The following is a 131,025-nucleotide window of genomic DNA, read 5'->3' as shown; positions in this document are numbered from 1 at the left end:
CATTTGTTTAACACATTCATGTCCCCCTGAGGATGAACTGTATGAACTTTGACAACTTTTGAACAAGTGAAATCAAAATTGTAACGTGCAAAAACTGATCAGAACATCTCAGCTCTCATGTGTTAAGTGTTAATTAGCATATATAAGCATGCTAACACTAAGTCAGAAGTGCTAGCATACTGGTGTTAGCATGTTGATAGACTCTTTATAAATTCCTAAGGGGAAATTCAAACATGCTACACAAATATAGGCCTGAAATACACACAAACAGCCTATGACCCTTTGGACATGCCTTCATGGAGAGATGTCAGAGTGAGGGGGCTGCACAAGGACATGCGCCCCTAAGTAGTTGAGGATTCGGTGCCTTGATCAAGTACACCTCAACAGCGCCCAGGAAAGGAACTGGCACCTCTCCAGCTACCAGCCCCAATTCCATGCTTGGTCTGTATTGGGACTTGAACCATTATGCTAGCTAGTTAGCCTGCTAGCTACCTATTGCTAGGCAACAGGAGTTGTGTTTGGTGATGCAAGGTCTCATTTCAGATCAGCCTTGGCGGTCTACACCGGCTATGAATGACGCATCCTCTGTAGACCGCGTCCTTCGAAGGATGCAGCCTCTAAATTGAGACACAGCTTACGTCTTGTTCGATTTAATATTCCTACACATTTCCATTGCCATTACTGAATATACACTAAAATTATTTGATCTTTATTATTCGTTATAAATTCGGTGTTCATGAGGAAAAAAAAGAATGGGCTAACAAATTGATACTGAACTTTTTAAAGCCTATTGTTCAGAAGAACAGTATGGTTCTGACCACAGGCAGCGAGTTTCACACAAAGTCCAATGTGTTAAAATATGACAAATAATTGATGCTCAACATGCTGCGTTATGGATGCCAGAGAATTTGGGCCTGTGAGAGACGACTGAAGAGCTGCCTACTAAAAAATGCAACACTTGCCATGTAAAAAGTAGTTAGAAAATCCATAAGAGAACTCTGTGAACTCTTGCAGACAGAAGTTGGGGGCTATCTAAACAACATATGTCTGTAGCGTCTCCTTGCAGAAATGTAGCCACTTACCCATAATCCCCCTCCTCACTTTCAGCCTCGGCATGCCCTTCTCCCTCCGTCACTCATCTCCCTCCCTAATGCTCCCACATAGAGTCATAATCATGCAACGCTACGAACAATAAAAGATGTCCGTTTGATATTGTCCCAATCCACTCGCCGGCGCTGCATGCTGAAATTAGGACTGCACGCTATCTCAGCCTCTTTTCTTATCTGCGTCTTCTGAGCGAACCAGTTGCTATCGCCAAATTTCACAGATCACGCACGGAGAAATCAGAGGGTGTAAATCCTCTTTAGATTCATATCATGTCACTCAAAGTCTACAGCTTGTGTTAGATATGTTTCTCTTTAATGTACAGCCATCGCAGTTTGGACGTTGTGTGTGTGTGTGTGTGTGTTTTTTTGGGCGTGTCATTTTGGTAATAACCTTGAATAATTTGACGTCCTCGTCTCCTTTTGATGTGTGTAGTTTAATGGAGCACACTGATTTTTATGGACTATAAACGACACGAGATGTGATGGTGATCATCCTAAACCATCACAGACAACACAATGATTAACCTCAACTTGTGAGCACACACATTGAGCGATAATAAAAGTACTACAGAAGAAAAACAGCAGAAATTCACATATTTATCACACTAACTTTGTGGCTGATTGACAGCAGAGTTAAAAGTTCCCCGTGTGTTCAGACTCTAACTTGTGATTAATACCGACTAAATCGCCTTGTGAGTCACTTTTCTACTCAGTGTTTGTGCTTGTTTATGCCACAGTGGAGGTCATTTCTGCAGACTCAGGCAGCGCAGGGACAGAGATGATGTATTGCCTTCATTTTGTGCTGACATAAAGTTGAACACCTCTTTGTTACTGTCACTGCTTGTCCTGTACACGAGGTTGTATAGCTCTGTGGTGGAGCATTTGACTGCAGATCAAGAGGTCCCCAGTTTAAATCGGGGAAGAACGATCACAGCACAAATACATAACAACATTTAGACTATGTAATGTGTCTGCAACGCATTCTTTGTGCAGGTCTCAGCAGCAGATCCTGATGGATGAAGTCCACCTGACTCTGCAGGTCACTGTGAGTCCCTAAACGATACTACAAACCAATCCTCGTGTTTTTTTAATGTATTTTTCACTTGAAGATTTTCATTTAAATAGATGTCATTATCGCCAAATGAGGTAACACAATGGTGATTGAGCTTATGGCCCACTGATTAAAGCCTTTACATTTGCAGCATATAGTATTATTACGGACTGGGTGTCGACAGTCACAGAAAAAATCACAAGTGGCGCTCAGTTAGTGACGCGTTTTCCATCACCCAGCAGTGGTTGGTCTGCCAGAGAGGGTAGGCGGAGCTAAGCGGCTGCTTTTCCGGTCTCTCCAAGTGTTGCGAGTAAACAGTAATCTACTATGGCTGAACAAACAAAGAAAAGATGGATGACTACAGATACAACTTCAACAATAAGTGAAAATCCAAAGAAAAAGAAACAAACTCGACTCTCAGATGAAGGGAAACAGTCTAAAGAGGAAAGCGACCGTCAGAGAGGAAAATCAAGAGTTACAACCGGAGCCAACCATGCACGTCTGGTTATCTGGAAAGTGTGCTACCGCAATTGCCGTTTATCGCCATAAGGTGTCACCAAATCAAGTCTTCCAGATTATCACCTGAAGTAACATACTGTAGTATCCCCAAGTTTGTAGTGTGTTCACACTGGAAAACTGATCAAATTACGTTTCATGTGGGTGCTAAATACAGCAGATTTTAAGTGTGCTGTTGATGGATACTATTCTCCCACAATGCACTGCACAAAGGAAATAAAGGAGCAGCCAGGACCGGAGAAATAATGAAATCAATTGTTGGATTTGCTGACATAAAAGCTGCCTGATTTAAGCAGCAGGAGGTCCTCTGATAGAGGGCCGTGCACAGACATTTTTGGGGGCAGGGGCTCAAGTAAAAAGAAAAAAGCAATTGCTGTCACATCGCTGCCATCCGTAATCACACATTATGTTGATAACATGGGAAATGTTAATAACCACATTGGTCCACGAAGAAACCACAGATTTGACATGTTTTCGTGAAAGTAATGCAGTCAGTCAGTGATCAGTTTTTTAGACTGATTCAGTCAGAAATTAATTGCATATTTGTAAGTCGCCCTGCATGACGGAGAAAATGTTGTTTTAATGAAAATTAGGCTAGCTTGATTGCTAGTGAGTACAGACTACAGAGGCTAATAATAAGGAAATTACAGTCTACTGACCTACTTAATGGCTGTTTTGGTTGATTTCATAATTAAAACAGTGCCTACCTGAGTGGAATCATACGCAGTAACTGAACTGGGGTGGGGCTGGAGTGACACATTGAATTGAATTGATTGATTGAGACAGAATCCTTTGGGAGGGGGTGGGGTGGTGAATGTTTTAGGTGGATAACACTTTACATTTCCGTCTTTATATTTAATAGAATTTATTTATCTTTAATAAAGGGCACTTTTCAACTCCGGGGGGCACAAGGGCAGGGGCTCAAGCCCCCTTTGGGTCCTATCTGTGCACGCGCCTGCTCACTCCAGGCTCGACACTAAAGCAGACTCGGCTTTTGAGGTCACAGCTCTAAAAGTTTGGATCTCTCTCCATCTGGATTGTGATCAGTGGAGACGGTGGACACCTTTAAAAAGCAGATCGAGAGCCATTTGTTTAGACGTGCTTTATGGTTTCAGTGTTAATCTTCTTCTTTTCATGTTTTAAGCTTTGTGTCTGCTCGTCTTTTATTTGCACTTTGGTCTTTTAATGTGAAGCACTTTGAGACGTCAGCTCTTTAAATGTGTCTTATAAATGAAGTTACTGACCTACTTACTTTCTTTGGTTGTGAAGTTTAAATGTCAGCTAGATTTCAAAGTCACTGTGCGTATGTTCATTTTAAGACAATGCTTGGAATTAGTGGAATTGTTATGTAGTGTGAACTTTGTATACAGCTACTGAGTATGCAAGTGAATAAAGACTTACATACTGTATGTCTGCTGAGGACCATTCATGCTCATCTATGGTAAAACCACAGTTCAGCAGACTCAGTAGATTGTACGATTGCAAATTAGCCATGATTTAACAGCTAGTATTTCTTATTAGCTGACAAGACAATAACAAGACGGTCACTCCTTCAGCTGTCAGACTTTTTCAGAGCAGATCCAGCTCATAATTAAGATCCCTTCAGTCCTCTATGCAGCATCAGAAAGACAGTATGTGGGTAAAGTGTTGTCAGCGTACACACGGAATGACCTGCTTAACTCCTCGTAAAGACGTATTTGACATATTTAAGACCAGATTTACTGTTGGAGTGGAGTTAACTCTGTAGCTGTTATCAAGCAGAGTTTAGATTGGTTATGATTCCAATATTCAGTATGAGTAGAAAAAACCAAAGCCCGTTGATAGGAGACAGGTCAACACTAGTCCAAGTATAAACAGGAACAAGAACACTTAGAGCACCCAAAATCGTGCGACTTGCCTCCAGATTGTGTCTTCATATACAGGATCGGTGATTTAATACCCCTTTCCCACCGACATTAGCGCGCTGACGCTGGTTTTTCAGACCCGCTTATAGATGCCGATTGTCTCTTTTCCTGTCAGTCTCTTTTCTGCTGCGTCACCGTCTGACGTCACACACGCGCCCGAGACAGGGTTAGTAAACAGTGAAGATGTTACGGTGGTCAGGTCTTTATAGTATCTATTACTCATTCAGTCTGTGTATCAAACTTGGTGCAGAAAAATGTGGAACGAGGATTGAGCGCTGCTCGGACGGAGACGGGCGGAATTTGTATCTGAGATGACGAGGAGTCGCAGAAGTTACCGATGGAGCATAGCATCAGAAAGGGGGCAGAGATTAACGCGTTGAGACGGTTTTGTGTTCCCATCATTGCCGATCGGAGCCGAGGCGATAATTACCCGGGTCTACTGCAGAATCGTTTGACCCGGGGCTGAATGCCGATTGTAACCTTTCCCATTAAGCAAAAAAGCCGGGTGTTAGAGGGTTTTTTGACCAGTGGGAAAGCGGCTATAGATTCATTTGAACCCGGTCTGAGTGCTAAGACAGCTCATGTTGGCTCTGATTTGTTTAAATAGATCATAATATGAGTTCAGAACTGGGTCGGAAACCAACTTTAGTGGCCATAACTTTACTTTAGAGCTCCGTGACACAGCATTAGAGTGATTGATTAAACATGTGTCATCATATAGCTTATACACATAATACTTATAAATATATACATGAAGTGGATAAACTAATCAACACTGAGACTTTGTTTATAGTCAGCATGAAATATAGCACATTCAAAGCACATGTACATCCGAGCCTGGCTTAAACACACTGCTCATAGATGGATTGAGGAGATTGGCGTCGCTTAACTCCCATAATCCCTCAGCCTGTCTGCATAAACCAAACTAATTTGGCTCATTTGACAGTGTATCGTCCTTGTAAACATCAAAGCACTTTAAGAAGAGGCTTGAGTGACAGACTTGACGGACATCTTGTCTTTTTTTTCTTTCTTGCTAAGTGGTTCCACTCGAGCCATTATCTGTTTCTGGTTTTAGACTGACGGGATGCTATTAATGCTTACTAAGCCTCAGGCTGCAGTGTCATTGTGAGAAGGGGATATTCTTGGAAAAGTCCTGGGAAATGGAACATCTATAGAAATGGGAGTATGGTATATTTAAGTGGGCTTCAGCAACGAGTGAAAGTTGAGTTTGAGAGGCTACCACTAGAATTTCCCATAACAGTAAAAGTACAACCTCATGGCGTCTTAACTCGCATTTACACCTCCCGCCGGCTTTGTTTGGTCAAACAGTTACTGAACCTCTTCGCCCGCTCTGCATTCTTCACATTCAGAGTCACAGTAGGAGCTATTACAGTAAACTACGTGTGTGGTATAAATACTACAATGGCAACAGACATAAAATATAAGGTTTACAGAGACAATAAATGGGCCGGTGCCTCCTGGTCTATTTGTTCAACAGTTAAGCTGTTGAGTAAAGTCTAAGAGACAGCTCAGGATAAACTGTGAGAATATGATTAATGGCATTCTGAACTCTTAAAGTCATTAAATATTATAGTTATAAATCAACGTGAAGAGCTGTTAAGATATTACGTTGCGTTGTGCCAGAGAGCGACGCATGACGGAGCAAGCAGCAGAGACTTTTTTGGTATCAGTGTTTGGATGATGAGCTCCTATTGGAATGAGACCTCATCACATGCACTGGTATAAGTCATCGGTCAAAACAGGAGGCTGCCTTGTTCTGGATGTCTCCCTTGTTTACATGGTAACAGTATGGATGTTTGTTTAATGTGAGCGCATCCAAAACTGAAGCGTGATCAGACGGAGCAGAGGCAGTGAATGCACCGCAGGTCAAAAGGTTCAGTCACCAGACGGCTGCAAAACAACTTAAAGTTGAGGATCAAGAGCTCAGTCAGTTTAAGTCTTTTCTGCTCCATAGTTGTTATTACATATCTTGAATGCTATCCCAATAAATGACTGTACAATAGTAAACATGTTGCAGCTCACTGATCAGAAGAAATAACAGAGGATGTAATGGCTGTAATGTTCCTTCAACTGACTGCTGTTTGACCCCATTCCGCTGCACTTTAAATAATAGCTCAAATTTACTCTAATTCTTTGTTCTAATAACGTTCTGAGAATGTGACATGCAATGTTTTTAACAGTAGGAGCACGTTCTCTGAAAACCTTTTCAGAGCGTTGCAGTGAGAATGTTCAAATCACATTTCAGGAACGTTTTATAAGTCACGTTCTGATAGTTCAGGCCTCAATAACATCCTGAAAAGATCCTCAGAATGTTGCAGTGAGTATGTTCTACCTTTGTTTTTTATCTAACATTGAGCAAATGTGTGACAACTGTTAACCTCAGGTCGACTTACTTCCTTCATGCTTATTATTTGAGTGTCTTTTGGAGCTAAGCATGGCGTACGTGTTACAATAAAGGCTCTGCTGTTTACACTGACGCCCGTCCGCCTCTGTTACTACCTCCGATGCCGGCTCAGAGGCTGAGCGATTTCGCCCCACCATTCTGCCTCCGTGAGTTTTACATAGAAGACGAGGCATAACAGAGGCGTAATAAACTGGCAGTGTAAAAGGGGCTGATAATAAACCTGTTGTCGGCCAACAGGAAAACGCATGCTAAAATCAGTTGCACCCTGATTTGACAGTTTAGCTTCCTCTGATTGGATGGTCAGTGGGCAACGTGGAGGCGAGCTGATTGGCTGGTTAGCTGAGGCGTAGTCAAAATTCATGCTCGTAGCTCGTAACTTCAGGGTCACACAAGCACATAGGAAATGTGTGCGTCTGTAGCTCAGACTCTGTGAAATTTGAAGGCACAAATTTAAAGCACAGACACACAAACAGTTTCTCCAGCAACCAAAGCTTCTTACTTTTTAAACTGAGCCCCTGATGCCAGGAGAGGAGGGACGTATCAGAGTGATCACCTGCCCTGTACAGTGTTTGGTGTCTGGCTGGAGCGGAAACCTGCAGACTTTCAGAACACTTGTACACAGTTTGACACCTGTGGCTGAGCCGTTATTTAATGTTCTGTGTTTATACGCCGCTGATGCAGTGAGACATTCCAGCCTCTGTATAGGGGACGAAAACATCATCATTATGGCTTTTTGGCTGCGATAAAACAGCATATGGAAACACCTCTATACTTGCTATACTGTCCTCCATGGCAGTAGATATGACACTGTATCAATGAACAAACATTTAGTAGATGTAGAAATGTTCCTAACATTCATCAGTTTAGGTTTTTACAAGCTCCAATTCAGCATTAAACAGACGTGAAACAATGAATAGATCCATCACTCACATATGGGGGTGTAGCTCGGTTTGGCTGCAGACTCTGGGTGTCCCCCTCTGTTTGTAAGTAAAGTAAACAGAAGTCTGCACATGTGAAGTTTGTTATCATGCTTTGCAGCACGTTTAAGCCGACAGTGTAGCAAATAATAAGCTTACAGTGTGATGAAACATGTGAGCCTGGAGCTTTAGGAGCTCACACATACAGTGCAGTGATAGTTTAGCTTTAGAACATGCAGCTGCAGATACAGGAGTCTCTTTATTTACCCCCATATGCAGATGATACCCTCATTTATATGATCTACTATTAAATGCATTGCTTTAATCTGTCTTTATACAAGACAAGAACTGACTCTAGATCCTCGTCAACAACAATGCTGCAAAGCCGTGGACTCTCTCTCCATCACATGTCCAGGCGTAACGCCGAGTCGCCCTTCCCTTCTAACAAAGTCTCAAACTCATCAGCCTTCAGATTCTCATCTCTAATTAGACGAGAGGAGATGAGTTAACCTGAGGTGAGCGGATGCCCGCGCAGCTCCGCAAGCATGTGTACGTTATCGTCCAGAAATCACATCGCATGCTGAGATGAACACACGTGGACGCACGGCTAGCAGCTACGTCCTCGGGCTGCAGGCTCACCTGCACACTTTGGAGACTCATTAGGGAAGGAAGGAGGAGGGAGGAGGGAGGAAGGAGGCAAGGGGAGGGAGAGAGGAGGAGTCTGTGTGTGAATGATGGTGGCGAGTTAGAAATATATGATGAGTTAGAGGTAAAATTTGTCCCAGTAACCAAGTTAAAGGGCAAAAGCTCCCAGGGGAAAATGCTGCTCTGTGGCTGTGTCAGTAAATATATATGTGTGTGTGTGTGTGTGTGTGTGTGTGTGTGTGTGTGTGTGTGTGTGTGTGTGTGTGCGTGCGTGAGTCAGACGGAGAGTGACTCAGAATTAGATGTTTCTTGTTGTGTCCTCAGGCAGAGATGGAGCGTATTAGACATGTGGATGTGTGTGTGCGTCTGTGTGTGTGTGTTTACATGCGTAGGTGCATGTGCAGAGCACCTTTGCCTTTGGTGGCAAGTTTAGAGGGCAGGGGGCAATGATCGTGTGTGTGTGCGTGTGCGTGTTTGTTTAAACCCCTGAATGTGTGTGTGTGTGTGTGTGTGTGTGTGTGTGTGTGTGTGTGCACACTACTGTACATGTGTGTTATCCTTATTCATATTATTCCCGTTCTCCAGGGAAGTGGCCAGTCGTTCATTACAGTGTGTGTTCACTCGTCTGACAGATCCGCCCCTGAGGCGACTGCTGCTGCTAAATATCACACACCTGGATGCACAGCGTGTGCCGCTTCCTCTCATTCCGTGTCTTCTAAGACCCTATTAGCATGCTAATAATATCCAGCAAATCACACAGCACTTTCACCTTGATGAGTCTTCTTTAGAGGGGGCCATACAGCACATAGCGGGATTAAGGATGACTTCATTTACCGCAGCGTATCTTTAATACCGCCGGAGCCGAAAATCCGGGCAGAGGGAAGACGGATGAAGGAGAGGAAGGTTTTCCTTAAATAACACCCCAAATATGTCCTAACACCACAGCTGGCTCCAAAATTACCCTCATGTGCTGTGTATGGGGAGGTAGGTGGATGGAGCTGGATGTATTATTGCTGCCTATTTTTACTGCACGGGCATGTTTGTGTGCATTTTTGGCCTCATATGACACAAAAAGGGATAACTGATACTGATTTTTTTATTTAATATAATGTAAATATGTTCAATCTTCAGTGTTGGCATCGGTTTAGCTCAGCGTCTTACATCGCGCGGCCCGTATACAGACGCTACAGTCCTCGATGCAGTGGTGGGTTCAACTCAAACCCTCGGCTTCCTGCCGCATGCCATCCCCCCACTCCCTCCTCCCCTGCTTCTGAAACTACCCACTGTCCTCTCACCTAATAAAAGGCAAAAAACAAACAAACATAAGCTTAAAAAATCTTCAGTGGTGAAATAAAAAGTTGTAATTATTTTATATTAACCTTTAATCCAATATCAACTATGTTAAACTTAATCACCAGTAGAAGTTTGTACACTCTGAAGTTTAAGAACATCATTTTAACCTGCAAAAGTCAGAAGTAGTTAAAGTAGTTTCATTATATCATATACAGTAAACTTAAAAAATCTAATATTGGATCATTATAAGTAATGCTGCTGCTAGAGTGGCTCCTCCTTGTGTCTTATATTACTATCTTTAAATAATCTTGTGCAATAAAAGTTCTTAGTACATAATAACTGTCAATACAACTGTCATTTAAAAAGCCACCATTACTGCTTGCCTACTTTTGTAAATAACTATTGTAATATTGTTTTTCTTTTCGGCAGTCTCTCATGCATTAACGCACACACTTTATATATTTTCACTCATATTTGAGTTGTTTTTTGTGTCTCTCTAATTTTGTACTTATTTTTGGATCTATCTGGCACTATAGTTTCCTTCAGGATTAATAAAGCTCTAACTTATCTTATCTTTAACTTGAGCCCTAAAAGTGGTAGGTCGTTACACGTGTACTCTACTTTTAGTCCGGTACAATAAAAAAAAAAAATTAATATAAAAAAATACAAAAAGGTGACCAAGCAGACTCCGGTAAACAGTTATTTAAAGATATTAATATTTTAACAAACTAACATTATACTGGTGACCTCTGATATTTTCAGTATAAAATCATTTTTTATTTTCTAAACTTCGAAAATATCATCATCAGTGAAACATAAAGTACAAGATCCAGAAACCTCATTATCTCCTCTTTCTATACTGTCATGTCATTTAATTCTTGACTCTTACTCACATTTCAGATTTTGATTATATGAATTTTTTTGTGGAAAATCTTTGTTTGCAAAGTAAAATAAAAATAAAAGCTGTAATATAGTTAATTATAAAGTACAGCACTTTAAGAAAAATAATAATTTACATGCAATTATAAAAAAACATAATGATTACCATACTAACATAGCACCCAGTCGATGCTCCTTAATAGACGTTGTGAGAGATAAACTTAATTGAAATTCTGGCGGTGAAAATGGGTGCATTAAAAAAATGTCATCAATCTTCACAAAGCTGCATCTTTCTGCAGATCTTTCCCTTTGTCTAAACGTCGATCTGACAGTAGAATAAATGAATGTGATGTGGCTGTAAAGGCCTGCTACATTCACTGTCCTCGCCGATGTGTCAGCAAAGGACTTTGCTAACCCACTTCTGCAGCTGGATTTGCATTGAGTGAATCGAAGCGAAAGATTTAAATGGCATCAGTCTTGCTATTAAAGCAAAGCAAAACATCAGACAAACAGGGAGGAGCAGCTCTCTCTCTCTCTCTCTCTCTCTCTCTCTCTCTCTCTTTGTGTGTGTGTGTGTGTGTGTGGAGGAGCAGTGGGAGTGCTGTCCCTTGCCTCTGCTCTGTGTGTGCAGCAGCTGCAGCTTTCAGCCGCGGTCTGCACTGTAGGGGCCATTCTGCTGTCTGAAAGACTGATAGATACAAAGAGCAGAATGGTGATGCGAGATGACTCAGAGGGAAGCGCTGATGGTGCGTTTCAAACTCACTCATTCGCCCTCTGCACGTTTCAATTCAACATGTGTACTATGAAGTGAAAACAAAAGCCGCGAGCACGGGTCAAGGATTCAAAGTTGGCTTTTCAAAATAAGGGTTGCACGGTTAGGAGCGTTTTTTGGACGAGAAGATCCTGAGGGTAACACGGCTAGCAAAGCGTGTGTCGATTTCACAACTGGCTTGAGGGCAGGAATATCTTGACTGAATTTGGAGAGAGTCGTCCCCCCCCCTCCCCTCCCTCCTCCTCTTCCTCCCATCTTTCCTGATACGAGGTCTTATCCTTTGTCCGTCTCTGTGCGCCACACAGAAAAAAAAAAACATGGATACAGATGTTGGCCTATGCCTGATGCACACATATGTTACAGAGGAAAAAACCCTGCAAGCGAAGCAATCAATTCTCACACTCTATAGAAACAAACAGGCATGCATGTGCACACTAACACACAAAGGCAGCTCCACACGCATGGCGCCCACAGTCTAATGAGACAAAATCGGACAGAGTGCATGAATGGAGCGGCCTGTTTCAGCACATGGCACCGAGCGCTGAGCGGAGACAAAGCTCGCATGCAACGTGCCCATTCATAGTCTGGCACCGAGGGCAGAAAATGGAGCTCGCTCACAAGCCAGCTCACAGTATGGAAGTATTATAATATCACAGAGAGGGGCGGAGGGGGGACTCGGCACACTAGTATCCCCTCGTTCCTCACCATCCCCCTCCTTCCTCCCCTGTGGGCCCTCGCTACCCGCCCCCACAAATCCCAACACACCCTCACCCTTCCGCCAACCTTCCCTCATTCTGCTCTCGCTACTGTTCTCCGTCCCCCATCCCCCCTCTCCCAAAACCTCCCCTTCCTCCATAAGGACAGGCACTCGCTCTTTACACATCACATACACGGCATGCCGCTGGAAAATAATGGTTCATTAGAGTTGGAGGTCACGTATATACAGTATGATGCATGTGGGCCGGTAACCACCTATACAACCCAACCATGAGTCATGGTGAAAAAGATATCAGGGTTTAGATTTGACCTTGACTGTTTAGCTTATATTTCAAACTGATATCCTCATGACCTTTTTTATATCATGGGAAAAGGACAAATCTGCAAGCTAATGTTATATTTGCTCAGGCAGATGTGTCTGATCTCTCTTGATCAGGCATTAACCGTTCATGTTGGTGTAAATCACAACCATTTATCTAATACAGGAAGTCTTTAATACAGTGACTCAACAGCAAAGCGCCTTTGAGGCATTTTGGCAACAACCAACATGGCCGCCTCTGATTTGACTCTTTCTGAATCCACTACTGCATCAATATTAACTAACCTAACTGGGTGATTTTCATGTTATGTAAGAATTGTAATGGTTTGCTACTATATTATGTCATGCCAAATCATGAGCCACTTTCCCACTGGTCCAAAATCACTCTAACACCCGCTAACGCCCGGCTTTTTCGATCAGCTACAAATTCCGCCCGTCTCCATCCGAGCAACGCTCTAACATCATTCCAAATTTGTCTGCGCCGAGTTTGATACACAGACTGAACGATTAACAGATACAATAAAGACCTAACCACCGCAACATCTTCACTGTTTACTAACCCTGTTTCCGGCGCATTTGTGACGCAGCAGAAAAGAGACCGATAAGAGTGTTCTCCATTTGCAATGGGAAAAGAGACAATCGGCATTAATTAGCGGGTCCTCCCGGGTCTGTAAAACCCGCGTCAACGCACTACTTTTGATGGGAAAGAGGTAATAGACTGTATAAATAATGGTTGTAGCAACCATGATGTAAGACATTGTTTTTAAGGCCTCGAGTATGGCATACCGGCTGCCGCCATGTTGGTTTTCTTGAGCCAGAAGTGACCATATTTGGACAAAAGGGTGGCACGGAGAGGAAAGCTAAACAGTCCGTACCCATGGTTAATTTATTAGCTGGCAAATTAGCTAGTAAATCATTGTGCTTAGCTCAAACTAAAAGAGCAAAGAGTGCTTGTGTGACAGCAGAATTGCCGCTACATAACACCTTTTGTTGCTCTGATTGTAACAACTGCTCTGAGTTGTGACCTTTGACATTGATTATACATAAAAAAAAACATCAAGTATTTTAAATCCTACTTATTATTACTTGGCGAACTGTGGTTTTCACATTTAAATAAGTTAGCTACAATGAAAATTATTGTAGATGCAGACAAACCTGCCTGGAGGGGAGTCTGGAGGGCTGTAAAGCTCATTGACCGAGCAGCTAACTGCAGATTACGAGGTCCCCGTGCAGTTCAACTCAACAAGTTTCAAACAGTGTGTGTGGGATGTGGTGCAGAGAAGAGCATTTAACAGCAGCTCAGACACTTCCACTCCACATGCCCCCAGTCCCTGTATACATGTAACTCAAGTACCACTTTTATGATGTCCCGTCTCACAGGCCAGAAGGTGCAGCTCTGCGCTGGGAATGTGTGTACAAGGCTGTGTTTAGAGTGTCCATGGCAGCCATTAAGAAGCATCCAGGGAGGAGATAACGGCTGTCTAACAAAGACACGACTATAGTGAACGGCTCAGAGTGTGAGAGAGAAGATTGAGAGTGTGGACTTTTTCTCCCTCCCTTTTGACTTGACATTAATGTTAATGTTCATGTCACCTTCTTTTAAGTGGAAACTCTTTTTCTCCTAACAAAGATGTGTGCTAAACTTGTCATCAAGATCTATGCAACGCCCTACAATTAAACAGGAATAAGTATAATTGGAAGAGGGTGATAAATAAGAATTGCCTTCCATGAAGTGACACATGAAGAAGAACTAAGGCAGCCCCATATTTTTCCATCCCCATGTTTTTAACCACTAGCCTAATTTTGAAAGGGCACCCCAAACTAAGGCAAGTGTTAACGCGAACGGTTAAAGGTATAAAATCAAACGTTACCATTAGCATACTTCTCTAAAAGTGACTTGAGCTATGTTACGTATTTTGAGGAGTTGTGTACTTTTATTATCAAAAATGTTTCCAGCAATGTTCAAACTAAGAGAAATCTGTAAGGCTGCATTACATTTGTTAGCCTAAGTTAGCTAACTTTTCCTGCGATTTAGGATTAGAATTAAGTCACAATCGTGAATAACACTTCCATACGTTACTTTAAAGAGGATTTCCGCCATGTCAGAGAGATTCTCATTCCCATAAGTGGTTGTCCAACAAAATAAAAAGATTCCCATGATCCCTCTGAAGTCATCAAACTACATCTCTTGTTCTTGTTTTGACTGAGCGACAGCAGGAATAACGTACTGTGCCTTTAACAAAGCTTCCAGCTCAGAAAAAGTATAAAAGAAGTATTTTCCTTTTGCTGCAGAAAATCTTTAGGCATTTTTGAAACACATTTCCAACTAAGGCGAAATGCAGTTTCATTTCACTTTAAACTCAGCTCAGTTTAAAAACCCCATCTTTAGTGTGTGTGTGGCTGTAGCCCCGAGCACACACACCATCTTCATCTGATACGGGACTGTGTTTGCTTTCAGTGAGACGCAGCAGTGATGTGAAACAAACTGCTAACAAGCAGCGAAAGGCAGAAACAACCCCCCACAGAGCAAAAAGATTTACAGACTCCAACACAGGGGTCAATTACTGCGCGCCTGCCCGCACACAAAAACGCACACTTTCTTCAGTTATTGATGAGATTGATTTGTGGTGCTCGGGGGTACTTCCCTGCCGGCTGATGTGTATAGGAGCTGATTAGGGAGCTGATTTATGGCTGTCCGTGAATAATGGCTCTCTGAGCTCAGCCGGATTGACCAGAGAGGAGAGACGCTTGGGACGCGTGGCGAAAAGACAAATGGGTTAAGCGAGGTAAAGCGAGACGGATGGAACGAGATGAAGGGGGACATAAGAGCATTAGGGTGCTCCTGTACAGAAGCCTGTGAAGCTCATTGTGTCGGGCCAAAGCAGACCTGAGACCTGCCAACAGCGCTCATCTCCCTCTGCTCCATCAGGGCTGAATCTGTCAAAGCTCACACACAGACTTAAAGCAGCATTAATATATGGTAAATTACATATAGGTCCCTGACAATGTCATATAATAAAACAACACTAACAAGAGAATGATTAACAGCTGGCCTTTTAAAAACGCCTCTTTCTTAGCACCTAACATTTCACTTTGAAGTGCTTAATAGCCTAACCTCCTTGTAGCTAGCGTTAAATTAGCACGTAAAGCTACATGAGACGTGGACATCTATTTAGGGTGTGACAATGAGTCAATCAAGCTAGCAGCACGCATGACTTCCTGCTGAAATTAATTAGCGTTGTGTAATGAAATGTGACCCCTGCCCGGCGGCGGCAGCATGTTTAAATCTTCGAGTAGCAAACCGCTGACTTCAGGATCAGAAGCTCCATGATTGTGCGTCTGATGGCAGCAGCCTCACACACACACACACACATATAGTACGTATGCTGCCAGGAAGCAGAGCACACAGAGGCCAAATGCCACTGCCAGCCGAGGTTGAATTTGTTTACTCCAGATAAGCAGAGACATCCTTGCCATTGCAGTGACTGAACGCTGAGATGATGATTTTGGCTGAGCTCGTGAGGAGGCAGAGGAGGAGGGGATGTCTGTGCGCTCAGGGCTCATGTTGACATGAATACATGTGCATTAACACAATAACATGAAGCCATACGATGCACGGAGGAACTCCGTGTTCTGATGGAAGTTTTAAGCTGTCGACATGGACGCTTGATAATCTGCAACTGAGCCTGCCTGACATGAATCACTTTAAACCAATATTCTACAAGAAGAGGAAGTAGTAGCATCTTATCAGAGTAATTTACTTTAAACTGCTGTTAATAGAAAGTAAAAAATGTGAATGTATAAGTAAGAATCTACTTCCTGAAACGGGCCGAAAAGTTTTCCTCTTTTATAGCAGCAGTTTGTCCGCAGCTTAAACCTCTGCCGGGAGCTGAACAGAGGTTAAGCATCTTCCTCAAGGATGCTTCTGCAAAATCTTCCTCTTGTGGGTTGACACCCAATCAAAAAACGTACAAATGTTCTGGCAGAGTCCGACCCTGACCCTGTTTCCTTTGGCGAATCCACAGGACATCATTCAAGTTTATACGCAGCCATGGCTGGGCCATGAATGACAAGGGGACAAGGATCTCCCGAGCCATTATACTTTAATATCTGGGTAATAAGTCAGTGTCTGAGTGCATAACATTCATCAGCCATCATCCACTTTCATGTGACTGCTCCACGGACACCATCACTCCACTGCCACTTGACTCGCCTTAAGGAGCCACACGGGCTCAATGAGGGACCCCAGCTGCAGAAAGGGCCAAGGTTTATCAAAGGACAGAACCACTAGAGAGAGTTGATACAGAGTTCAGTGTGAATTAATTAAAATGTTTCACAGAGACACCACATAGCGGATTAGATGTCACTATCAATGACAGATTAAAAGGTGAGAGTCGAGGGACAAATGGACGGCAGTGCGTTGCAATAGACCTAATTTTACCCGAGCTACAGGCAGAGCTCCATGGCAGTGAGAGGGAATCCTAATCACTTTAATGATACCCGACTTTCCTTTTAACACCAGCAGCAGGTTTGTATGAATAGTTGTGACAACTGCAGGATGGACTGATATTATAAATATATTTACATACACACATGTTCAGAATGACTTGCAAAACTTTAAAGTGATAATCGCGAAGATTTTCATGTAAATAAATGTCTGTTAAGTCACTATCTATCGGCAAATGGGGGAACACAATGGTGATTAAGCCTTTGGCCCACTGATGAAAGCCTTTGCATTTACAGTATATAGTATCATTATGGACTGGGTGTCTGCGGTCCAATATCCCAAGCAGCGCCCAGTTAGTGACAGGTTTTCAATCAGCCAGCAGTGGTTGGTCTGCGAGAGAGGGTAGGCGGAGCTAAGCGGCTGCCTCTGCAAGTGTTGAGAGTAAACAGTAATCTACTATGGCTGCACAAAAACTTCAAAAATAAGTGAAAATCCAAACTGTCAGCGAGGAAAATCAAGAGTTACAACCGTAGCAAAGGGAGCCAATCGTGGACGTCACACATGCGACACTGTCTGGCAAGTGTGCTCCCGCAATTTCCGTTTATCGCCAAAGATAATGAAACTCGAGATTATTACTTTAAAGGGATGGTTCGGGTTTTTTGAAGTGGGGTTGTATGAGATACTTATTAAAAGTAATTGTACTACAAACAGTAACTAAAAGTCAACACGGCCTATTTGGAGAAGTCAGCTGAAGTTCCTACACAGAAGCTTTACCGCTGCAGATGGGCCAAGAGTAACATTTAGGCTACTTTAGCCACTTAAAAGAGTCGTACAATACTTCTATTTATGACCAACTACCTGCAAAACTACATTTTAATCATCCGCATTTGTACTGTGATGCTTACTAGCAACTGCTAGCAAGCTAAAATATTAGCTTTGTCGGTGTGGGAATGTTAGCAGGCTTATGTTAGCATGTAGCGTCAAAGCACTGCTGTGCCTACGAGGAGCCTCACGTATCTGCTAGCCTGACTTGTTTTACCTTATCGTTTGAAGTATATAATTAGCTTAAGTTACTGTGTTACATGTTTGGACCTTTTTGGAAATGTATGAGCCTTTTAGCAGGATATGTTGGTTGTTAAAGATGTTTTTGTGTGTTGTCAAAGGTTAAATGATGTGGTATGAGGACATGCTAAGATCTGTGTAAGCTAGTTGTTCCACTGACTGAAAAACAGGTACTTCTTTTATACAGTGACTGAACTACTTTAAGAGCAGACATTTTACTACCTAATTTATGACACACTACTACATACATCCAATATAACTCCATCACGTTGTTTATGCAGTCTTTTGCTCTCAGTCTGTTTTCTTATTCAGAATCAAGGCCAGACTGCTTCTCCTCTGCCATTGGTGGTTGAGGTATATATTGTGTGAGCCGTCTATTATTGAGAGTCATGGATTGGACTTGTGGTTTGTTTACTGTTTAAAGATCAAACATGCCGGAGCCCACAGAAAAAGATGAAATGGAGGCTCAAAGGAGCGGAGAAGCGAAGTCAGAGCAAAGCTGCCAACATTAAGAATTGATTCACAGTCACAGCCAAATTCAGCAGATGGTGACTGAATGTAAACGGAACTGAGCAATCAAATTTCCTACAAAACACTTAAAGGATGCAGAAAAGGGGAGGAAAGAAAAGCTTGAAAAGGCATGAGAGGGCTGGAGGAGCAGAGAAGGAAACATACTGAATGACTGGAGAACAAAAAGATCCCATTTGCAGCAATATGTTCTCGCCTACGGTTACACTTGTTCCAATGCAACTTTAATCATGCAATCATGCCTGCCATGTCAACTGACAGGCCCGGTTGTGCAAAAAATTGGATTTTGCACACACTGATACTGGATCCAAACCCCCCTGACATGACAGAAGCCAGGCTCGCATTGTCATCAACACGGTCTGGATGCCGTCCAGCCACAATGAGAGACAAAACAACGCAAGGAGAAGAAAAGAGAAGCAGAGAAAATAATACATGCAGAGTCTGACCAAGAGCTGCTCTGAGGCCAAGTTTATACATGTAGCAATGTTTATAAAATCAGTTCAGAAAAAAGTGACGACTATAACACATACCAAAAGAAACGGCAGAATAGGATGCGTTTGATTAAGAATGGCCTGAGAGCGTGGACTGCATAAATTGGTTGTTGCCTGAGGCGAATCCTTCAGGCCGCCTCACAGTGTAAACAACAACCTGATGAAATCTCCCGCATCACATTTAAGACCGCACAGAGCTCTGCTTACATTTGCCTACATCAGGATACGAGCACTCTAAAGTCTCATTTGTTTATATGTACGGCTTCTGTAATAAGAGATCGAATAGTAAGTTGTTTTCACATTTCAAGGACTTACCTGCGATCCAGCGATCATCTATTGTGTTTTTAGTTATGATCCGTATCACACTCATGAAATCCAGCCCCATTTTGATAGTATTTGGTTGCCATTTGTTCTGTAATATGTAGGATTATCTCTTTGTAACTTCTCCTGTAGTGTTGGAATCCACCATTCATGCACTATATTCAAATACATACCTAAGCATGACATTTTCACAGGAACTGATCCACAAATGCAATCCAGTGCAATTTTTTTCTGTGTACTGATCAGTGTGCCAGAGCTGTATTACTTTACTACCAATGTCAGATCGCATCTGCTACAGTCTGACGATGATGTAGCCTCTGGGGACAGCGGTGAATGTGCCGGGCGTGTAGCCAGGGGTTAGTGATAAACGACTTCCAGTCAAGACTTCCTTTCCTGCGTGCTGCATTGTTTACAGAAAAATAAACCGTTTTCCTTGTGATTTACTTTAATTAACGAGTCTTGTCTTTGCCGAAAATTTCAACATCATGATGCAGATTAGTAAAAAGTAAAAATGAAGCTTTGTCAGGGCTGTCCTCAAGAGGAGAAGAAAACTACTTTTTGGATCGATCTGATGCAATCGAGGAAGTCTGGAAATCTGAACGCTGAACGGCTTTCGTGACACAGCGTCAAGGGAATTAATCTCAAGTTAAGTTATAGATCTAGAACGGATTGTTAGCTGAACTTGCATGTAGATGTCTAATAAGAAGATAAATCATGATGCGAGCCGGGAATGGCATTACGGCGCATTACCTTCCACCTGCTTTTGCTCTCCACACGGGCTGTTTTTTCTGCAGCCTGCTGATATGTGATTGGTCAATATTACTCAGACTACAAGCGTAGTACAAACGGAAACCGGAACTTGCCTCCCTAAAATCCACGTCCCTGCCTACAGATCTGTAAATAGTACTATTAATGCTTCAGCAAAGACAAAATTGTAACGTCGATGGAACACGCTAAACGCCCATTACATTACATTGCTTTTATTGTGAAGGCATCACAAGAAAAGCAATGTATTAGTCACGCTGGTTATTGGCCACAATTGATTAAGCAAAATGCACCTGAAATTTAAATGAGACAACGATTTTTAGTAATGGAAGCAGAAGGGGCCGCTCTAAGAGATGAAGGGCTGCACATGGAGGCCGCTTCAATACAACTCCCATTTTTAATTTACTGTTTTCTACTGTGGGAAACTACTTGCATGTTGTGTTTTCTCAATTTAGGCAACTTAACTTTGTTTGGCTGCAGTGTAAACAGATACACCACCAGTTGCTTCTCTGTTGTTTTCTCACAAAGTAACTCACCAAGGAGAGTTTGCTGTGGTATCAGACCACAGTCGCTGTTGTCACTGTGACCAGAGGAGCCAGATCTGAAATTATATTTGCAATGGAAGAATAAATCCTCGGGGTTAGTGCATGAGACAGGTTCGTGTGTGCAACATGAGGGTCGGACAGAGAGGTGGTGGGCTGTAGCTGAGGGGTCTCGACCGCTCCCCTGCTCCCACGTCAAACAGAGACAATAGCCGTGATGAGATCCAGAGACCGTCGCTGTGTGCCAGTCGGGGAAGCTGCTGCTGCTGCTCTCCCCTACGGCCTGCGCATACAATCACTAAGTCATTATCATTCCCAGAACAAACACGATCTTTATGTAATCTTTATGTAAACGGTCTGTCTCAAGGCTTCTGCAGGAGAGCGGCTCCTTTCCCTTGACTCCTCACTACACTGAAGACGGTCCTGTGCAGTCGAGGCCCGGACCAACAATAAACAGGAAGCAAAAACAGCACAGAGCTATTTAAAGTGAGGCCTTAAGCTCTTCTGTCAAGTAAATCTTTTTTCCCCTGGTTTTTTTTTTGTTTTAGACGTAGAGTCTCAAAGTGTTAGCCTGTGAGGCTATCATCAAGGCTACACTAGTAGCACGAGAGCATCTGCGCGCGCCTATGGGCTTTTTCCTTCCCATCACACCATGGTGGGCTCTGGCTCAGATGATCCTGAGGCCTTGTGGCCATGGAAACCCACTCGTGTATAAATGTTACTTTGTTTAAACATGACTCCAGGAGAAGAGACGGAGAGGAGAAGGACAGGACGGCGCTGTCCTGGGAGACACACATCACGTGTTGGTGATGTAACAGGACAGGCGAAAAGCGACGGGAGTCACTGCATTGGTATTTTGTCGCCCCAAAAATACGAGGAAGCTGACAGGTCGTATGTTGGGGAATTCCTCGATTCACTGGTAGTAAAACATCAACAGGGAGATACTCACTGTCAGGCATTATCTCTGTAACTATGAAAAATTGTTTGTTGCTACCTCACATCTGTGAAGCTGAAATCTGTGTCTGGCTTGAAAAACCACTGAAACAAATTGATCATCATTTAGCTAACAGGCTAACTGCTATTACTCAACCGTGTGGGCCACACAGTCTGTTTAACGTGGACAAATATTAGATAATAATCTTAAAGCGCTAACACCTGTCATGGTCTAAAAATTAGATGTAACCTTAATCCAACTTTGCCTGCAACATATCCCCCAAACCTGCTCTGGTAATTTCTCCACTAAACTGCAGTTAAACCCAGAGTGAGGTTTCCATAGGAGACTGTATAAACACGACCCCGGAGCATCCTGGTGTCTGCAGACACATGTTGTATATGCAACAGAGGCTAAAAATAACCCCGCGCTCGCTCGTCTCTCTCTAGCATTTTATTAGTGTCGACCCTTGTATTTGCTCGATTGAGTGAAATTATTCTCGGAGACATTTAAAGGGGCCACCACGCTGCAGGTTCCCACGAGGATACATAAACACAGCGCACGTTAAAGGGAGGGGCTTAGCTGCTGGCATGCTAACGTGACTCATAATATTTGTACAATAAAAAAAAGCTTAAACTGAGACAAATTGCACTTTGTCTGCATTTATCATGAGCTAAATAATAAGCTCTGTGAGCTAAAAATGGAGGTCGTGACCTTTTCAATATGGCGAGGGAGGGGGGAGGGGGTTGGAGGGTCTGCTTTAGCTGACACAGCACTGATGAAATGGGAGTAATATGAGACCCTCTTGTGCTGAATCATTACACAGGCAACAAACAAAACAAAAATAGTCTCCTTTCCAGAATTACATTTCGGACTTCACGCAATCCTCCCCGTGTCCATGCTTACTTCCTCTCCAGCTTTCCTCACATTTCTGCGTGTGTGCGTGTGTTCCTGCCTCAGTGTGTGGACCGAGTGTGCCAGGCAAGGCGGTGGTGACAGGGTGCCGGCCGCGGTCCGTGAACCTGGCTGCTCCGCTTAGCTCCACCGCTGACGGAGAGCGAGGGGGACACATCGCCGCCCCAGCTGGGCCAATCAGGCGTGAGCGTGTGCCCTCCGCCGTGTGCAGCGCTGTGGCACAGATCCCCTTATGGATTCTAATACGTTCTCCACAGTGCGAGTGGCGCGCTGCTGATCGCTCGTGTGTGTGTGTCTGTTCAGATAATGAAGCAGACTCTGTGTGTTTAATGAAATCTCTGCGGCCTCCTTCACTGCACCTTTGTTGATAGTGTTTTACACAAAGTGACACGGCAGAACAGCATGGACACAACAGCTGAAAAGAGGGACTGTACCCGCTGTTACTTTAAAAATAAGACACATTATAAGTGCTCACTCGAAGTAGAGTTGTTCCAATTTGAATTTTGAAAGGTATCCACCAGTGTGCCAGTCAATGCACCGATCTGATACCAAACGTTTTTTAGGTAAATCAGCAAGTGCCTTTAAAATTACACTCTCCACTATAACCGTAGTGTTGTTAGATGTTAGCGAAAGCTAGCAATATGGCAGCCGTCAGTGTTTTTCCACCAGTAATATATATTTGGTATCAGAGGGGTACTCGGTATCGGCCAGTACTAAAGTATAGGTGTATTGGAAAACCTCTATCCCTAAGATTTTGTTTTAACAAGGCAGCAAAAGTATGTTTAAGAACTATTTACAGCTTACAGCAAACTCTCTCCTGAAACTTTGTCAGGGTGATGGGGGATTATATGGGAAAGGGGAAAAAAACAAATAATAACAATCACAGAACAAACAAACTCCCTTCAAAAAATAATTATTATTAGTTGGCACTTTCAAAATGCTATTTTGAATTAATCCAAGTTAGCACTACAGCTAACCTGCCCTGACAACACAGGATGAAGCTGAGCGAGCGCAGAGAAAGTCAAACAACAGGTATGAGTCACATGAGCGCACAGTCAGCTGAGTAGATCCCTAATGTTACCTCAGCCCGCCCGCCCGACCGCAGGACTGTGACTACAAACGCACGGAGAGGTTGTGTCATTGGAGGCTGACAGTGAATGAAAGGCAGCTCTCGGCCTTCGCTCCTGTCACGTTGTGGCTCCGCCCCCCACGGTGACCCGAGGGAAGTGGCATAAGACCTGTCAGCCCGCATCACGGCCCGGGCCGCGACAGGCGGGCTCATATGTAAATGTGTCAGCAAGCACAGATTCATGAGTCTGACGTATCACTTTGAATATGCAAGTTCAACACTGACTGGAGCGTACACAGCTCCATACATGCAGGACTCTGTATCTGTGTGCGTGTGTGTGTGTGTTCGCAGGCTCCCGGTGTGTGTGTCTGAGCTGATCCCGGTTTGTTATAGTGACATTCCCAGTGGGAAGGAGCCTCACGACTGTTTTCATTTGCCAGACTGCCCGTATCTCTTCACGAGTCCAGGCTGGGCTGAAGTGACATCTGATTTCATCCACACTCAGTGGGGTTCTCTCTGTCCGCCTCCATCTTTCTCTCTTACGCTTCATGTCCTCACTGCTTACACCTCCTCCAAGGGAGAATTATCTGGCTCTCTCTGTTTCATATTATCATGAATCATTTATACCTAACAGTGTGTTTGACTGCTGGTCAGACAAGATAAAACATGTACATCATTCATCACAGCGGGATCTAGGAACTCAGGAAGAAAGGTCAGAGTATTTAAGCTCATCAGGGTCAACTTGTTTACTTTGAGTGCTGTTACTTTTAGAATTAATCTTTTAGTTTAGCCTCTAAAATTTCAGAAAATCTATTTTTTGTTCGACATAGTCCAAAAAACACCTTAAATGTCATTTTTTATGATATAAAACTGAAACAAGCAGCAAATTTTAACATTGAAGAAGCTAAAATTTGCAGGTTTTTTAAATTTTTACTTCATAAAAAAGTTAAAATGATTCAAAAATTATTTTTATTTTATGTTGACATCCCAATCATTTTTAGACTAATATTTTTAGAACAATGGCTAATAAATGCTATTAGAGTTGGTGCTCATATGGATAAACTGTGAGCTCAACCCAAATGTGTGCAAACAGACGGCTATGAAGCATCGTGCATGTGGATGCATATGTTGCACAGTGCAGCAGCTTTATAACATGGCTGACATGAATCATGACGGTCCGGATCCCCTTTCTCACAACACAATCAAACATTTTTCCTGTTTGTTTTTTTTGCTATGTAAGCCTCAGACATCCGCTGCGGCCTCGACACGACACGTGCACCGACGCAACCGCAAACATGGTTGTTCCGAAAAGGGTCAGGGCCGACTGCAGGGCTCGTTTTCCTGAGGAGTCATCCTGAGTCACAGAGAGCACGACACAACCCTCCCCCCCGCTCGCTGGAACATTCGGAGTCTCCCCTAAAATATCAGCCGCTTTGGACGCTCAAGACTTCAATCCTGTGGCACGAAACAGATTCATCAGCTGGGTGATTTAGGGAAATATACGACGGTCAAACTCTTTCAATTACGGCTCGCAGCGTGAAGCTCATCATCTCTGAATTTAATGACAGTTTAATTAGAATTCAGTCTAAAGACACACAGGGACGTCTTAGAAGCTTTTATTTCTAATATATTCATTCAATCTCTTTCAAACTATTCTTCCAGACAATTGCAAATTCCAGAAATAGACATCCATACTGTACTTTAAAAAGGCCCCATCAGTGCAGCTGAAGCCTACTTTAAATAAGAGGTGGATGTACACATAGGGAGTAAAAGTGGGTGCATATGAAGGCCTCTAACAACCCTAATCACCTGGTAAGTACAAAGCAAGTGTATCACCCTCCTCCTCCTCTCCTCTCCTTACTTTAAGGTCGTTTACAGGAACTGGCAACCAGAAAATAGCGCGCTGAGTGTCAAGCGGAGGGAATCCAGACTAGTTGGCAGGCATAAAGACGCCGTCTTCCCTCTTTGCGCTGCACTCCGAGGATTAAAGCCTGCAGCGTGCTCAAATCTACTAAACAAGATAGAGACGTAATACCTTGATATTTGGTGTTGCACAAAGCCAGTTAGGAGAGGCTGCAGCATCTCCAACAGATTCCACAAACTGCAGCCACACTTTTCTTTGAGATACATGTTGAGTGTTTGGGAATGTTTTTCATGTAGTGGCTAAAAGCATAAAATTTACCTCTTACTGTACGGCCTCCACATCACACATTCTGAAGGGAAGAATTGGGAAAAACAGGAAGTGAATTACTCCAATTATTCAAAATAGCTGCGTGTAAAGCATGTCATTGACTTAAACACAACCCGCAGACATTTCACTCCACACTTATGATAATTGAAAATGCCTGATTTAATCGCAGGTCATTAACATAAAAATGCATTTAAATAACAGCATAAAGGTAGAGGATTTAGTACACATGATGTTTGCAGATTAAAGGATGCTTCATGGTGGAAATGAGGCAGTTAAGGGTTCGAACTATCATCTGAGCTTTTATTCTGAAATGCTTAAAGTGACATTAACGTGTATGCAATGTTGTGCTCGCAGACTTTTTATAAATGTGTCATCAAAGATGAAACCATGATGTTTTATGCAGCCAGTGAAAGGTTGCCAGCAGATGTTCTGCAGTTCTAATTTAATAAACCTTTATTGATCAGGACCTGCAGGATTAGGTCGCTCGCTTTAAACTGAAAAATCTAACTCTGCAATATCTGGCGTATTGATATTCCATGTTTCATAAGCCATTAAGAATTCAATAGCAGGTATTTAAGCCATTGAGTGTTATAAAGCTTTGCACGGAGGTGTGCATAAGGCCATTGATTGTGATCAATGAGAATGAGAAGATTGAGTGAGAAGATTTTGTGTGCTGCAGTGATGTAATGAAAGTAAGTGCATTTATCCTAGTGCTGTATTAAAACAGATATTAGGTCCATTTTATCTCAGCTGTGGATATAAGATTCGACCAACACAACACGTTGCACTTAGAGATTAAACAACCCATCAGTATGTAAAAGTAGCTCCTCTTTAACCAACTACAACCACTTCAATATTGATGCATCTGTGATAAAAGTTCTTGAGTAAGTATTTGATAGCATCAGAGTCGTCGCAGGGAGGACGTGAGGCCCTGTCGAAGCGTTGACAAATTTATCTGACTTATTCAATTCTTCCGTTCTTTCAAATTTCTTTTTCTTTTGTCAGCGCCCGACTCGTGTTTACGAAATCTGTCGCGCTCTCGTGCGGCCGACATCGTCTCCCCTTCTCCTCCGTCCTTGCAGCGAGCAAGAAATTGAAAACAACATGAATCATTTGTTCGGTTAGATTTTTTTTTAAGTATGCATAATGGAACTGACAAACAGGAATTTCATTTCAGAATCACGGTGGGTCAACAACAGACCCAAAAAAAAAAAGCAGGATGCGAAGCCTGGGTTGCCAGGTCTGCGGTTTTTCTGCGGAATTGCGCTACTTTTGAAGTGTTGCTGCGGCCCCTGTGTAAGGCGCGAGGCCCTGTGCGCTTGCACACTTGAGCCCAGTGGATTATTGTAGTCGAGTATTTTTACGGTATTTTTTTTATAAATATTGCAACTTTCACAGTACAGAATGCTTCCTCCATCTCTGGTGTTTCTTCCATTTTAAAGGCATCTCTTTAGAAGGTTAAAGTCTTTCGTATGTGCTCTATGCTTTCATCATTGCTCTTTTTTGCTACATAATATCAAGTGCTGCCATTTTTTAGGCGACTTCTCTTGCACGGACTCTTTCTGGATCACTGGGGAAACACGAGTGCCAGCTTTTCTGTTTTATATACTATCGGCTGTGTCTTTTATCAACTTCCCAGCCAGCTCAGAGGATATGTGACACTTCTCAGACTTTACTGGCACGTCCTCTGATCATTAAATAAACTTCCATGCACAATTTATCACGTTTATCTGCCAAGTCAGGAGGTTTTTGGTCGCAGTGTCTCAGGCGATGCAGGAAAGTGTTTATATGTGAGATGAGAGGAGGACAGGAGCGCGTTGGTCATGATACGAGCTGAAGTGATGGGGCATTTCCTCGCTGCCACACAGAATCTGCTCCTTATCGCTCTCCCTCACAGGGGTCGGCTTCCCCTCCTCCCTTATTGGTACAAGTTCCTCCTCCGGTCCGCACAGAGGGGAGTTACGGTCTTTAAGGGGGAGGCAGGGGTAACAAGGTGGAGTGTGAGATGGAATACTTTCAGATGTTCATTAACTCAGTGTGCAGGGATGTGAAATGCCAAAACGGCACTTACAGGATGGAAATAAAGAAGGAATGGAGGGCAAACGGAGGGAGAGATGCTTCTCCTGGCAGCTCACCAACGAATAAATACAAAGCATCCATAGGTTATACAGAAAGCATTCACTAATCCATCACACTGCCTTTACATACAGTGAGGATTTTCCCAAGCACAGGGGGAGAAACTCATTTCCGTGCCTCATATTTGAGCCGTTGCCTTGCTGGCGTTGACAAATGCTCCACACAGAAAGCAATGTGGAATATTTCAAAGGCGGCCTGAACAATGGGAGGGTTTCTCATCACGCTGAATAATGCCCGGCGCAGGTTAACCACTCTGAGCGGCGGGAGGTTTTTTTTCTTATTTTCTTTGGATGTATTGACTTCAGAAATGATGAGATAATCACTGAATCAGGGAAATGTGTGTGCGTGTGTGAGTGAAGGTGCAGTCACATCAGTAGTGAGGATATTGTGTTGTAAGAGGGCTGGAGCATCATGGGTAAAGACACCAAATGCATGGAGTGTTTTTAAACGCTATTAAATGCTATCTATTAAAAACGACCTAAAGCTTAATTTAGCAAACATTTACACGCGTAATGCTAATTATTAAAATGGTGTTATTGTTATGTAGCTTTGGCAACTACTTCCTTTAATTAAAACCTGCTTTTTTTGCATCATAAAAACTACTACAATTAGCATATTTGTCCTACCTTGTTTAATAATTCAGCCCTGTAGGTTTTATTAATGACAGCCTGCGCACAGTGTGTCAGCATTGCTCAATAAAAATCCCCACAAATGCCCTGAAATTAAAAGCAGCATGCATGCAAAGCTTTCACACTCCTGTTAAATATATGCACAAGTAATTGATCTCAAGAGTTTACTAATAAAGTCATTATAAAGTCTGCATGTGCTTCCCCTAATGTGAGCAGCTCCTGCAGGATTTAACCAGATCCGGAGGAGAATCCCTGCACCGCCCATCTACACCACCCTGATGCTCTCATGGTTTCTGTACATAATATGATCATAAATGTGGCTCAATCAAAAATATTGCTTTTTAAGGGTTAATGTGTGTTTGATTGTAAACTGATGGGCGGGCATATTGAATGCAAATTAGCAGCTTGTGTCAATTAGACGCGCCGGTCGCAGAAGCCTCCCAAAAGCACGTTTATAGTGTTAAGTTGCTCTCTTGTTGCTCACAGCTTGGCCTTGACCAACGTGTTACACATGCACAAAATAATTAAACAATACATTTATTAAATGAATGCAAATTGGGACACAAATTAACCCTAAAGATGCAACCGTTGCCTGTGCGTTATGGTGCCAAATGGTGCGTCCACGAGCCGCGACATTCCCTCACACACCGGGGCTTCAAAGGGTTACAAATGAGCCACATGCACAACAAAGGTGGAAACAAATATCATTCAAATATCAAGAATGAAAGGAGATTTTTTTTCTTACCGCCCTGCGAGTCTGTGAAGAAGCCTTAAGATGTAAGATGATCCTGTGCTTCGGGAGGGGAAGGTCGTGTTGGACTCTGTGAGGTCCAAACTTGAATCCCGCCGTCGTGAGGATCAGCTCCAGGAACCCGCCGCGTGCTTTGACTGATGTGTTGTGATTTTATCTCATAGCATCACTACGAGACGTGCGAGCTTTTCTTTGTCCATGTCAGCCTCACTCCTCTGCCTTCGGTCGAGAGACGTCGATCAAACTATGTGGTCTGCTGCGTAAAACCGGTGCCAAAATTCCTACGGGCCCGCTCCGTTACAGCGATGCTAGACAATAGTCTGGTCATTTTGGCACGAGCTGAACCTTCTGCGCTGCCAATAACACTAACATCGGCTGATTAAGACCGAATCCTGACAGCTAGTTTGTTCATATCTCTGTGACTGGCTCGGGAATCGGCTAATAAATATGTCAGACGCTCACATGTGCCAGTTGTCTCCGGTATTGTCTGTCGGGTCCCTCATCCTCCTCTTCTTCTTCTTCTTCTTCGCAGGAGGAGTGGGCAGCGTGGATCTGTTGATCACTGGAGGTCCTCCTTCATCCGGCGGGCTCGTTCGCTCGTATTTATCAGGACCGGGATTTCCGCCACATACAGCCTGACACCGGGGCTCGCTGAGTGACAGCTGGATTCCCTGAAAGCTCGGCGACCCGTCCTAGCAAGGGAAGCTCCGAAGCAGGATGCAGCGCGCACGCGTCACTGACAGTGCGCGCGCCCGTCAGGTCACACATCTTGGGTCCAGAAACATCTGGCTCAAAGTAAACACTCACCTATGTTTGTAGCTTGTGATGTGCAGCCTCTCAGATAGATCATTTGAATATTCACCCGGAAGCGTATTTTGTCTGTTTATAACACATAAAGGGATTATTAACTGCTAATGTTTAGTTATAATAACATAATTATACATTTGTAAAGACTAATATTTGTGTAGTTTTACTTAAAAATGTAGGATTGCTCGGATTTGTGTTCTTAAATGGCAACTTACCTGCTTCACATTGCAATATTTACATGTTACAACAGTAAAGAAGCTTTTTATACAGAGAAAACAGGCAATTTGGAACGCTTTGTATCTAAGAAAATTGAATCAAAACAAAGAAAAAGATCAATTTAACAATAGGATAGGTATTTTAAGTTAAAGTGCAATCAAATCAATCAAATCAAATATCAGTGTAATAGGAAGTTAAACGAGTTTGTTCTGGTGTGGTTTTGTTACTGGAGGCCCCTGAAGATGATGCACAAGGACTTCAGATGTTCTCTTGGAGCTCAGATAAACACCACATTTGTTGACTTTAGCCTCATTAGATGGAAAAACAAGTGGCAATATGTGACCACCCCTGACTAAAGGCCGCAAACCAGCTTCCAAGGAAAAGACTGCAGCGAGCAGGATCCGGTCTGTGATTCCATGCAGACAGGAGGATTTCCAGCCAAGAAATGATTTGGATCGCCTCGTCTGAGTCTCATTCAGTGGCCGGCCTCGAGCAAAGGGAACACCAACATCTGAATTTCAAATTAAAACATCTACTTGCTTTTATTCTGCAGATTGAGTTCTCCAAATTCCTCCCCCCCCCTTCCTCTCCTCTGCTGCTCTCTCACCCACCCGTGCATGTGCAGCCTCCATCAGTCTGTGAGCCAAACTCCGAGATGTGACCTCTGTGATTGCACAGTGATTCACTATTGTTGCTCCTTGTGGGGCCCTAGGGTGCAGGAGTCACACAGTCATGTGGTTGTGTGTGTGTGTTTTTTTGTGAGTCCGCTCTCAGCTCTGACCTTGCCGGACCTCGGATTGTCACTGACCTGCAGGGCTGTGAGGGCGCCCTCCTGTGTTGTAGAACATGCATGAGGCTCTCTGATGAGGACGGATGGAGAGGGCGGGAATATATTCATAAATCAGATGAGGTGAGCCGGGGCACATGGGAAAAATGTGTTGAGACTCTGATTTAAAGCCTGAGCTCTAAGGAATATAAAGCTCTACATTATTTAGTGACATTAAAGACAACTAAGTATTGTGTCCTTTTGTGCTCAGTTGTTGTCACTTTGTATTCACTGTGATAAATATTGTATATATTATTTTGTCATGGATATTTTGTGTTTGTGTGATTGTTGAGCATGTTGTTTTTCTCGTCTCTTTTTTCATATTTATCGGTTGTTTGTCAATTATTGTTTGGTCCTTGTGCATCACTGTGTGATCGTGTTCTGTCCGTTGATGTTGTTTGTGGTTATTTTGAGTCTATTTTGGCAAGTTACATCTTTACGTTGTTGTTTTGTGTCTCTTTATATTTTATTTTATCCTTGTGGTAGATTTGCATCATTTTTGTTTGTTTTGCATTTTTGTGTGTTTATTCTGGATCCGTTTGTTATTGTTCGTCTGTTTTTGGTTTGTAGTTGATTTGGTGAGTTGTATCTTTTTGTTGTCGTTTTGTATGTCCAGTCGAGGCAGATGGCTGTTCAACATGAGTCTGGTTCTGCTCGAGGTTTCTGCCTGTTAAAAGGAAGTTTTTCCTTGCCAATGTGCCGAATTGCTTAGTGCTACTCATGGTGGATTCATGTTGGGCCTCTCTTTAAATAACTTAACAAAGAGTCGGTCTAGACCTGCTCTTTCTGTAAAGTGTCTCGAGATAACTCTGGTTATGATTTGGCGCTATACAAATAAAATTTGATTGATTGATTGATTGATTGTATCTTTCTGTAGTTGATTTGCATCTCGTAGTTGTTTTGTGTCTCTTTTTTTGCACCTTTAGGAGCGTTTCCGAACCTTTTTGTTTCCCCCCCTGCCATTTGTCTTTACAACAAGTCATGTTACCGTCACTTCACACGTCTGCCGTCATATTCTCTGCATCTTTGGATCTGTCATGCATGTTTGTGGTTTGTAGTTATTTTGGTGACTTGTATCTTTTTGTAATTGATTTGCATCTCGTAGTTGTTTTGTGTGTTTGTGGTCATTTGGCATCATTGCTGGTTGTTTAATTATCTTTGTTTGGTCATTGTGCATCACTTTGTGAAGGGACACCTTGATGTTGTTAGTGGTTATTTTGAGTTCATTTTGGCAAGTTACACCTTTTTGTTGTTTTGTGTCTCTTTATATATTTTAATCTTCGGGGTAGATTTGCATCATTTTGTGGTCGTTCTGCACCTTTTCAGTCGTTTTTTTTGTGTAACTTTGCATCTCTTAGTTAACCTTGCATCAGTTAGTCAGTGTTTCTTGTCTGTTTGTGGTTTGTAGTTATTTTGGTGAGTTGTATCTTTTTCTTGTTGATTTGCATCTTTTTGTAGTAGATTTGCATTTCATACTTGTTTTGTGTCTCTTTTTTTGCACCTTTAGGAGCGTTTCGCTCCTCTTTTTGTTTTTCCCCCCATTTGTCTTCACAACAAGTCATGTTACCGTGACTTCATACGTCTGCCGTCATATTCTCTGCATCTGTGGATCTGTCATGCTCATCTTTTTGGCTGTATGTTTCTTTGTAATCGTTTTGTGTCTCTTTGACAGTTTCAGGAACTCTCCAGCGAGAAATGTTAACAATTGTTTCAAACAGACTTCCTGTTCTAGTCGGTCTGTTCAGAAATCCATCCAAGATACAACAAGCCAACGATCTATCATCCGACTGACTTCTTGGATTCATGACATTGTTTGTTGGCTCAACTTTCATCATCCTCATTCATTAATCTAGCACTGGTTTACTTCACTATAAGCAGCGCGTCAATAAGAAACTCCCTGACTGGACTCTCCGTGCCCTCAGCTTCCTACTTTAGGCTTGATTTTCTGGAGGCAAAGGTCCTCTCGTGATGTTAGCAGGAGGAGACAAGTGTGATTGAGTCACAGACACATGACAGAGCCGGGGAGCTGTGTCGGTGCGAGGAGACAGGACGAGATGGAGGAGAGGTAAGAGCGGAGGAAAAGGTGAGTGATGAGGTGGTGGAGAGCAGATGGAGGTGGAGAGGAAACAGGAAGAGGTTTGACTTTCAGGAGGAGGGTGCCCCGAGCCGGCCCTTTACTGAGGCTCCTGTCTATATTTAGCACAGGGACCACAGATTGGTAAGATCGCTCGGGGCCCTTGTGTTCAGACTGGCAAGAACTGCTGCCATCCGTCTCAGCGCCCGGGGCGAGGCACGACCCCGACTCATGCCAGTACAAGAGGGGAGCGATGGAAGCATGTCGTCTGAGCGCTCGTTCAGTCGACACATGTGCAGCTGAACACTTTCTGCAGGAGCAGAGGTGAGCGTCTGCATGTCGATACCTTCATGAGCAGAGTGCGGTCGCTCGTCGTTCATGTTTCAGAAGGGTCCTTAATCTCCTCATTTCTCCTTCCCCAAAGCATTTTAAAGGGCACAGGACCCCCGTCACCATCCTTCTGCATCTGCTGAAAGAGAACTGACATTCACTCCAAATGTCAAAGCAGCTTCAGCCATATGTGGCTCCTCCTCTCCCTGCTTTTACCTTCACCATCTCCAACACCTCCAGGACTGTTCGGGGCGATTGTCAGTGGTGACCTTAGCTGCTGCGATCTGTGACAAGACTGAGACATCAGGCCATCATGAAGAGCAGTCAATCGCTACTTGTTACCTGTAGGCTGGAAAGTTTGGCAGTTTCATATCTCGAGTACAGGTTTCTGACTTGGACTTGAGCATTGACAGCATTCGGACTCTAGAGATGGAGAGTTGGACTCAGACTTATCTATTGACAAGGCCCGAATAATTTATTCAGTTTCAGGCAAGGGCTGGCACGTGCGTTCACCTGCATGCAAGTTCACCTGTTGTCTTGTTCAGCAACAGTTCCTGCCATGATGCCTAAAGAGGCAAAGATTTTACAGCAAATGCAAGCAAGAGCAGTGCAACATGTTCGATATGTCAAAGAACCATCCAGGAGAAGGTGGGGACAGACATGTGTCCAGGACGCACCCAGAAAAGTAAGACAGAGAGGTTGCTGATAACGTCGACGTTAGCTAGCTGCTAGCTAGCTTGGACACAGACTCGATTCGGATTCTTCTTTGGTGACTCTGGCTTGAACACTGGGGACTCCAGTCTCGACTCTGGCTCGAGGTTTGGTGACTCGACTACGACACTGTCTCACAGAGCACAGAGGCTGCGGTCAACTCCGAGTTATGTCAGTAACAAAGCATGGTGACGATTCCCCAGCAGAGAGAACCTCTGGGACGGCTCCTACACACTTACTTTAGAAGCAGACTTATAAACTGGTAACAGTATTTTTTGTCTACAGTAGCTAAACATATGTCAAAAAAAACAAATAAAAATAGAACTTGAAAGATTGATTTTGTATTTTATCAGTTTTACATTAGATTGTTTTCATCCTGTCGATGTTGCTGTATCCATGTTGTTTGTCTTGTCGTGGTTTTTGCATCTCACTGTGGTTGTTTTGTGTCTCATGTTTGTATTATTGGAAATGTTGTTTGTCCTCATTTTGTGCCATCTGTTGTCATTTTGCAGCTCTATGCGATGGTCTTTTTGAGTCTGTTGGTCGTATTTTGACTGTTTCTGTTCTAGTTTTGTAGTTATTTTCTGTCCTTCCGTGGCCTCTTGTGTCTCTTTGTAGTTTAACATCTTTTTGTGGCAGTTCTGTGTCTCATATAGGGGTGGGAATCGCAGGGTAACTAATACTTCACAATACAGCGATTCTGTGATAACTGGTATATTGCAAGACAATCGTATGATGACACATCACGATATCTGATGAACTGAAGGATATAAAATGCCCCTAAAAGTTGAAGTGCAGAATTAATGTATTATTCACTGCGATTGGATGTCAGTTTCACAGATTTTGACACAAATTGAGGTCAGCGATACGATGAATGTATCACACCAGTCGGGACGACGATATTTTGTCCCATCCCTAGTCTCGTAGTTGTTTTTTGTCTTGTTGTTTTTTGCTCATCTTTTTGGTTGTTTTGTTTCCCTTTGTAATTATTTTCCATCTCTCTGGAAGTTTCATTGACTTTCCGACAAGGAATGTTAATCAGTTCATACAGAGGCTTTGTTCTGGTGGGCCTCTTTCAGAAATGTATCCATAATACTAATAAGCCAAATGCTCATCTACGTCTGACTGTGGCTGCAGGAGCAATGTACCTAAAGTCAGTCCTGACCTGCAGACACAAATCTAAAATCTGAATCTGGAACCTTTCTGTGGAATTTTCCTCTAAAACAGAAATACGTTCCCCCTGTGATATTTCCTTCCTTGGTCTTCAAGATGTCCTGAAGAGCTCCAAACTGACTTAAAAGATGAAGAGCGAACTTTAAATGTTAGCAGAAGTTTTGCTGCTTTAGTGACATCTGTCATCTTTGACACGCCGCATCATTCCTCCTCCTTCTTCTTCTTATTCCGTTATGCGACCCCTGACCTTTGGTTCCTCCCTGCCTGCCTCCAACTATCCCGCGGTCTGTCCATCAGTCAGCGCCCACACAGCTTCCCAAACAGACGCAGCGATCACTCAAAGTATCGGCAAAGCTCCGATTTAGCACAAGTCGAACCCTATCTGTATCTCAGCTACATACACAAGTGAGGATGTGGTTTCTGTCACGGTCTTATAAAGTACAGAACAATGTTTACGTTTTTCATTAAAATACAAAGAATTGTTTTATTCAGACTTACACCAGATCAATGACATCTATTTTTTTTTCTTTTTAAGTTTCAGAGTTATCTTATTCTATAAAACAACAATAGTTTGTACATATAAAAAACAGAAATACAATAAAGATGAGACAACAAACTTCGGCAATATCTGACCAATACTGCTGCTCTCCAAAGGGAAAGGGCAACAACTCTCCTGTGACCGCAACGGCTGAGGATTTCCGTCAATCCAGTGATTGTTACAAGGGATCTCACCTTTAATACAGATCTTTTAAAGTTGTTGGTTGGGGGAGGATTTCAAATGACACCCAAAATATGGTAAGAGAAAGATGAGATCTGGATCTGCTGTTGAGTGTCTCGTAGAGGTTTTGCCATCTCACATGGGGTAGTTCAGCACCACGTCCTGTTTGGCCAGCTCCAACAACATAGGGTCGTCGAAGAACTTGCTGATGCTCACATCCTCGCTCAGACCCTGCACGACAGCAAACACGAGAAATCAATCAGGGGGAAAACAAAGGAGAAATTGTATCAACAACTGTGCAACACAAAATGTGGATAAAGGCTCACCTTGCGTCTACGGGTCTTGATCATGAACTCTCTGGCCAGGTGAGGGGCAGGCTGAGGCTCGAGAGGCCGGATCACGATGCTCTTGTCCAGCGGGTCACCGGGGACGATCTGACGGGAAATATGAAACATCGTTAACCCTGAGAGAGGGAGGGAACTGCAGCTACGCATGTCACATTTTGAGCTTGAACACACTGAGTGGACACTTCTAATAGTGGCTCCGACCTTTCACTAAATATCTGATTCGGTTGCAGGTCTGTCGCGTTGTTCCTGAGTCAGGACTGTGTCCATCAACGTGATGGAAAGAGCAACGCTGTCACTCCTTCAGCGTGTGACCAACGCAGCATCAGTGCCATGTTAGCAGTAAGAAGAACTAAGTGTTCACAGGCTTTTAAAATGATTCACTAAATCCATTATCTTAAGCAGCTCATAGTTTGACCTTCACCAAGTGATCTCATCGCCGTGGATATACGATGCTTAATGCAAAGAGGAGAGGAGGAGGAGAGGAGTTGTTAGGAAGCTGAATCTAAAAGCTGGACTGAATAAGACGCTCCGCGCCTCGGGGAAAGATTAAACCTGAAGGAAAGGGGAAGAAATAATCAATGGAGTGGCTGAAGCCCAATCAACAGATGGATGAGAGCTGCTAACAGTAACTCAACAGTGTGCTGTTAGCATGCCAATACATGCAGCGCACAATCAGACTAACGAGGGAGGACGTTACGGCCTCTTGAGTGTAATGGGGGAAACAACACAGTTCAGGAACTCTTTGTTGTTCTTATTTTGTTGGGCAGATGAATCGATACATGCTAGCAGGAGTTATTCTGTCGACAGAGCAGCGGAGTGGATTTAGAGGGTTGATTGTTGCAACTGTAGCTGCCATTTAGAAAAGTCTATTAGGGAGAGATGGTCAAAGGGACTGGTGAGGGACCAGAGAGGAAGCACAGAGGAGGGAAAAGGTATATTTTCTCTGTGAGGGCTGACCTCAGACCAGCGACGTGGAAATAAATCACTCGGACGATGACAGGAGGCCGAAACAGAACGGCGTATTTCCGCTGACAAAACAAAAATGTCAAATCTCTGGAGAAATCGGACTTTGTAATCACTATTAAATATTTCGCTGGATATTACGTTTACAAAACAGATTCTGTTACATAATTTGAACGTATAAAATCCCATGAAAGATAATTAATCACACAATCTATATGCTGCTCAGCCTAAAAACATTAAAGGGCCAGTTCACCGATTTTCAACCTCATTCCTATCATGCTGTCATGGGGAGCTAATGCCGTTATGGTAGGAAAAAATACTATTTCTCTCTGTGCCTTTGGAGGATGCTATCTGCTTCTCCAATGGGCCCTGGAAAACCTTCGCCAGACTACCTAAAATGCGGCGCCTGGCGGAGGCCAGGGAGCTCGCTAAACTACACTTCCTCAATCTAGGACGCCCGCCTGACGTCATGTCTCGTTCAAAATCGTCAGGTTTGAAATGTAGACATGAAGATTTTTTAGACAATCCACTGGTATATTCTTGTCATATTTAGGATTCTGTACCACTATGAGCCATTGCCTGCGTCTCTCGCCGGGCCGGTCCTTTCAGAGGGAGGGGCGCAATGCATGCTGGGTGTTGTAGGAATGTAGAATGGGTGAAACCACGAGCTGTTTGTACAACTTTCTCCACAGCTATGGCGCCAATTTCAAATATTCTTGCTTCTATCGATTACAGAGAACACCAGCTTTGACTGACAGAGGCTTTTTCCAGCGGTGAATCGCTCCTTTAAAGAATAAATGGGGTAATACAAGCTTTCAAAATCAAATGTAAAGAATGGATTTCATTTATTCTGTAAGCTCCCGAAGGATCTCTGGAGCTATCATCCATCTCTCTGCCAGCGTTTAGACAAGCATGTAAATAAATTATTCATGTGGGGTTTCATGTCGAACACTTGTAGTTTCACCTCAAGGGGGAAAACAAATCTGTTAGGAAGATCACACACATTAAATATTTGTTTTATTTCTTCTTCCGCACGACTGACTTTGTTGTAAAGTATTAATCTCTCCAAAGTGGAGTTAATTTTCCCTGACACAGCTCCGCAGAGTGCAGACACTCACACACGTCAGACGTGGCAGGCAGAGACACAGACAGCCGCATTCTACTGAAAACTTAATGACTCAACACTCCACATCAGAAGCTGTTCATCTGAAGTGGCAGACGTGTGCACGAGGTTGGTCACTCTGCTGCACGAGCTGCCACGGTTTAGTGTATGCGAGGGTTGGTGCTCGGAGGTTAGTAAGTGTCGGCATTGCTCTTTAGAGACAATCAATTCTTTGCTTTCTTCCGTAGTATTTTTCCTGCTCTTCCTTTGTATCTTTTATGCATTCATAAGAGATGCATGGCACTTATACATATTGAAAATTTGGCCAGACATCCCCAGAAGTACAGAATGATTAGAAACGTATAGGTATAAAGTTTGCCTCCAAACATTACCTGCATGCCAATATGCAATACTTCATAGGCAGGGCTGTGACAATGACCGCAGTACTGCGATTAGGCTATGTGACGTCAACGGCAGGGTGGACCCAGTCACCGGCATCACCTCTTTTTTATCTCAATTAGAAGCCCTTATACATTTATTGTTTCTCTGGTTGTCTTTTCAGTGAAGCACTTTTTTCCCCTCCATTAAAACGGCACACGTCACATTTACTGGTCGCTACAATTGGACCTGAATGCTGTCAGGCGTCAAGTTTGCATAGTAAGTAAAAGTAAGTAAAGTAAAACTGAACATACGAAATTTACACCATATGGTAGTAAAGTTTGAAATAACAATTTCCTGTTTTCACCGTCTCTAAAGCGACATTTTTAAGGTATACTGTATGAATGACTTTGCAACATATACCGATATGTTAAGACAGCTTCACAGACCAATATGTCTGCGTGGCACCTGTAAGTCATTATTTTAACAGGGGTCTCTCTCTCTCTCCCTCACTCTCTCTCTCAGTGCAGCAGATGGGGTTAGATCCACTGTCACGCAGAGCACGATCATATTAGTGATTTGCAATCGATGTCATTAGATTAGACTACTTTTGTGTAAAGGTAAACATTCATACAGTTTTAGTTTTCTGATCAAGAGTTTTGGACAAAAATAATTAAAGGTCTGTTTCGTATTGATGCCGCACCCTAATAACGGCAGGGTGAGTTTATAGATTAAAGGATAGGTTCAGTATTTTTAAACCTGGGCCCTATTTGTACAAATGTGTGGGTCCAAATGACTCACAGGAACAAAAACAAAAAAAATACCGAACTTCTCCTTTAAGGCTGGGGCGGCTGTACGGCTGATCCGCAAGGGAGCGATGGCGTTTCAAAACGGTTAGAAAAATTCACCACTGTCACAGCGCTACTCATGAGTAATCAGCCACCGAACTGGCCATGAAGAGATTCTCGTTTAAGTCTCCAATCAGATGGATGGGGGACAAAATCCAGTCCTTTTGTACAAAAGCCCATTTAAAAGTTTAATTAGTTTAAAGCTAATAGGAGACTTCAGAGTGAGTGAGTAATATTTTGGAAGTGAGTCTTTTTAGAGCAATTTGAGCCCACTGATGTGATATAAAAAGAGATATAAAAGTGCCAGACGGATACGAAAAATCTGTATGAGTGAAGAGGAGACTGTAAACTTCTAATCAAATGATAAAACCTACACAGAGAACTTATTTCTCTCACATTTTCTATACAGTTTCTTAATATATAGTCTTTAAACTTTTTAGTCTTTTATCGGCATCTTCTTTAACATGGTTTGATTGCACCATGAGTTCTATTATCTGCCTAATGGTAGTGGCCGCTTTAATTGTCGAGCTGATTTGCTGTTTTGTAGATTCAGGTTAAATAAGGAGGGAAAACATAAAGTTAAAGTGACAGTCGGCTTTTTGTACCTGCCAGTGGTGGAACACAGACAGAGCGAAGGCCTGTCCCTGTGTGTGTGTGCGCAGGTCTGTCTCGAAGCCGAAGGAGTCGATCGCCGGGATGAAAGCCTTGATGGTGTAGAGAGGAGACCCTGGGATAGGTGCATCCTGAGTTACATGACCCCTGTTGGATGACACATTTTAGAAACTCAAATTTCTGCATTTTCAGCACTTCTGCTGAGTTTAAAGAAATATCAAGCAATTTTCTCAGTGGGTGAAATTTCTGCCTGGCCAGAAATATACCGACCTCCTCCGAGCCAGCACTGTGTAGACGGCAGACACACAATCAGCAGGAGCCTGAACCTCCACAAAGTAATAGGGCTCCATCAGCCTCGGAGTAGCCTGCGACAAAAGGAGCACACATTACATTGAGGACAAAAGCCTGGTGATACAGTGCAGCCTCTCCGTGTACATCTGACCCGAGGATTTATGAAGAGAGCGGCGACGGCGCCAGAGAAGACGAGGACAGAAGCCAAAAACGAGAGAGAGGAATGTTATCACATTACAATTAAAAAGGTCGATGTCAGCGAAATCCCAAACTGTAATCACGTTAATGGAACATTACAGAAAGTGAGGATGGAACGAGAGTCTGGAGGAGCTAATGGCGGATGAGGAGAAGAATAGGACGGAGGAGGTGGGGTTGTGATCTCACCATGAGGAAAGCGGAGTACACCACTCTCCTGGCTGTGGGGATGACCTGGCCTCCTCCTCTGTGGAGCGGCTCCTGAGCGATGACCGCGTCCAGGATCTTGAACTTGACGTTCCTGATGGCTGAGGGGAAAGAAGAAAGAGTTATGGTTCTGAAACACTGATAAGGAAATAAACATTTGCCTTTCAGGAGGAAAGTCCAGCACCAATGGCTTTAATATGAAGAACAAAGATTCAATCCTGAATTCAAAATGATTCAAGGGCGAGAGAACTCACGCTCGTCACACAGAGGACCCTCCCTGGTTCCCCACTGGAAGCCCTGAACGATGCTGTCTTTGACTGAGCCCAGCAGCGCCTTGTCCACCTACAGAGGGAAAATTAAAGATGTAGAATCAGCAACAAAAACATGGAAACAACTGTAACAAGAAAGTTACACTCACAATGTGCACCTCAACCAAACCTCAGCATTGTAACACTGTTTATTCTTCACACTTGATTTCCAGATGCAGTTTCTTCCAAAGGTAAGAGAACGGATTAACCCTTTCCTTTCATTAGGGAGGAGATCACTTGGTTTTTGGCATCTCAAGCTTACATGGTTTATGATCGACATGCACATTGGTTGAATGCACATTTATGGTCTTGTTTGTTCTTTATATAACATCAAATAGAGATACTTTTATTATTGTCATCTGAGTTACAGATTCAAAGACGCATGTGGGTCCAGTGAAGAAGTTATTACACAACTTATTAGTCAATCAGCTATTGATCAAGCACAATTACTAAACATACACTCGTGTACGAGTATTTGCGTGCTTTGCCTCTTTTGTTTGTAAATTGAATATTTTGGAGCTCTTCTGACGAAAAAGGGTCATTTGAAGAAGGGACTTTGGACAATGGGATGTTGAAATTGACTTTGTACGATATAGGCTTGCTGCGGTAGCCGTTGTTACTGCTGTGTTCAGCCATCGACCGATTGCGTAACCGTCATTTTGCCTTTTTTGGGCGTATAGAAATAAAACGCATAGATTTTATTTTCACGTACCAGCGCAGCTCCCACTTTCATCAAATAAAAAAAAAACTCTGGTGTATTTTCTTGCTACAATTAGAAACTGCAGTATCCACTCTATCGCAGCAGCAGCGCAGATCTGCAGCACAGAGAGTAGCAGCAGGTGTCAGAAGTCAGAGCGAGGTCACTTTTCAGAGAATAGAAGGAGAGTTGACCGTCGACGAAACGATGGCGATTTATTTATACTGTTTGCTAATTTCACTTTTTTTACTATGTGTATTATTATTAATATTATTGTTAGGCTTTTAAGCCTGTGGATTTTTGTTGTTTATCGTCACCTACAACCTGGAATTTAGGCTTCGTTTTCTTTTTTATTCCGTTTTTTCTTTGGTTCCAGAGTGTTTGCCAATGTCACTTTTATTTACTATGTAGGCCTATATCATTTAAACATTTATAGATCTAATTTATTTGTACAGGTATGCGCACCATGCGCCGCTGCCATCGTCCGCCTTGTTTGTTTTGTTCATACAAAAGTTCTAGTCTATTTAAATGTTTAATAATGCACTTTTATTGTTGTTGTGTTTTTCATAAAAAAATTAAAATGAACCAACCTTCAAAGCATTTTTTTTGTTCAAACATAAAGGGAAGATCACTGCAAGCGCAATATATCCCACAGTAGGAAAATGTCCCCACTGTGGGATATATTGCATCCCCAGTGCGATATTCATACAGTAAATGTTAAAACAAATATTTTAAATATCCAAAAGGAAAATCACAGCGGTTAATCTGTTTCTTCCTTAACCAAATGAACCAATATTCAAATAGTAAATCAGCATTGAGCTTTCTCCCTACTTGGCTGTGACTGACCTGCCTGGTTCGTACTAAAACTCACCTCAGAGGGCAGCGTGTCGTCCACGAGGATGTTTGGTCCTGTGGTGTCTGGTCCGAAGGCCCAGATGGACCTGGCAGCCAGCAGATCCCAGTCGTACTTTGTCTGGAAGAACTCTCCCAGTTTCTTCCTGCCGTGACGAAACAGAGCAGCCACCGGTTGAAAGGCACATTATGTCAGCTGGAACATTAAGGAGATTGGTTGATCGGGGGGCACGGGGGTTAATGGAAGAGGAGGAGTAGAGCGAAGGTTTAGTTTAATGGTGTGTGAAGTATGTCACTTCTCTGGCACTGCTGCTCCGTGCTGGCACCGCTAGGTCCAGATGGCCATAACGGATGAGCCGAGCAGTGACAGGAAGCCGTTCTGCAGCGGGACACACACTCATGGCGTGCTCGTCGCGTCACAGGGACGGGAAAATTCATGCATGCTTTTAGTGCATGATTCAATTACCGTGAGTGGACTGATCGATATATGGAGGAGGAGTTTTAATGAACGCACACACACAATGTACAGAAGGCTGTCCTTTACTTAAATCCTGAACATCTATTTCACTTTTTCTACATCAGTAAAGAACATTGCTTCTATGTTTTATAGTTTCCCCTTTCAAACGGACAAGGTGAAGCACAGATCCACGAGTACTGCCCGTCTGAAGAGGTCGGAGCGGTTCATCCAACCTGACTTATTCTGACGTGGTTCTGACAGTTTGCAGAACTTGTTTAATTTTAATTAATTTAATTCCCTTTTTTAAAGACACACCAGACTGAGTCAAAGCAGTGTTATCAAATAGCAGTGCATAGTCGTCACTTGCATGTCCAACTTTAAATTAAAATAAATGTACAGCACATGAGAGAGCGCACACCTATGGATTTAAAGTAACTGAATAACTGCAAAGATTATTTCAGCCCTGAGCAGCTCTATATCTCCCTCCCTTCTTCAGTAACAGCATTTAATTAAAGAACCAATCACAGGTCTTACATGGCCGCTCATTTAAACCAGCAGAATAATGAGAATGAACGATCAGTCAGAGCGGCTCTGAAAGACGGAGACATTAATAAAGCGGCCTTATCAGACTGAAAAAAGGGGGAAATCTACAGGCAGAGCACATTATATCATTTCAGTTAATTAAGAGATCAATTAGAGTTCTAGTGGGATGGTCATATCGTTTACGTCATACCTGTTCCACGTGATCTGCACCACTTCGTTCTCGATGTCCTCAGCCAGCCCCTTCTCCAGCGGCTCGGCGATCATGGTAATCTTATTCCTGTCGATCACATCATACAGCCGTCAATCACTCATCCTGGACCGGAGGGAGAACTAACTCTGATATAACTGCAGTGCATAAATTTAACTCAAACACAAACATCAAAATAACAGAACATGTCAGAAAAAAGAAACTTTGGGGAAATTATTCCTGAGCGTGAGTTTAGACTTTTATCACTATAAAGTAGGTTTCTCTGTCGTTGCATGTGTTGATAAGATGTTTAAATATGATGTTTGATGCTCACTTTTTGTTTGGCGTTTCAGCAAAGCACTTGAGTGATGATGTCTCCACAACCGTTTCACAGAAAGTCACAACGGGGTCGGCAACCTGCGGAGGAAGGTGAGCATAATTATACAAAAGAACCAGAAGCGTCCTGTGGAGGTTTGTTACATTTGTGAAAAACATTAGTGACTGAAACGTTCTTTAATTGCAAGAAAATAATTTAAAAGATGTTGTGTAACAAGGACAGAAGCAGTGAGAGAAATTACTTTGATGTCGATCTCTGAATACATCTTGCGCAGGTCATGCATGACACAGTCCAGGTAGAGTTCTCCTGTTCCCAAGATAACGTGCTCTCCAGACTCCTCCACCTGAAAGAGGAACACACGCATGGAAGAAAAAAATTACATTAAATTAGGGCTGAACACTAGATCGTCTAACCATTGCAATTGTGATGTGCGCATGTGCAAGTCAAATTAAGACAACATGTAACATGTAAAGCTGCTACTTATTTGAGGCTCGGTGCAAAAGGAAAACGCGTCAGTTATCCACAGGAAAAGTCAGTCTGATATCACATCAGTGCAGCTCTTCACCAGAGCACACAGTGAACTGACACTGAGCTGCAGAGTCTGTGTCACCTGCATGTGAACTGTAAATAAGCATGCAATGCTTCTGTTACTGTCGCACGCAATGTTGGCTGGATGATCAAGGCTTTCAGTTACGCAAGGCAGCTTTTGAGTGCATGGAGGCCTCCTGTCAGCGGCACCTCGTCCCAGTGCTCTTAATGCTGTGGCTACATAAATGGACCGTTCACGGAGCGAACGTACCACAGACTGTTTCCTGTCTACAGCTGCAGCACACGCACGGCGTGATCTTTAGTTCAGAACAGTTACTGTCTGTCATGGGGCTGATCATGCCCAGTAAAGATACATTTAAACACCGTTAAAAATGGTAGATGACATAACATATGATAAACGCAACTGCAGCCTTTATATTTCTGTCATAAAGAAACGTGTCCCTCCACCTGAACTCTCTCTACTGTTTAGTAACAAACCTTTGTGGTGAGCGATGGATAGCTCTTGTTGACCTTCCTCAGTCCGTCCAACATTTTGGGCAGCTCTGATGGGTTAACAGGCTCCACTGCAATCTTTATAACTGAAGCCGTGTTGAACTTTAGCGGCCTGAAAATCTGAGCCTGTTGGAGAAAACACAAAATGTAAACTTCTGCTGTTTCTTGTTAAATGTTTTTAAAGATCTCAATAGTAATGACCGCTGTCTCACCTCCTCATTTCCTCTGGGCTCTGTGATTGTGGCCGTTTTCACGATTGGTTGGTCACATCCTTCGATAAGAACCCAGTTTCCAGCAGGCACTCGGTTCACTTCAATTTGGTATCTGAAAATGTGGATGGAAAAGTAAGATTTAAAACATGACGTGATTAACGTCTGACTCTAAGAACTAAGGGAACCAAAGCCCTGCAGGGTACCTGGCGACGGAAATCCAGAGACGGCCCACGGTGCAGACCTGTGAGTCCTCTTCATCTTCAAGGGTGTAGTTCTCTCCTAAAACCTTGACGGGCTGGCCTGCCTGAATGGTGCCGCTCAGCACCCTGCCAAACGCATGGAACTGAACCCCGTCCTCCGTGCTGTACATCTTAGTGGTGTGGCACATCAAAGGACCCTGAGGGCGAGAGACATGAGGTAAGAAGGAAGGAGGGATAAGAGAGAGAGAGACAGAAAATAGGGCAGGAAAGTCTTACCACTTTCTTCCTAAAGGGATATAATCAGGCTAAAGCTAGAGGCGAGAAGACTTCTAAATGGAACCTGGGAAACTATGATCAATGTCCGCCATTGTCTAAAGTTGGCTTATTTAACAACTCGTTCATTTCAAGCTAATTAAAACTGCCTGTTGGCTTAATTTGGAAGAGCAGCTGGAATTGGCAACCGCTGGAAACAGACTGCAGCTATTTGCAGTTAAGTGGTGAATCCGCCTCTCACAAGCCAACAAACAGCCGACTCCATTCTGCCTTCATTATACTCACATCAGGGTCGCACTCCGCCATGGCCTCCCCCAGGTCTGAGTCCAGACCTCCCGCGTACGTGTGCTCTATCTTGTTCTTAGCACCCTCTTGTGGCGAGGGGATGTGTTGTACGCACATGTCCACAAATCCTGCAGGGAAGAGATTCACAATCAACTCTACATGTTTACCAAAGCACGAGCATTTCTCCACATATTCACGAACAATTATAAGCAGATACATTGAAGAAAGCAGTTAAAGAGCCTCTGCTTTATCATACTTAAATAGTTACACAAATGAATGAAAAAGGATAGATCCAAGCAAATTAGAGCATACCCGTGAACTCCCCAAAGAAGCGGTTGCAGACGAGCCTCAGTAAGGGTCTGATGTTCAGCTTCAGTTCCTCTTTGGTCAGGTGGATCCCCAGCTCGTCAAGAACTCTGGGGAGAGACGTGTCCACATCCCCAACCACCTAGAAGCAAAGACGATTTCGGTGCGTGAGCCTGCTGTCGTCTTGCTGCACATTTGAAAACATATATACTGCATGCAAGACATCTCCAACCTGTGAGAGGATCTTGTAGAGAGGCTCCAGGACAAATTCCACAAAGCTGCGCTGAGAATTACTGCTGGGAGCTTTCTTTGAGAACTTGCGGCTGAATAGAAGAAAAGAAGAAGACAGATACCACAAGGATGCATTAAAAGAGGGAGGATAGCCAGCATGAAGTAAAAGGATAATCCGAATTAGGTTCTCACGTTTTGGGGTTGAAATAAATGTCTCCCCAAAGCCTCTTGGCAAACTCGTTATAGTTGATGTCACCTGCAGACACAAAGAGAGGATTATTTCATGTTATTATCTGCGTACAGTATGAGACAACAAAAGGACGTGCCAGTTCTTTGCTAATGAGAGGATGTTGGGAAGAGGCAGCTTACCATAGGTGTCAGAGTAGATCTTTGCAAAGGACCCCAGGGTGAAACAGATGCTGTACTGAGAGCTGGCGAAGCAGACGTTTCCCAGCAGAGGAGAGACCACCAGGTTCTCGTCTGTGGAGTAAGTGCTGAGAAAGGAAGAGAAAAAAGACACATGACCTACTTGAACGAGAAGATTCCTCCTATTCAATGAGAGCAAACTATTCAACACAACATGACAATGTGGACATATGCGTTTCAAGTATTACCTGAGCAAACCATTGACCTCATCCACAATGTGGCGAAGTTTGTAATAAGCATCCGTGGGAGGCAGTTTGAGCTCCACAATGAGCCGGTCCACCTTGTTGATGCAGATGGTGATGGCCATGCGCTCCTGAACTGCATGTTTGATCAGGCGCTCTGTGTTCAGCATCACCTGCGCAGAGAAACAGAAAGGTCTGGGTTATATGGAAAGTTGAGGAACACTGATACATCAGCAGAAAGAGAGCAGGACTGGGAGGAAATCAATAAGAAAAAAACTAACTCCTTCTGCTGCGTCAATGAAGAGGACAACTCCATCGGAGATGCGGATGCTAGACGTGACCTCGTCAGAGAAGTTCACGTGACCTTAGAGAGGGAGACAAAGTTTTATATAATTCTCTGCTATGATACAACAAATCAGACAATCTGGAAACAAAGCATCAAGCTGACACACAGTACCTGGTGTATCCATGATGTTGAAAAGGTAGGATTTGCCTCTGGAGTCTGGCAGGACCATTGTGACAGGTGCACTCTTGATGCCAACTCCTCTCTATGGAAGAAGCACAAGATAGAAATAACATTGCAGCAGAGGAAATATAATTATTCAGCATTTAAAGCTTCATTTCTTAACATATATCATGTCTGGAAACAAGACTATTGTCAAATTATCGATTTAAACTGTATTCTGTTTTGGATTTTATATTTCCAGATTCTAATATGTGGTAATCTAACGTATTTAAGGATGCAAAACTGTTATAATCATGTCTCATCTCAACCAACTACTCACCTCCTGTTCTGTAAAGAGGATGTCTGTGTATCGGAGCTGGAAAAAGAAAGAAATGACATTAGTTTCTGATTTTATATGGAGAAATTTGATGTGATAAAATGCAGAAATGTGTTTATTGTTAAAGTCAACACTCACATCCACATCATCCCTCTTCCTGATTTCTGGATGCGTCTGTTCGATCAGGCAATCCACAAAACAGGTCTGGACAGAATAAAAAAATAATTAGATGCCCATGAGTCACAGTTAAGTCTAAAGTGCAGTATATTCTCAAAAACATTCCTGTCCTCTGAAATGTTTAAACTTAGGAACATATGTCCTCTTTTGCTAAATGCCAAAGGGGCAGCCTGAGGAAGCCAGACGGCAGGCTCTAACCTTGCCGTGGTGAAGGTGACCACACAGGGTGACGTTACGGATTAGCTCAGGGCCGTCCATGAGATCAGCAAGGAATCTGCCAAGAGAGGAGAGATATCACAATTTGAGCAACATGACGGCAAGCAGATTTCAATGCCTGATATGTACTGGGATTAAGGCCTGCATGATATGAGAAAAATCTGGGATGCACGATGATATTGTAAATGCATATAGCTACAACTTTATAGCACCCGACGTTCAAAATATGATTTATTGTGCAGCCCTTCTGTACTACTGTTGCTCTAGTTAGAATCGGATTAAACATTTAAATCTTCAGAGATGTTAGGCAATAAAACAGGATAACAACTTACTCCATATCGTAAACGGTGGCGGGTAACTCCTGTTCCATTAGAGTGAACTGCTTGTTCTTCACAGGCTTGATAATGGGCTCTGGAGAGGAGGGAAAAAAACATTTGTTTTTATGTGTTTAACTTAACATATGGCTTATTAGCAGCCATCACATACATGACTGTTAACATAACCAAATACTATGCACTTGAATGAAAGTCTGCATATACAGGCAGGCTACATAGTTCTTTGTATCTAACCTGTAAGAGGTTGTGTGTCTTCCTCTTGGACAATCGTTTCCACTTCAGGACCATAAACTTCCTCTGCAGTAGGATAGTACTTCTTGTCCTCGTGCAGGACCACCTCCATACCCGGGACATCATCATCAGCATCAGCAGGCTCATCTTCATCGTCATCATCAGCCTGCACGAGGAGAGATAAACATGACATGTTTGCACATACTGCATAAATAACCTAAAAGTTCAAACTCTTAATAATTGTTCAGATTGGTTTTTAAAAGTACCTCATCAACATCTCTGTCCTCTGCGTCCAGGTCATCATCATCGTCGTCAGAGTCCAGCTCTGGACCGATGTAGTTACCAAACTCGTCATACAAATCAGCCTCCATTATGCAGAGAGCTGAGAGAGGGGTCATGTGTTATTAAATATACAATATTTAGTGTGTTTTATTTATTGGTAAGGCCAATGTATCAATAAAATCCAATGCCAACGCGCAATTACCAACATATCAAATTAAATAGTAAGAGATTAAATACCTACATTATGTTTCTCTAATGTGGAGAGGTGATACAATATCAGCATTTCAATTTCACATTTTTATCACTTCTTATGGTTTCTAAGAACTACAATTGTTAAGCAGTAAGTTAAGTTAAGTTACGTAAACCAATGTACACAAATAACTTCAAAATAAATACCACTTTCAATGTAAATAGCACTTTTTTTGTTCCTAATATGCAGGTGATGAATAGCACTAGCTAGCCTTAGCTAACGTAGAATAACATGTACCCCCAGTAGCTATAAATCGAGGTTAGAAATGCTTTCCGTCGATAAAAAATAAAAACACTACAATCTGAATTCAGTTCTAGTTTTCAATTACTGCTCTCTTTTTGTTTGGCAATGCCATTAGCGAGCCAAAACTAGCATGCTAGCCAGCTAACAAGTAAAGAAATGAATGACTTGGAGGCGACGTTTCAGTTACGTCGTTGTTTAACAAGAGATTTTGCAAACGATAGCTAACGGCCCTTAACTAGAACTTCAGAACTGCAAACCCCACTTACCTGTGCTCTGTTATAAAGCAGAAAGTTAATATTATTTCCAAAATAAAAGTTGGGTACGTTTTTAGAAGATAAATAATGTCCCAAGTACCGCCATGCGCACGAGATACTACTTCCGGCTTTTCTTCTTCTTCTGCCTTGAAGGCGGTGAGCATTCAGCGTTGTGCTCACTATTGCCCCCTTGTAAGGCAAATTTAAACTACATATGCTTTATTAACGATCACAGTCAATGAGCTGTTTCATTTAGGTTTTATTATGAATTATTTCACTGGAGGTTGTAGTTTGTCATCATGTCTGCCTTAAAATTTTGTGTAGTAAAAAGAGTGAAATTAGTGTATATTCCGGGTCCTCCAGTGGTCACACAGTGCAACTACAACCCCGTCTTTTTGAAAGCTTTATTTTGACCTTGTTCAATGGAATATTGTGTATCTGTATCTTCCAACCTTGACTATTGTGGTCTTGACATTATGCAATATAAACTATAGACGTGAAAAAAGCGGACTGTGTCTTCAGGTAACACACAAAATAAAATGCCTGAAATTAACATCGCTGTAGTTACGCATCATGGCCACTGGAAGGCATTGAACATTCACTTATGAAAGTACACTTAAGACATCCATCAACTTCAGCAGATATAAATAGAAGAAATAGCAGAATTTAATATGAACCTTATAAGAATGCTGTGTTTGTGGTCAGGGAAGATGATTTATTACAACATAAAATTTAGATGTCTACCCAAATTGAGCTGTATACCTTTATTACCGATTTGAAGTGAATTCCTAACGGACATCAAGATATTTATAGGCACTACATATAGCCACTATACATCCCAGAAAAACTTTCTAATATTTAATCAAGTAAGTCCAATGATTTATACATATTTAGATACTTTACAAATAAGTATTATAGATCTTAGAAACAAAAACTTAGAGTTACCCTTTTCAAACTAATGGTAAATAAAAAAAGAACATTTAACCATCAGAATCTCGATACAGCCACTAATCAGTGTTTCAGTGTGTAGTTGTAATTTTCATAGCCTTTATTTTTGTTACTATTTATTATTTTTTTGGCTATTTTATTATATTCTCACAGGCTTAATGAGGGGTGGGGGTTGGGTTGACAGAAGTGTGATTTCATGTCTTTTAAGCTACTGGATGCCTAAAAGTATCTCTCTTGCTCTCTCTCTATGTATGTATGTGTGATCTGTGTGCTAAGGACTATTACTTGAATATAGAATATGAAATGTATCCCCTTAATGGAGCTACGTGAATGTTATCAGAGCGGTGGTTATGAATGATCCACGAGGACAATGATGGGGTTTGATGATAAATTGAGACACAGGCGGGGTTTCAGTTGATGGCTTTATTCCTGCTGGTGTTTATATATTCTTCAGTAGGCCTGGCCTACACAGTGAAGACACAACGGACTGATAGACAGGTTCAATAAACAAACACTCTTACAACAAAGTAATACATATAAGACACAAATTAGACTTACTATACAAAATCTTGTTGATAAAAAAACATATTGGGACATCATGATCTGTTGAATGCCCTTTGCCATCAGATGGTTTTAGTCGGATTTCATTTATTGAGACTATAATTTCATATTTCATAATCTAAAAAGTGCAGTTTGTAGTTGTAAACGCACCTTTAGTTGTACTCACAATGATCCTGTTTAAAAGCAAAACAAGCCCCATTGAAGGATTTTAATTATGCAAATACCCTCAACCTATAAATATATATCCTTTTATTTCAGTATCATTTCATGACAAAACATTGGATATGCAGGCTATAGATTCAGGCCTCTATAATCATTAACCTGCTGGTGATAAACTGGGCCTCTGCCCTTCAGACCAAAACGTGACATGCTGGATTGAGGCACATGCAGGCTGGCAGTACAAGTGATTTTATTGCCTTGACCACTGTAATCAGGGACTATTTTACCTGAGAATCTGATTACAAGTCAGATTTGACCCCACTATCTTCCCCTCTGTCTCTCTTTGTGACCCTCTACTCTGCCACGTGCCTCCTCAGCCGCTGCACCACTTCCTCCGCGCTCACCCACGGCACCGTGACCGCCTTGAACTCCCCGGGCATGGCCTCGTGGGTCTCTGTGATCAGCCGGTGCATGGGGAACTCTCTCCGCGGGAAAGCCACGTCCCGGGGCCCGAGGGAGAGCGCCGGGCAGAAGTCGTTGGCTCCGTCCCCCACGTAGAAGACCCTCTGGTACGGACGGCCCCTCTCCTGCGTCCTGCGGGCCACGTATTCCCTGACCACCACCTGCTTGCACATGTTGTCTGGGCATCGCGGGCAGTCGTGGGAGTGGAAGGGCCTCATCACGAGTCGGCCGTCCTTGTTGAAGGTGGCCGGGTTGGTGAATAGCCGGTGGAAGAGCTGGCGGGCCCCCGCGCGCCGGAGCCAGGACTCGATGAAGAAGGTGTTGGCGTCAGACAACAGCACCACTTCAAAGTCCTGCTGGGGCCGCGTGCGGAGGAACTGGAAGAGGGTGATCATACCAGGAGTGGCCGGCATCTTCTCCATCACGTTGCGCATGTCGCTCTCCGTGACGCCCTGCTCCGCCAGGTAGGCCAGCACGCGCTGCATGTACTCGTTGTAGCGGCCCGGCTGGTAGGTGTCCTTCAGCCAGCCAGGAAGGTGCTGACCCGGGGCCGCCTGCACTACCATGTCGTCGCTGGTTTCATCCACGATGGTCTCATCGAAGTCGAAGAAGATGAGGAAGCGCTTGTCGGAGGGGATGTGAGTTGAGTTGGAGGCCATGATCTCTGCGCGTCTGGACCCGGGGGTCTCCCTGTCGCCTGGGGGGTGGGGTGGGACATAACAGCAGTTGAAGATCGATTCCCCCATGATTGACAATGCCACACCTCTTAGCCTACACTGCTGCCAAGTGGCATCAAATCTCCACTCGTGCTCTCACACTCTCCAGCATCCCACGAGAAGGTGGAGGCTTACGAGGATGGCTTTCTGGGAAACATCAATGCATGAATAGACGAAGAAATGGGGGGTTGGGGTGGAGGAGGTAAAAACAGAATCAAATATATGTAAGTTGAGAAACAGACAAAATAATCTGAATATGATCTTAATTTAGAAAAAAAAACCTATAGAGAGCAATGCAGCCACGCAGCAGCTCTTTCTATCAGATGAGGCAGCAGCACAGCTCAGACTCTGCAAAGTGACTTTCTACAAAGGTAAGAGAAGGGGGGGCGGGGGGTCATCCTGCTGCAGCACAAGTGACAATTAGCAAGGAAAAGGGAATTAAAAATCGTACTGTATGTGTGGAGAATGGGCTCCATGCAGATCCTGCAAGCGAGCAAGCACATTTGCACATCTAACAAATGCACATGAACATGGTCTTTGTCTTACAGATGCATACCTGTACCTGTAGGTGATGTCAGCAGTGGATGTCCGCTGATCTTGCGTGTTTCCCCGCCAGGCGCCTTCACGCTGTGCGGCTGAGTTGTTTTTTTGTCTGCATGGAGGAAGAAACAATGAATGCTGAGCTGCACAAAACAACAGCTCACAGAACAAAAGGCTACTTAAAAACATCCCATCTGAGAGCTCCGATAGAACTTTGTACTAACTTAAATAATTATACAACTATATGTAGAAAAACGTACATAGTAAGTCTGTTTGACTTAAACTTGTCAGTCTGCCAATCTTAACCTACTTTCTAATAACAACAAAAACAACAGCAGCGAGCTCACGCGCGATACATCAAACTTTAAATAATTCGAATGGATACAATCCTTGTTTAAAAAAAAAAGTATTACAGTTTCACCGCCGTTGGTTCCGGTCCGGTCCGGTCTCACGAGGAGCAGAAGCAGAGATCCGCCGGTCGGCCGGTGGGACGCGCACTTTTATGTGACAGTCAAAACCACCGGAGCTGCTGCACACGTGACCGCGCCTACAAGTCCGCCCATTTAATAACACCCTTCTGAGCGCGTGCACGCTACTTTTAAGGAAAGAGGGGGAGAGGGCGACGTGGGAGGAAAAAGGGAAGGAAGAAAAACAAGACAGACGGCACACAGCGAATGTTGTTTCCTGAATATCCGCAGGACCGTGCCTGTTAGCGGAGTGGATGTTTGAGTGTTTGTTCTGTCTATACTCCTACAAGTTAATGATCTGCGTCACATAGGCAGATTATAACTCATACACAAACTGTGCCTGCAAACTTCGCATTGGAGTATTTACAAAGGTGGCACACAGGGAGAGTAAACATGACCAGCTAAGAAAAGAATGCAAAATATAGTTTGGAGGCTGGATTCTGGGAAAACATGGTGCATGCATGGCATTACGTTTTAGCCAGTCACAGCAGCATATTTAGCTAATCTCACTAATATCCTATTAGTGGAGATTAGTCAAATATGCTCCATTGTGTGGTACAATACATTTCCTGCTCCAAACAGAGTGTAAAAATGTATTTCATGAACAGTTTAAAGCATAAACTAACAGTTAAAGATGTCCACCTTCAACAGGCTGATAAGTTAGCACTGTGAAAAACATGCTGCTCTGAAGCCGTGCTTGACCTCTGACCTTTACTGTAAAGGGAAAAATCTGTATGAAAACAGAAAGCCTGACAGGAATTAAATTTATTAATATAGAAGGCAGTGTTTCCATTTAATAACAGTGAAACATAAGCATCACAGCGAGCGAGTTCATGTTAGCTGCTTGTTCTCCACGAGGCGGTCCTGATCAAACCCAGCAAACACACAGTAATTAATGAACCGAGCAGCAACTTCCAGAGCAACCCCGAAAAACCCGACGTGAAGCCCTCCGCTCCTTATCTGCCCGCTGACAGACGCAGCCTCCTTCCCCTCCTCTACACCACCAGGCGTAATGACTAACAGCTGGGGTGGCAGACTATTTTCAAACCCAAACGGGAATGGAGATGCAAAGACGCTATGTTATTATCTCCTCTGCGCGCAAAGTGAGCCTCGCTACCTGACCACCCACTCACCATCAGTGAGTCACTCGCACTTTTTTTGTTTTGCTCAGAAACCTTACAGGATTACGTGACTCATTGGTGAGCCACTTAAAAACACCTATGGTGATGGAGGGCACACAACATTTTGGGAGCAACAGTTAGAGTCTTAATGTGGCGTTAGAGGAGGAGAACTCTGCTAATGTGTGCTGGTGGAGGAAAAGGGTTATGAAGGATGTTCTTCACTCTTGGATCTGATATTAAAGTGATAGACGCAGTAAATGACACTCACAATATGCAACTGCTCATATTACAATGTATGATATGAGCTGATATGCAAAGATGGACGCTGTAACATAAGAATCCCTACAAAAACAGACACTATTCAGACTTGCTTAAAGATTTTTTTGCACATCAAACGAAAAGGAAGCGGTCACAAAAAGAGGACCTAAAACTTCCCTCGTCATATAAAAGCTTTGACGGCTCAGCAGCTGACTTTCCATGTGCAGCCAGCAGACTTTTTTTTGAACCCAGTGACCCAAAACCTGTAAAGCAACGGCACCCAGTCGGCTCCAAGCTAAAGCACATGGTTACCTGAAACTGAACCCAGTGACCTCCTGCCTTCGGGAACAAGTCGTGTCCAGTCCTTATTCTGCTACATCTTAGCGTTAATCGCCCGTGTTTGTTTAGGTAACTACCTCGTCAAGGTTTGAAGATAAAAAGAGGCACACAAATGTGATAATCATGGCTACTTGTTTTTACTTTCAAAGTTAGCAGTCAGTTAAATGTACATTATCAAAAAAGGCCCAACTTTTTCACTTCTCCCCAATCTCCAGATAACATACAAAAAAGGACAAACCAGGACATTATAAAGCTGCACATTTTGTACCAGATACAATAATAAAATACGCAATGCTACATTAAGTGGTTAAAAATACAAAGGGGAAAAAGTATATTGATTTTTTTTAAACATCTTTAAAGAACATACAATGTTATTTTTTCTTAACTAGCAAGGATTTTAGTAGAAAGTGCATTCTATATAACAAAGAAAGGAGGAGGAGAATCGATCGGCAACATGAGACGAACAGGACACGATGGAGAGAACCTCCATGACTGAACAGAAGACTGTGTTTCAGACAGCTCGGAGCGGATAGTGTGAAGGAACAGTGAAGGAGCATTGCTTTCATTGTTAGGGGAGGTCCATATCGGAGCAAAAGTGTATCTCTTTGAAAAATAGGAAATTAAATTTATGCACATCCTAAAAGAAATGTCCTTCATTCGCTCTGGTCCCCTCCACACTACCCGCCTCCACCCGGGGTTCTCCTCCTTTCCTTGCCTAAAAAAAAAACATCCACTCAAAGTAATCGCCTCCACCGTTTTCCCATGCAGCCGTAACTGCACTCCTTTCCACAATGCATTGTCAGTCCCTCCTTTCCCTGCGCCTCTCCCACGCAGCAGTAAAGTGCAGAGAATACACACAAAAGAAAAAAAAGGCTTTAAAACGAAAAAAAAACAGGACAAAAGATCCATACTGCAGGATGCTGAAGCACAGCAGTGAGCGAGCGGGGACAGGATGATAAGCGCATAATGCAGCTGTATTAAGAGCCGCAGAAATGGCAGGATAATTGCAGGTCTCAAATAAAGAAGGGGGCATCCTAAACTACAGAGCTCAGACTGGATTGAGCGGTGGGAAGAGGATCGTGTTGAATTTACTGCTATTGTCTATCTTGGATATCCCAAAATACACGTATACATCGGGGCACACTGTGTAAAAGCAGCTTTTGGTACAAGAGCACTGGGGACAACCAGACACAGACTGGTAGAGACTAATGCATGCACATCTCTCTCTCTCTCTCTCCCTCTCTCTCTCTCACACACACACACACACACACACACACACACACACACACACACACACACACTCCTAAACACACATCCTGGTTGAAGGGAACAACCAGGCAATCTAAACTCATGCCAACCATTGCTGCTTCTTTAAACGAATAACATTCACACCATCGGCTCTTACATTATTAATGTAATTTCTCGCGCTGACTTGATCACATAGTTGCTTAATCTATACAAGAATTCAAAGTATTACAAGCCGTATCACTGCCTCTTATCCTGACTTTTCCTATCATGTGCTAATAGTTTATCTACACTGCAGAACCATTCATTAGCTTACAACTGAGCAAATTATCAGAGAACATAAAAAAAACCAAAAACACATGAACGACTCATCAGCCATCGTTTCTGCGTAGGCAACATTCGACAGGGTTAGACACGCGTTTGCCTGTGTGGATCAAAGTATGTCAGTATGATCAAAGTAAAAAAACAAAACAACCTTTACATCACAACGACCCCCGACACCAAACTGTGGAATATAGGCTGAGAGGAATATGCATATTTGCCTGTTAAGAACTGTGATGAAAAAAGGTCCCAGGTGTGTATACTGTGTGTGTCAAATGACCTTTAACATGGTAACCCGTATCGTTTCGACAGCAGCGAAGGGAGGTGGGGTAAATCCTGATGGGGCCATGTGTCTGGCCCCTCACAGTGGCAGTATTTGACAGTCATCTGTTATCTAAAAGCGTCTGTTGACCAACAGTACTGAGAGCTGAGGTTGCACTGATCACAGCAAGTAAATCAGTGACCATAAAGGTCTTTGTCTTTTGTGTGTGTGTGTGTGTGTGTGTGTGCTTGAGTATGAGTGAGGGTGTGTGCGGCCTGTCCTCGAGTTTTTTCACAAAATATCTGGTCAAACCTCAAATCCATTGTAGAAAAGTCAGGCTGGCAAGATATGTGTGGTATGACACAATGCATTGTTTTGTAATCTTACATCTGAAAAACAAATGGAAAGCAAAATTAAGAAATAGTTTGATGTACTGGAATGGAAAGCACCGTTGATATAGATTCAACATTTACAAAAATACCCCCCTCCCTAACCGTAACCTCTGGCACTACTGCTGTTGTCCCTCTGTCCTAAGGCCAAGGCTTTCTGTCAGAGGAAGGTTCAGGTAGAGCTAGTTCCAACATTCATTAAACATCTGGGTGTGTGGGGGAGGGGGGGGGGCAGGCTCTGCATCTAGGACAGGTTGAGTATTGCTATGGGGAGGACCTGCGCAGAAAGCAAGAGTCCAGACCAGTGTTCAACCACAAGACATAAAGGGGAAGGTTCAATGACACTGATCTTTGATGACCCATGAAGCCCAGGTAATACATGTCAACTTCCATCAGCAGCTTTCGATGAGAACAAGATACTTTACACCCATTAATGTACAACACAGAGCTCACACAGAGGTCGTCCTGCGTAGATTTACCTAAGAAAATGTACACCAGAAAAGTTGTAAAATCTTTGTCAGTTGAGCGGGGTATTTAAGTAGAGGTGTTACTTAAATAATGTGTGCACTGAGGGGGCATCAGTCTGAATCTCATACACAGGTGTGCACGTTTAGCTTGACTTAGGTAATCTGTTTCAGGAGCACCCGAGCGACTGAGAGACTGAGGCAGGACGAGGAGAATTGAAGCATCAAGGCGAGGTTCGGTGTGGGCCTGCAAAGCCGGAGCACAGTTCAGTGGTGCTGCGGGGCCCCGGGGCCCTTGTCAGGGGGGGCCATGTGGTGCAGGAAGCTGCTGTCTTCATGCCCACAGTGGTTTAAGGGCTCACTCTTAAAAAGGGCCGGGGGTGGGGGCAGGTGGGAGACCGGGGGCACAGCCAGGTGGTGATGGGGGTGAGGTGGCGCATGTTGGGGTGTGTTTGAGAGGTGTTGCTGGGTTGTCTGAGGGTGGGGGTGATGGTGGGAGGGGGTTGAGTGGAGCTGCACGTGGGAGAATGTGTGCCCCACGGGGGCTCGTGGAGGTATAGGCCCTCCTGTCGGGCTGAGGCCGAGGGGGGCGGAGGTGGTGGCCGGGCTGGCAGCCGAGGGACCGGGACCAGAGGTGGAGGAGGAGGAAGAGAAGGTGTTGGCAAAGATGCGGACAGGCACAGGGGGGCCGCTGGTCTGCAGAACCACAGGGCTGGTGACCCGGAAACACTTCTCTTTGTGTGCTTTGAGCATGTTGGAGAAGCGGAAGCGCTGGCCGCACACCTCGCAGGGATACGGCTTCTCCCCCGTGTGGGTGCGACGGTGCCGCTTCATGTTGGGCCGGCTGGTGAAGCTCTTCCCACAAATCTCACAAATGAAAGGCTTCTCTCCTGCACAGATTAAAAACAGACGGATCAGTGAGGCTGTTTCAATTAAGAAAAAGATCAGTCAAATTTAAATAATCAACTACTGAAAGCGCTCACAGTGACAAAGTTAACTTTTACCTCTAACAATTTCTCTCCACAGAGAGCGATAGTGCTCTTTTAAAAATGCTAATAAGTTGCCATCTTGAATTGAGAGTCTTTGCTGTCAACCCACCCACTCCGCAGGAAGCTATTACAATTCACACTTTGAGGAGAGGAGATGTGAAAGTGAACAACAGCAGCTCCGTTGGAATGCCGCTCTCATTAACCTCCCTCCATGGAGCCACTGAATGTGCCTGCTACCACCCACACAGCCGTCTATTAACAGGCTGCTGAAGGGCTCGGTAAATGCCTCATTCTGGTGCGTTACGTGTGAATCTCCTCCAAACCAACTGAATATCAAAAGGTGACACTGTATGTGCTTGTCTTCTCTAACTGTTACACTGTACTCACAGTTAAACCAGGACAGATCTGTGTGCAGTTAACCAAACTTTGTGAGTTTGTATTTAACATGTGGGCTGCCTATTATAGGGCACCACTGGGTGTGTCTCCTCCTGCAGGAGGCTAAACTAGTTGGTAGCAGCAGGGAGAGGAGAGGGTAGCGTAATTACACATCACAAATAGAACCGTGAGGGCCGACAGAGCCGAGTGTCCACCCACGACAGGCAGGGCTGCAGAAATGCACCAAAGCAGGCTGCACGGCTCGGTTTGGTCTTAGAAATAGCAACGCAGCAAGGACAGAAAATCAGAGGGATGTAATCCAGCATGTGTCTGGGTAGTCATTATAAGCCACAATATATGCAAGGCCCTTCTTTGATGTCAAACGTCCCTCTCATTACAAAATCTGGGCGAAGTCTTCCTGCTCTTTTCGCTGCAATGTTCCTGTTAGAAACAGCCCATGGCTTTCTTTTTTAGGCAGCGCGTGGTGACCGGCTGTCTGAGCCTGGGAACAATGTTTTTAGGCAAAGTTATCATCTCTTAACATTTCAGAGATTTTAAATATCGGTATAAAGAATAAAAACACAGCATGCAATTACAAAAAAACGACTTAAAGAAATGTTTGACCGTTGTTTCTGCGTCCCTCTTCACATTTAACCGAAGGACTGTGAAGATCAAGCAAAGTACGCTGATCTTGTTCTTCTTTGTTATTCATTGTTACACGACTGTTTGATATTTAAATAGAAGCTGGAAACTAGAAGTGCTGAGATATAAAGACTGACGCCAGAAAGGCGAGACGTAGTCAGACTGTGCTGAGTGAGTCTAGTTATTTTCCTCTTTTAGCAAATATGTAACTCAAACACTTTGTCAATTTGTTCTTACACGCTCACCTTCTGTTATCCAACTCTTTCTGGGACTGGAAAGCTGTCTGCATACCTTTAGATCAATAACATTACAAGAAGTTCAACTTCTTATTCCTTGAAAGTGAACTCCTGTACTAGAACAAAGTACACTTTATGCTGAAAGAGTTCAGTATACAGCTTGTACCTATCTGTAGCATTGTGTATTTACTGGAAACTACGACCTCTGGAGCAGGAACAGCCTAAATATAACTTTGGTTCTTCACTTGCTACATCGGTTAAGTTCATAGTTTATGTCAAAGTCTCTCAGTTTTTATTTTTTGGACAAAAGGGTAAAAACACCTAAAAGAGTCAAAAAGCAAGTTTAGTTCCTTGTTTCATATCAAAGGTTCCTGAAGAAGGTCCTGTGGTCTGTTTGCAAGATGGGTGTACAATTTCTCACCTGTGTGTGTTTTCATGTGCTCATCAAAATACTGTTTCATGTTGAAGTCTTTGCCGCACCACTGGCACATGAACTGCTTGTGTCCGATGTGAATGCTCATGTGGGAGCGCAGCTGGTACTTGTATTGGAACCGCTCGTCACAGTTCTACAGCAGAGACAACAGATAACACGCACACAGCAGGTCAGTACACAGGCGCAGACTGCACGCGCTCCTCTTTCTAGGCTTGTAAGAAACTGATTTAGCCTTAAATGTTTCCTTTCATCCAAGTTAGAAAAGTGGGACAGATTGAAGCACAATATCATCTACAGGCTTGTGTGTCTTCATGGCCGACTTTAACATTTAACATGCATACACCAGGTCACTGGGACAAGTTCGACAGGAAAGAGAGGAATGTGTTTACGTCTATTTTGGGCTGTCTTTTATGTCTATAATCTGTTTTAGTCAAAAGCAATAGATTTAAGTATTTTACTTATGAGGGAGCCCACCCAAAACTTATAACACACAAAAAAAGGCTTTTAGCGTCCGCACAACCACACTGTATGTTTGCATTTTGATGGTTGCAGATATTTATAATCTCAACAGCACCACCTGCCTACATAAATGTCCTGGGGAATTTCTTTTCCCCTCCAGTTTCCATATACGACTCCAGCACTCTAAGAATGGCATATACATAACATACACCCTTAAAGCATGTAATCACATGTTACAGTGTAGGCTGACTTCAAACATTTCATTAAAGTAGCTCCACCCTTACACACATGCTCCCAGATTACGTCCATTGAAGTAGCTCGACATTACAGGGATATGATAACAAACTGTAGCTGTTGAGCAGAGATGAGCTTTGAAATCGTCACACACAACGTAACAAAATGCAACCATAAGAGATGTCTGTTAAAGCTGTGACACATTAAGCACTTTATTTATATAATGTGTGGTTTTAATATTTGACATAGTCTGGCTGAAGCTCATCTGCACGACTGTGTTGGCATAACAGTCCAACGACAGGAGGATGGTCCCACTCTGAAGACTGGATATAAAAGAATGTTTGTGAAAAACACCTTGAGGCTGCTTTTGAGGCAAACAGGGACAAACTCGTCAACACTGTAGCCTCCAGTCCCTCTACTCAAACAGCCAATGACTCTAACAGAATAAAGCTAAAAAAAGGCATCATAATAAGCGCGTTGACGCAGGTTTTTCAGGCTCGAGAAGACCCGCTAATAAAAGCAAATTGTCTCTTTTCCCATTGCCAGTGGAGTACACTCCTTTGATCTCTTCTCTGCTGCGTCACTAACGCACCGTATACAGGGTTAGTAAACAATAGTACACACAAAGTACTGATATTATACATCTCTTCGTCTTTATCATATCTATCAATCATTTACCAAACTTGAAAATTTGCAGCTGAGATGACAAGGAGTTGTCATACCATCACGCCGGAAAGGGGGCGGAGATTAGCGTGTCAACACGGGTTTTTTTGGTCCCATCAATGCCAGGTCTACCGCAGAGACAAGCCGGGTGTTAGCAAGTTTTTGACCAGTGGGAAGGGGGCTTATGTGAACATTAAATACTGTAGGTCTGACTTGTTTCTTTAGGGCTGTTTTGAAAGTAGATGAAACCACGACTTGAGAGGATGAGTCATCGTTTAACAGTGGATTTATAGCTGGCCAAGTGTCAGTCATACGTCTTCAATTTTAGGTGAATGACCCTTAACAGGGCGATACATATTTCAAACCAAGGAGCACACTAAATAGCTGTACGATAAAAAATAGAGACCGGACTGTGTCTTGTCTTGTTGTTTTGCACACATTTCACACTGTGTACCAGACTATGAATACTAATGTGTCTGTGATAACATTGAAGGATTATTTGCATACAGAAGAACAAACCTCCCAAACACTGTAATAACCTCTTTTTCCAGTTCTTAAGTTGTTAATCAAGTACAAACATGAATTTTGTCTGTGTAGCACAGGCCTCAGTTACGACAGTTGTTGTCACTCCGGATGCGGCCGAGACACATAATGATACTATCACGAGTTTCCATACGTCTCCACCAGATAAAGATTTAACGCTGTTTATCATCTCTTAACAGGGCCACATTATCATGTAACTTACCTCACAGCGAAAGGGCTTCTCTCCAGAGTGCTGGAGCGAGTGAACTTTTAAAGACATGCTGCGTTTAAACGACTTCCCACACGTCTCACAGGTAAATGGCATGTCCTTAGTGTGAGCTGGGTTCAGGAGAGGAGAGAGAAGAATATATATCTTTAATATGAATCATGTAGCTGTGTGTCGTGTGCAAGCTTACACCTGCAGTATGGGACTTAATTGTGATGGAGGATGATACAAACTGTTGAAAACAGGCCCCACTTACCGACCATGTGCTTACGGACGTGAGCCATAGTGTAGAACTTCTTCTCACAGATCTCACATGAGAACTTCTTTTCTGCATAGCCGTGCACAATCTTAATATGCTCATGCAGCGACCACAGCTTCTTGAAAGACTTATTGCAGGAGACGCACTAAGTGACACATAAAAGAAGACGAATAAAACATTAGAATTAAGCAAACTGTTGCCTGTTAATCCTGTGAGCATCAAATCCTGAAGGCCATGAGATGGTGAGCTCAGCCAAGTGTTTGTTGTTCTGCAGCTCCCTCTGCTGGGGGAAAATCAGACAGGTCTAATTTCCTGAATTCCTTCTGGAAATCTTCTGATGACATTTCAAAGGCAAAACATTTTAGATGCCATTAGGAGAAGAAATACAAAGACAGATGGATGTCATCATCGCTAGTTCATGTTGTTGGTGTGATTCCTAATTAAAGTTTATACTTGTGTGAAGTATTATACCGCTTGGAGATGGTCATGTTTTGCTCTAATAAACTTCTTACTACTAAACTAGATACTTGGATATTAGAGGTAACTATGGTAACAGTTACAACTTTAAATCTTTTTGGCTCAACTGTGTTTGGGGTTGCTGTCTTGTAAGGTAATAGATCCCCTTGTATACTGTCAGCTCTCCTGCAGGGCGTGCTGCAGAGAAGCATACCCGCAGCAACACATGAATACTAAAACCAAAGAGTTTAACGTGACTGACAGAAAGCTAAAATCTGGTCTCATCCTTATAAAGACACAACTACTGGGTTCTTTTTTATCTCCGACGTGCCTTATGGCAAACTATCATGTGAGCTTTTTCTCCCCCCCCCCAACAGTGTCTCTCTCTTCCTGTCATAAAACTTGGCAACGTTGCAGTGAACCCTGGAGCATCTCAGGCCCTTTTGTAGCTTCACCAGAACTTTCTCTAAACAAACTGAAGTCAGCCTGTTCAAGACAGATCACCACTCTGCTATTAAACACATAAAATAACCTCACTGTTTGGTTGTTTTCTGAATTGTATGATCTTATCTTCATTTTGAAGTTTTGAACAGGAAGCTGAATAACCACTTCATAACCCACCACATAAAGGTGTAATGAGCCGAACGATCCCTCGTAACATCTTAATCAGACTTCTAAAAACGGCATTTGGCTATACAACCGCTGGTTTTGATGCATCTAAATAAAGAGGGTTTCAATTATGCAAGCAGCTGTTCAGAGTTACATTGCACTTAATGTGGTTCAATGTAATCCAATGCAATTTACTGTTACTGATAAATAATGAATAGGACCAAGGGGATGATACAATTGGTTGGTTATATTGCATGTCAATAGTTATGCATTTTATTTCCTTTAAACTATGTTCTTTTTGCAGTATTCTCTCTTTAACTTAGATATTAAAAAAAGTCAATATTATTACAGAAGCTGATACTTCTATGTTGATTTGTTCATTCTATATAACCTATATAATTCATTATAATTTATACAACAAATCACAGCTTTAAGGGCACACACTGTTACACATATTGACTTTAAAGACTTCAATTTGCCAATAAACACATGTGAAACATCACATCTAATGGATGATATTTTCTGCTTCATTACCCTCGAGATATTATTAGAGAACTTCAGAGATCACAGCTTGAGATGGTTTCGGATGTTGTCACCAGCTGGGGAAGGAGGTAAAACTATTCCTTTACAATTGTATTACAGATGCAAATCAAGTTAAGCAAAACAGTTGGCTAACTTAAGATATTCAAAGTAATGCTATACCCTTGGGTGTTAATATGCTGCATCAGCTTTTTCGGTTTTAGAGAAGTAAAACCAAATTGAACCCACCCAAAATAATGGGGTACATTTTTTTGTGAATATTAGAAGTCTGAGGGGGTCAGTGTGAGAAATGCTGCAGGACGTTTTTACTTTTATAATGTTATATGTTATCTATTTTAAAGGGCCAGTTCGCTGATTTTCAACATCAGTCCAATCATCACGAGTGATATGGGGAGCTAATGCCATTATGGTCGGAAAAAATTCATTTTCGCTCTGTGCCTTTGGAGGACGCTATCCGCTTCTCCAATGGGCCCTGGAAAACCTCCGCTGTAGACTTTGCGAAACCACGAGCTGTTTGTACAACTTTCTCCACAGCTGTGGCGCCAATTTCAAATATCACTGCTTCTATCGATTACAGAGAACACCAGCTTTGGCTTTTTCCAGGGGCAAATTTCTCCTTTAAATATTTCTTAAAAGGCAAAACTGGAAATTTTTAAATATTGTTGATAATATTACTGGCTAAAGACATTGTTTTGTGAACCATGTTCAAGCGGAAATAATATTTTAATATTGATCGTACTCAATGGGCAGAAAAAGCTGTTTTAAAAGTTGAATGTTCTGGAAAGCTTCTAATTCATCTCGGTACATAAAAGATGTTATAAAACATGCTGAACAGTGGAAATGCTCATTTTAAAGAGTTATCACACACAAGTTATCACACAGGAGATGTTTGCTTACCTGAATGTTCTTCTCACAGTCAGTCTGCTGGTGTAAGGCCAGCTCACTCTCCAGGACAAACTTTTTGCCACACTTGTCGCAGATCTGCATCCGCCTGTGTGTGACATTCATGTGCTTCTCCAGGTACCAGCGCGTGTTAAACACCCGGGGGCACTTTTCACACGCCAGCATCTCCTTCTCCTCCACCTCAGCTTTCCCTCCCGTTGTCATGGAACCGGCGGACGATGGGACTGATCTGCCCGACCTGCGCTTTCTCTTTGGAGGCTCCATCCGCTTCCTCCGCCCCCTGGTGGTCATTCCCGCAGAGGCAGCGCTCAGAGAAGTTCTGAGGCTTTTCCTCCGTGGCTGGCTGGGCGCTGCCGTGCTACTGGCACCCCGACAGACCCTCTTTGACCTAGTTCTTCGACTCTCAATCTCATCTTCCTCGTCCTCGTCCTCCTCTTCGTCATCCTGGCTTTCCTCCTCTTCCTCCTCCTCCTCCTCCTCTTCTTCTTCCTCCTCCTCGTCATCATCGTCGTCGCTGCCACCTCTGTCAGAGTCGTCTGCTGCTGTTTTTTTGTCCCCCTTGGATACATGAAGCGTCTGGTTGTTCAGGTTAACCTCGACAATGATCTGCTCACGCTTGAAGCCCTCCTCCTCCCCGTCCTTGTCCTCATCCTCACAGTCTTCCTCCTCCTCGTCATCATCGTCTTCTGTGTCGTCAGAGGTGCCATCGTTGCCAGCCTGGGACCCTTGTGTCCCCACCTCCTGCCCTGCTCCTCCTTCTCTGAAATACTGCTGTGAAGTCACATGTTGAGAGGGCAACTGACCCATGTTCTGATCTCCAATGGATGTTTTGGCTGCCATTTTATTGTCCACTAACACAGAATAAGGTTTACCACCAACCTCCCTCTTGTAAAGCTTGCTCGTCAGGTCCAGATCTGGGTTAGGAGAGTGAAAATAGGACTGGGACACCGGTGCCCTGCGACCTTCCTCCTGTGACATCCCGCCAAGGCTGGGGACGGAAACCTCTTCTTTGAGACTCTTGCAGGATTTCATGAAACACAAGATTGGTTGAGAAGACTCACTGCTTATGGTGCCTTTATGGTGCCTCGGTAGACTAGCGTACTGTGCAAGGAGGGGCAGGGGACGCCACACCAATCCCCCACCCTCCTTCTGAAGAAGAGACAGGAAGGAGGGGTTGAGGTGAAAGATAGTCAACCTGATTCAAAAAGAGCATCCATGCTGTCCAAGGTAGGAAATGCAGTTGGAAAGACATACAATCTGCTCCAAGTTTAGTTCCATATGCCCAAAAATCAGACTGCAAAATCCAGGGCTAAAGCGTCTTTGATGCTGAACATTTGAAGATAAATTCCTCTCGAGCTAGTATGCGAGACGTAGGCAGCTGCCAGATTCACTTTCTCTGAAGACTGCTGCCCCGCAGAGTGCCGGTGTCTTCAAATTGCAGAACAGGTAAAGACGAGCCGAACGCCAGACGTGGAACTGCTTTAAGGAGGACTTCACAGGAGCCATTTACAGAGCATCACCTACGAGAAAAGACAGAATATGGTGAAGCGAAGATGAGGCTAGAAAAGGTGCTCTTCCGTCGTCTCGTGTCTCTAGAGTCTGAACTGAAACTAAAGCCATATTGTCATGTTTTCAACACCAAGCAGCACATGTGGCCACAAATGTTTCAGTGTCGTGTGTAGGAGTGAAACCGCAGCATTCACAAACGAGTGTGTGTTGATTTCAAGGGAGTACACAAAATATTTCAAGGCCACAACTGAAACACCTCACTATAAAACAATTGCAGAGGTAGTTTGCTTTCTAGCCACACTATAATACAGTTTGTTGTTTTAAGACCATATTTAATTTAAGTATTACACATAGAAAGTAAATCTTTTCCGGTGTAACATTTGGAACATAATGAAACTGATGCAAAAACAAGCTTGATGGCAAAGCACTGATTGAACAAAAGATTGTCTATTTTGTAAGCAGTATACACCATCTTGCACTCACACCTCCCATTGACTGTTGGAGAGCATAGTGTAACCACAGCTCAGGAGCTTGTATTGCACTATAACCACAGGAAACTGTATTTCAACCTTACGCGGAAGCTTAAGAGCTGTGCAGTTTCAAACCCATCGTAATATCATGATTTGTTTGCAATGTAAAGATAAAAAAAGACAGTGATAAAACAAACACATATTTTCTTAAGGACTTTTATGGTGTTTGTATGTGGGTGCCCGTTAATCACAGCGATGCAGGGGCGTCCTTGATTGACACTGGGTTGACCTCAAACAACCTTACACCCTATCCGCTGTAATGAGAATGCACCAGGGCGGTTTGTTCACTAGAAAACCTCCCTGAGCAAGAAACAAACAACGCATTTCCTTTCTTAATGGCAGCAAACATCTTTCCCCCTTCATCTTCACACATTTCTCATGCTATCTCTTTTAACACATGCCACTCCGCCATCTACAAAGAAAAACATAAACAGGCGGGAATTTCATATTAAACATCGCCCCAGCAGACCCACGAAGACTGCTTTGTTCTTGCCTTTCATTTACAGTCATGATCAACATGAAAGGTTTGTGAGGGTGCCAGAAGAGGAAGAGAGTATGCAAAGGAGAGGATCAGAAATTAATTGATGAGTGAAGACAAATATTTTGCCAAGTACGATCACAGTTACCTATTCCAGCAGGGTTTGTCAGATTTAAGCTCTCGTCATGTCCATGAATCTGTGCTTACGTATTTTAAAAAAGCACAGGTGAAAGCCATTTAAGTAGAATTTATCAATCTGTGCGTACAGGCGCACCTGTCTTCCTGTAAATGCTGACTCTGATCCTTTCTGAGAATTGGACAGCAGCTCTGAGAGCATTAAGACCACAGGGGAAGGTTGAGCTCTGCACTAAAAGAGCACCCAAACTCACATGGCTGTCGCAGACACAAAGCCTAATAGATTATCCTGCTTCTGGATGACAGAGGAATATAAATTGCCTGAACCTGATTTAACATTCAATGTGCGATTAATTAAACAAATACTGCTGAGGCTGAAAAGAAAAATACAACTGCTATTTCATTTGCTGGCCAAAATCTTAAACTATTCAAAGGTGCTCCATTTATTGCCGACACTCTTAAAAAAAGCACATGAGAAAATAAACAAATACAGGGCTTGGTTATGTAACCCATATCGAGTAAAACGCTTCCACCCGTTTACATTTTCAGTGATGAGTCATTTCAGAGTTTCACTCACTGTGAAACGATCAAGTCCTTTGATGTGGGAATCAAGAGGTAGAGCGCAGTCTTCTCAATATCACTGGTAATTAGTTTACACCCTAACCTTGTCAGATTTAAAGGTCAAATACATTGAAATGATGATCATTGCTGACTGTTTTGGAGTTGGAGAACTCCAAAGATGAACTTTGCACCCTCATGCAAAAAAAGCATAAATGAGTCTCTCTGTCAGCACATTTAAGTAATCCAAAGCATTACTAATGCGCGGCAAAAGTTGCCAAGAAGTCAAAGCTCTTTCAGCGATACCCAATTTATAGCTTCCTCAATCACGCTGCAGAGACATGGTGAGGAACCAGAACTCATCTCACATAGGGTAAGCCACAAAGCCAAGCATATACCGGATAGATGCTTTTGTAGCTTAAGATTTGAATGACACAGGATGGGGCTTTACTGCAATGCACTACATAACAATTAAACCGACCAGAGTTACAACAGTAAAACAGATGAGACTTCTGAAGCCATCAAAATATGTCACGTTTACCTCTTATGATGCAACAGTGCTCCTCAAATCCATGCTCCCTCAAGTCCAAACTTTAATGAGCTTTCCCTTTTGCAGCTTGTGGAGGACCGTGTGAGGGTTCACATTCCTCACTCTGTCCAAACTCATAAGACCTTAAACAGCTCACTGTGTGGTGCACTGCAGGGGTGCTCCATGCCTCTGTAGGTATTTGGCCTTAAAGCTCATAATCAGGTCATAGAGCAATACCTAGTGTTTTTGGTCTGCTACAAATCTTGTGAGGTATCATAGAAGTGGGAGACTATTATCTCAGCCCCCAGCTGCCCCATACCAAGTTTCTTTATTGTCATCACTGCGCAGAGAGAGACACTGTCAAACATGACAGCCTTCGCCAATGTTCACTAATGGGGTATTTGTAGTAATAAGGAAGATAACATGGGAACTTTTGACATTGTCTTTTGTTTAATTTGTGCTGCAAGAAAAACCTGACATTTGAATGACGTACGTACTAAAGGACGGGGTTTAACAAGCTTACTGTACCTCGCAAACGAGGTTGCAAAGTGCGAAACGTACATAATTTGGGGGAATACAACGAAATATTGCCTGTGCAGTAGCTACTTTTTAGTCCCAAGGAACTACATTTTAGTAATGCAATATTTTCAGAAGCAATGACAGACGTAAGCGTTGCAGTGTAAAAAGCAAAGAAGGGGTTAAAACAAAAAGGCAACATTGAACACCGAACAGCAGAAACACTGTAGGCCTGGCCAACTTAGGCTACTTAGCTAGCTAGCTCCAGACTCCATAGGTGATAACCTGCACACACACATGACAAGCTAACTTGGCTACATTAGCTCAAGGTGCAGCCATTACATATTTTAGGGCAGCTAAGGTCCCTCAAAGTAAAGAAATATCAAACTACATTGCACGAGCTATACTATCTAAAGGCTCGTATATGCTGACATGCATTAGCTAACAACAGACGAAGACCTTCAATTTTTTTTAAACCAAAAACCGCCCAGATTAGAGCTAGTTAGCTTAAAGCTAGCATCAACGTCAGAAATGTAGCATTAACGTTACACTTAATTTCGAGACTGCACCGTGAAGTGGGAAGAATGACAGTTATTTTACCCACATTAAGCTAGCTGACAAGTCGATGTCATGCTTTGTTATAACTGTATCTTTCTTCTCGTGCATTATGAGAAGCGCCGCTTTCCTAACAAAATCCTGACTGCTGTATTGACAAATCCACACAACTCGACACTGTCACAAAGTCAGAGCTAGCTGAGCTCAGTTCTCATGGTGGCCCCGGCACTGGCAGCCGGTAACCTGCTCTTGCTTTCCCCAGCAGCTGCCATGATTGCCATGCATATAGGCACATAAAAACAAGTTATATGCTAACATTTTGTTGTCGGTTTGATTGCTTACCTCCATCGAGAGCGACCTCCCTCTTGCGTTCGTGCAATCAGAGTTGCACAGATTCAGGGTTGCACGCGCACTTCTCTCGCTCGCTCTCCCTTTACATTCACGGATGTGCATTTAAAAATGACAATGCCAGCAAGGCTTTTGTGCAAAATTTGGGACATTAAATGTTGATATGCGTTAAAGGCTGCCGAGATACCTGTGCACCGGTGTCTTCAGCCCCGCTACGTGGCCCGGCCAAGCTCTCGCGCGCACTACTGCCGTCCCGCGCTCATCCCAGGCATTCAGGCCGCTGTCTGGGCAGGCGCGCGGCAGCGTGTCTGGGTCTGGATTCTTTTCGTCTCCCCTCCAAACAAGACAGGGCACAGCGCGCGCGCGCGCGCTGAGCTGAAATCCTTGATTGATGAAATAATAATGAGAAGGACCCAGCGGACCAATCTAGCCTCTTAAAGAAACAATCCTAGTAGAGTAATGCATTTATCCTATTTGAAAATCAAATCTTTTTATTATTATTTTAAATATGAAGCTTTATGGTTACAGACATGTTCCTAATAAACGTCTACCTTAAAGATAATCCGCGACACTGCAAAGGCTATATCTAAAGACATATCTAAAATGCAGTAATCATCATGTCAAATATTCCTTTTTTCCCCATGTGAAAATCTTCAAAAAAAATGTTATGAGGTTTTTAATTAATCGAAAAAGCCATTTTCATAAAATATGGCTTTTCAAATCTAACAATAATCAATAAATATCAATTTAAAAACATAATTAAGCAATGGTTGAGGAAGAAACACACAAAGCCACTGATTGCTCTTCCACCACAATATATTTCCAAAAAGGGGATACGATTATGCTGCACCCCCAAGTGGTGACTATAAAGATGACACTTGACAAACTAATGTACATTGACCTCTGAAGCCTTTCACCACAAGCAGGACCACTGGGCTTTAGAAAGACAATTTTATTATTGATTTGAGCCATTTCTGAAACATGGGCATTACACTTGCTCCACACAAACTAAAGACACAAAGACAGCTGTAAAGAATGAAGGATCATCCTTTACTATCAGACAGGCACATTCCTATTCATTGGGGGTGGTAATAATTTTCAAGAAGTAAGTTGCTAGAAAGCAGCTATTTCACAAATGTGACTCCTAGCAAGTCAGAATTTAAGAGACTAAGTCAACAGAATAAACCCTCTGTTGTCAGTAATGCAAGTGAATCCACAGGAGAGCCTATCATTGTGTATTTGAATATATGCAGTTGAATAATCTGGTGTAACGTTTCAGCCCAACAATAATGACAGTAATGGCATTTTTCATCTCATCTCTTAAAAGGAATCAGACGATTTTCCTTTGATGTTAGAATCGTTTATGCTTTCATAACATGCAGTGCTGTGAATCTGATACAACGTAGCAAAGACATAGCTTAACAGAATTTACTGCATTGTCAATTCTTTTCAAAACAAAGTACTTAATATATATAGATTCCCCTCCACTCCTTCACACATGGGTGGACTTCATAAATGTATCCATCGCAGACCTCTCACTTTGTCTTGCACCATGCTGCTATCAGCAGAGCCCAGTCCACAGTTGGTTGGAGAAAGAGTGGGAGGAATGTATGTGAAGTTGGGAGTCTTGAACTGAATCCTCCAACCACCCCTTCCATGGCCCTTGTAAACGCTGGTGACCGCGAAAGTGGGCGGGAAATTAAGAGAGAGATTATCACTGTGGCAGCTGGAGCAAAGTGCTCTGTCCTGAGGGCAGGTAAGTGATGTTGCGGGAGCGGGAGAGCTGGAAAGCGATGTCCTCAGCTGCCTCCAGCTTACGAAGCTCTACCAGACCATCACCAGCCTCCATCAGGGAGTTGGCGATGAGCAAGGCAGCCTGGGAATCTCCCTCTGCTGAGATGATGGCTGCCTGCTTCTGTTGCTCTGCCTAAAAGGATGAAAAAGATCAGTTGAGCTGCCTTAATTCACAACCTTCCATCTGTTTCCCATAGAGAGTCCATATACATTTTTAAGGCACAAGAAGGCTCGAATCTGGATGAGGTGTGTGTTAAAAATACCTTTTCTACAACGAAACGGGCCCTCTCAGCCTCCTGCTGGGCCACCTGCTTCATTTCAACAGCCTCTGTGAATTCCTTACCAAAGGTCAAGTGTGTCTGCAAGAACACACACAATAAAAAAACAATTGTTTCTCTAGGCCAACATCCACAGACCACATACGCATTGCTCCAAAATTGCCAGCAGTTTCATACCAGTGAAACGTCATCCAAGATGAGGCCGAAGGTGTTGGCTCTTTCTGTAAGGTCCTCGCTAACCTGCCGAGATACAAGTTCTCTCTGGGTAATGAGCTCACCAGCATCAAAACGAGCCTGTGAAGAAGGAGACACACACACACACACAGTGGAGGTTTACAGCTCACTGTAAGTCATAAACACTTTCATCTGTTTATTTGTATTTACTCCTCTTGACTGATACTCACCACTACAGCCTTCAAGACCTCTGTGGTGATGGATGGCAGAACCCTTTCATCGTAGTCCTCACCAATACTTGTGAAGATGCGTGGCAGCTGGCTGGTCACCGGCCGGAAGAGGATACGCAATGTGATGTTTACATTCTGCAGATCTGCAGAGGGAATGATTTAGATATAAATCTTACAGCATTGATAAGTCTACAAGTAAAATGAAATATTTAATAGATGAAACATGTTTACTGCTTAACCTACAGTCATACATCATGTTTGCCAACATCCTAATGTAACAATTCTATATGATTTAACATTTTGTCTACAAAATGCACAATGTCTGCTTATTTTCTCGTTGTAAAACAAACATTTCCAATAGACTAGTTGTATCCTCAGAGACCCAATACAGCTGACTGTTTTTTAAAGAAACACTAGTATGAGAAAAAGTGAGAACAGCAGGTCAGAGGATAATCGATGTACCTTTGCTGCCTGTGATGACCGGCACGTTACGTGGACGGGAGCGGCAATCAAAGACGATAGGTTTCTGAACCCAAGGAATGAGGAAATGGGTTCCTTCACCAACAACAGCCTCCTGCACTCCTCGAAACCGGTCAAATATCACAGCCCGGTGCCCTGCATCAACTGTAAAAAGGATGATAGTTAGTCTCATGTCAGAGGTTTGTGTAGTTTTACGACTGTCAAACGTTTTGAGATCTAATTTCTATCCAGGATTGTGTTTTTTGTTAACCTTTGACATACTGTATGACCCTGAGTTGCCCGTGAACAACATTGAAACAGCATTCTTTGTGGATGTTTTTCGGGCTTATTACAGACAGATTTTAGGAATGACATGCACAACTCAAATCCAGCAGTGAGAAACACACTGCAAATACAAAAAACACAAGCAAACAATTAACCCTTCAAATGGTACACAACAACGAAACTAAGTTACAACAAAATAGAAGTTTCAATACAATTTATTTTTCTGTCAGTTATTAATGTGTCCTGGAAAGTTTTGCTTTGTATTGGACCTGAAGTACTTCAACATAGTACAGTGCATTTATGTATTCTATAGAACAGTTTTGACATTTTTTGTGTATTTATTGTATTTGAAGTGTTTTCTTCACTTCTTCCCTCTTTGTATATCTGCATGTGCTCTAACGATGCAGTGCACGGACCTCCCTTAAACATTGTATGCATTTCTATTGCACTGCCTTATGTAGGAGATGCTGCATTTAAACGGGATGATGTAACATAGTTATACATCTTAAAACAGCCTTAACAGGAAAAAGATTAACACTCAATGAGTCAGTAAGTAATCTTATTTTGACTTCATGGATGCCCAGACTTCTTGAGCTGCAGTGTTCACATCAAGGACAGCACTTGTCAGTGAGGTAAAATCTAGGTTAACTGGCCAAGGTTAATAATAACCTCCAATATCATTATAGTAGTGTGAATGAATGTTTGTATTACATTGAACACCACTTACCATTGAAAAGCGCAGAGTTGACAACACCTCCACCAACGGCGAGGGCCAACCCCAATTTCCCAATAGACTCAAACAGCTTGGCCATGACAGCAATCTACTGGCAGTGGAAATAAGACGTTTACACAAGCAGTACATATCATCAGCATTAGTCCCACCCGATGTAAAAGATTTTGAGTTTTTGTGACGGTACTTAGAAAGTCTAATTCCCTTCAATCCAGTCATAATTAGCATTGGCCTTCGGCTGAGAGATGCCAAGGCTGTGGGTGTAAGCTAATGTAGCTCAGTTAGCATTAGCTTAGCAGCTAGCTGTAGACTGTGGCAGCTGACAAGCTAAGTCGACAAAACCGCGAAATGTAGGTTAGAGTTTATGACATTGATAATACTACATACATATAATTTGAGTCACATGCAAACGAATGTGATGCTTATGTCAAGTAAGTACAAAACCACGCCGGGTGACTGTACGCATGTTATCTCTAGCTTTTGGCATGCAAAGTGGTTGCTCGTGTTCGCTCCACTTGTGATATACCATCATTTATAGATAACAAATAAGAATGTCTCCAATTCGCTGTATCATTATTGCTATACACACTTTTGACTATCAAATGAAGTATTTTCTGTGTCACGAAGGCACGGCATGTCAAACTCACCTCGGTATTACGCAGAGTCTCTGTGACCTCCACCGGACACGACGTACAGCACATGAAATATCTGTTTCACAGCGCCTGCGCACTGTCCGTAACAACGTAGCCTCTGATTGGACAAAAGACTAGTTTCTTCTTCTACGGCGTAAATTGTTGGATTTATTGTAATGATGCTAATTACTGCCATACGCGTTTTGAGAGCCTGGCTGGACTCAAATGATTGAAGGACCAATTCATTGCTTGATTAATTGAATTGTTAAGTAAACTCGACTATAGCCCAGGCAGCTCTTTAAATACGAAGATTACATTTTGCATGCTGTATCCTCGTGTACAAAGAAGCATTTCAAACTCAACATTTTGATCACATAAGTTTACCATCCTTTCCCACTTTTCGTAACACATGTTTTGTAATATTACATCAGCCACTCTGTCTGCTACCCATGAAATATAAGAGATCATTGCTGTCTTTGCTGTTAAAAACACAATATGAACTTAAGTTAGAAAATGGTTGTCGGCCCACAGAACATAAGACGATCTATACCACAATGACAGCTGTAATATATGTTTAAAGTCCTTTCGCATGTAAATGGAGAAAAAGGGTGAACAGCTTTGTTTTGCATAGTAAAATTGTTCTGTCTGTCAGACTGAATTCAATGAAAATTATATAGGCTATATTTTGTATTTATAAGTTCAAGATGAGTCCCATCAACTATTCTAAAACATTCCACTTTAGGGGTTGGGTCATCTCCTCACAAACACATACATCTAAGGTGTGTGGTTGGTTAATGGGGGGGGGGGGGGGGGTTCTCTAATTATAAGGATGTAGAATATTGGATGCTTTTGATTCTTTAGGCCTCATATGGGTCTAAACTCTAGGGGGAGAGGGCTGGTATATTCGACAACTATTTCATCTTTCAGCCATAGACAGAGCATCAAAAAAACCGGCTCAGGAACCTGCATTTATACCCGCACACGCGCACACACTGCACTGTATGCATTCAGACCATTGATTCAGACTATAAGGTATGCTTGTTATATGCAATGGGACGGCACTCGGTCGCCCCCTCGCGCGGACAAGAGAAATCACACTTAAGCGCGGGCATGAGAAATCACACTGTAGTTTCACTTGTCCTCCACGGCTTGGAAAGTCTGACGGTCTTTGCAAGATCGCGACAAAACGCCTTGGAACATCAGTAAGGTCAGTAGTTATCACGACTCTTGAAATTAATGACAGCTAGGTTCAGCGCCAGGCACAAACAGGAGCTCTGTCGATAGTGCGTCAGGCAGATTGTCAGTTTAGATTTGACTTATTTTTTCACTTCCTTGTCACTCAGGTCTGCAATGTGGCTTTCCCTTTCACTTCTTCGTAAAATTTTTGGAATCCTGTAACAAAATGCAGTCAACATTTTGCGCATATCTTGCAATATAACTGCAATTCGGACCAGAAGAGTTCATAAATGTACGAATCTGATAGTAACATTGCTGTTACACACATCTATTGTTTGTGTAGTCTATAAACTGCAACAACTAGTTCGTAAAGAAATGCTGTATCTGGAGGCAGTTAATTTTTGGTCAAATAGTTGCCTGCATGATAGCTACAAACTATTGGTAGGAATGAGGAAGGTGGGCAAGAAGGGGCGTTGACTTAATAATCCGCCACAATTTGGTCATATTGATTACAACTTTCGCTAATAGCCTGTATAACTTGCACGAGGAGATTTGTACCAAGACTGTAAATATTGTTTTCATAAATAATACAAATCAGATATCTTGATCGTTATGGCTTTAAAACAAAAACACATCATTTTTCAAACCTTGTCTGTCAATTTTTTAAGAAGCTGCTGTTGTGATTAGAGAAGACACTAATAATAAAAAAAATGCTCAGAATTTTAACAAATGTAGTTTGTGATGATACTTGCAATGGAAATTTTTTGGGGTGATGTTGATGTAGTGTCTTAGTAACCCCCTATAGGTGGTGTTATATTATCAAATATGTCTCCCTTCCTATGTGCAAGGGTGGGGTCTTTGAATGGCTGCCTGAATGTGATTGTGTGATGGGGTGATTTGTCTTTTTGCTATCACCATGTTGCTGTTCACTTTCACTCTTATGGGGGCATAACACTTTTGAGTTGTTGTTTTGCAGTCACTATAAAGAGTCTTTATTTACAGCAGTGATTGTGTTTCTCCCAGCAGATGGCAGAGCTGGGCCGGACTGTGACAGTGAGTGGTCTGCCGGCAGACATTGAGGATGACCGGCTGAAAGACAAGCTATTAATCCACTTCCTAAGAACTAAGAATGGAGGAGGGGAAATAGACTCTGTCACCATTGTCAAGGCAACGCCCGTCTCTGCCCTCATCACCTTTGAGGACAGTGGAGGTCAGTGGAGTCGGCGTATGTGCATGTTTGTGCATATGAAATTAGGGGAAGGGGATTTTTCTGCATACTTAATAGATTCTATTACAGAGCTATGTTGGTGTGAGAAGACTTTAAACTATATTATCCTAGTAACTTTTAACACCTAATACAACCTCATTAACTTTAATTGTACAAAATGTAGCTGCAATAATTTGCAAAGTAGTAGTAGTACATTGCTCTATGCTGGTTGTCACCAGTGCTTTACACTCAGATGGAGATGTTGGCATGTAAGTCAATAGAGTAGTCAGTGGTAAAAGAGCTTAGTCAGGATGTCTTTCAGACTGACATTGATTTCCCTCTGGTGACCTGTCTTACACAGTGGCACAGACAGTTATTAAACACAGCCGGCACATTCTGGAAGTGGATGGAAAGAAACATAAAGTCATCGTAACTGAGCACCGGGAAAGCCTTGATCCAGACAAGGTATAGTTATCTAGAATATTCAAAAATATGTGAACGAATGCTGAACATAAAGTCAAATCCATTTGTTTTCTATCTCCTTCTGTCATCATAGGTCATCTTAAGTTTATCAGCAACTGTCAACTACAACCAGCTTCCCCGGAGAATGATGGCATTGACAAGCCTTCATGAGAGCCACCCTGATATCCAGATAAGCTACCATGCTTCTGAAGAATTGTGCACATTACATGGGACCTATTCCAAAGTCCAGGCAGCTCTGGCACAACTACTCGGCCATCCTGCGCAAGCAGAATCAAAAGACTCAGATCCACCTGCAACCAGTGGCTCCAGCTCAGTTCAGATAGCACATAAGCCTAAGACTAAGGAGTCAGGAGATCAAAGCAGGAAACCTAATAAGCAAAGACAACAAAGAGAGAAAGTTCAAACTGGCAGACCTTTTGATGAGTACAACTCAAGCTCATATAGACACGAGGCACCTGGTGGTTATTACTGGGAACATACTGGGCAGCCAGAGGGTGCGGCCCTGCAGCTCCCTGAGCATCCCACCACTTCAGAGGAGGACTTCTCGCTGATTGTGGATGCAGACATGTTCCAATATCTGCAGAGACATTGCCGGAAAGAGTACCAGAAGATCCTTAGTCAGTATGGCGTTGAAGTGGTGGATTTGACTAATCAGGGGTTGACTACTCTGTTTTTGCAGGTTTCAACCGGACTTGGGGAAGATGGTCGAGATCAGGAGCGCATGGCGCTGGCAAAAAAGTCAATAAGTAGGCTTTATCAAGAGAATGAGAACAAGATCCGTCGAGCCCAGCTCCCTAAAAGAATCCTGTCCCCGAGAGGGGGGCTGCAAAGGGCGATGGAGAACTTAAATGTCAGATTTCCCAAGCTTCTTTTAAATGAAGATGACCAAAATATTTACATTATCGGGAGCACTAGTGACGTGTCTGAGGCCAAGCAGTTCCTTCTCCTAGACCACGGAGAAGTAAGGGGTGAAAAAGAGGATATAGCAAGTGTTATTAGGTTTCCTTCCTCTAATTCAGGTACATCAGCCCACACTGATGAGCAGAGGTTGCTCCTCACTACTTCCTCCAATGTAGATTCTGTGTATGATCAGATAAGGTCAGATCAGCTGAGGTCAGAGGAGGATGAGAGGAGAGACGAAGGAGCCAGGCGGTATAAACTAGCAGCTCGATTTAAGGATTCAGGACTGGCTGGATTAGGAAGTCTGCCAACTGACTTCACCTTACGAGGTCTCTCATCTCCCAGGAGACCAGCACACATTGGGCCAATGTTAGGGCATGATGTGTTGTCAGAAACAGCAGGTGTTCCTGGTGAAGGAGTCTCCAGAGCACAAGCCCAGAACACCGGTGGGGACATCTTGTTTAGGAGTGGAGATGTTTTGACTTTAACTCCTTCTATGAAGAATAAAACTTCCTTGAATGCACATTTAACTGATACTCGACCCAAGAGTTTAACATCCCCGCTTAGCACAACTCAGTCCAGTTTGCCTCCACGTCCAGGTACTCCACGTCCACCTGCTGGTTCTGGATCCACCCTAAAGCGAGCCAGTAGTTTCTCTGGAACGCCTCAGAAGAAGGCCCAAGTTATGGGCCAGAAAAGTCAAGAAGACCCTGGTAAGTCCAGAGCCAGGTCCTCTAGCTTCAGTAACCAAACCAGCAGGGACAGGCAAGAAGTCTATACTGCAGACATAACAGTGTCCTCTGTGATGTGGCAGCACATAAAAGAAGCCTACAGCACCCGTGTGGAAGACCTCACCTCTGATGTTCAGATGAAAGAGAGCGACTCAAAGGGAGGACCTGATCTAACTATCACCTTAAGAGGGGCAAACTGTTCCAAAGTGGCTTCATGTCAGCTAGATTTACAGAAGCTGGTTGATTCAGTAAAAGTAGACTTTTCTCTGCAGGAGCTGCACTTGTCAGAGCTTGGTATTACTGACAAAGCTGATGAAAACTTACTGGCTTGTTGTGCTGAGGTGCGTTGCCAGTACAAGAAGGTTACCATCCAGATTTTGCCTGCCAGTTTATTTCTCCTTGGTCCCAAAAAGTTGTGTTCTCAGGTAGGTGCCACACTGCAGGAGGTTTTTTCTGGAGTTCCGGCCCCAAGACTTGATCAACAGGACCTAAGTAGCCCTTCGGCCTCCAATTGGAATCCGTCCACATTTTTGCAAACAGATGAGGACCACAGTGCTGGTCTGCATTACAGTAATCCGCCGGTGATGCTAGAGAGCCAAACAAGCAAAGCGGATGGGACAGGTAGTAGTCAAAATAGGAGAACAAACCACAGAAGTGAATTCCAAGAGACCGAGCTTGCGAATGGATCTATTAGCCAACTGTCAGTGAGAAAAGAACCCGTCATTAAGGAGAAAGTGAAGGTTATAGGTACAGCAGAGATGGATACACAGAAGGCTAAAACAGGAAATGACAGCAGTGCGAGTCATGTGAATGGTGTCGAGTCAACAAAAACGACCCTAACCGCTAAAGACAAGAAAGAGAGACCAACAGGTTCTACCCAAAAGGACAGTATCCAGCAAAGACAATCAGAGGTCCACGACACCCCAGAGGAATCCAGGACTGGTTTGGGAGGCCTGGTGTGCATATGTGTGTGTGGGGCGAGTGACAAGTTGATGACAAGAACTAAATGTGGGGCTATCTTTTGCTCAAATTGCTTGGACACAGTACATGCCCAGTGTGGAGTTTGCCATGAGCCGGAGCCAGCACCACGGGCCATCCAGGGCACAATTAAAACCTCTAGAATATACATCCGAGTTCCAGGTCACAAGAAAGACTCTGCTATCAAGATCACTTACAGCATTCCTGATGGGATCCAAGGGGTGAGGGGCTTATTGGAAACATATTTTCTCTGATAACTGGTTTATCTGATAGAGGCCTTTCACAGATTGTACAGTAGTGCCTTTTAGTGCCTGGAAGAAATACATACTATTTGCAGAACAATGGCTACTCAGTTGGAGTATTTTAGCTGGTAATTGTGCAACAGTTTCCATGAAACATCAACTTATACTTTATTGAGTTGTAGATGAGGATCGCATCAAGCATTAATCTTAACTTAAGACACTCCAGAAAGGCCTTATATGATGTCTTGAGTATTGGAAAATAACATACAAACTTATGTACAAACTTTGCAATTTGCTGCCAATATGTTTTGGCACTAATATTTTAAGCTAGCCGTAGTGCTTTAATATCTATACTTTGCTTTTAGCTTCGCCATGGTAATATCTAGAGAATTCTTTTTGACTGGGGTCTTCGCTTTCTCTTCAGGAGGGTCACCCTTCTCCAGGAAAACCATTTAAAGGAGGGCTGTTCGAAGCTTTCTTTCCTGACTGCGAGGAGACAAAGAGGCTGCTGCCCCGCCTGGAGAAAGCCTTCAGCGAGGGACTAACCTTCACAGTGACAGTTGCCAAGGTCACCTGGGACTGCATCCCACATAAGACCACCCTACAGGGAGGCAAATCTGGGTGAGGCCAGTGGGAATTCATCATCCACATGGCAGCCATTTTCCTCTGACGTCATGCTCAGGGTGGGACGCTCAAATCTTGTTATGAAGTCATACTGCTTTGTTCCAGTTTGTGAGTTGTATGAATATTTGAAGGTCAACATTTGGCAAACATTCAAACCCTTCCAGATTAATGAGCAAGTTAAAGACAATGGAAAGTGAAAATCCAGTGGACAATATTTCAAGATAAAACAACATATTTGATAACAAGTTAGCTACTGTTTGACCCCAGCTAATATTAGCATTTAACCACTTCCTTGCTAACTTTACCATTAGCTAGGAAGTAAACTCCTAGCTAACATAACTTTAGATTCCCTTTCCAATTGTATCCCGCAACACTTCCAATCTGTTATATTAGCTTTAGCCACTTTCTCGTTAATGGTTAAATTAGTTAGAAATGGCTGAACATTAGCTGTTGTCTAAAGGTAGTTAATGGGTTGTCAAATATGTTGTTTTTACTTTGAAAATTGATCGACTTTTGGCATTTTCACTGTTCATTGTCTTCAGTTCCTGAACTAATGAAATAATAACTATTTGTCAGATTCCTTACATTTAAAACAGCAGTACGACATTATAACAGCATTTAAGTTTCTCACCCTTAGCATGACGTCAGAGGAAAATGGCATCCATGCGAATATAATCAAATATCCAACAGAGCTGTAGAATTAAAGGTCACACTAGTCCATGTGTTTGATGAACAGTATTCTTTTTGTCTGTCTCAGGAGCGGTTACCCAGATTCCACTTACTTGACCCGCCTGTCTGAGGTCTTGACGTCCCATGGGATCGAGGAGCCAACAGCCAAGCCTTCAGAATAAAAGTCAGAGAAGGAGGTTTTATGTAGCTTTATATACAGTATATTTTAAATGTTATTTGTTGTTACAGCCATTTGCACTGTAACTGTATGGTGATGGCGATTAGTACCAGGTTGTATTGCTCTGTTTGAGCCACTTTATGATGACCAATGATGTATATATTTTTTATAAGATTGCAGAATTTTTCGAGTTTTATTTTGTAAAAAAAAAGCATTCTATTCTGTAAATTGTTCATTGTATTGTATTGATAAGCATTTTATACTGTCCTCTGTAGTTTTAAGTATCACCTAGAAAAACAGGAAGATGTTTGTAGGATATTAGGGAATAAAATACTTTTTAAAATTCAAGTTAAGTTTTTTTCAGAAAGGGCACAGAATAAAAAAAAAACTTCACATCATCAGACTTTTTGTTATGCTTTTTTTATTAGTCCTGGAAAACATGTAAGGCATATGGTAACATTACACACTGAAGCGTTACAAGCTCTAGAGGCCATGTGGACAACATGGCACCACGCAGTAAACCCAGAGTCAAGCACAGAAGCAGCATCAATTCAAAGGGTTTAAAAAACAAAGTCGAGACGAGAAGAGTGTTTGCAACAAGGAAAAATAAAATAGAGGAGAACTAGCTTGGAAATCAACCTGTTGGGTATGCCTTGTAGAAAATTACCAGTGGTGACTGAACTCTAGCGTAAGGTGCGGTGCGGTGGGATGAAGGTGAAGTGAGTTTCTGAAGCATTCCCAGAGATAGGTTCAGGTGTGTCATAACAGTGCCGATGCTGAAGGCGACAGGAAGTCAGGTGGCACAGGGAGGCAGTGGATTGGCTTCAGTTGGCAACTTTATACGACTGCAAGGGCGTTCTCCTCCCTCACACCACTACGCCACTACATTACAACTAAACTATCGTGGAAAGAGACGGCGAGCGTTACAGAAACATATGCCTTTTTTTCAGGTTGACTAAACATGCATCCTAGTACTACACGTGACAAGCCCAGCCAGGTTGTACTTTCAGAGCATCTCTGCAATGTTGCTGTGATTGTGTTGCATTGCAATACCTTGAAAAAATGAAACAAAACAAATAATAGCTGCAAGAAGATGTGTTTGTTTGGGTTCTCAGTGTGGATGAGTGCACACAGTGGCTCTGAATTTGGAAATAATCCACTGACTCGGAATACTAAAGCTTACATCAAACATGGAAGGTGCGCAGGAAAATCTGTGTGACAGTTTGTGCAGTGAAACAGAATGATGATTTTTCTTACGTGAAGAAAACTGCTGTTTGGAATGACCTGAGAAACCATATAAAACAGAAAGAACTTCACCTCAAAGCTGAACGGTGGGTGCCTGTGAGGGACATTATCTATACAAGACAAGACAGACAGAAGAGGAGCTATAGGAAATACTACACTCATTGTCTTAGTGCGTTCTGCAGGCCTAAAACTACGAGTGATAATACGTCATATCAAATCTAAAACTGCAAATGTTCAGCTTTTTATGTGTTCGTTGTTACTTTAAAACACCGCTTTTCTTCTGTGCATCTCTGAGTTGCTAAGTACTCTTGCATAAGTGTCTGGAATGACTGGGAAACCATTTCAAGATGACATTCAGTGCAGCTTTACCATAATGGAAGTGCTCCGAGGCAGCAAGCCATCCGCCCAACTGATTGAGTTCATGTCAAAGGCATCTTATAGCTCCAAAGAAGCAATGGGGAAAATGTTGTAAGAAAGAGAGAGATCATAATCTGTTTTCCACATGCCGATGAATGCATGCAATATCAAATTCCAGATGTCAAAGTAATGTTTGATTTGCTATGAATGCTGGACTGCGACTGTTGCGGCGGCCAAGAGGCTCTGTGGATGCAGCACAGGAAGAGAGGAACGTCTCTAATAACCGTTGAGCGAACTGAGATCAGCTGTAAAGCGGAAATGTTGCGTCTGGGACAGGCCGGGGCTGAGCTGTGATCAGCCAGTAAGCTGTGGTTTTCATGCAGCTGTGTTACAGTATCGGCATCCCTGCACAGCTGTGTGAAAACATCTGCTCCCTCACTTGCTGTACAAGCTGTTTGGAAACAAACTGAGAGAATAAGAAGAGGAATACTGAGGGTTTTTAGATTTGGAATTTGTGAGAATTTGTATGTCTATTGGAGGAGTTTTGAACCTTGCATGCACCATGTCCATGTTCCTTTTTCCCTGTGATACTAATATTATGGTTGTAAACACTTCGGAGGAATCAACCTGTAGCTGTTGATTTGATGTGAGAGCTGGTAAAACACAGTGAAAAGGATATAAATATGGACTGAGGCGCCTCAGATTGAGGCTAGCTGCGTGCAAGGAGAGAGGCACAGTGCAGGCCTACGGTTTAGCAAGACTGCGACCAATCGAAAAACTACAAATTGTGTTAAAGTTTTTGTAAACTCCTGCAAAAAATTCTGTCAGCACCCATGAGCATATTGGGATACAAATCGAACTCACTATGACAACTCTTGTGTTTTAATTTTCATCAACAGAACTTTCTTCATATTTTTATGCACTGTTAGTATTCAAAGCATTGACAGAGGAATATACATACAATTTGGCACACATGGTTCAGACCAACAGAAAATCACATTAAAAGGAGTGCAGGTTGGCAGGTCCCCACATAAAGATTATGAGCTTTGAACTTTAAACCCTTGGATAACAAAACAAAACAAACAAACGGAAATATAAAGGTAAATTAAAATAACATATTAAGTAAAACATCCTTTTTTATTTTTTTTACTGAAGCGTTTGTTTCTCACATGGCACTCGGAAACAGAAGCACCGTCCACAGGTTCACAAAGGGAGCCCAGCAGATTAGAACAGAACACTAACCAGAGGCTGACAGGACACAGTCACTCCCCACACCAGCGTGGCGGTCGCACTCCAGCCCGGTTTAACTCCACGTTTTACCTCCAACCGTCAAGGATGGATGAATGCTTTGATTTTAGCTGCCACCCAGGAGAAGTTGGCCGGACAGGGACTGGCGAGCTGAAAATGAGGGGACCTTTACGTGTGTGTGTTTCTATGTGTGTGTGTGTGCCACCTGTGCTTTCAGTGAGCTTCAGCAGATAAACTGGGAGTGCATGATGGGAAACAGGCTGCAAACCTGGAGCAGAATCAAAGCTTGCGTGGGACTGGAGTGCGGCTGCCATGCCTGTAAGTGCATTAAGATCAGCGAGCAGAGTGCAAAATACTAATACCAACTGTCCTCGTAACACAGGCCTCTTTATCAGACGGGAGGGAGGGATGGAGGGAAGGAGAGGGTAGGGTGGGGTCGGGAGTGCGAGGGGGGGAGGAGCGGGTGCTTTTTAAAACCTGACAGACGACCTGAGGACACACACGTCTTCACACACAATGGCACACCACACACAGCACATGAGGGAGGCCACTCATGCTAACACAACAACTTTTTTTTTCTCTCCGTTTTCTTTTCGTTTTTTACAAAGTCACTAGTCACCATCCGAGTCTGAACTCTGAGGCCGGGCTCACAGACAGGCGGGCGACTGGGCGGAGGCGGGCAGGTGGGGCAAGTGGGGGGAAGCAGGTAGATAAATGTCAGGTTTAATGCGAGGTTTAAAAGATGATATCCTCCTACTTGAAAGATTTAGAGTCCACGAAGGGGGATTTGTGATGAAATACTGGGGATTACACTGAAATGAGAGAGAGGCTAAATTCACACTGGCCATTAGGGGGAGCGGTGCGCTGTTTTATCCTGCACACAATGTCAATACTTGATTTGAATTTCAGACTGATTTGAACAAACTGTTAACTCAAAATCCTTCCTACATTTGGCACCTGTTGAAACACTGGTTCGACAACGCCGACTGTTGGCAAAAATAGAGTCAGTGAGCCAGAAAAGAGAGACACAGGGAAAGGGAGAGTCAGAGAAACAGGCCACAGTGCCTCCTCTGACGAGCCTGACGCCTGTTGCTATGCCGACCATAGAGAGGGAAATGGAAAGAGGAGGGCGAGAGAGTGAGAGAGAGAGGGAGGGGAGGCGAAGTATGGACGCCAGCTTGAATTGAATTCTCCTCTCTCTCAGGTCAGGGTGATCGACAGGCCAAAGGAGCAGAATGCCACAGAGCGCCTGGAGGAGGATCAGGGAGGAAGAGAGGAAGAAAAAAAAAACGACTGGTATTCACCTTCTCAACTCGCTCATTTCAGACGCTTCGCTGTCTCAGCATGACAGTGCCCCTTTCATCTCATTCAGAGTGTGTATGTTTGTGTGTGTATCTCGTTTGAACAGAAACAAATTCTCTCTTAATTGGCACTGCGCACTTCTTGCCAACAGTTGGTCAGCTAGAAAAATCTGTAACTCAGGAAAGGGAAGCTGAGCCATGATTTCTGCCTCGCTATTCAGTGCTGCACAGAGAGGCTCATTATGAGGGAAATTCATATTCAGGCAAGTGCAAAACTGCAGCCAGTTATCTGAAATGTGCTGGGAATGCATGCATTAGGAGCTGTTTCCCAAAGACTGGCGCAAGCTAAGGCCGTATAAATGCTAAACAATGTAGCATTAACACCTTATCTGAGCAAACGTCAGGTTCAAAAGCATGATGCAAATATCTCCAGGGGAGGCGGGAGGCATCAGCCAATCAAAGGCTTCTCTGACTCATCCTCAGTGACATAACTGAGCGCTGGACACTAAGAGAGCAGCGTGTGGGTGGGTGTGGTTCTCCGCTTATCCGCCGATCTCTGTGCCTGTCTGTGGGTCCGGCCGCCGGGTGGGGGTGGTGGTGTGGGAGGTGTGGGGGGGGACTCAGCACAGTGAGGTGAGGGTAAAGGGAGGGGTGAGGAGGTGGCAGGTGGAAGTCAGAGCAGAACAATTTAGCACAGTGGGAGCTGAGGTGCTGAGGGGTATGGGTGGGGCCAGAGTGCGAGCGGGGGAAGGAAGCAGTGATTTGTCTCAGGCCTGGCCCTTATTCACAATCCTTCACGGCTCTCTTGTTCCCAATAGGTTAAAAATCGATCGAATGTTGCGCCTGATTTCTCAATCTCGTGATGAAGAGAGATGATTTTTTTTACAGATAAAAGGCGAGAAAACTGGACAGGAGGGGAGGAGGAAAGTGGGCGGAGCTAGGCCGGAGTAATTACTGCTATGAGGACTCATGAGGGCGAGGCGGAGGGGAGGTGGAGGAGATGAAAAATCGACAGTGGTGTGATAATATTGTAATCTACCTTTCTAACTCCCATCCTTTCCTACCCTCCTCCCCCACCCCCTGACTCCCACCCCATCCTTCCCCCCCTCACCCCCCAGACCACACCCCTTTCTCCCAGGACACAAACTCCCTGCTGGTCTGCTCGACGATCCATCCCTCCCCTCTCACTTCTCCTCCTTCTTGGGCTCTTCTTTCTTCTCTTCCTCCTTCTTCTCCTCCTTCTTGGGCTCCTCCTTCTTCTTGTCGTCCTTCTTCTCCTCCTTCTTGCCATCGTCCTTCTTCTTGTCATCCTTCTTCTTGTCATCCTTCTTCTTGTCCTCTTTCTTGTCCTCCTTCTTGGGCTCCTCCTTCTTCTCCTCCTCCGGCATCGGCTCTGTGGTGAGGACCACCTTGCCGATGTTGTTCCTCTCCTGCATCTTTCTCATGGCGTCTCCCACCTACAAGGGGAAATTAAAGAAGAGAGAGAGTTACTGAAAGGGGAAAGGAGGGCGAGGGAGGTTTGAAATACACCTCTGATGGAGAAAAACCCACTGAGTTTCTCCTCCACCAACACATATCCGCTGCAACACGAGCCATCTCGCTCTCTGTGCCTTTAATCTTCCGTTATGATACCACACTGAGAACAAATTGTACAGGCTCTACAAATATCATTTTAATAACCAGTGTATGAGAAACTACATTTGTTTAGATGAGACTTAAATCATCTTTGAGGGGAAATGAAATTGTAGCAGCAACAACAAGCAAAAAAAAAGAGGAAAGGATGGCCAACAAAATAAGAGAGTGAAATAACCTGAACCAAAAAAGTATAAAGTTTGAACACGATGAAACGTTTATGATAATAAATAAGAAGAAAGACTTGCATTATGGGGGATAATTTATGGCTCTTGGTTCAATCCTGGTCTTGTTCAGTTGTCAATTCAGGTAGGGGCTGGAGTTTAATCACAGCTTTAATGTGAATTGTGTCATTAAAAAATAAAATAAAGCTATGATGTTGTCTTTTCACTAAGAAGGAACTGATTTACAACCACTTGTAATCACTCCTTTCCTGCTGATAGAAGAGACCCCTGCAGATCAATCACTGCCAACAGATCTCATTATTGATGGTTTTAATTATCGATTTTCAACCTCAGTCCTATCATGCTATTATGGGGAGCTAATGCCATTATGGTAGGAAAAGAAATGCAATTTGGCTCTGTGCCTTTGGAGGACGCTATCTGCTTCTCCAATGGGCCCTGGAAAACCTCCGCCAGACGACGCCTCAATCTAGGACGCCTGCCTCCGATGTCATGTCTCATTCAAAATCATCAGGTTTGAAATGAATACTGCAGACCTGAAGATATTTTAGATGATCCACCGGTGTAGATCAATGTCCTTGACTGGAAAATGGTAGAATATCACTCTAGCGTCTCTTGCTGGGCCGTTCCTTTCAGAGGGAGGGGTGCAATGCACGCTGGGTGTTGTAGGAATGTAGAATGGGCCAAACCACAAGCTGTTTGTACAACTTTCTCAACAGCTATGGCGCCAATTTCAAATATTACTGCTTCTATCGATTACAGAGAACACCAGCTTTGACTGACAGTGGCTTTTCCAGGGGTGAATTGCTCCTTTAATTCTGATTGCTTAATTACAGCATTCCGAGGTCTGCTATTTCTCAATAACAGACCGTTGCTATGAAGAACAGATCGTTGGTAGGGAACATATCAATCCGCCAGAAGAAGTCCGGTAAATCTGACATTGTTTTATTTTTTCAGAGGGGGAAAAATAAGAAATGCACACAGTGAAGAGATAACAATAAAGGTTAAATGACCCTTTCATGTTGAGACAGGTCCTGCTCACCCTGTCAGGGTTACATTCTGTGACAACAGCCTGCTCACTACACATTATCCCTTACTTAGCTATCTGCGTTAAAGATATCATGTGGTATACATTTTAGAAAAACAACAACCAAAGAAAAGTAAATGGTAAACAGACTGCACTTATATAGCGCCTTTTAAGTCTTCTGACCACTCAAGGTGCTTTTATACGTTCAAGGATACGTCTTCATGGAGACAGGAGGAGCAGGGGACTGAAAAACCAACCGTCCAATTGAAGGGCAACCAACTCTACATCTGATCCCTCCATTGCCCGTCGGAAGGGAATCTAGGACGGATTTTTCTACTTGCTTTTTAAGTAAAATATTGTTTCTAATAGATCGCTGATTTTTGTCCCCTTTACAGTGAATTTGCTTTTAAGTATGTGTTTCTTCACAGGTAGAACGACCAGGATGAACGGTTACACTGACTCTACTACTTTTGCAATGTACACCTCCTCATGTAGGCGTTGCTTTAAAGACCCCCTCCAGTGAAAATCAAGAGTTTAACCTTGTAAACGTCTCCATGTGGTGTTCTTCATGTGCTACAAGACATACCAGGGACAACATAAGCAGTCATCTCCATGGCTGGGCCTGTCTGCTTTTAAACTGCAGTGTACCAAGGACATGCTGAACAACACGTTTTCAGATTGGCAGGTTTGAGACGTCACAAACCTAAGGAGCCAATCCCATTAATGGATGGGGTGACGCTATGCATATCATTATGTGTAACCTATGGCAACAACTTCGGCAATGCTCGGGCCAGCTGTAACTATCATCGTAATTTTTGCAACCTCACTGTGACTACTACAATAACGTTACTAGTAAATTTCAAGCTAGTCACTAAACGATGGCAGAGACGTGTTTTGTTTTCGTGACAGAGGGGGCAGTTGGAAATTTGCATAGTGGGCGGGGCCTATGCAGATTCAGGAATTCTTAATGAGGGAGAAGGAGGAGATGCCTTAGGAGGATTTTTACAAGGTAATTAAACATTTTATGTTACATTTTCAACACAACATATTATTTCAAGCAGAGCATTTTAAATTTCTTAAAACATGACTGGAAGCTGCTCTTTAAGACAGGCTAGTAAAAATGCTAGTAAAAATGCGGACCTATCCTCTGAAAGGTGCGCTCACAGGTTAATTCCAGCAACACGGCACGTATGGGGTTAAACTGGAGACTTCAGAAGAGGTTAATGATGTTGAAGAAGGATTGCATTTAAGTTGAATTTAACGACACAAGCCAAACATTTTATTTTTGGCAACAGAGACGTGATTTCGTGTGACGACAGCTAATCAGCTAATGTCTCTTTCCAATGATGGATCGACCACTTTGTTCCCATTGACCCCACCCTCCTCTTGACCACCGATCTCCGTCCACTGTCTGTTCCTGCCTCCTCATCTCCCTCCCCCCTCCCTCCGATCCCCCCCTCTTGCGTGCGAGGCAGGCAGACCACCTAACCACCAATGCCACAGCAACAGGGCCATCTCCTAGCAACGTAAAGCCCGGCTGAAACGTGGCCCTGACGCCTCAGACACACGGGAGAGAGAGAGAGAGAGAGAGATAGAGAGAGGGGGGGAGTGTGGGAGTTTGAAGAGGAGGAAGGAGGAGGGGAGCAACTGGTGGAAACTGACAGGGAGGGGGGGAGTCGGGGAATTATGAGAATCATCTTCAATGTGAATGAAAGTCAGAGGGAGAGTGACGACTCCACCCACCTCCACCCTTCGCTCTCTCAGCCTCTCTGCCTCCCGGGCATCTCGGACTGGAGTCTGCGCTATTTGTGGCCACAGACAAGACCTTTATCCTTCTGGGCATCAGCGCAGATGTAGATAATGATGGGAGGAGAAGCCACAGGATGGAGGAATCATGCTAATTTTCATGTATCAATATTATCCTGCATGCTTATTGATTATTGAGGAGTGAAAATGGAGGACAGGCTGTGATGGATGAGGTCTGGGCGTGTCTTTTTAACTCTAATAATCGATCATTTACGTGATTAATTACACAAACTGCTTTTTCTCCTCGATTCCACTTTATCATTCGAAGAAATGCGATTAAAACTTAACACACCCTGAGATCGTCCTTCTTCTCTGTTCCTCCACGTCTCTTTCTCATACATCAGGGCCCCTCCCTAACACGCACGCACACACCGACTAAAGGATGTCACCATAGCAACAAGAGAGAGAAAAAGCAAAAAAGATACACTGTGCGGAGGGAGAAGAGGAGAGTACAGCGAGATGGAGAGAGACAGAGAGGGAGTCAATAACCTAAAGACAGAGAGAAAGAGCGGGATATAAAGAGCAGACAGATGGAGAGGCAGAGAAAGAGCGTCAGATGGCGGAGAGAGACAGCGGGTGTTTCTCTCAGGCCAAAAAAACACTGACCGGCTCCGACTTTGACAACAGAAGATGTCAGCCTCCGACTCCCGCTTTCTCTCTGTGTTTCTCACACTCTCTCTATTCAGATCTGTTAGCAGTGTTTATTCTGTCAGCAACAAGCTGGCTCTGTCTGGCCGAGTGACTGATGCGCTTCTTGTGGACAAACTTCGCCTGCGAACGTCGAGCCACGCCCAGCTCCTGCAGATCTCGCTGCACAGCTCGAACACACAAACCCACCTGGTTTTCACTTGGATTCTGGGTGGCTGGGGTTGTGAGCACACGGCGTACAAATGGATGTAAGTCAGGTGTAAATGTAGAAATGTCACAATAAATCATCTGGACATATTCAGACGGAGGAGCGCAAGGGCTTTTAGTCATACTTCCTGAATCCACATACAAAACCTGGTTTACAGAAATACACATTTTAGCTTTGATTCAACCTTAAAAGAAGTTCAATAAATAGGCACATACAGATGAAGTAAATGTTTTCATAGAGAGACAGATATGTGGTTGGAATACATGTAATAAATATTTTTACTATGATAGAGGTAAATATTGTGATATACTGAATTCCTGGATGTGAAATTAAACAGGTGTTTATAGACAGAAGAGTCTGTTTCTGTCTATAAAGAAGTGAACCTTAAATATACGCCCCTATGTTGAACGATTATACCGATTGATCATTTATTCCATGGTCAGGGTGAATACTCTATTCTGATTGGTTGCAATTAACTCTTGAGAATTGGGCACCTACGAAGTGGTTACAGTGAAACTGTCTAGTTTCTAAATCAATGCTACATCTGTTTGTGAAAATCTGTAGCTATGTCCCGATTTGAAGGCCAATTGCATCACAGCGGCTCGTTGAAGGCTGTCCCATTGGGAAGGCTCCTTCTGATGCGACTGACAGATGCGTCCTCCTTTTCCCGGGCCACGAAGGATCCATCGAGTGCATCCTTCGCAACGTATCCCAAGATTCACCGTGCGGCAATACAAACGAGATGGCGGACTCCTAAGTGGCCGAGGAATACACTTTTAAACGTAAAAGATTTTGATTTCAACTCAAAGGGGCCTTACGACAAATTATCTTTTAACTAATAGGTTAAGTTACGTGACGTTAGTTATGAAAGTTAGTTAGCCTGCTAGCTACCTGTTGCTAGGCGACAGGAGAAGCATTTGTTAACGCAAGGGTAAGGACGGGAACAGCTGGTGAAACAAACAGGGAATCCTCATTTCAGTTCGGCCTTAGCGATCTACACAGGCTACGAATTACTCATCCTCCGTAGACCGCGTACTTAGAAGGATGCAGCCCCTGGATAAAGAGGTTTTATGTTGATTTGGGACAATGACATTGCTGGTTAGCTAGCCAGTTGTGTCGTCAAACATAAAGTCAAATTACATGATCTTTATGTCAAAAATATGCAATGTATTTTACTTCGAATCTTGCTAGCGTACCGTAACAGCTGAGCCAAAGCACTCTGAGCTCTGCAGCAGACTGAAAATATCTCCAGATGCCAAGTCCAAGCTAAGCCCTTCTATTTAGTGGAATAGTGAGCAACATTTCCATTGCACTGGATGGATAATTGGATTGGATCTTTTTTCAGGCATTAGTCAAACCCTTTCGCCTCAGGGAAACAGATTTACAGCTTGTTATATTTTGATTGCAAAAATGTTATAGTTTTTTTTCATGCCCTTTGAGGTGTTCCTCCAAGTCGTCAATAAAAACTTGATCGTTGACACCTTGTCAGTCATTATCCAAGCAATCACGCACAACCTACACACAAGAAACTAATTCCAGGTGAAAGGAAGGAACAAACCTGCTCCAGGTGCCAGGTGGAGTCGATGCGGGGCTTGATCTTGCCATCCTTATACAGATCCAGGACGGTATTCATGACCTGAGTGATGAGCTCCATCTCTCCGTCGAGGTATCCCAGGTGGAAGCCGCACACGGACTTGTTCCCCTGGATCAGGCTGAGCGTGTGGATGGAGAACTGGTGGTACCAGTTCTTGGCCACGGCGAGCAGGTTCTTCTTCTGGCCAGCGAGCATGTTCGCTGCACCTGATGGAGACGGAGGGTGAGAGAAAGAGCGTCAATCAGAAAGAGAGTGTGTGTGTTTTCTTTTGTGTGTTCTCAGGCTCACTTATAAACACCTTGTTGTTTTCCCCTGCACTCTCACCTCCACCTTTCACCCGGAAAACCTCTCCATCAGCACATCTCCATCCAATCCCCTCCCTCTGTATTCACACAGCCTCCTGTGCTCTCACTGTCTCTGTGTCTTTCCCGGGGGAACCAGGGGACACAAAGCACGCTGTGAGAGAAGAGAGGGACCCGGCCTGCTACATTCAGACACATTCCAGGTTTTCGTGTGGATAAAACGCCCATTGTTCTGATGTGCATACTTCTGATAAACTGGAAGAGGAGCACAGAGAGACCGGGAGGGTGGGGCGAGGCCGGGAGGAGGGAGGGGGGTGGTGGTTCTTTCGGGGTGAGAGAGGGTGAATGGGCGAGGGTGGGGGGCACCATGCTGGGTAGTGGGTTTTTGTGCTGCATGCAAAGGCAATGCCCTGTTCTCCATGGATGCCGACCCAGCCCACTGTTGCATGCATGCTGGTACCAGTTTGGCATCACAGCAAAGCGAGCGTACAGGCCTTCCCACGGATGACACGCAGCACACTGAGGACATGGACCTCTGCGGAGAGGTCACACGGCCCACCAGGAAGCAGCTTTAATCTGTGGCTATTTCATGCACTGTAAGATCTGAGGCTGTCCAAAATAACTGAATTTGCAGCTGCTTTTCTTAAAAATGTTATAAATAGACTGATACTTGGTAATGAAGTGGAAAAAGGTTTAAAATGACTATAAACAGGAAGCTGTGGCCACTTATTTCCTGTCACTGTTCTATCAATAAATGGCCCAAAATTCAATCATTAAAAGGGAAAAAATAAACTCACAAGGTAACCTTTGAGCATGCTGTGCAGTGCTTCCAACAAGCTTAATAAAGCACGTTTGGTTTTTTTAGGCGTTACATAAGAGGCTCCGGTAAATTTAAAATTGAACAATCTGGAGATGCTTGGTTGGAGAGACTCATGCAGCCTGGGGGCAAGCGCTGCATGAGGAGACATTTCCAACACACTTACAGGAAGTTCTTTTTTAGGTTTTAGGCTTTTATTTGGTTTTGGCTCATAAAAGTGGTTCAAAAAGCTGGAAATTTTATGTGGAAAACTGCTTCGACTGGTGAAACTGGCGAACATTTTAACCAAATCTTCTTGGAGGAGCCTTTTTATTTTACAAATAACTTAACTGCTTACTTCCTACTTACCATAGGTGATGAGTTTGCCCATAGGCTTCAGCAGGTTGTAGGCCTTATGGGTGTCCGATCCTCCGAGAGGGTCCAGGATTATGTCCATTCCTGAAGAAGAAAAGGGGGACAGTTATCACCGGTCTGCATTCAGCGAGAGCAGCCTGCCAAGTCTCCTCAGCAGCCCCCCTCCGCATGCCAGAGTTCACTAGGAGTAGCAAGTGTAGCCAAGTCGTGCCATGTTTACACGAGGAGGAACCCGTTCGTACGCCAAAAGAGGAGCGGAGGAGTGAGGGGTGAGATCCTTCTTGTTTTTTGTTTTCTCATTCTTGCCACTGTTAAGGCAGAGAGGATAAAATGTCTCTCTGTCATTGTTCATTCCTTTCCCGGGTGGAGGGGATAACAAACCGACCTTGGGAACAGATTGCGGTGAACGGCAACCTAACTATGAAGCTTTCTCTGTGGCTTATTAATGTCTGGCCATGCAGGCTCAGGCTTAATGATGTTCTTTTGTGCCAGAGGGGACTCCTCAAATTGGGCTGCCCCTCCTTGCTCCGTTAAACCCAGCATCTATTGATTGCAGGAGGCTCACAGCAGGACTCTGCTATGACCACAGCACAGATGAATTGACAGAGAGCCAAAGACGGAGGGAAAGGTAGCGAGCAGGGCTTCACATTGATCCGGGCTTCTAATTAGATACATTCTGTCTAAAGTGTCAGCTCCGGCTCTCGTCCAATCCGTCTCCGTAATGTCTGTCCGTCTCGCTCCACAAAGGACGGATACGAGTTGGAGAGGGGGACTATGAAATGAGTCTACAGAATAATAACAGCCTCCAAAAAGAAATATAGCAACTTCATGTTGTTTCATTTGGCTGAAAAGCAGCAATTTTCTAAGGCCACATCTACATAAAACTCTGTGGAAACATTATTGATTGTGATGAGAATCCAAACAGTCGCTGAATAGCAAATTGAGTTTGTCTGATAGGAGAAATGAGTCCCCACATGCTGTCAGTCTCGCAAACATGGCAGCCAGTTCTTCTGAGAATTGTCATAAGAAAAACAGTGTTTGAAAATGTATCATCTCACTGTCAGCAACACTGATCAACAAATACTGCAGTCAGACAGGACTCTGTATTCACACGGCGGCCATTTTCCTCTGATGTCACACACAAAAGCTGTTACAACGTATAATCGAAAAAAGTAAAGTAGAGAGAGATTTAACAGCTTCTTGATTGATGACCAACTGAAATGACAATTGACAGTGAAAGTCAAACACTGTATAAAAAGATGACAGCCCCCTAAAAGTGAAGCCAAAACATGTCTATCACCCCCTGCTGACTGGCTGCAGTACAGCTCATAAACAAATGGGACATGGTTTCTGTCATTATAGTTATCATGCTGAAGTGTTTGTCCATTTTTCTGACAAGTTTATTTTTAATTAGTTATTTGATGCTGTAATAAGGACGATTGACAGCTCTGTTGACAAATACGGCTCCTGTAGCCGATCTGTCCCGGATTAGCAGAGTAGAGAAAAAACAGCGAGAGGAGACATAACTAACACAATCACTACAGTCATTGAAGTTCCCATTTCTGTGAACGTCTGCTTCAGACCAACACAAGAAGCTGTTCTGCTGTTAAATACGCCAACGTGCGGGATCCTTGCTGTGTTTTTCGGTAAGTTAAGTGTTTTGGTTAGCGAAGTGGCTCTGGCTCCAAATGACGTCACTAGGACAAAACTGCAGCGCCCATCACAGGGGCTGTTTTGGCTTCAATTTTGTACAATGAGAGTAGTTGGAGATGCGTCGCCTATCTTTATATACAGCCATTGGTAAAATCCCAGAGGGAGATCAGGCCAAAGTTTAAGGTAAAACAAATTTGATAACCAGTTAGCTAACGTTAGCCTTCTATCACATAGCTAACTTTAGCGACTGTTTACATGATGTAATGGAAAAGTTTACACACATTTTGGGCACATTTATTTAAGCCTGGCAGTAAAACACGGTGGACATCTCCTAACGTATCTTGTAACCCGATCAAACGTTAACATTAGCTAGGAACTAGTGGGATGCTAACGTTAGCTCTTGTCTAATGGTGGCTAATGGGTTATCAAATATGTGTTCCCTTTGATATATGTCACCCTTATCTTTCAACACACATCTATCCAACTTTTCCTATGTCTTTTAAGTTGCTAATCCTTCAGGAAGCAGTAAAATTCAAGCAATTTGTCATATTTCTTGTTTAAATAACTTGCTAGCTTAAACAAAGCAGTACGAGATCATGACATCATGTAAGCTGAGTGTCAGAGATAAAAAATGCACATTTCTGTAAATCTTAGGGATCATTTATTTCAAAATATTTCCAATTCCCCTACACAGAAACCCAAATTGTATACTACTTATACCCATGCAGATGGCTTTCTCTGCAGTGTCTCACCTTTGGGACTGATCTTGCGGACTTCCTCCACATAGTCCTTGGTGCGGTAGTCGATGGCATGCGTGACTCCGCCCTGGCTGATGGTCTCATGCTTGCTGGCCGATGCCGTGCCGAACACGGTTACGTCCTTCACTGTCTTGCACAGCTGAGTGGCAGCGATGCCAACTCCACCTGAAGGAAGAAAGCCAGAGTTATCATAGAGAGTTTTTGTGTATCTTCTGCAAAGACGACAACCAAGGTTCACTGACTGTTAACACCATGCAACTAAGCTGAACACAACAGTCGCTTAGGGCATCCAAAAATGTCCATTCCACTCTTATTTTCTACGGCAGGTAAATGTGATTTGCATTATTTATCGTCCCAAACAAGCCAGTCAATAACAGGCAGTCAATGTTTGGCTCCAGGGTATGTAAAGAGCGTATTAAACACAATCACATTACCCCGATTGGCCTCGGGAGAAAGGATACCCACACACAGCTGCGCACACACGCACAACTGTGGAGAAAGTAGCCATTGTAGCTCAATAACACATCAAATTTTTTGGTTCCCTTATTGAAAACAACCTCTCTGAAATTCCTCAGGACAAAAAAAAGCAGCTGAGGGGTATGTTTTGTTGGGAAAGAAGACATTCTATCCCAAATGTCCCAAACAACACTCCTCATAACGGTGCCAGCTGAAAACAAGAAAAGCTACAATGAGACTGTGTGCTTCAGTGGATGTTTCACGTATCTGTGTTTGTGTTCACTGTATTTAAAAGTGTGTACATAGTTGCAGCCGATGCCTCGGCCAATGTTTGCGAAGGCAGAAGGAGCAAGAAGTAATAGGTTACTGATAAGCGGTGGTTTGTTTGAAATGGAGGCTGAGTTGAGGACTTGAACTGAAATGTTTCCATAAAGGTCATCTGAGCCCGACCGAGTAAAGAGCACATCGTATCTGATAGCAGAGAACAAAGCAACACGTGCATTTACATCCATGTGGAATGGAATGGCCAAACATTTAATATTTACATCCAGAAAGAGAATCATAACGACAGGAAGAGAGAGAGTCTGGCTTCTGCAAAAGATCCAGAGAGGAAGTTTTAATCTTGTACATTTCTGATTCTATCATGTGAAATCAATATGCTTCTTCCTGTATCCTTTTAAACAAATAAAAACACCACTGACATGTATCTCCAAAAAATCTACTTTTTATATCTCTTTATATAAAACTTCTCTATTTCTTCTCTATTTTAAGCTAAAAAATGTGTTTGTTTTTTTTAGCTTCAGATGATGGAAAATGTCTTAATCCAAACCATAGACTGTAGAAACAGATGGACGACATGACAGCTCCCTAAAAGTGAAGCCAAAATGTATCTATCGCCCCCTGCTGACTGGCTGCAGTACAGGCCATAAAGCCCGCCTCCTCCATGTTAACAGATGGGACATGAGTCAAACTATAAAATCAAAATATAGGACAAATAAATGTTTCTCAAACGTGGTTTCTGTTATTATAGTTAGTTCTTATCATGCTGATTTACATCCAAGTGTTCATTTTTCTGACAGGTTTAATTTTAATTAGTTATTTGATGCTGTAAAAAAGAATGATTGACAGCTCTGTTGACAAATCCGGCTCCTGCAGCCGATGTGTTCTGGATTAGCAGAGTAGAGGAGGAACCTCGAGAGGATTACAGCCATTGAAGTTTACATATCTGTGAACGTCTGCTTCAGACCAACACAAGAAGCTGTTCTGCTGTTAAACACGCCTGCATGTGGTATCTTTGCTGTTTGCCGTAAGCTAAGTGTGTGTTTTGGTTAGCGGAAGTGGCTAACGCGGCTTCACCCGCTGATCTCTACTGCGCAGCTCGGGCTCCAAATGACGTCACCGTCGCAAGATCACAGGGGGGTATTTTGGCTTCAGTTTTGTACAATGACAGCAGATGGAGACGTGTCGTCAATCTTTATATACAGTCATTAATCCAAACCCATGTAGTTAAACTTAATCCTTTGGTTCATCTGACAAATTAAAAACCACTTAAAGTGGATCTAGATGTTCATCCTCGCACAGCTTTGTGCTTCTTCTATTGTGTATCTTATGAACCCAATGTAACAGGACGAGTAATTGCACAGTTATTCAAGCAGTTAATTTCTTCTTCTCTTCCTCATGTGATTATCTTAATGTCTTCTCTTTGTATCTTTTGCACAGGTTGAACACAACGCATTAAATGACACTTCCTTTCATCTACCATCAAATAGCACAATTTCCTCTGTTACATCCTGCAGTTCGTCTCTGAGGCAGCGCTGTCACATTAAACAGCAAAAAAAAAAAAAAGGACAGAGATCAATAAAAACATGAATATAACCTCTTTTCTCTGGATTTCAGTATAAAAGCTTAATTCTTTCTGCCCTCTGCGTTACTACAATCACGCCCACCGACACCGAGGGGAGCATACGTGAAGAAAACAAAATCAAGGCTGCATGTTGCTGCTGCTGGATGTGAGCATTGTTGCATTATAACAGCTCCATCTCTCCTTGTCCTCAGCGAGAAACCAAGTTTGTGTTGCCAAGGAAACCTCGGCCAAATTGCCGGCAATGACTGAGCAAAGGGAGCCATTTTGTTTCATTGACTGCTCTTCCTTTGGGCATAAAGAGATTCACACATAGGAGTTTGATGCTGTTTGACAGACTGGGTCATCGCTTCCTCTTAGTTTGAATGTGTCGAGTATTTTTATGTTTAGGAGTAAATTTAGGGTCAAATTACAGGAAAGGATGTAAAAATGTGCATCCTTTTACCAAAATAAGAGCACCTCTTTATGTGAGGCGGTAGAGAAGATAAAAAAGCGTGAAAATGTTGAATATTTATTGACTCACTGGGGTTAAAAGCTACTTTTACTTAATGGCTCTGCTTCATAGTAGCAACCTTCACATCCAGGTGTGAAAAAGCACCCAAGAGGATGATGCATCCATTAACCCCGTGTGCTTACAGCCAGACGCTCACATATTAATGTTTAACCAATGCTGCTGTCCAGTTTCGGCTTTATGAGGTCAGAAATATTTATTCTTTTTTTTAATGTGAAGAAACAAAGAGCTGCTTTTAAAGGGCCAGTTCGCTGATTTTCAACCTCAGTCCTATCATGCTATAATGGGGAGCTAATTCCATAGAAAAAAACATGCCGTCGTGCGGGATCCTGGCCATTTTTTTCGGTAAGCTAAGTGTGTGTTTTGGTTAGCGGAAGTGGCTACGGCGGCACCACACGCTGATCTCTACTGCGCAGACTCCGGCTCCAAATGACGTCACCATCTCAAGATGGCAGCGCCTATCACTGGGGCTATTTTGGCATCACTTTCGTACAATGGGAGCAGATGGAGATGCGTCATTGGCTTTAAATCATCACTTAGATTTAAAGCCACTCAAAGAAATGTGGTTCCCAGTGAGGAAAAAGGTACCCGTTTTTAAATTCCCAAACTCTTATCTCCCATCACAAGACTGCTAAGAGTGCCAACAACCTCTTACTGCTCACACACACACACACACACACACACACATCCATACGTCCATACACAGATCACAAAGCAGAGGAGCCTGCTGCAGCCTTGAACACTCCTGGTATCAGCTAATCTTCACAAATATGCACACCGATTAAAATGTTAACCCTTCGTTAACCCGCGGCTTCAGTCCTCCTCGTTTCCTTGGTTTCCTGATTCTGAAGTTCCTCCATCTCCATCAGAGATGATTCTCTCTCGGTGGGTGTTGAGTGTGATTTAAAAGCATCCATCGCTCAGGGATGACAGAGCAGCATGCGCAAATTCTTCCTGCTAATAACATTTGTTCTACTCGAGATTCCATTTAATTGTTGACACTCAGAAATTAGGAGATGTCAAAAATCATGCACCTATCTATTTAGTTTTGCTCTCTGGAGCAACAGGATCCACAGTGGGGGTTTTGTCTTCCCTCGAATCCTCACTTATTCGCATTTTGGCACAAATTAAGACTTGGATTCCGTAACATGACTGCGAGGAGCGGAGAGGAATTTTCCCCAAAACACAGCGGATTCCAGGCTGACACTGAGGCCGCTGTTATTGCTCCACACCCAGAGTTCAACAGCGGAGGTCAGCGAGGACGTCCAGAATCATTTACTATAAAACTTCATCATAATGGGACGATAATACGTCTGCCTCATCCTGATTAATAGATCTCTTAATCTACTTTTACGCTACGTTCTCGATTCCGTTCCTCTGAGCTCCGTGTTGTTTTCTCGTCTCATTTCTTCTGCTTTTATTTCCACATTTCCTCAAGGACTTTCTCAACCTATCATTAGCCTGTGGTCATAGCGGCTGACAAAGAATGAAACACAAATGTGGACCCAAGCATCTCTTTTCTTTTTTTTTACCCTCAGTGGCTTCCTTACAACATCAACAAACCAAATGAATTTACTTTTTATTGCAGCTCCACAGCAGAGTTCAGATGAGAGTCCTGTAACGGTGATAGGAGCTGTGGTTGCCAGTTTGTGAACGTGTACTCTGGAGGTATTACTCTGCATTATGTAACCTCAGTGTTTTTCTGGGATGATGTGTGTGTGTGTGTGAACACTGTGGGCTTGGAGAGCACTTTAATGTGTGCTCTCTGATAGTGAATTTCTCTCCGTGCAGCAAAGAGGAAGCCCATTTATAGTTTCTGGGTGAGGGAATTAAAAAAAAAACTTCCTCTGCTGGTGTGTGAAGGTGGTCCCTGTGATTTCCTGCAAACAACACAAACACAGCGCGCAGAAACACACGATATGCATCAACATGCATGCACACAAACACATTTCTAACATTGCAAAATGAATCACAAGCTGCTGCACACTCATCCTGTTATTCTGCAGATTCTCACACAAACAGGTGTCCTCACCCAGGTTCCACACACACCTGCGACTGTTAGCGGTGGTTATGAGTGGGGGGTGGGTCAACGGCTGCAGCGATGAGAGCGCGAGCGAGCGGTGCGATTGGCGGGTTAGGTTGGAGGTTGCCCTGGTTTCCCTCTCTTATCAGTGCAGCTGATCTGCCGCCGGCGATGCCAGGCCCGGGGAACACAGAGACGGTTCAACCACGCAGCCCAGACTCCCGCTCAGTGGTCACACTGAATTAGCATTCTCTAAAGTAGGGTAAGACCTCCCGAGCAGACAGACAAGGCAGGAGGAGAAGACAGGAGACCGTTTCATCATGGCTCCCAGGAACAATGGGTCTATAAAAGTGAGAGATATAAGTACACACGAGCTGAGGCTTAAATAGCGGCAGACTGTGTTAGCTGATGAAAAATGAATGAGGTCAATAATAAGAGGGAGTCCTGGGAGGAATAAGACACATCAAAATCTATACTTCCTTTTTTTATAGCGAGTTTCTTACAATCATCCAACCAGCAAAAAAGTGGCAGCAGTCATGAAAATCTACACCAGTGTGAGCTGATCTCAAACCCAAAGGATCCATCCACCTGTTCCACTTGCCTTAAGCGTAACATTATACATTTATAACAGCACTATAACAGCTAAGATTGTAGGAGAGAGATGTTAAAAGCCTGAAACTCACCTTCCCTGTCAGACATGGTTTATAGATTTACAGAGGAAAGTCCTGAGACATTTTATCATTGCAAGAGCACTTTCAAAGCATAAAGTGACAACAAATTCTGCTAGCTGAGTATAGAGTATCTGCCTCTTTGATTAAAAGCCTGTGTACCAAACACATAAAGAGAAGGGCCTACATGTATAAGGAACAACTGAGGCTGTTTACAGTGAGTTAAAGCTAGAAAAGCAAAGGCTATGGTACAGAGACAGAGCACTGAACTGTGAAAACCACGCCCACCAGAGAGAAACAAATTGGTGCCACAATATGCAGCCAGGTGCTGAAGCGCTAACATGACAATGACAGTAACTAGCTTCATACACAAGATGACACCATGTCAGAGGATTATCTCAGCTTGTCCTTGGAGAATTGATCTGATCTGAATAGCCAGAAGTTAAATACTTTGATGTTTATCACTATTTGTTTGAATCCATAGGTGAGCTCATTGTTTAACCTGACAAAGACTAAGCCAGGCCTAGTGGAGCTTCAACCTCCACAGTTTGTCTGGACAAATGACTCCAACAGTTTTCCCAATCGTCCTGCTGGTGCATCACATCGTCTTGCTTGTAAGACTCAGAGTTTCTCTTTGTACGCTCTAAAGTTGCTGGGTGCATCCTTACACACATCAGCTTTTAGGCATATTCCGTTATTTGCTCGCAGAGTAAAGTGACACGGAGGCACCTTCATTAGAGAGCAATTGGGGGCGGGACTTAAATGTGTTCTGTTTCTTTCTTCAACCTTTACTCAACCAGGTTTGTCCCATTGAGCTCAGAGATCCTCCTTTACCGGGGAGACTTGGCCAGGAAAGGCAGCTACACGATATATGCCTGCAACATACATTTGGTTAAAGAAACATTAAAATGATCAGATTAAACAAAATCTATCAGCCTCAGATTCAGGCTCTATGTTGGATTAATTTGATGTGTTTTTCTCTGATTGAGGTCAAATAATTGGCCAGATTTTTTATTGTGAAATCATTCTTTAGTCCCTCATTCCATCTGGAACAATAAACAATTTGGGGTTTCATTAAAAGAGCACATGACACAATGGATAAAAATGACTTCCAGAACCAAGGCCGCGACTCGATCAACATTAGCAAGGGTTTATCTCACCTCTGGCTGCTGTCACACTTCACTCTAAAGGTTGTATTGTAGCAGCTGGAAGCCTCTCACATCAAGTGTTTATAGACAACCCTCAGGTAACTCTATTCCTAAGCAAGAAGCAGCTGCGAAACTAAGTCAGACTCTGTAATTGGCTGGTGGGAAAATAAAGCCTTTCATATCAGTCTGCTTAAACAGCGCTGAGGATGTGTGGAGTCTCATAAACACCGCTCCTGAGCTCTCTGAGAAGAGGTGATTGATAACACATGCTATTAAGTCGACTGAAGCACCTTACAGTGCTATTAGCGAGACTGGTTTTCTACAGTATGAGAAGCTGAGGTTGTAATTAAATCACAAACTCTGTCACAAAGTCCGTACACACACACGGAACACAGGATGAATTGATGACGAACTCTCCCGATGCTCCGCCTAACTCCTCCTATGCGTTCCACATCTGCGGCACAAAGCGTGACACTTGACGCTGGCCTGCAGTCACCGTGAACTCATAAATAAAACCGAGGTGGACGTCATCATTGGAAGCAGCCAAGCCCCATATGTATGCAGGAATGTGAGGAGTGGGTGTGGTGGTGGGTGGCTGGCCCGGGTTCATAAACATGAGGACCAGTTCAGGAAGAGGTCAGAGGAAAGGATGCTGGCCGGGGCGCAGAGGAAGACCCACGAGATACATCCAAATGTCACCGAACTCCCCCTCCGCCCGGGTCCTCAAGGGAAAACAAACGGGGAAACGTGCACACGTTCCCCTAGTGACGAGGGGCGAAGCAGGGCTGTGGCGAGGTCAACGCAAGAGGGAGCGGAGGTCAGGGAGGGCCGCAGGGGGAGGAGGAGGAGAACGGAGGATGCAGATGTGCACCGCGGCGGGGAAGGGAGGCACGATGGGAGGAAATACAACAAGCTATTGTTTGGAGAGAGAGGACAGGAGCGGAGCCACGAGAGAGGCAGCTGAGGACTATTCACCAGAGTTTACTTACACACACACACACACACACACACACACATACACATTACAGCATGACTTGGGCGTTCTGCACTTGTCACCACACTTTTGAGGAAGTGATGTTCCTCATGGAGAGCTCTTCAAGTCTTCAGTGTCAAGAGGATTGATTTACCCATCATGCCTCTGTACACGCACTCACTACACAGTTTACTGGTGGCTATAGAGCTGACATTGTTCAGGTCCGTGTTAGCTGAATTTGTTCTTACTTTGAAGATTGATAGCGCCCTTACTTCAGGGCAGTAAGCAGCAAGCTAGCTTAGCTTAGCATAAAGACTGGAATCAAATGGAAACAGCTAGCTACCGTGGTCAAAGTTACCACAATCTTTCACACTAGCAATAACAAGCTCAATTGAGACACATAAATATGTTGTTTGTTTAATGTGTAGTTCGAGCCAGACTATATCTTGATGACTTGGTGAACATGAGTCTCTGCTCAGGCTGGCTGTTTCCCTCGTTTTTATGCTAAGCTAAGCTATCCAGCTGCCGCCTTTCGCTTTATGACACTGTATCTTTTTTCTTTTGGATCTATTTTTTCTATTTTTCAGGTATTTACCACTTAAAGTGCTTTTGTATGGAGTTTCTCTTTGTCGAAATCAAGGGTCGAAGGATAATGGTGTCAAATGTTCAGATTGTAAAGCCTCAAATTTAAGATTTCGGACAGGTTTGATAGAACCTGATGATACCTGTTAAAGATAATGATATTAGGGGGATTAAATTCAATTACATACATTTGGAATTAATTATGTTTTTTAATTGCAACATTCAGGGGCTTTAGGGGAGGGGAAGTAATCTGAAAGTAATTGAAGGGGGGGATGATGTTTTCCCTAATATGATTAAATCAGATGATTGTTTCCTTAAACAGGTCAACCATGAGGCAGAACAACTGACGGCGAAGCCCTCAAGCACTTCCTAGAAAGACGCTTTGAAGAAGAGATTAATGACAGTAGAATGCTGGACTTCAATTACAATGTTACTGCTTTAAATCACAGTAACCAATCTGTATGAGCTGTGACTGAGGGTGAAACTGTCTGTCCTCGGTAACACTCCTGCTCCTGAGATAAAAAGCTTACTATTTTATCTTCACACAACATAACCCGATACAACAGGAATGCAGGGTTGTGTAGGCACGTCGAGCGCACAATGACCCTGCTGTGTACAGGGATATATATGACTTTATATGCAGTCGACTTGTTAGACAGTGCCCACAGACTGTGGTTAACTTGCATGTTGACTGGAGCTGGGGACGGGGCCAAGGGGTAACTGAGTACGTTTTACTTCCTGTTTCATAATGGAAACATAATAAAAGCTCTGTATTCTGTTTGTTAGTTATTTAACTGCATTCCATTCGACGTTGATACAGGGAATTATAATTACATGAACAGTGGTGGTTTTTCGCATTTTCATGTGACGCATTACAGTCAGCAAAATGCGTTTGAACGGGTAAAGTCAAACGTAAAAAATTTACTGAGGATGGATAAGACCTTAGATAAGAAGCCGCAGACGAGGTCAGGATCCCCCACAAGGTGTTTCAAGATAATGATAATGAATTTTCACACCACAAATTTATTTACGTTTGCTTTATTTGGATGAAAAACTGGAATTTTTTACTGCTGCAAGCCAGAGATAATCACAGGAGATAATCAGTGCGGCAGATAAAGATTGCTTCATATTAAACCAGAGGGGGAACCTTGACCTTACATTGGGTTATACTGCAGAGCTTCAGCTGAAGATTATTTTCATTATGAATTAATATATTGTATAACTGCATCTGATTAATTTGAAGGCTTATCACTTGACCATTTTTTTATGAAAGATATTGAGCAGAAGGCCCCAGATGAAATGCTTGCTTTTTTTGACCCACAATGCCAAACACATCCATCCATTATCTATACCACAGGGTCGCAGGAGGGGTGGAGCCTATCCTAGCTGTCATGGTACACCCTGGACTCATCACCAGTCCATCACAGGGCTGACACACAGAGACAACATTTTACGCTCACCCTCACACATATCTATATTATGCATTTCCTGCTCAGGGTCACAGGGGGGCTGGAGCCTATCCCAGCTGTCATTGGGCGAGAGGCGGGGTACGCCCTGGACTGCTAGTCAATCACAGGGCTGACACATAGAGACAGACAACCTTTCACGCTCACACCTACGGGCAATTTTAGAGTCACCAATGCACCTAGCGAGCATGTCTTTGGACTGTGGGAGGAAGCCGGAGTACCCGGAGGGACCCACGCATGCACGGGGGAGAACTCCACACAGAAAGGCCCCCAAATTGGGATTCGAACCAGGAACCTTCTGCGACACTGATAACCACTGCATGACTGTGCAGCCCTTGCAAAAACAAAGGGAAAGCAGATACGCTTAATATTTCAAAAGCCATAAGTGGTGAATTATTAATGAACGGCTTAAATTAATAATTGATTACCAAACTGTAAACTACTGTAGATTAAATGTGGTGGATTGAATAGATGAATCTGCACTTTTTTTAGCAATAAAATGCTAAAACAACTGGAAAACATTCAGTGAGGAATATGACACCCTGTCTGCAATTTCCTTCATAATATTAATAAATATCAGAGTTTAGACGGCACACACGCTCTCTCTCCCTCTCTCTCTCTCTGGGCCTGTCAAAGCCGACACTTTTAATCTCTCTAATCAGAAAACATCAGGAACACACACACAAACAACACACACACACACACACAGCTTGTCGAGCAGCGACACAACCCAGTGAAACAGTGTCAAGAGAAGCATGTGCACACCTCTAACACCTTCTCCACGAGCAGTGCTACGATCATGTACAACGCTTAATATAAGAAGCTTCACAAGTCTCACTGGAGCAGCGTCGGATAATGACTTACACATGCAGAGAACGACAGAGTGCAGTGAAGCAGACTGTGCAGCAAATGTTTTTGTCGTAGCCTCAGTAATGTGCTTTTTACAATCCTGATGTCCGGACAGCCGGCGAGCCAAGACTGGCAGCCCGCCCCGAGAAACCAGAGACGCCGCCTCGACCCAACCAGCGGGGAAAAGTGTCTCTTACACCACATGTCCACAGCATTCCTCCTATAGCACACACACTCTGCACACAAAACAAACATGTGTGACGTCAGCTGGATGATATGATGAACACAAACATTTTGGATTCCTCTGCAGACCACCGATCCCACAACTATGAGTGTAAGCAGCCATTCAGCTCTAGGGAAACTGTGCATTTTCATGCTAATCTTACAAATGTGTTCATTTTCAGTGTGATTGTTTAACCGCCAAGAGATGCATCCACCAGGAGAAGTAGTTCCCCAGAGCTGTCTGTCATTTTTTTTGTCTCCCAGAGAGAAAACAGGCTCAGGTTCCATTATGAGCTTCACTTACACCCACATACTGTCCCAAATGCAGAGGGATTCCATTCTGACTCCCTCGGCGCAGAGAGAGGGTGGGAACGAGAGGAGAAGTGAAAGCTGCACGCCGACAGATAGCGAGGGAGAAATGGCGAGAGAACAATTTCTTTTGGCTAATGCACCCGCGTTCCTTCCAGCTGGCCTGATTGCGAAAACACAGCGAAATCAAATGCATCAACACCCCAAAACAGGTGCTTTTACTCCCTCAATCCACATCGTTCTCCAGCCCACTCGCGCTGACCTCTGACCTCACAGTGCAGGTGGCAGGTGCTGCAGCCCGAGCGGGTGAAAAAACACTGAGCCATTTCTCATACTAATGAACTGAGGGACCTTTGCAGCAGCCATAATTCATATAGAAAAGAAATGCATAAACAGGAGGTGCTGAGCAGGAGGAATTCTCTTCTGTAAACATCCAAGGGCGTTTGCTTTGCATCTTTATGTGGAACTTCTGCAGAGGATTTCAAGTGTAGATCTGCACAAAAAGGCTGGATTTATATACTGAATTAATTTGTGCCGCTGCTAACTACAGCGTGTTCGCGAAGTTCAGCGCTGAAATGAGATGCAACTGATTAAATGTGGTTTTCTGCTGCAGGATTACAACATTAATCTAAATTAGAGTCACTGACAGTTTGCATAGATACGGCAAACAGGGTGCAGCAACGTGTGAGTTAGTGCAACCCAAGACTGACATGAAATAAAAGGGTTAATGTGTGTATGCGTCTTTACCTGCAGCAGCGTGCACCAGGACGCTCTGGTTGGGCCGCAGGTTGCCGAAGTCAAACAGCATCATGTAGGCGGTGATATAGTTCACCGGCAGGGCCGCTGCCTCCTCGAAGCTCATGCCCTCTGGGATGAGGAAGGTGTGGCTCTCAGGCACCACGGCCACCTCCTGCCACAGCCCGAAGCGGTTCAGCACCATCACCTTATCACCCACCTGGAACAGAAGACACAGAGTTAGAGGCAGGTAAAGCATCCGCACATAATTCCATAAGTCCACATTATGCCACCACAAGCTGTGACAAAGAGTGCAAGCAAAAAGAACCTGTCACGGCAATAGTGAAAGATAAACAGTGGAAATATTTAGCGTAAAGTTATGAAGCTCTAGAAAAGCAGTGTGGAAGGATATGTTTTGCATGCTTGGCCTGTTTATTTCCCATACACTGCTTTCACTCCACTCATAATTTCCTGCTGTCGTTGGCTGCAGTCCAACGTCCATACTTCCGTACTATTTATAAGGCATAAAAAAGACTTGAGACCCTAAGTTCCACACTGCATGCTTTTTGTGTTTACTGGCTCATATGTGATGTATGATTCTTTACGCAGAGAATTATGTCAGAATATCCAGAAAAAGTCAGCTGGCTTTTTGGCTGCTGGATGTAGCTGGACTGCCTGGTGTCTTGGGGCCTATAAAGGATGTTCCTGCCTTAGTGAATAGTATGGACCTGGATATTGGAACGCATCCTTAGCATGTCTCATCAGCTGGTTTCATCAATCCAATAGCACTGCAACACACCCGCATTGTGGGCCAATCTTATTGCTTTAATATGACTGTTCCTCTGCCTGCAGTTCTTTAATGCTGTGGCATTAGCCACAACCTCCACCACCAGTATCTGCGCTCCACATGGGGAGAGACGTCAGAGACTGTAGAGCTAAAATCTGTTAGAATAAAAACTTATCTTTGCTTGTTCTACGTGGTTCTACTGGTTTAAAGAGTTAAATGGTATTTTAAGCCTCTGTTACTACTGGTTCAAATGAAAACCAAACCAACATAGCCATCCATCCATCATCGTCCTCTTATCCGGGGCTGCGTTGCGGTAGCAGCAGGCTGAGCAAGGTGACCCAGACGTCCGAGGCGTCCCCAGGCCAGACAGGATAAATAATTCCTCCAACGAGCTCCGGGTCTACCCTGATTTCTCATCCCAGTTGGACGTGCCCAGAAAGTCGCCCAGGAGGCTTCCTAACCAGACGCCCATACTCAACTGGCTCCTTTTGATACAAAAGAGTAGCGGCTCTACTCCAAGCTCCCTCCGGATGTCCGAGGTCCTTACCCTATCTCTAAGTCTGAGCCCAGCCGCCCTCCGGAGGAAACTCATTTCGCTTGCATCCGCGATCTCATTCTTTCGGTCACTACCTAAGCTCATGACCATAGGTGAGGGTTGGAACGTAGATCGACTGGTAAATCAACAGCTTTGCCTTCAGGCTCAGCTCCCTCTTCACCACCACTGTCCGGTACAACGCCGTCGTACAACCATCGTAGACATAAACATTGACAGTTAAATTTGTTTATTTAAAACTGGTATTAAATTTAATTTATAACATGAGTCGATAAATAATAACCAGTTGCCAATCAATTCAACACATTTCCACAGTTTCCAAGTTTGGGATCAATAAAGTATATCCATTTATCCATCCATTTGTAATATGGATGGGTGGAGTGGAGTGATGGGTACTGGAGTTTATCTGACAGATGTGGGGGTACATCTGAAAAAACAGGTTGGGAACTGCCGTTTTATTGTGAAAGTGAAAGTGATTCAGTATTGTAACAGGAGGAGTAAAGGCCAGTTTTAATTTAATGAAGTAGTTTTAACAAGTAAGTTCTGGTATATTCATGTAACTTTGTGAGCTTTATCAGGATCCACTGGTACTTCAGCACCACAGGAGGTTTACCCTATGGACCCTGAAGTGGTCTGCAGCTTCCTGCCATCTGCAGCTCACGGTTTTTTTTGGCGCAGTGGGAATGATGCAAGACGTGCAGCAGACGTAGTAAAATTGTCATTTATTGTTTGCCAACAACAATGGCAGACGTGCAAATATGCAGCCGCCAAACCTGGACGAGTTTGTGAGAAAGACTGTGATCAAAGAGGACGATAACACACAGCAGAGTTCGAGAAGGAACTGTTGACTTTTTAGAGGATGGAGGCTCTGTTTCAGTCGGAGCTGACACTGAGGAAGCCACAGATGTCGCTCTACGTGCTGCTCGCCACAATCACCACCTTCTCCGCTTCCAAACTATTCTTATCGAAGCAGGATCCTTCGATTCACAACCGTCTCTATCAAAAGGATGAGCCTCGATCTAAACTTACCCCTGGCGCCCTCGCTAGCCAATCAGGAGAGGCCACTCGAGGGACACAGGAAACAGAGACGACAGCAGCATTATAGCGCTCTTCCTGTTTTCTTCCTCCCCCTTATCCTCCCCTCCTCAGCGCAGCTCTCCCTCCCGCCATGTTTCCATTCTTCTCACTTTTTCTCTTCCCTTCTTTCTCTTTCACTTCCTGTCTCCTTTTCCTCTGACAACTTTAGAACATCTTCCTTCCCCTTCTCCAGACCCCTCGTCTCGTCCTGTCTGCGTCTCCTCTCTCTCTCTCTCCTCCTCGTTTCTTCATCCTTCACTGTCTCGTTCTTGTCTTCACCATCCTCTTTCTCTTGCGAGGACTGTCCCGTATCCCCTCTTCCTGATCATCAGCGAGACAGGACAATGGGGCCCATCTTCTCCCCTGGCCTCTCTCCGCTCGTCAGAGACCCTGCCAGATTCTTCCCCATGGCTGAGCATAAGACAAGCTCTCTCCTCCTGGGAACAAACCCGCTCCACCCGGGCCTCTCTAATGGTCTGGAGGGAGCCATGCGCCTCGCTGTCTATCCACTCCAATTAGAGAGATCTCCCTCTCTCTCTCTCTCTCTTTTCATACCGGCATCTTTCTGTCTGAGGCGGAGTCATTTGGTTTATTTTCAAACTTTTACTTTTCCACCGTGGGCTACTTCTCTTTCCTCCTCTTTGTTCCTCATACCGACTCTCTCTCTCCATCTTCCTCTCAGGTTTTTCCCCCTCTTCTTGACTCTTCAAACTCATCACCCTCGCTGGTGTAATTGGGGGTACAGAGTGGATTGTCGATAGACGGGGGAGTTCAGTTCAGTTGTGTGTGTTTTACAGGAAACACATATATGAGTCACACATCACATTCGAACGCATCTGCAGCTATTCTTCTGCGCCCACGTTAAGCATGTGAGTTGCTGACAGAAACACTCAAGGCCGAGCGAGCGAGACTTGTGACAGTTCTGTTACAACATCTTCACAGTGTGACACACAGACACACACTTCTTGCGTTTCCCTTCTCAGCTTTCATGCCGCTGCTGAAAATGTAGTCACAGTCAGGGTCAGGAGTGCGGGGAGGGGGTGGAGGGGGGGGGGGGGGGGGGGGGGCGCTGAACAAAGACACTTCCAGTTAGCTGTATATGAATGGACTTAATCAGATGGTGATTCAATTTTAGGGTATGCAGGCCTCTAAGTCAGCTGCTTTGAGCTTTGATGAGCTCAGCAAAAAATGATCAGAAGGGGGGGAAAAAAAGGAGGAATAAAATTTGTGATTCAGAGTTCCTGAGTCAGGTCGAGGCAGAAGATGAAGGTTACATGTTAACGCCCACGATGCCTGCATGGCTCCTGTAGGTGTAATTAAAAGGAAACATAAGATCCCCCCCCCCCGGTGTCAGCGTGGGCGTTATTGTGTTTTAACACGGTTTGTATGATGGTAAGATAAAGGCCACGCCCTGCTCTCGTACAGCTGAGCGTGTCACAGGAGCGACTACATGCTGCTTTCTGCACTTGACTGCACCTCTGATTATGCAAATCAGACCATCACGCTACCAAAATACCACTTTGATTGTTCTCTTTTGGATATTAGAAGCTCTGATTCAACTCTCAAGAATTTAGCAAGGAACAGAGGTCTGGCTTTCTTTTTCCTCTTGGTGTTTTGATTGTGGTAAAACAGGCTTTTAATATGAAAGAAAGAAGGTGTATAAGCCCTGAAAGGATGGCGATGTAAAGAGAGGCCAGCATGATAGAGGCATAAACTGATAAGATGAAGAATCAAGAGATTATACAAAAGGAGGACAGATAGATAGAGAGAGGGAGGGAGGGAAGGAGGGATGGAGGAAATACCAGACTGACAATGTGGGCCAGAGGGAGGTAATTGAGAACATATGGGTCAGATCCCACCAAATGTAACCGAGGATGAGATTGAAGAATGAGAAAAAAATCAGTCCTGGAGATAAAAAAAAAAAAAGTGCTGACGTTTGCTGTCAGGGGAGCTTCGGTGTGATATTTCCCCTCTCCCCTCGCTTACTCACTGTTACACTTCTCCCCTGCATTCCCTCTGAGGTCATGTGGGGTGAGGACACTGTAGTACTTCATTCAAATCTATTGCCCCCTCAAGGGATGCTGGTCTTGCAGCAGCTATTAAAATACAACGCAATGCATGCAGTGGATAATATATATATATATATGAATAAAAAGAAGACAGGAAAACAATAAACAAGCCAACGACTAGGTAGATGGCAAAATATGATCACATTTTTCTCATAAGAAAAGCCAAAGTTGGGTAAAATTCTGCGCTACATTTGAACATTGGCAACATAAAATCCAACACACTTTACTTTGCTGCTCTTGTTTTTGTTGCATTATTTAATCAAATGGCATGAGTGTGATTGTAGCTTTGTGTGCGGACACACCCATTATTGTATGGCTGTGTGTGTGTGTGTGTGTGTGTGTGTGTGTGTGTGAGACAGAGAGAGGGAGAGAGAGATAGGCACACGGGCAGAGCTGTGGTGAGTGATGAGCCTCCCAAAAACCCTGTGCCATCAGCCTCAGCACATTCCCTCCGAGTCAGCTGCCAAAACATCTCCGAGATCTCATCCATTAGCAAGATTGGCTCTTAATTCTATAAGCTAAGGACCGCAGGGGGGGTGTGGGAGTCAGTGTGCGGCCTTGATGACCGGCTGTGTGTGTTTGTGTGTGCGTGCACTGCCTGACCTTTAAATCCAATCTACATTACTGACAATGTGGAAAGAAGCTCTAAAGTCATTTAGAAACACGCTTCCTGTGATGTGTGGCTGCGACTGGCTGACCTGTCACCAATCATTGCCCCATTAACTCTGCATCCATATGGATTTACGCCTGACAGACATATGTGCCACTCCCAGCCAGATGTAGTGATTCGGCACTTGCGTCCCACATATGACGAGCGTTGTGATTTCTCCACACATATCAAACGGGGCTGATGTGAGAAAATGTGGTGCTATTACAACAAACAGCATGAGTCATCGCTGGCTGATGTGTAACATTTTGCCTTTGTTGTTTAATTAATTACAAAGGCGTTAACGTGGAGATGCCAGCAGCCAGGACCCAGACGTATAGGCCTGTGACTCATGCAATGGAAGAAAGAAAGTGACAATAATTCTCTTCACCACTTCATTCACTGTGGCTGAGCATGAAAGACAGCTGTTTTTTTTAATGATCGAGTGAAGTGTAATTGTGATATGTTGATGACTGTAAATATCTTCTGAACACAACAGAGGCTGAGTGTCGACAAAGAGGGCGAGTGAGGATCTTTTTCTCACATCATGCTGTCTGATGCTGCCTCGCCCTTTCCGCTCGGTGAGTCTGTGCGCCACCGTCGCTCCCGGTAACAAAAGGCGTCGGTGACTCCGGTCTCGGCCACCGGAGTCAAGTCAGCCATATTGAGGACTGTGGCAACAAGAATTCCTCTACAAAATAAAGTCCCTTTTTAATTATCATTTGGCAAGGAAAGCACCGGAAGTAGCGATTTTGGAATTGCAAATGGGGTGGCTTTCTGTTCATACACGTTTTTACGTTAGTTTTACTGGTGCATTTTAAGCCATTAGGGCCAAAGCAGGATGAGGTTTAATTGCAGACAATTTTAAGCCATATTATATTGTATAGGCCTACTCCTCACTCCCTCCCGATTCCTACTTGTCACGTCTTACATGTATTTAAATTTTTGCTTTTCTCCGAAAATGGCAAAGGAAGCGCTCGGGTTACTGTTTAAAGCTTTAATTTTGAAGGCGGAACAGCCCAATTTCCGGTCTCATTCTCCCTGGCTTGACGCAGCTCTCCGCGCCTTGGCACACATCAAAGCGCAGAGCAGCGTAGGTGCTGCAAGAGTGGAAGGCATCAAGCGTATTTGCACGTGTTTGTTCAGACTTCACACTTACAACGCACAAATTAACCGTGAATGCATCACCATCTCAGGAAGTGTTTTTTTTTTTGTTACATTAAGTTGCTCAACCCGAAAGTACGCACAGACGGCGCTGTTTAAAACGGGGGAGACGAGACAAGAGGGGCGACGCCTGCTGTCGCTGCTGCTTTCATTGAACTCAACTCTTGTCATTTACACACTTTGTGCGTCTTCTTCAAGGAGGAAATAAAACCTGGATACAATAACGGGCTTTTCTCTGCACTTTGAGACAACAAGTGCCGTCTCCTTACGCACGAGTGAATGAATGGTTAAACCCCCATGACAGCTCAAACGTGTTATTATATTAATCATTAACCGATTATTGTTTAAATACACGTACCAAATAGCCTGTAAGCATTGAATTCATTAAGTCATTAGACGGTCTAATAGAGCTCCACTAACAGTCCCTGAGCAGCGAGCACAGCCTGACACGCCCATATCCAGATGTAGCGCTTCAGCACCAAAAACCAAGCGACACACATATTCATCACTGAAACAATGAAAAACACACATTTCAAGGAAACTTTAAGTTTAAAGACAAAGCCAAAAGAGTGTCATGTGTGCTTACTTTTCTGTCCGTCACTTCTTCCCCCACAGCCTCCACCAGCCCGGAGCACTCCATCCCCGGGGTGACCGGCGGGGACGGCATCCGGTCGTACAGCCCCTGCCGAGCCATCAGGTCCGCGAAGTTTAGCCCGCACGCCTTGACCCGCACCAGGACCTCTCCAGCCTTAAGAGCCGGCTTCCCCTTCTTCACCTGCAGCTTGACTTTGTCATAGCCGCCGTGGCCGGTGAGCACCAGGGCGCGGTACGTGAACGTCTCCTCCTCGGGGACCTTCTCGGTGGCCGTCGCCGCGGGGGTGGCCGCTGCCTCGGCGGCGCCTTCGGATGCGGGCTCAGTCTTGGGCGGCTCAGTTTTGGGCTCCTCGGCGGGTTTGGTCTCCTGCTTCTGGTCCACGGCGTTTTGCTGCTGGGCAGGTGCGTCCTCTCCAGACATTGTGCAGGTTTGTGAGAGACAGTGATGAGTCTAGAAAATGACTGAAGATGCTTTTTTTTTCTCTTCCTCTTGTGCTGCTGTCGCCGTGCACGGGCTTTGCAGTTTTGTTTGCCTTGCAGATAAAAGAAAAGGCGAGAGTCAGAGCTTCTTTTTCAGCAGTCTTGCATGGAGACACAAACCCCGACAGAGTGGGCTGCTCAGTGGCCAGTGGCTGTCAACGCCGCGCTCTGACAGAGAGTGTGAGTGGGACGAGACAGGGGCAGGATGGAAAACACGGAGAGCTGATGAAACCAGGGATTGGCGTGTGATTGGGTGGCTTTGGGGTGTGGGTAGGGCTATAGGATTCAGCCTATATTGCATCAAGCAGAGAGGTGATTTGCAAAAAATGTCCAGTATTGCTAAAAGGCATATACATTTTAAGCCAAGGGCAAAGTCAGCTGATTTCTGCATGTCTGCATTCACAGAAGCCATATACTCACATTATAGGTCATCGGGTTCATTCAGACCCTTAAAGATAAGTTAAGTCACTATAAAGTGAACACTGTACAGTGATTTTGTATTTTTGAGCAGTCTGTGACATCTTCAAAATAAAAGCACTTCTCGATTCCCTCAGATGACATAATATCAACACTGATTTGCTTATTTAAGCTTGTTTACCGCTGCCTGTTTAACAGCGTGGTTGATGGTGCTGGCACAGTTGGAGCCAGAGGAAACGTCTGTTTATGCCGCCTATTCTACAGTAGGATTTGCAGGAACTTTGGGCCTGCGCACGGCTCATTGTTGTAACTTCCCCGCACAGGCAGCTCAGAAAAATATGAGTTTGTATTGAGGTCAGGCCAGCTCTTGATTAAACGATACAACCTGCTTTGTGTTGTTCAGATTGAGTGAAAGGAGCTGGAGCCAGAGGGCGGGATGACCTCTCCATCACGAGCAACAGAGCCGCTCAGGAACAGTGAGAGGGTTTTACAAAGTCTGGGTGGCTCATGTGATGGAAACAAATAGTTAAACTTTTGTTATAATAGACGTCACAAAAAAGAAATCAGATTCACATTTCGCAGCTGAGAGAGCGGCCCAGTCTCCATTCAGAAAGATGTGACCATAAGAAGCGGTGAGACACCTTGTGGCCGTAAAGTGCCACTCAGCACTCCTGAGGCCAAAGTCAGCAAAGTCCTGATCAATATCCCACAGAGGCTTAATGCTGTAGCATTCAGGGGGTATTGATCGGCCGTTTGACGGAGGCAAATGTTATGGGGCGGGTTGTCTGTTCTTCTGTTCACTCACATCGCTGTGCTGTGTGCTTGCAGAATTAATCCTCTCCTCATTAGCAGTCAGTGTTGGAGTGCAGGTTGGAGTCCTTAAAAAAGGATAATAAGAAAAGCATGATGCGAAACATTCTTCATGTGTTTCACGATGAGGCAAAGACTCAAATTTCAGGACATGTTCCAGCAGCTAAGACAGAGTTTGAAAAAGTATCCATGACAGGAAATGGCTGTGGTTAAAGGAACACAGGAACAGAGATGTGCTGCCTCGGACACCTTGACGGTTTAAGGGAAGAGAAACACGTGTGTTTGTAGACATCCTCAGAGACTGGTCAGACTCCCTGCAGACTCAGTCTATTTGCCTGGCAGAGTGGTGACACAGTACTTTATCCAGGCCAAATTACACCGCTGAGCAACATTATGCATCCAGTAACCTACTTAGACAACAGAGGAGGTCTCCAAACTGTAAAACAAACCTCATGCAGGAATTTTACTGCATATGTAAGAAGTCCTTGCATCATCACTTTCTGCACTTATGCATGAAAGTATTAAGGTGCCTATATGTATTATTGGTCTATTCAGCCTTGTAATTATTAAATATGCACAGAAAAATGTTTTTCTGTCGTGCATTAAAAGAATATCTTAGAGTTAAAAGTTTGTGCGGCAGGCTGCCTTCTCAGCATGTTTCATGTTAGAGGCCTGAAGAAGTGAAAAACAAAGAATGCATGACGCAAGAGAAAATTAAACATCATATTATCATCAGATAGATATTTTTTAAGATTTCTCTCACAATCTCTTTGGAAACCAACACCCTGAGGTGAGGAACCAGCGTCTGACACAGTATAACACATACTACTGGTACATTAAAGTCATATTATAATGCAACAGCTAGGAAAAGTAGGCTGGAGGAAAGTTTGTATTATAAACCTCTCACACAAGTCATCTTTGTTGTTCTTAACTGCCTCTTGATTGACGTCTACCTCACCCTCCTGTTGGTTTTGCTGCACTGGACTTGTTGGGGCGTGACACCGGACACGTTTGGCGACATCTGATGATTCCCAACATCTCCCAACTCATCCAAACTTACACCAGAGTTGAGATCTCATTAGCCAAAGTGGCCATCATATGCGAAGAAAAGAAAAAAATAATGGAAAAAAAGTGGAGAAATGCGAGTATAAATTAGAAGTTAAAAAACAAGTTGCTCAAAATTGTACTTAAATTCAGCTCTTGAGTTAACATACGTTCATTTCAACACTGGTACCTTAACGCCTCAGTTTTCTTTTCTCAGCACTAAACTGAAACCATGAGGGAAATAAAGAAAATCAGTATTTGGTCTCAGGGTTGCAGTGCGCAGAGGTTGCCAAAGCTTATATGCAGCACATATGCTCCAGTCATTTGCAGATGTTAAATTAAAAATGCTGAGTTTCAAAGATATGTGTTCCTTTCACAGTTAGGTCTATGGGATAAATCAATTGTCCCTGGCAAGTTCACAGATACTCTGAGCTGCATATTGGCTCCTTCCCAATTCAGCCTCTTGCTATTTGTATATTTCTAATGTTAATTTCCCCTCCTGTTGAGTGATCTGGCCCTGGCTTGTCTGTTCTCTTTTGTTCATTACTTCTGTACATCTTTTAAAGCATCCCAAAGCCCAAAAGCATTCAGCACAGTCATACTGCTACATGGGCAATGGGAAGGCAGAACACTACACCCACCTGCTGGCTGATGCAGCGGACTGTGTTGGACAGCCAGCAAGAGAGTGAGTGTAATCCACCCACTATTACTGTAAGTACTTATGCATGTATGCACTTGTGTATGCTTTTGTGTGATTATGTGGTTTATGCAGATGGAATCTGTCCCTTATGTTCAGCTAAACGCCCGATGCAATTAAAAAGAAAACAAACTGACCAGAGCTTCAAGATGCATCAGGTTCTTGTTGGTATAAAGAGAAATTAATTTAGAGATGTCTGAAGTAATTAAGAACACAATGATGAGCTCCAGCATTTAAGTTCCCTACAGGAAGATTTTGATCAGATCACCTCTGACAAGATGGCAAGATATTTCTTTTTTCTCTGGGGCTTTTGTAATGAATTCACACTGCCACCTGCTGTTCTACTGACTCAACAGGGACTCGGACTTCAAAGGGTTAGTTCATCTAAATCACAGACACAGTTTGAATACTTTGAACGTTACATTTGAAAAACTGGACAGCAACAACCTCTCCAGAAATAATGATTAGATATTGCTGCAAAGTGTTTTTTATAAAACTTCAAAATATTCTGCTTTCAGAATAATTTACAACACACTTAAAACTCTGTATATCAATAGGCTTTACCTACCTGTTACTTATTCTCTTGACTAGCCAGACTGTACAGATATCTGAGATTGCACATGTACAAAAACACGGCAAAACATATTCATTCTAATGATGCGTCCACTGGAAAACCTTACTTTCATTCACAAAATCATCTCTGTACAATTTCACTGTACTATATTGCCCTATCAAGTAGAATGTATGATAGCATGTGATCACTTAGCCTACCTTGGTTTTTCAACAGGTTCTCTGATTGAATCTCCTCACTTGACCTGCTTACTGCTGCCCACATCAGAGAAGTGGTTTGTGTTCTTCTGTCTTTTACGTCACTAAAGTGAAACAATTACACACAAGACATTGTATCAAACATGGACACACACGTGATAAACACATTATATTCAGTTATTGAGAGTGAACAAGGTGGTTCTGTTGTCACAAATGTCAGCTCCTATTAGTAATGCTAACACTAATGCCAGTGCAACAACAGCCACAACTTAACCATCATTTTATGGAGCGTAGTGTGGGCCCTTTGATAGCTTCTGGCCAACTGTACAGAAGTACAATTTTAAGGTAGGCTACGGTACTTAACTTAATTCTTACAATTTGTACCACTTATCCTCCTTAACAGCAAATAGGCTACCCATCCGGCCAGGCTCGTTAAAGTCACGACTTGTCCCATACCTAGCCTAGTAGCTAATTGCAGGTGAGGTTAGCCGCCAGAGAGGTAAAAGTAAACTCTCCCCTGCAAAGCTGAAATCATTCAGATCACAGTGAACACACATGAAGCCGCATGGCTGCTAAGACCACTCTGTCCTCTCGATATTCATTTGTTGCTTTCAATTCTTTATTGATTGTGTTGACTTTCTATTAATCACGGAAAATGAAAGAAACACATTTTCGCTAGTTGTTAATTGGGAATAAAGTGCGCAAGCGCCAACCCTAAACGCAGCGCAGCACCCACGAGGAAGCGCCTTTCCTTAATGCAATAGGCACTTCTCGAAGGTGAGTGATGGGCTCCGTGTTACTTTTAAAACAGTCCACAGTAGTACAATGTGATGTCACTTAATAAAACAAACAATTTTGTTAAACTAATTCAAAAAGGCTCAAAATCCCATGGGAAAACATATTGCTCAATTAGTTTACATTTAGGCCTATTTGACAGCTTTAGTTACTGTTGTTTACCATATATAGCCAAAGATTTGACCTAAAATGTCTATATTTCACTAAACAATATGTTTAACAGCAAAATCTTCCTGATTCCTCAGATTTTTTTCTTTAGACCCTTTGTGGGGGGCCTTAGGTTAGGAACCATGGACTGAACTATATGACAGCTAAAGTATCAATGCATCAAATGAACAATCTGATAACCTCACGCATAATGATGTATCACTCACAGGTGCATTTGTTCTTCAATTTTGATACTAAACATAACCTAACATTTGTTCATTATACTCCTTTAAGATATAATGATACTTCCCAGAGGCTGAAGTTGAAATGCAAGACTAGAGTTACAAGGCCACTTTAAGTTACTCCCAACACTTTTCTAGGTCTGTTGTGTTGGTCTGAGAATTTTCTGCTTCCAAAACAGCCGATGTTATTGTTAAATTGAGGGTAATGTAAAACCATTTCTGTCCAGAGGATGGCAGTATCGCTCTTCAGGGGAGAAAAGATGACTCAACAGTGCTGCACGTGCTGCCGCGTCATTTAATTATCTCATTCACAAAACCAATAACTTTACAACAGGGCACTTCCGAGGAATATTATATATAAAATGTAAGGCAATTAGGCCCATAAAGACAACCCAGATCCACCCTGGCTGCTTAATTTGATGGACTATTTTATCTATGTACGCTGCATTTATTGTATCTCCATTAAGAGGTCAGACTGGCACTAAATCAAGAGGAGTAATGTGCTGAGTATTTTGCTGATTACAGTAATGGGAAAAATAGCTCCATAGTCAGTATATTAGGACAAACAAACACTGCTATTACCAAATAAATAATACGAGAAAATAGACCTGTATCCCATAGGTAGTTATATTATTGTATCCTTATATTTTATTCACTTAAAAGACACATTTCAATGTAAGTACACAAAAACCCCACAAATACAAATGTTACAGCAAACCTTGTGATACTTAAATGATAATTTGATAGAGTAATTTATATGACGTAAAAAACATGCAGCCTTTATTTGATTGACGCTATACAGGGAGCAGTTTTGTCCCAATAAACTCTGAGTCCCATCGATCATTACTTCAGTGATATCATTGAGATTTAAAAGGATACCAAAAATAGCAAGGAAACACTAAAAGCTATTCATCCCACTTTATTTCCCACAAGAGCAGCCTATCACAGCTGACTGATGGGACTCAGACGTGAACATTAGGAGGGCGTGGCCAGTAATCAGAGTACCAGTTCCCAGGGAGGGCACGCGCGTCCCTCCTCTGGTTTTGGTAGCGGAGCAGTCAGTCACAGAGTCTGTCAGCGGGACCTGAGAGCCGCGCGTGCAGGACAGGAGCAGCTGGATAACACGCACCTGGTCGGCGCATGTATTTGTTCATTTTTCAGTCTTTCTTTGCTTCTGCTGCGTTTTTTATCGGAGGCTTGATGCAACCTACACCCGCATCAAGAACACACCTCTGACGGACAAACCATGGACAGTCTGGGCAGCCGCTGTAAGATCGTGGTGGTCGGAGACACACAGTGTGGGAAAACGGCACTTCTGCATGTTTTTGCCAAGGACTGCTACCCAGAGGTGCGTTTATTTACAGTCTGAAGTAAAGGCTTTTAATTTGAAGGAGAAGTGAGAGCAGGAGTTTGTGAATGAGGGAGCACTGGTATTAAAATAGAATACTGAACATTTCAGTAACTTCTGTACTTGTTCAGCAGGTTGCTGAAGCAAATACCTGCTTAAGGATGACTAATTAATACCGGTAAAATCACAGTAATCATGGAATGACTATATGGACTAAAATTGTGTCTTTAGTGCTTCCCATAACATTTACATGTCTTTAGCTACAATAATATTCTAAAATATTCCCATAAGGCTTTGCTGTGAAATGTGTCCCTCATTATTTTATTTGTCTGCCGCATCATTTTAAGTCTGATACTCCCTCTGGTGTGCTCCTGTGAAGCCTGTGGCTGTGTAAACACAGGCTTATATCGTGCCTCTTCATTAAAATAAATCCTTTCATTTCAGAACTACGTGCCCACGGTGTTTGAGAACTACACAGCCAGCTTTGAGATAGAGAAGCACCGGATCGAGCTGAATATGTGGGACACGTCAGGTAAGACAGTTTCATACCTGACATCAAGTCAATCCGGTCTCAGCCCTGCCGTGGCATCCGCTGCCAACTTCTCCAGCAGTCATCTCTCAGATAAATTGTTTTGACCTTGCCAACTTCATGTCTTTCTTCCTTAGTTTGTTTTTAGCTTATGACGTCTGCTATTTATGGTTGTTGTGTTTTGTAGAAAGCTCGGTGCCAGCCGTGTCTCTTGGTGCCTTGTGTTTGCATTCCTTCCTGTGCCGGCCTCTGTGAGTGGCTGGCTCTTCCCAGGCTCCGGCCGGGGTCAGGGGGCTGTAGGGGTGAGAGAGGGGATGAGGGCGTGGAGAATGGAGACAGGATGGGCCTGAGGGCAGCAGTAACTGTCATGACTGTTTTTTTCAGAGTGTTTACAGACAGTGTGCTTTGCTGTCTAATATTGTGTCAGATATGATTGAGACTGTGATGTTGCAGATGTTCCAGGAGCTTTTCCACCCTGAATAAAATCCTTAAGGCACTGAAATGTCAAACTGAACATGCAATGCTCAAAATAGAAACTACAGGTGACATCAGTGTGAAACGTTGTCATGTGAGCAGTGTTGTGACATCAGAAGGGGACTTTCCGTGACATCCTTTGTCTGGTCAAAGACTTATGATGTGACTCACTGTTTGGATATGCGTCTTACTGGGGAAATGGTTTTATCCATCAGGCAGGGACTCCACTCTCATCCCAGTTTATTTTGCATGGATGGATTAACTGCTCTGAGCTACCCTGAGATCTGCATCTCATCATCTTAGGTTGGAGGCTCCCTCCAGCGATCACTCCGGTGACTTGGCCGCCCACTCTGAGGACTCAGCATGCGATCCTCCCAGAGGGGAATTCTATCTTTCACCATAAACATTCCCAAACCTAAAAACATGTCCCAGGAGAGATGATGAGTGATTTTATGTACCACGGTCACTCAGTGAGAGAATGTTGTTTTTCCATGAACCGTATCGTGACCCGGAGAGTAAATCTGTTTGAGCCTGTCAGTCAGGGGTCAGGGTCCTCTGGGGCCCGGGGCCACAACTTAGAAGAGTTCCTTATCTGTGGGCTGTAAGAGCCTAATGATGTAGTGGGAATGTTATGCTCCTGTCCATCTTTAAAACCCCAAACCACCTTTGGCGGTCTTTAATCCTCAGCCAGGAGCCGCCCACCCCACAACAAACATGACGTCACCCAACCCACAGGGCAAATGTGTGTGTTTGCTACGCCTGCATGCTTCTGTGTGTGTGCGGTGAGAGGCCTTTGTGCTGCGCCATTATTCTCCAATTCCCAGCAAACACAGATGTTCATATTTTCTCAAAACAAGAAAATAATTGGCTCATACTTGAATGAAAAAGGCTTTCATCTATAAAGAAAATGCTTCCTCTCATTCCTCATTTACGGCCTTTTGCTGCTTCACCCCCTCTCCTCCTTCAGCTCCCCTTTTCCACCTCTGTTTTGTTTTTAATTTCTCTCATGTACACTCACACTAACAGCAGCAGCAGCAGCTACAGCAGCACAGACTGTTTCACATGGTCACACCAGCGTTTATGGGTGGAAAAATTTCAGACTAAAATCAATTTATTTCAATGCAATCTTTGAGATCAGTGGATTTACTCGCAGAGGTGAAGAGAATGCGTGATGCGCTTTGGCGTAGAGTTAAACTTTGTTCAACTATGACATGTGAATTCGCTCTGTAGGCCACTTGACAGCACTGCCCTTTGAATGAATGCAAAACCATAAAGTCCAGAATAGAGGACCTTTCACGGCAAGATGTGGAGCGTTTCCAGCAGCTCTCTCCTCTTTGTGCCCGTGATGCCTCGAACAAAACTCCAGCAGCAGCAGCACATCAGCACAAACACATCACAGGACTTCCTGTTCCTCCTATTTCAGGAAGATGTGAAATGAATGCTGCTGTGCCACTTTCAACAGTCGACAGCGGACACTTTCAATCCAACCTGACATTTGCATCACTCAGTCTGCCACTTTGCCCTTCAGAAGCCACCGCCCGTTTCCCCCTTCAGACACACAGCTGCTGTTTATTTCTGACAACCAAGCTCTCAACCTCTCCACATAAAGTATTGTCTCCCTTTTAATTGCTGCTGAAGTCTGCCTGCTGTGGTCCGGCTCCGCTCACAAAGCATTATTGATCGGCATCCGAGGCGAGGCTATTTAAACAGCTCGCGTCTCGCCCGGCTCGCATTTCTCCGGCGCGGTTAGGTGTGTGTTGCCATTAAAAAAAGAAGGCTCCCATTCGTTGTTGGAGCGCGGCGCGGAAGTCGGCCATTGATTCGTTTGGTCTCATTAATTCTGGTTCTTCTACGAGGTCTAGTCCGTGCAGGAAGGGCAACACGAGGGGTGAGGTGTTTATCTAACTGAGGTCATTACCGAGTGTGAAGCTGTGCATGTGCACTCTTAATAAATAGGTGTTTTAAGAAGCATTAAACACAAACAAGGAGTTCGTTGGCTTCTGGGAAACGTAGCACAACTTTCAGCAGAGCTTTGTATTCTGACCTGCTTTCAGCTCCAGACTCACTGGAGAATTAAATCAATTATGAAGTGATTGAGTGGAATGCCAATGAGGAAAACGCGGTATTATCTGAGCATCTATGTAACATGAGTGATAGGTAGAGTCTGTTTCCTGCCATGTTTCTGTGTCCTAATTGAGTTTTCAAGCAACCCCAGCTGTTAAGCAGTCAAAATGTCAGTGTGACTGGGCGATAACTAATCTGAGAGCCATTAGTGATTACTGTCGGCGCTTAAAGGGGCCCGTTGGTAGTCAGCCAGTCTGTGGTTTTCATAGAGCCCGAGGCACTAATGCACTCTTCCTCTCTTCCCGATATGGAAAGGGTGTCTGGGAAAGCTTCCCTCCAGCCTCCGGCCTTACACTAATACTCCTCTAAGAGGTGAGCCTGCCGTTTCTTACAAGTCCAAGCCATGACAGGCCGGGTTTCCCCAAACTTCTTACAGCAGTGCACTCACGTCTCTTTCTGTTTCTCTTCCCTGCTGCCTCTCTAACTCCTGACCTGATTCTCACAAAAACACCAGATCCCTCACATTCTGCTCAGTCATGCCGGAGTGGTGCTTTCAAGTGGCGATCCACAGGAATCTTGTTTTTCTTTTCAGTTTTTTGCTGACATATTTGCTGCTAATCGCTCAAACTGCGGTTCTGTTCTTCCCCGAGATCGCTAATCATTCAAACCACGCGTCCCTCACTTTTATCCTGTGAAGATCTGTCGATGAAATTTGAGTTTCTGTCGAGCTCTGTGATGTTTGCGCTCCCTGTCCTTTGTAACCGTACACTTCTTTGTTGATTTATTCCCAAAGTTTTGCTGCCTCTGCTGGGAACATAAAACATCGCTTGCTGTGCGGTGGAGGTTTTCTCCTGCAATAGACCTGGCTGACGTGGGGCGTTCAGAACAACAAAAATAAAAGCTTTTATGAACTGGCTGCAGTTTGGAGCTCTATTGTGCCGCACAGTCAGTGATGGAGAGCAGAAAAACACTTATTCAACTGAAAATGTCAGATTGTTACTCCTAGATTCATAAATCAAGAGTTACCACTTGAGCTTTCTAAACTTTACAGAAACGTCTGTTTAATGATTTATGGCTCATTCCTCATGACAAAGCTGGCTACTGCTTTCACACCCAGATGTGTGACACATAACAAGACAGTGTGTAAGTGTGTAACACCACTCCCAGCGCCACCGCCACAATCCAGCCGCGTCCCTCCTCTCGTACCAACTTTCCAACATTCCTGGTGTCTTTGTGCTCTTAAAACTCGACATTCTCGGCGCACTGGACCAGCGTGGGGCATCCAGAGGCCTGTAAAAACAAGCTGAGGTCTGTGGGCTTTCTGTTCCTCGACACTTTCCGCTTGATTAATCTTTAATGGGGAATGAGTGAGAAATAAAACCAACAGACCCCCTCTCTGCCCTCGAACCTACAGCTCAGTGGAGACCTGAGGAGCGAGCGTGCTAATCACAGGAGATTAAACTACCTTGTAATGTTAAATGGTTAAGATTCTCTCTCTCTGTTTAGGAGGTTGAAACCCAGAGCTGCATATAAAACCCGCAGAAAATAAATATACCTTTTGTTTATTTTTGTCAGCGTCCTGAAGGGAGAATGACGACACCCTTTCAACTGCTGCTCGCAGCCTGAATGTATGCGCCGAGCCTAAGCACTCAAAGCTGCTCCTGCTCTCTGCCTAACCAGCCCAGGGCCATAACTGCCTCAACCAAACCTGTTCTGATGATGCATAACAGGCCGCGAGGCACTCCCCTGCACGGGGGGGAGAACGCCTGTGTGACAGTTTCAGGTAATGAGTAAACAGAGAATAGTGTAATGTTGGTGAAATCCTGTTGCTTAAAATAACAGGGTCGTTGTAATTAAACAAACACGTAGGTTGGAGAAGTCATCCGTAAATATAATATAACATAGTAGAGAATTTTCAGCCTATTTTTGCTGACAATGAAGTTGCCCTGCCCCCTAACTTCTGCACTTTGGTTCAACCTGAAAAATCTCAATAAATACTTGAATCTTGTACAGACAAACATGGTACCAAGAAGATAAACCCTAATGGCTTTTGTGATCAATTGACTTTTCCAGCTTGACGTTAGCTCTTAGCTCCCTTAGCTGTCCCTGAGTGCAGCCTCGAAGCCACAACAAGCCCCGCAGACTCTGACTCACGGAGAATTAATAGGCATGTCTGGACATATCACAGATCAAGTAGTATCGAAACTGTTCCAGTCAAACGATACCTGCATTACAAACATTCTTGCCACCAGATCTACATAATAATGACTATTTCTACAGTATTAATCACAGCCAATCACTGAAGAGATCAATTTATTTTATTTGATCGGTCCACTATTGCAGCAGCTTTAAACTGCTGGGTGTATATTTTTACATCATAACAGGTACCAAAAGTCTGGCTACACTCTGTACCTGTGGCATCCGATAGAGAAAAAAATGAATAAATCTTGGAAGGAAAATGAAATTTACAAAAAAAAGGAATCAAAGGAAGTAGGAAGTGATAGTATCACTTCAAGGGTACTGGTGTTTGTACTGTTAGCGCAATACCCAGCCCTATAATGTCTGTTGTTAGCATAGACTGTATAAAAAGATGGACGACATGACAGCTCCCTAAAAGTGAAGCCAAAACATCTCCATCGCCACCTGCTGACTGGCTGCAGTATAGGTCATAAAGCCCGCCTCCTCCATGTTAACAGATGGGACATGAGTCAAACTATAAAATCAAAATACACGCCCAATAAATGTTTCTCAAACATGGTTTCTGTCATTATAGTTAGTTCTCATCATGCTGATTTATTTCCAAGTTTATTTTTAATTAGTTATTTGATGCTGTAAAAAGGATGATTGACAACAACAAATCCAGCTCCTGCAGCCGATCTGTTCTGGATTAGCAAAGGAGTCACTAAAACAATCACTGCAGTCACTGAAGTTTACATATCTGTGAACTTTAACCTCAGACCAACACAAGAAGCTGTTCTGCTGTTAAACACGCCGACGTGCAGGATCTTTGCCGTTTTTTCGATAAGTTAAATGTGTGTTTTGGTTAAAGGAAGAGGCTCCGGCGGCGCCACCCGCCGATCTCTACTGCGCAACTCTGGCTCCAAATGACGTCACCATCCCATGATGGCAGCGCCCGCCTCTGGGGGGGGTGGGTTTTGGCTTCAATTTCGTACAATGAGAGCAGATGGAGACGTGCGTATACAGCCATTTACATTTTTTTGTCTCAATTTGGTGGCTGCAACAAGTTGGTTTATAATGTTTTTCGACCTGGTCTGCAGTGTTATATTTTGAAAAGGTTGAAAGTAAACGGGGGCCTCTTTGTGCCAGGTCACCAATCTCCCCTGACAGTAACTGGAGTACCTTTGGAGGTATTTCTGGACACCGTTCCGTCCACTGGGACCTCAGAAGCTTGACAGGCTAGTAGCAGAAAATATATTCTGGCTGTTGCGTGACTCTCATCCAGCTTGTCTGTAGTTTGGAATGAACCTGCAGCCTCTCTGATGGTTGCAATTTATGATCTTAGGGATTACAGTTAATGGTTCGAGCCCAAAAATATATTTTACATAATTAGAAATGAAACAGGAAGCATGTGGTAAGGATGTGCAGACTTAGTGTGTGCATGTACTATAAATTGTAATCTCCACATTTTCTAGACAAGGATTTTACTGAGGGCTGAACTCTTCACACCCATGATCAGGAATAATAACAATTCGGATTATAACAATTATATGAATTCACTCTCTTAAACATGCAAATAAATGAGGCCTTAAATGTCCAGCTATTTTATTAAACTATAATTGATGTGTATTTTACTGTGTTGTAGTGCTTCATAATCATGAAGGCATATAATTAAAATGTATCAACAGGTGCATGCGTACGTCATTTTATTAAACAACTAGAATTATTTGGCATTACAAGAACAAATCTCCCTGATGTCAGTCCTCTTTGGTCTCCAGCTCTAAACATCGTGAATAATGACGGTCTCATGCACAGTTCTGAACTTCACTGCGCCCCGATGAGTTCGTGCGACATTATGAAAAGTCTGCAGGACAGACGGCAATCCTAACTGCTGGGCTGGATATCTCCGTTTTCGAGTGGGCAACCAGCTGTGGTCCCTCCCTGGAGCTCAGCACTCTGTGAATCTTTAGACTCTTACAAAAAGGGTCGACAAGTTTCCGCGGAAATGGCTGCACGCAAGTTCCCGTAGGTATAGCAGAAGAATTGTTGAAGTG

General features: G+C 43.6%; 7 protein-coding genes across 9 annotated transcripts in view; 2 read left to right on the top strand and 5 right to left on the bottom strand.

Annotated features, from left to right (window-relative positions):
- Positions 1-35,952: 35,952 nt before the first annotated feature.
- On the bottom strand, positions 35,953-50,528 carry eftud2 (elongation factor Tu GTP binding domain containing 2). Its single transcript, XM_069675858.1, has 28 exons — positions 50,440-50,528; positions 49,665-49,780; positions 49,402-49,564; positions 49,165-49,243; positions 48,815-48,890; positions 48,578-48,643; positions 48,443-48,478; positions 48,115-48,205; positions 47,939-48,021; positions 47,664-47,830; positions 47,419-47,543; positions 47,242-47,305; positions 47,051-47,141; positions 46,825-46,960; positions 46,513-46,640; positions 45,958-46,151; positions 45,755-45,866; positions 45,528-45,668; positions 44,743-44,844; positions 44,499-44,581; positions 44,168-44,254; positions 42,997-43,123; positions 41,375-41,462; positions 41,103-41,221; positions 40,698-40,792; positions 40,421-40,574; positions 36,504-36,611; positions 35,953-36,408 (listed from the first exon to the last, which is right to left on the bottom strand). Exons 2-28 carry the CDS (start codon positions 49,767-49,769, stop codon positions 36,313-36,315), a joined length of 2,916 nt encoding a protein of 971 aa, XP_069531959.1. The 5' UTR covers positions 49,770-49,780; positions 50,440-50,528; the 3' UTR covers positions 35,953-36,312.
- Positions 50,529-51,783: 1,255 nt separating this feature from the next.
- phospho1 (phosphoethanolamine/phosphocholine phosphatase 1) lies at positions 51,784-54,312 on the bottom strand. 2 transcript variants are annotated; one of them, XM_069676131.1, is made up of 3 exons: positions 54,227-54,312; positions 53,830-53,925; positions 51,784-53,420 (listed from the first exon to the last, which is right to left on the bottom strand). In XM_069676131.1, exon 3 carries the CDS (start codon positions 53,301-53,303, stop codon positions 52,449-52,451), a length of 855 nt encoding a protein of 284 aa, XP_069532232.1. In that variant the 5' UTR covers positions 53,304-53,420; positions 53,830-53,925; positions 54,227-54,312; the 3' UTR covers positions 51,784-52,448. The 2 variants fall into 2 exon arrangements, with proteins under 2 accessions (XP_069532232.1, XP_069532233.1); XM_069676132.1 differs by having other exon boundaries at positions 51,784-53,254.
- A 1,803-nt stretch (positions 54,313-56,115) lies between these two features.
- znf652 (zinc finger protein 652) lies at positions 56,116-71,585 on the bottom strand. Its single transcript, XM_069676305.1, has 6 exons — positions 71,378-71,585; positions 66,220-67,745; positions 63,715-63,862; positions 63,456-63,571; positions 61,343-61,487; positions 56,116-59,569 (listed from the first exon to the last, which is right to left on the bottom strand). Exons 2-6 carry the CDS (start codon positions 67,255-67,257, stop codon positions 58,947-58,949), a joined length of 2,070 nt encoding a protein of 689 aa, XP_069532406.1. The 5' UTR covers positions 67,258-67,745; positions 71,378-71,585; the 3' UTR covers positions 56,116-58,946.
- A 271-nt stretch (positions 71,586-71,856) lies between these two features.
- phb (prohibitin) lies at positions 71,857-76,033 on the bottom strand. Of its 2 annotated transcripts, none has more exons than XM_069675962.1 (7): positions 75,981-76,033; positions 75,331-75,424; positions 74,322-74,483; positions 73,860-74,002; positions 73,633-73,749; positions 73,441-73,536; positions 71,857-73,310 (listed from the first exon to the last, which is right to left on the bottom strand). In XM_069675962.1, the coding sequence occupies exons 2-7, from the start codon at positions 75,413-75,415 to the stop codon at positions 73,098-73,100; spliced, it is 816 nt and encodes a 271-aa protein (XP_069532063.1). In that variant the 5' UTR covers positions 75,416-75,424; positions 75,981-76,033; the 3' UTR covers positions 71,857-73,097. The 2 variants fall into 2 exon arrangements, with proteins under 2 accessions (XP_069532063.1, XP_069532062.1); XM_069675961.1 differs by having other exon boundaries at positions 75,331-75,427; positions 75,981-76,026.
- A 1,066-nt stretch (positions 76,034-77,099) lies between these two features.
- Positions 77,100-83,541, top strand: LOC138604178 (uncharacterized). Its single transcript, XM_069676044.1, has 6 exons — positions 77,100-77,172; positions 78,168-78,351; positions 78,710-78,813; positions 78,905-81,661; positions 82,107-82,303; positions 83,064-83,541. Exons 2-6 carry the CDS (start codon positions 78,168-78,170, stop codon positions 83,155-83,157), a joined length of 3,336 nt encoding a protein of 1,111 aa, XP_069532145.1. The 5' UTR covers positions 77,100-77,172; the 3' UTR covers positions 83,158-83,541.
- Positions 83,542-83,554: 13 nt separating this feature from the next.
- On the bottom strand, positions 83,555-117,591 carry vat1 (vesicle amine transport 1). Its single transcript, XM_069676045.1, has 6 exons — positions 116,971-117,591; positions 110,101-110,308; positions 98,280-98,450; positions 95,869-95,958; positions 94,366-94,607; positions 83,555-88,761 (listed from the first exon to the last, which is right to left on the bottom strand). The coding sequence occupies exons 1-6, from the start codon at positions 117,397-117,399 to the stop codon at positions 88,489-88,491; spliced, it is 1,413 nt and encodes a 470-aa protein (XP_069532146.1). The 5' UTR covers positions 117,400-117,591; the 3' UTR covers positions 83,555-88,488.
- A 5,870-nt stretch (positions 117,592-123,461) lies between these two features.
- rnd2 (Rho family GTPase 2) overlaps positions 123,462-131,025 on the top strand; it is a 25,537-nt gene continuing 17,973 nt past the window's right edge. The window contains exons 1-2 of the mRNA XM_069676046.1: positions 123,462-123,726; positions 124,171-124,258. Coding sequence (XP_069532147.1) covers positions 123,625-123,726; positions 124,171-124,258 — 190 coding nt within the window. The 5' untranslated portion in view covers positions 123,462-123,624. The remainder of the gene's footprint in view (positions 123,727-124,170; positions 124,259-131,025) is intronic.

This window comes from Semicossyphus pulcher, unplaced genomic scaffold (assembly GCF_022749685.1).
Source record: "Semicossyphus pulcher isolate SPU_LCO1_2020_fin unplaced genomic scaffold, fSemPul1.0.p SCAF_25, whole genome shotgun sequence".
Lineage (NCBI taxonomy): Eukaryota > Metazoa > Chordata > Actinopteri > Labriformes > Labridae > Semicossyphus > Semicossyphus pulcher.
Note: the sequence above shows the minus strand (reverse complement) of the source record. Positions and strands in the feature narration are given on the sequence as shown.

What these genes read in the sequence shown, in the direction of transcription:
- eftud2 (XM_069675858.1), bottom strand. Translation starts at nt 49,769, where the DNA reads ATGGAGGCTGATTTGTATGACGAGTTTGGTAACTACATCGGTCCAGAG. An exon ending in TGGCGGAGTGCGACCCTGAT is followed by an intron (nt 46,152 to 46,512) that starts GTGAGTATAATG and finishes TCTCGCCCTCAG; the next exon opens with GGTCCTTTGATGTGCCACAC. An exon ending in TCAAGACCCGTAGACGCAAG is followed by an intron (nt 36,409 to 36,503) that starts GTGAGCCTTTAT and finishes GCTGTCGTGCAG; the next exon opens with GGTCTGAGCGAGGATGTGAG.
- phospho1 (XM_069676131.1), bottom strand. Translation starts at nt 53,303, where the DNA reads ATGGGGGAATCGATCTTCAACTGCTGTTATGTCCCACCCCACCCCCCA.
- znf652 (XM_069676305.1), bottom strand. Translation starts at nt 67,257, where the DNA reads ATGAAATCCTGCAAGAGTCTCAAAGAAGAGGTTTCCGTCCCCAGCCTT. An exon ending in CGTCCGTAAGCACATGGTCG is followed by an intron (nt 63,572 to 63,714) that starts GTAAGTGGGGCC and finishes TCCTGAACCCAG; the next exon opens with CTCACACTAAGGACATGCCA. An exon ending in GCACATGAAAACACACACAG is followed by an intron (nt 59,570 to 61,342) that starts GTGAGAAATTGT and finishes TAATCTGTGCAG; the next exon opens with GAGAGAAGCCTTTCATTTGT.
- phb (XM_069675962.1), bottom strand. Translation starts at nt 75,415, where the DNA reads ATGGCCAAGCTGTTTGAGTCTATTGGGAAATTGGGGTTGGCCCTCGCC. An exon ending in TCTTGGATGACGTTTCACTG is followed by an intron (nt 73,537 to 73,632) that starts GTATGAAACTGC and finishes GTGTTCTTGCAG; the next exon opens with ACACACTTGACCTTTGGTAA. An exon ending in CCCGTTTCGTTGTAGAAAAG is followed by an intron (nt 73,311 to 73,440) that starts GTATTTTTAACA and finishes TCATCCTTTTAG; the next exon opens with GCAGAGCAACAGAAGCAGGC.
- LOC138604178 (XM_069676044.1), top strand. Translation starts at nt 78,168, where the DNA reads ATGGCAGAGCTGGGCCGGACTGTGACAGTGAGTGGTCTGCCGGCAGAC. An exon ending in CACCTTTGAGGACAGTGGAG is followed by an intron (nt 78,352 to 78,709) that starts GTCAGTGGAGTC and finishes TGTCTTACACAG; the next exon opens with TGGCACAGACAGTTATTAAA. An exon ending in TTCCTGATGGGATCCAAGGG is followed by an intron (nt 81,662 to 82,106) that starts GTGAGGGGCTTA and finishes CTTTCTCTTCAG; the next exon opens with GAGGGTCACCCTTCTCCAGG.
- vat1 (XM_069676045.1), bottom strand. Translation starts at nt 117,399, where the DNA reads ATGTCTGGAGAGGACGCACCTGCCCAGCAGCAAAACGCCGTGGACCAG. An exon ending in CCTGGTGCACGCTGCTGCAG is followed by an intron (nt 98,451 to 110,100) that starts GTAAAGACGCAT and finishes TTCTTCCTTCAG; the next exon opens with GTGGAGTTGGCATCGCTGCC. An exon ending in GGGCAAACTCATCACCTATG is followed by an intron (nt 94,608 to 95,868) that starts GTAAGTAGGAAG and finishes CGTCTCCATCAG; the next exon opens with GTGCAGCGAACATGCTCGCT.